The following is a 127,836-nucleotide window of genomic DNA, read 5'->3' as shown; positions in this document are numbered from 1 at the left end:
AGGGTCATGTGACTATTATGACTAATAAAATGTGAGCAAAAGTGACAAGTCACTTGTGGGCTAAGGCAGTGAAAAGTTGTTTGTGATCCTCAAATCTCTCTTCTGTTCTGCCATTGCAATTGTGGAAGGAGCTTTATGTTGAAATGGAAGAGCCAAAAGATTGAAGTAGTCTATGTCTCAGTCACCATATGGGAGGGCAAATGCCCTGGAGAACTACCCAGACACACAAGAAGTTTGTGTGAATAAGAAATAAAACTTTGTTGTATAAGCAATCATGATTTTTGGAGTTGCTTATTATCACAGCATAACCCAGCCTATCCTGGCAGACGTTGTTATGAAAATTGGGGCCTGCATATTTAAGAGAGCACAGATTGTATTTCTGGGGAATGGAAGGTTTTAAGTCAGGACTTTAAAAATTTTCTGTGTATATTAGTAGTGGCAATAAGGATATCCTATGTCCTTGTAAAATGAAAGTGGTAGCTGATAGTAGAGCCTCTGGGCATCTTTGAATTAAACTATTGGGCTTTTCATGTCAAAAAAAGCATATTGGTCTCTGATAAACTTATGTTGTTGAAACAGTATTTTGGAGAGTACTTAAGCTTGGGATAGGCAATAACCCATTTGTCTTTTCTTGGAGACCTAGAGTGTCTCTTTACACAGGTTTCTACTAACGCTCTCAAGATAAAGAACCTAATATAGAGAGATAAGGGAGTATGAATATTGATGTCAGTTGTACCTCTTGAATATTTTGTTGTTGTTGTTGTTATGGGTTTTAATGGTTAAAATATCTTTTCTCACAATGAGGAAGAAAATAGAGAAGACAAAACAATGTAGCAGCATTGACGGTAAGAGGCCAAGGATAACCACCAGAAAGAGAAAAGAGAGAAAGAGGAAGAGAGATGGAGAGACAAGCTGATGTTGAAATTAAACAAAATTCTGAAAGGGGCATTTTTTTAAAATGAGAGAGATGTGGGCTGAATGATAGAGAAGCCCATTCCTGCTGAGGGGCCGGAGCTAGGGGCTCCTGGGTGTAGTGTGGGGGTTCCAGGCCCTGACATGGCCACTGGATAGAGGACAGCACCTGAAATGGGGGCAGGCGGTGGGGCTGGGACCCTGGGCCATGGGCTGCATGCTCCAGAGCCCCAGGCTGCGGCTGACATCCTTTGAGTCTGGCACCAGGACCTAGTTGAGGGTCCCCGGCAGTTCTCAGAGCTACAGAGGCAGGGGATCTTGATATCTTCGATGGGGGAACTCGTAGTCACAGGTTATCTCCTCGCTGATGCTGATGTACTGCTTCAAGTAGATGACTATCTTCTTGAAGATAGAACCATTTAAGATGAACCATTCCAACTGTGTTCAAGTAACACTGGGCAGGTACTTGACCTCTGTAAACTCAGTTTTCTCCTCTACTAGAGATAAAGATGTCTATTTTGCAAGGCTGTTTTGAGGACAACAAAATATTGAATCAATAAAAACCTCTGACAGTGTCTGATACATTGTAGGCCATCAATAAAGGGTAACTATATAAGATCAATTCCTGTTTGTTGATGTTTAAAGAAATCAAATATCACAAAGGGGAAAAGTCACCATCCAAGATTTTAAAACATTCTCTCTATAGATTTAAATAAAATACAAGCTTTATATTTCAAAAATGAAAAAAAAATTCACTTATTTTGCAATTAACAAAGGACAGAGTGGCTTTGGGGGAATTTTGACTTGAAGATTTAGAAGTCCAGAATTTAGCCTTTACATCATTGAGCTAAATATGTTTACTTTTTACGGTTCTTAGTTTTGGGCATGTTAAATTACCATCCAAAGCAATTATCTGTTTAAAAGACAGTAAGACAGCCCTTCCTGTATTCCAAATTATCCCAATATGTGGATTGGGAAACAGTTTTCTACTGATATGAATCTATGAATATATCTCCTAATGTAGTTTCCCAGGAAAATGGCATTAGAAGGTATATCAGCAGTTTCTAGTAGTCCTTGTACCTACAGACTTCCTATTAAATTAATCAAGAATATCTGGGAAGGGGGAAGTTGAATATTCCTTCCCTCCCTCTCCAGGAAGCCTCAATAGTCACATACACACAGACACACACACATAGTGATCATAAAGCAAACAGACAAATTTTTAATTTTATTTCATTTTATTTGAGACAGAATCTTGCTCTGTCACTCAGGCTGGAGTGCAGTGGTGCAATCACAGCTCATTGCAGCCTCGACCTCCTGGGCTTAAGCAATCCTCCCACTTCAACCTCCCAAGTAGCTGGTACTACAGGTGCATTCCACCATGCCTGGCTAATTTTTATATTTTTTGTAGAGACAAGTATCTGCCATGCTGCCCAGGCTGGTCTGAAACTCCTGGGCTCAAGCAACCCACTTACCTTGGCCTCCCAGAGTGCTGGGACTATAGGTGTGAGAAACTGTGCCTGGCCCAGACTAATTTTTTTGAGACAGAGTCTTGCTCTGTTGCCCAGGCTGGAGTGCAGTGGTGCGATCTCGACTCACTGCAAGTTCCACCTCCCGGGTTCACACCATTCTCCCACCTCAGCCTCCCAAGTAGCTGGGGACTACAGGCACCCGCCACCATGCCCGGTAATTTTTGTTTTTGTATTTTTAGTAGAGACGGGGTTTCACCGTGTTACCCATGATGGTCTCGATTTCCTGACCTCGTGATCCGCCCGCCTTGGCCTCCCAAAGTGCTGGGATTACAGGCATGAGCCACCATGCCCAGCTAGCCAAGGCTAATTTTTAATAGCAAATATGTCAAACTAAAATATCCATGAGTATCATCACCTTCAAAGGAGTCACCTTGGGAAGGTATTTAACTGCTGAAGATTATCATGACTTCTCAGCACCTTTTTAGGACTTCTCTTTTATAATTAATTTTGGAAGCTGACACAGTTTTTTTCTGTATCACTTATCATAATAAATATGTCCTTTAAGAATAAATTGGATTTATTTTAAAGAGCCAAAAGTTATCTAAGACCAATTCTGATGAATTAAGTGATTAAGGTAGTAATATTCTTTAGTAAAAGGTGGAATATGGATATAAAATACTATGACTCATAGTCTGACTTGGAAGTAATGACACGGCTGTGGAATAAAGGTAATACTGATTCCAAAATTTAAAGGGCAAGACTCATTCGGGTACAGAAATATGTAAATGCACACAAACACTCACAAAGTAATGCAAAAGTCACTAACAATTTTTATTTCAGACTTTCTTGAGCAGCAGGAACAGTGTTGCCTCTCTGCTCCTGGCTGCCAAGTCACAGCATGCTGCAAGAACAAGTGCCTTTACCTCCCATAAGGGGAGACAGGGGTTGGCTGGAAAAGTATTCAAAGAAGTAATGGCTGGAAACTTCCCATATTTGGCAAAAATAATAAGCCTAGAGATTCAAGAAGTTAAGCAAATTCTAAACAGAATAAGCCCAATAAAATTTACAAGACATGTCATAATCAAACTTCTGAAAACTCAGACATGGAAAACTATCTTGAGGGCCGGGCACGGTGGCTCACGCCTGTAATCCCAACACTTTGGGAGGCCGAGGTGGGCGGATTGCCTGAGCCCAGGAGTTGTACCAGCCTTGGCAACATGGTGAAACCCTGTCTCTACTAAAATACAAAAAAAAAAAAAAAAAAAAAATTAGCCGGGCGGGGTGGCGTGTGCCTGTTGTCTCAGCTACTTGGGAGGCTGAGGCAGGAGAATTGTTTGAACCCGGGAGGTGGAGGTTGCAGTGAGCTGAGATCGCACCACTGCACTCCAGCCTGGGCAACAGAGCGAGACTCAGTCTCAAAACAAAACAAAACAAAACAATAACAACAAAAAGCTATCTTGAAAGTAGCCAAAGAGGAGTGCTACATTACCTTTACTGGGAAAACAATGTGATTGATAACAGATTTCTCACTGAAACCATGTAGGTCAGAGAGAAATGGCACAATATTTGTCAAGTACTGAAAGAAAATAACTGTTGGCCCAGAATTCTATATTCAATGAAAATATCTTTCAAGAATGAAGGGGAAAGGGCTTGCAGTTTTAAAATTTAGGACACTGTGATCGAAATCTGAGAGCTTCTCTTTGGAACGTCAAGGGCAAGCAGCAAGACCGGGAGATGTAGTTTGGGGGAGCAAGGAGGACATATAGGATTAGAGACTCTTCTTTGGAGTACTGATCTAAAGGTTTAGGAAGTACTTGGATAATAAGGAAATGTTGGAGTGTCCTGATGAGTTGGTTTGTGAACCCCAAGTATACAAAGACATTCTTATGAGGCAGAATGTCTCAAGGACTTAGAGGTTATCTCCCAGGAGCCAGTCAAGGGTCAATCTTTTCTTTTAAATATACAGAGTGTATACATCCCAAGCCTGCTCAGTTAACCCTGTATTGCACATACAGCAACCAAATGCAATGTGTGAACCTTGTCTGAATTTTGATTCAAACAAACCACTGTAAACATAACAAAACAAAACAAAATGACCTTTTCTTTTTTCATGTAACAGTTTATTAAGGTGTAATAGACATGTAACAAACACATTGCATATATTTAAATTGCACAGTTTGATAAGTTTTGATATATGCACAGACTTGTGAAATGATCACCACAATCAAAATAATGAATGTATACATACATCACTACCAAGAGTTTCTTCTTGTTCCTCTTTAATCCCTCCACCTGGCTCTTCTGTGTCCTCCCTATCCCCAGGCAACCACTTATCTTCTTTCTGTTACCAAATTTGTATTTTTCAGAATTTTATATAAATGGAATTATGTAGTATGTACTCTACATCTGGCTTCTTTCACTAAGCATAATTATTTTGAGTTAGTCTATGTTGTTGCTATATCTATAATGTATTTCTTTTTATTGCTGAATAGTATTTCATTGTACTGATATACCTCAATTTGTTTATACCTCAATATGTCCATCTTGTGTTGATGGGCATTTGGTTTGTTTCCAGTTTGGGATATTACAAATTAAGGTGCTATGAATATTTACATACAAGTCATTGTATGGACATACGCTTTTGTTTCTCTTGCGTAAATGCCTGGGATGGAATTGCTGTTTCATATAACAGGTATATGCTTAAGTTTTTAACTAAAATGGATGATAGGCCAAAAGGTAAAATCTAACACTATTTAGATGAAGACATAGAAGAAAACCTTTGTGGCCTTGGGATAGGTGAATATTTCTTAGATATGACTATAAAATATAATTCATATAAGAAAAATGACAAATTAAATGTTCTCTAAAGTAAGAAACATGCTCTTTGAAATACAGTTAAGAGAATGAAAAAGCAAGCCACAGACCGGATGAATATTTTTGCCTATCATATATCTGATAAAAGACATGTCCGGCCTGGTGCAGTGGCTCACACCTGTAATTCCAGCACTTTGGGAGGCCAAGGTGAGCGGATCATGAGTTCAGGAGTTCAAGACCAGCCTGGACAACATGGTGAAACCCCGTCTCTACTAAAAATACAAAAATTAGCAGGGTGTGGTGGCATGTGCCTGTAATCCCAGCTACTCAGGAAGCTGAGGCAGGAGAACTGCTTGAACCCGGGAGGCAGAGGTTGCAGTGAGCGCAATCGTGCCACTGCACTCCAGCCTGGATGACACAGCGAGATTCCATCTCAGAAAAAAAAAAAAAAAAAGACATGTCCAGAATATAAAAATATTTCTCAAAAGTTAGTAAGAAAACAAAAACAAAATTTTTAAATGCACCAAAGATGTGAACAAAAACAGAAGACAGAAGATATATGACTGGGAAATAATCATGTGAAAAGATGCCCAACATCATTAATCATTAGGAAAATGCAAGTTAAGACACACTGAGAAACTACTAAGCACCAATTACTATGTTTAAGATTAAAAACAATACAATACCAATTACTGGCAAAGAGGTGGAACAACTGAAACTCCCATAAACTGATGGGAATATAAAATGGTACAACCACTTTGGAAAACACTTTGATGATTTCTTTTCATTTTTGTTTTGAAGTTTGACTTTAAAATAATTTCCAACTTACATAAAAGTTTCAAGAGTCATTCGAAAAGCTCTCATATATCCTTCACCTAAATTCTCCAATGTTCAACATTCCATATTTGATTTAGCATCATCTCTCTTCTTTTTCCTGAATCATTTGGGAGCTAACTGCATATTTAATATATCACTGCCCCCTTAATGCTGCATTGGAAATTTCCTAAGAAGGAAGACACTATTCTACATGTCAACAGTACAACAAAGTTAGAAAATCAACAGTGGTATAATACTGCTATCTAATCCACAGACTCCTTTCAAATTTTGCTGTTTGTTTTAATTGTATCTTTTATAGGTCCAGCATCCAGTATAGATTCTAATTTTATACAATGGAAATATTTGAACATAGATTAGGTATTAAATGATATTAAGAAATTGTTAATTTTTTTTAAGAGATAACGTCTTACTCTGTTGCCGAGATTGGAGCGCAGTGGTGCAGTCATAGCTCACTGCAGCCTTGGACTCCTGGGCTCAAGCCATCCTCCCACACAGCCTCCTGTGTAACTGGGACTACATGTCACCTTGTCCAGCTAATTTTTTATTTTATTTTTTGTAGAGATGGGGCCTCACTATGTTGCCCAGGCTGGTCTCAAACTCCTGGCCTCAAGTGATCCTCCACCTTGTGCTGGGATTACAGGTGTGAGCCACTGTACCTGGCCAAATGGTTACATGTTTAGGGCATAAGGTTAGTAGTGTGTTATGTTGGTTCCTTTTCTAGTTAGAGATATATACTTAGGTATTTATTTTTTAAAATTATATGATTGAGATTTAAAAAACACTCCTGAGGGATGGAGAGAAGAGATGAAATAAGATTGACAAAATATCTATAGTTGTTGAAGCTGGATGATGAGTACAGAGGAGTTTACTTCTATGTATGTTTGACATTTTCATAAATATAGGTTTAAAAATTTAAAAAAAAGACTAATAGAGAAATGGAATAATTTTAAGGATTAGAGTGCAATGGCCATATTTGCAATTTAGAAACATTACTCTGACTGCAATAGGAAGAATAGCTTAATGTGGCACAAGAATGAAGACAGTGACTAATTAAGAGAGCTATTGAAGTAACCCAGGGAATTGGTGACAGTAGCCTGAACTAAGTTAGTGGCAATGGGTTAGAGTGTAGCGGATGGACAGAAGAAGTGGTGACTATTTGGATGTGAGTTGAGAGAAAGGGAATTCAGAATCCCACTCAGTTGGCTGGTGCCATTTGCCTAGTCAGAGATCACTGGAGAAGGAACGGGTCTCCAGCAGAGGGAAGATGATGATTTAAATTGGCCTTGGGTCAAGGTAGTGCAGTTATCTGGCCAGAACTGAGTGGATAAATGGCAGCAAGGTATTTAAACAATCATTATTTAGTGAACAGTGGAGGAGTAAGCAAGGTAGACAGAAGAAACATGTCACTTAAACCTAACTTGGGTTAGTACAATAGGATTATTCTAAATGGACATGCAGCATTAGTAAGTTACTGAAGATGAAATGCAATAACAATGTCTGGGTAGACAGGTTATTTTATAAACTTGAAAAACGACGACTCGAGGCAGGATATAACACAAAGACTCCCTAAATTCACATTGAGTGAACTGGGAAGGGAACATAATTCTCTTCATGGGAAGGTAGCTCACAAAGATGCCTGAGTGGAAAGACAGTTTTCAGTTAAATTTTCAAGGTGGTACTTGAAAATTCCCCAAAGCTGTGGAATGTAGGGACAGAGAACATACGTGGGAGTGTTGAATCTGTGGTTAAGAGAGTAAGTTTGGGGGTACTAAAGTGGAGGAAGGAGAGTGGGGGGGCGGTCACAATTTTTACTCCCAGTAGTCTTGTTCTGAGGAGGTTCAAGTTGAAACTAGAAGTGACTTCAGAACTCATCGACGTCTGCCCTTTAAGAGTTTCCTGGCCAGGCGCGGTGGCTCATGCCCGTAATCCCAGCACTTTGGGAGGCCAAGGAGAGCGGATCACAAGGTCAGGAGATCGAGAACATCTTGGCCAACATGGTGAAATACCGTCTCTACGAAAAATACAAAAATTAGCCGGGCGTGGTGGTGTGCGCCTGTAGTCTCAGCTACTCTGGAGGCTGAGGCGGGAGAATCGCCTGAACCCGGGAGGCGGAGGCTGCAGTGAGCCGAGATCGCACCACTGCACTCCCGCCTGGGGAACAAGAGCCGAAACTCCGCCAAAAAAAAATGCCAGGGTGGAGAAGTTCCAGCAAGCACTTCTGTTAAAGATACTTGTTTCGTGAAAACTATACAATGTGGCGTTTTCATTCCTATCTGTGTGATTCATTTCTTACTTTCGTGGAGTTCCTCTGCTCCCCTTCTCCCAGCAGGATGTGGGCAAAGCTGTCCTGCGGCCCTCTTCCTTCGCCTGGGCCTCTGGAGCCTCCAGAGCTGGCTCCCGACGCGCAGCTCCGCCCACGGCCCGTCCCCCTAGCCTGGCCCCGCCCGGCGGCGTCGAGCCCCGCCCACGAGTCCTTCTCCCGCGCGGAGTCTCGCCCACAGCCAGAGCCCGGCGCGGAACCCCGCCCACGAGCCCGTTTCCAGCGCGGAGCCCCGCCCACAGTCTGTCCCCAGCGCGGAGCCCCGCCCCGCAGGCTGCCGGGGGCCCACCGCCGCCCCGGCAAGGCCGCCCCGCCTTGGGCGCAGCGCTGCCATGGCTGGGGGCCGTGGGGCCCCCGGGCGCGGCCGGGACGAGCCTCCGGAGAGCTACCCGCAACGACAGGACCACGAACTACAGGCCCTGGAGGCCATCTATGGCGCGGACTTCCAAGACCTGCGGCCGGACGCTTGCGGACCGGTAGGAACGTGGCTTGTCAGGCCGGGGCTGGTATGCCCTGGCCTCCCCCGGCCCTGGGCCAAAGCCCAGACACTTCCAGATAGGGCCGCCGCTTTAAGATCGTGCAGTCTTTCATCCCTCAGGTTCCACCCGTGCTCACTTTTAGTTCTTGCACCTGCAGCTGGTCTCCAGAATCCCACCTAGGCCGAATTCTTCCACAGCCCTTTCCCCATGATTTCCCCAGAGGAATTCCCCGGGATTCCTCTCTCTTACCTGGCACTGCTTCTTATTCCTGTCTACATCCCGTAATGTATCTGCCTCCTTCCAACCTTGTCCTTTTTCCCCCCCGAAAGCCATCGCGGATGATACAACAGCACATTCATACGCACCCGTTGCTACTTTGTTCTGAGAACGCTTTTTGGGTGCTCGCACAGGCCTTAACGTCCTCAATCAGAATTCTCGTTTCATACATGCATTCAAATCTGCACGCCGCATAATTCCCGCTGTACTCCCCAGGTATCCTCACTGTGTTTTCCGATACGGGGGATCTTTGCATACGTCTGCACCTTCCTCTAAGACATTTAGCTCAGAATATAGCACACATTCATCTTAGCTGTAGTGGAGAGAGGGTTCTAGACTGAGTCTAGAGCAGGAGTGTCCAATCTTTTGGCTTCCCCGGGCCACAAAAAATACACTAACACTAACGATAGCTGATCATCTAAAAAAAAAAAAAATCGCAAAAAAAACCCTCAATGTTTTAAGAAAGTTGACGAATGTGTGTTGGGCCACATTCAACGCCATACAGGGCTGCATGCGGCCCATGGGCCTCGGGTTGAACCAGCTTGCTTTAGACTTTTTAAAATGGCATTTTGTTTAAAATATTATTTTGCCTTTAAAATATTATTTTGCCTTTTTGTCTGGAAATTAAGGCACATTATAAATTATTTATACTGACAGTTTTTTCCCCATCCTTGAAGAGTTGATCTACCAAACTGTTTCTGAATGTTATTATATTATCATTTAAAACATACTTCTAACTTCATCTGCTTTTTTTTTTTTTTTTTTTTTGAGACAGGGTCTTGCTCTGTCACCGAGGCGGGAGTGCAGGAGCATGATCACGGCTCACTGCAGCCTATTCTCAAGCAGTCCTTCTGCCTCAGCCTGTCAAGTAGCTGGGACTACAGGCACATGCCACTATACCTGGTTAATTTTTTAAATTTTTTATAGAGACAGAGTCTTGCTCTGTTGCCAGGGCTGGTATCAAGTTCCTGAGCTCATGCAGTCCTCTCACCTTGGCCTCTGAAAGTGCTGGGATTACAGGCGTGAGCCACCGCGCCTGGCCTCTTCATCTGCTTTTAACTCTGGCATTTCACAACATCTGCTTTATCTACACATCCAGGATTTCCTCAATAAATACCATCTGCTGGAGCTATCAGGGCAAAATATTCTCCCTCAAACTCAGGGTTCTTCTTCCTTCGTGAAATTTGTTTTAGGCGTTAGGAATACAGCTATGGGCAAAACAGACAAAAATCCTTGCCTTCAGGGAGCTTACTTTTCTAATGCTTAATATGAAGTTACTTGTAACCCGAAATAGTAAAAGTATAAATATTCCCCTTGACATGACAGAAGTTGGTGATTGGGCAACTTCGATGTTCCCAAACATTGAGAATCAGGAAGTAGGCCCAACAGGCAGCCAAAATAGGTGTCTCGAAGTGTACACCAGACTCAACACAAAGTCCCTAAGGCTTCGTTCTGAACCAGTTTGTTTACTTTGTACAAGCTTAGTTGTCTGCTCCTGGGGCTGCAGAAAAATGGAAGAAAAAAAGCAACTTCTTTTAGATCGTGATATTGGTAACCCCAAGAATTTATAGCTGGTGGCTTTCATAACAAGATGGAAGACTAGGCAAACCAAAGCAAAAACTATAGAAGGCAGGCAGAAGAATTTAAATAGCTGTCTGTGGCCTGTTGTACACAGGGCAAATGGCCTCAACACATTCATAGGCCCGGCAGGCAAGTAATTGATGGTCCCAAGGATGAATCAGAGTTTAGTCATTCAACAAGCACTTATTATCACCTGCTATTTGCCAGGGAAAAGTGATGCAGGTCCGAAATCCTTTATCCACAACTCTTTATTGAGAGGGAGTTTCTCTCTGTCACCCAGGCTGGAGTGCAGTGGTGCAATCTTAGCTCATTGCAACCTCCACCTCCCAGGTTCAAGCGATTCTTGTGCCTCAGCCTCCCGAGCAGCTGGGATTACAGGTGTCTGCCTCCACACGTGAGTAATTTTTGTATTTTTAGTAGAGACGGAGTTTCATTATGTTGGCCAGGCTGGTCTCGAACTCCTGACCTCAAGTGATCCTCCCGCCTCGCCTCCCAAAATGCTGGGATTACAGGTGTAAGCCACCATGCCCAGCCTTTTATCCAAAACTTGATGGGTTTCAGAACTCAGAAGTGCTTCTTTTCACGTTTATGTGTGCACATTACACACGTTACCTAATACCTTCCTCAGTGTCTGGGGCAGCATCGAAAATCAAACACAATGAAACACAGAAATACTCAAATTTCACACTGAACAGATAAACACTATTACTAACCTCATGTTAGTCCAGGCTAAATTTACTGCCAATAAATTCAGGTTAGATGTTTTTTTCCAACTTCTTTTAGTGGGGATGTGTTGTCATATAAATTTCAGTTTAGTAGTGTATGTATATCATTTATAAATAACATTTTGAGGTGCATGCTAAAACCTTTTGCGTTTGTAAAAAGTTTGGATACTGCCAGTTTAAAGTATCTATAATTTATAGATAGTTACAAATTGCTAACTTATTTTGGCTAGCTTTCCACAACAGCAAAAGGTCTGCTCATTTGTAATTGGATAGCTTTTGGAAACATCCCTCCAAAAAACTTAACTTCAATCCCTGGATCCACCAGTAGTGTATGGTGGTGTTTGTTTTCCTTTATCTTCAACAATACTATATGTGTTAGACTTTTTCATCTTTGCCAGATAAAGGAAACATATCTCATTTTCATTTTTATTTATTTATAAATTATCTAGAACACCTTTGTTTACAAACCGTTGATTTTTCTTTTCCTGTGAACTGCTCATGCTCTTTGGTCTACTTTTCCACCCTGTGGTCCATTTTCTTGTTTATTTGTAAGAGCTAAATATCTTAAGAAAATTAGCATTTTGGGTCATATAATGCATATATTTTCTCCTAATCATATGCATTTGTTTACATAATTTATGTGATTTTTAAAATGTGAATAGAGTCAAAATGACCTTTTTTTTGTGTTATGGTCCCTGTGGGGTTTTTTTCCCCCCCTGCTCCAATGTTACTAAAAACCAAATTCTTCAAAGTTTACTTTTAACTTGTTCATGACTTCATTTTTAAATTTTCATCAAATAAAGATATAAGTAGTTTTTTTTTTAAGTTCTTCGTTCCATCGAAGTATGGGCCTAGGCCACCTCCCCGTGTGCATCTCTCCTCCTCCAGCTAGGCAGCTAGACAAACATAGGCAATTGAATTTGTCATTGTCTTCCACTCATTTGAAATGCCATCCCTACAAACCCAGTGCCTGGTAAAACAAACAAAAAACTTTCAAAAATTGTTATTGAATGAAATAATTCTCAAATGTATTTTGAGTCTCTTTTTTTCCTTGTCTGGAATGCTTGGTCTCTGGCTTGTCTTAGCTTCAAGTGCTACATCCTGCTACATCCTCAGATAGTTCTTCTTTGATAACCACATTTAATTACATACCCTAACACCCCAAGTCATTCGCTAAGGAGAGCACCATGTCATGTCTTCAACAGCACTCTCTAAACTTGCACTTAACATGTTTATGATGTTTGTTTTCCCCCACCAGACTGAAGTTCCTTGAGAGCAGGAACCGTATCCGTGTTCTCACCTCTGTGGACTAAGCACAGTGCCTGACACAGAGTCAGTGCTTAACAAATGTGGGTGATGGATGTGTGATGGGTGAATGAGTGGATGAAAGGCCTGTGGACCAAAGAGTGCTTAACCCTCCTGGGACCACATTTGCAGAATTATGCTTTATGGAAGGACCCACACATTTGTCAAGGATTATTATAAAGCCGTATAAGAAGTGATCTTACAAATTTTGTACACATAGTAGAACAGTGTTTATTATATGGTACTCCTTGTAAGGTTCATGTTAATAAATTTCTGTTAGCATTTAGTGTTGCTAAGTACTTTGCTTCCCTGAAATAATTTTTAGGTTTTCTCTTTTCTGATGATACCACGTTTCTCTTTTTGCCCCGCCTGCCAGGACATTCGGAGAAAAAAATCAAGGCTCAATCCCAGCAACTTAGGATGGTATAATAAAAGAGTGGCTTATGGGAGGAGACAGGGTTTGGAGTCAAGGCTGGGTTTGAATCCCAGCTCTGTCCCTGTGTATCTGTGGGCAAGAATGTAAAACTCCCTGAACCTGAGCTTCTGTATCTGTAAAATGGAGATGGCACCTGCCTTGCAAAGTTGGTGAGGTGCCTGGGCCATGGGAGTGTTCAGCCATTATTTTTTCTCTCAAGACTCCTCTTTTTCATTATATACATAGAATATGAACTACTTCAAATGCACTTTGGAAAAAGGGTATATAACTTGAAGAACAAGGGTATTTGGTGATTTGATGAAAAGCAGTTGATTGAAAACATGCAGTTCTGTCCTTGTCAAGGGTTTTCATTTGTTAATATCTCAGTATTCAGATCTCAATTCAAATCTCCCCTGCTCACAGAGTCCTTCCCTAACCCCCCGTCTAGATATCTTCTCCTTGCCCGCCACTATGTCCCTCTACTCTGCTTTGTTTTATTTACAGCACTCATCACTATTTGAAATCACTTGTCTTCTAGTTTGTATCAGCTGGTTGGGACTGTGTCTGTCTCAATTTACCTCTGCACTCCCAGCCTCCCAGATAGCACCCAGACATAATAACTCAGTAACATCCGAATGAATGGAAGCTGAGTGGAACATTTTGGTTCGTTCCTTAGATGACTTAAAAAAGGAAAATGCATTTTCTCTGGCTCAGGTTTTGTTTTTAAATCATGCTTTTGGAAAGTATGCCAGATAATCTATGTAAAATATAATTGCAAATATTTTTAAAGTAGAACTTTTGATCTAAAATGATCATTATCTTAATCATTAATGATTGGCTCTACAGCTATGAAAAAAAGTTTTTGTTTTTCCTCTTTTAGGTCAAAGAGCCCCCTGAAATCAATTTAGTTTTGTACCCCCAAGGCCTAACTGGTGAAGAAGTATATGTAAAAGTGGATTTGAGGGTTAAATGCCCACCTACCTATCCAGATGTGTGAGTACATTTATAAATGACTTTGACATGGTTTCAGTTTTCTGTTTTGACAACATAGAAACAGATTGAAATTAGTAATATTTTCTCCTTCCTGCTCCCATTCCACATAAAATTTCATTTCCTATATTTCAACAAAACTACATCAGCAATAGATGTTTTCATGAAACCTGTCTCATTTTAAGCCTGTTTATAGCTATAAAATTGTCACTGTAGATACTAATATTTGCCCAGTGACTATTTTGCTTCATCTGATGTGTTAACTTTTGTTTATTTATTTCTTCATAAGTTAGGAAGAGGAAAAATTTGGAAGGAAACGATAGAGGCATGGTGACTATTGAAAGCACTTACATAGTTAGAGTATGGTTGGTATTAGAAACTCAGCAAGTCTGTGCCTGAGATGACCTTTTGCTGCCTAGAGTGAGGGAGAGTATTTGGAGCTGTCCTGCCTCTCAGTGGGGCACTGCTGGCAAGTGTCCATCGTGCAGGGCTGTGCCGTGCACTGCAGGATGCTTAGCATCCCTGGCCCCCACCTACCAATGCCACGGGTGTCCTCCAGACATTGAAACAACCAAATAGCCTACATATTTCCAAATTCCCCCTAAAGGCGATGTCACCTCTGGTTGAGAACTTTTAGTTAGAGATGGGATTTCACTGTGTTTGCCAGGATGGTCTTGATCTCCTGCCCTCGTGATCCACCCGCCTCGGCCTCCCAAAGTGCTGGGATTACAGGCGTGAGCCACTGCACCCAGCCAGCCATCAGCCCTTAAGTATGTATATTTGGTGTAATCTTTCCCCATACATCCCACATGCAAAGGCAGGTTGGCCTGGATGGCGTTAAGTAGTTTGAGTTTACTGGATGGGGAACCAGTGAAGGTTTCTGAGAAGGAAAGGGACAAATAAAAGGAAACTCTGCTTTACATAGTGCGTGGTAAATTTATGGAATTTATTATCCTAAGAAGTGATAGGGAGGATATGAAAAGACAGATAGGTCAAAATTGAGCTCCTTGAAGTCAGTAACCATTCTTAGCCCCCAAAACTACTGAGAGTATTATAGTAGGTATACTATACATACTATAAAAATATTAATGAAGCATTAATGAGAAAAGATAATTAAAAATTTATGAAAGGAAATTAAGACAGTGCCTCTCTAGGTTTTTTTTTTTTTTTCCTGACACCAAATACATTATGCCTTTTCTGGTACCATGTGGGTGTCCAATAGTTCACTTCAATTCTGACACTATCTGTAGTTAGCATAGACCCCACAGATTAAGGACTCAGTTCCACAAGATTGCCTCCATTTCTGATGCTAGTTGCAAGTCCCAATACTTCTGACCATTTATAGCCAGTATTTATAAATGGCTGTAAATTTGGGGGTTTCCACTGCCCCCTCCTAAGTTGCGATAATTGCTAGAATGTGTCACAGAACTCAGTTTCTGTGAGTTACATTTACCAGTTTGTCGTAAAGGATACGGCTGCGGAATAGCCACATGGAAGAATTATGAAGGGTAAGGTGTGTGGGAAGAGGCACAGAGCTTCCATACCCTCTCCAGGCATGGCACTCTCCCAGCACCTCCCTGTGTTCTTCAACCAAGAATCTCCCTGAACCCTGTCGTTTAGGGGTTTTTATGGAGGTTTCATTATATAGAGATGATTGATTAATTAAATCTTTGGCCACTGGTGATTAAACTTGATCTTCAGCCCTCTACTCCTCCCCAAAGATTTGGGATGGGATTGAAATTTCTCACCCTGTAATCAAGGCTTAGTTTTTCTGGTGACCAGTCCTAATCCTGAAGCTATCCAGGTACTGACCAGAGTTACCGCATGAGCACTAACTCCAGTATGGTTGGAAGGGATTTGTTATGAAAAACATAAGATGCTCCTCTCACCCCTGTTGCTCAGGAAATTCCAAGGGTAATAGGATCTCTGTGCCAGGAACAGGGATCAAAGACCGAATATATAATTTTTTATTATACCATAGCCTCAAGAATTCGAAGTGTTTATTCTTGAAAAATCAAAATAAAGAAAAAGGTATACGTGCTATAATGTTAAACATATATAAGTGCTAAAATATTAATTATAGCATTATTTGTGAAAGTAAAGCAATTGGAAGCAGTCTAAATGTCAAACACTAGAGCGAGGTTTCTTCACCTTGGCAATACTGACATGTAGGCAGTTGTTGTGGGGGCCGTCCTGGGCTTTGTGGGATATTTAGTAGCATCCCTGACCTCTGTCTGCTAGATGTTGGGAGTACGTTTCTCCTCAGGTTGTGACAACCAAAACAAGTCTCTAGATGTTGACAGATATCCCCTGGGGCCAAAATCACCCCTGGTTAAGAATCATGGCACTAGATAACTATTCAGGTAAATCTTAATGTGTCCACTTGATAAAAATGTTATGGGATGATTGTTTTTAACATTGAAATGCTGATAAAAAGTTAAAAAGCAAACATTATAATATCAGCTACATAAACTATGAATTATATTGCAAGGAAATAAAGAGAACATTAGAATTTTCTTTGAAGTTTAATTAGCATCATTGATGAATTTTTCACCATCGTGTTAACATTGCTATATAATGATTACTTATTTTTTAAATTATGACAAAAAGCTTAATTTGGGGTAATATTCTTATCCTTTTGAATATGATTCAGGAAAACATTGCTTTTCTGCAGAATAGTCCTTGATACCACTGTGAAAGGAGCTCCCGGGTTAGATTCTGGAATTCTGGAAATTTCAGCCCCATCCCATACCTTTGGGGAGGAATTCTGGAAATTCCAAATTCTGGAAATTTCAGCCCCATCCCAGTTCTTTGGGAGGGGAGGAATCTAACCCCGGATTCCATACATAGACTGAGGACTGTATGGTTGGTTTTTCTATTCTTTCCCTCATATAAACTACTTTCTGTCAGGTTTCTATCTATAGAAATAGATAATGATCATAGCACCCTGTCATACTGAAGCATTGAGAGAACGCATAGGTAAGTGCATACTCGAGACTTCACGGGGTGAAATGCCATGAATTACTCAAAAATACTTGGTAAAAAGTGATGGGTCATCATCCCTTCAGTTAAAATTAAATTACTCCTATTTAATCTCAGAGAGTTGTTATTGGATATTTATTGGTTGGGAATGAAATGAAATCCGAGGGCTGGTTGTGTAATTTCCTTGAGTTGAAAATGTTGACTTAGATGAGCTCTAGGCAGAGTTGCAGAGAGTGTGCATGACTAGATGTATTTATACACAGGAAGTGAGCATTTCCGCCTTGTTTCGATCAGAATGAGTGATTGGGATGCAGCAGTGTGTTGTGGGAATACTAGAGGGATCACCAGGGCTCCGTCTTACCTGGTTATTCTTGTTCTGCTTAACGCTAGAGCACACCCGAGTGCAGAGCACTTGGCCTTGCCAGTGAGCTGTCAGAGCTAGGTTAATTCACATCAGCTACAAGCTAGTGTAGAGAATTACCATACAGAGGAGCACATGGTTAAGTTACTAGGCTAGAGTCAGCCACAGAACTGGAATGATTTTTGTTTGTTTGTTTGTTTTTTAAGCGAAGAACTCAGAGTTAGGGATCCAGGGCAAATCATAGGAAATAAATAGTAATTGATGTTGGGAAATTTTAATCGGATTGTAAAGCTGAAATTAGATATAGGGGTCAAGTAAGTCTGACAGCTCAGACAGAAGGCTTTGGCCAGCCCATTTCTTCCCTGTAGGATGCAGGTGACTCCACTGTGTCAACTGGAGTTACAGGGATATGTTGAAGTCCCTTTGAGATTAAGGACCTCAGGCCCAGAGTGCTTTCAGTTTAGCAAATATTGATGCAAACAGGCTATACTTTCTGGAGTAACTCTTTTTTTTTTTTTTTTTTTTTTTTTTTTGCCTTTTCCAGAGTTCCTGAAATAGAGTTAAAAAATGCCAAAGGTCTATCAAATGAAAGTGTTAATTTGTTAAAATCTCGCCTAGAAGAACTGGCCAAGAAACACTGTGGGGAGGTAAGATTTGTTAAACTGGAATTAAAAGAAGACAGTAAACTTCCCCATTGCACCTCAGATCCAATTTTGAGTAGCATGTTTTGTGTTTTATTGGTTCTACAAAAGGGAACATTGTGATTTTTATTTATTTAATAGGCTTAATGAAATGTGTAGTTTATAGATGGTACTATTGATGCTGAAGAATGTTTCTGAAAACATTCAGAAACATGGGCCCCATCCCATGTCAGGGATGGTGGCTCACACTTGTAATTCCAGCGCTTTGGAAGGCTGAAGTGGGAGGATCACTTGAGCCCAGAAGTTTGAGGCCAACCTGAGCAAAATGACGAGCACTTGTCTCTAAAAAATTTACTGAGTGTGGTGGTGTATGCTGATAGTGCAAGCTACTCAGGAGGCTGAGGTGGGAGAATTGCGTGAGTCCAGGAGTTTGAGGTTACAGTGAGCTATGATCACACCCCTTCACTCCAGCCTGGGCCATAGAGCAAAGATCCTGTCTCTTAAAGATAAAAAAAGAAGAATTTTTCTGAAAACAGTTGATGTGAACCCAGCCATACTTTTTGTACACTTTGGATCTGGCATCATGACTTGATCTTGACTTGAACCTTTTTGTTGGAAAAATGTGGCAGACAAGCAATTTCTGACTGCCTCTCCCCTTTGCATATCAGAGGAATTTGTTGTTTTCTTTCTCAGTAATTAGCGACACACTCTACTCTTTCAATGTCTGTCATATACTTGAGCATTTACACTGAGTTAGTACTCATTCTTTTTTAATCTTCTGAACATTAGGATCTACATATGAGTTCTCTCTTGGGTGGCACAACTCTCTCTGGAAGGCAAGACTAAGTGTCTTCTGGAGGCAGAGTATGGCTGTGCTTTCCTTAGGCCAGACCAGTTCCCTCGAAGTATAACGCTTGTTTGCCTCACTTTTGTGTAAAATCACTCATTGTTTTTATCTGGCAGCTCATGCTTAACGATCCCTTTATGTGAAAGCTGAGAAGAGGTGCCCTTGGCTTCCATGTCTGTTTCAGACTTTTATTAGAGATAACCAAAGGTAACATTCACCTCACAGAAAGTAACTGGACAGATTTTTACTTGCTTTTCATAACACAATGAGTACAATCCATGGAATGCCTTTTAGCTGTAAAAATAGTGTCCATTGAAGTTGCTGCTTCCAAGAACTTCAGTGATTGATGAGATATAGAAAGTGAGTGTAGAACAGCCTGGATAAAAAACTAGGCCTTGGGAATGATTCCAAAGTTCTTTCTAGTATACGGGACTCCAGTGTCTAACTGAAAAATAATATGAGGTTATATGGAAAATTCAACTACAGAGAAACTTCTGGTTTCCTGGATTTTTTATTTGTGTTTAATTTTTTTTTTTTTTTTTTTTTTTTTTTTGAGAGACAAAGTCTCACCGTCTTGCCCAGGCTGGTCCCAAACTCCTGGCTCAAGCAATCCTCCTACTTCGGCCTCCCAAAGTGCTAGGATTACAGGCCCAAGCCACCACACCCAGCCTGATTTAAATTTTTATTTTGAGATAATTATATATTTATATATACCTCTTACCCAGTTTGCCCCAACAGTAACAGTGTGCTACACTGTAGTACAATGTCATAACCAGGATATTGACATTGATACAATCAAGATATAGAGTATTGTTCTCACCACAAGGATCTCTCATGTTGCCCTTCTGCAGCCACCCCCTAAACTCTACCCTCTCCGCATCTGCGTTGCTCCTTGGGTCCTAAGGCCCTAACCAGTTTTCCTTCTACTCTTTACCTTTCAGGGTCATCTTACCCTTGTTTTATTTGTAATGTCCGGGGTTTTTTAGTTGTATTTGGTAGAAGGAATAGGAAAAAGTAGGTATACTCCATCTTCCCAGAAGTGGAAGTCCTGATTTGTGATTTTTAATATTTACTATGTTCCCAGTAACTAGTAAGAGTCCCATGCCTTTCCTGTCTGTTCCACTACAGCTGCCTTTTGTGAAGGGAACATGTCCTGATTATTAAAAGAGGCAGAAACTGTTAAAGATGTAGTAGTTTTGTACACCGATGTTTATAGCAGCATTATTCACAAGAACGAAAAGGTGGAAACAACCTGGGTCCATTGACAGGGAAATGGATAAACAAAATGTGGTATGTACATATCAGGGAATATTATTCAACCTTAATAAGGAAGGAGGTTCTGACACATGCTACGAAATGAATGAACCTTGAGGACATTATGCTAAGTGAAAGAAGCTGGTAACAAAAAGGCAAGTACTATATGCTTCCACTTACATGAGGTACCTTGAGTGGTTGAGTTCACAGAGGCAGAAAGTAGAACAGTGGTTGCTAGGAGCTATGGGGAGGAGAGAATGGAAAGTTATTTAATGAGTACAGTTTGAGAAGAAGAAAAGGTTCTGGAAATGGATGATGGAGATGGTTGTACAACAATGTGAATGTACTTAATGCTACTGAACATATATTTAATGGTTAAAATAGTAAATATACTGTGTACATTTTGCCACAATTTAAAAAACACAGGCGTACCTCTAATTGTGCTTTACTTTATTACATTTCACAGATTATTGTGTTTTTTACAAATGGAAGATCTGTGGCAACCCTACATTGAGCAAGTCTATCAGTGTCATTTTTCCAAACAAATGTGCTCACTTCATGTCTCGGTGTCACATTTTGGTAGTTTTCACAATGTTTCAACTTTTTCATTATTATTATATTTGTTTCGATGATCTGTTATCCATGACCTCTGATGTTACTATTGTAATTGTTTTGGGGCACCATAGACTCTGCCCATGTAGACAGCAAAGTTATTTGATCAATGTTGTGTGTGTTCTAACTACTGACCAGCCGTTCCCCTCTCTCCCTCCCTCTCTTCTTGGGCCTCCCTATTCCCTGAGACACAGAAATATTGATATTAGCCCAATTAATAACCATACAATAGCCTTAAATGTTCAAATAAAAGGAAGAGTTGCATGTCTATCTTTAAATCAAAAGCTAGAAATGATGAGGTTTAGTGAGGAACGCTGTTGAAAACCAAGATAGGCCAAAAGGCCTCTTACACTAAACAGCCAAGTTGTGAATGCAAAGGAAAAGTTCTTGAAGGAGAATAAAATTGCTACTCAAGTGAACACATGAATGATAAGAAAGCAAAACAGCCTTATTGCTAATATGGAGAAAGTTTTAGTGGCCTGGAAAGAAGATCAAATTAGCCGCCACATTCCCTTATGCCAACACATAATCCGGATCAAGGCCCTAACTGTCTTCAATTCTGTGAATGCTGAGAAGAGATGAGGGAGCTGCAGAAGAAAAGTTAAAAGGTAGCAGAGCTTGGTTCCTGAGGTTTAAGGAAAGAAGCCATTTTCATAACATAAAAGTGCAAGGTGAAGCAGCATGTGGTCATGAAGAAGCTTCAGCAAGTTATCCAGAAGATCCAAGATAATTGATAAAGTTAGCTACAGATTTTCAGTGTAGATGAAACAGTCTTATATTGGAAGAAGATGCCATCTGGGATTTTCACAGCTAGAGAGAAGTCAATGTGTGGCTCCAAAGCCTTATTAAAGGACAGACTGACTTTCTTGTTAGGAGCTAATACAGCTGCTGACTTTTCAAAAGTTGAGGCCAGTGCTCACTTACCATTCCCAAAGTTCTAGGACCCTTAAGAATTTTGCTAAATCTCCTTTGTCTGTGCTCTATAAATGGAAAGGCAAAGCCTGTATGATGGCACATCTGTTAAAGCAGGGTTTACTGAGTATTTTAAGACCATTGTTGAGACCTACTGCTCATTGACAGTGCACCTAGTCACCCAAGAACTCTGATGGAGATGTACAAGGAGATTATTGTTGTTTTCATGCCTGCTAACACAACATCTATTCTGCAGTCTGTGGATGAAGGAGTCATTTTGACTTTCAAGTGTTATTATTTAAGAAATACATTTTACAGGCCGGGCGCGGTGGCTCAAACCTGTAATCCCAGCACTTTGGGAGGCCGAGATGGGCGGATCACGAGGTCAGGAGATCGAGACCATCCTGGCTAACACGGTGAAACCCGGTCTCTACTAAAAAAATACAAAAAACTAGCCGGGCGAAGTGGCGGGCGCCTGTAGTCCCAGCTACTCGGGAGGCTGAGGCAGGAGAATGGTGTAAACCCGGGAGGCGGAGCTTGCAGTGAGCTGAGATCCGGCCACTGCACTCCAGCCTGGGCGACAGAGCAAGACTCTGTCTCAAAAAAAAAAAAAAAAAAAAAGAAATACATTTTACAAACTTATAGCTGCCATAGATAGTGATTCCTTTGATCTGATGTATCTTAGCAAAGTAAATGGAAAAGCTTCTGGAAAGGATTCACCATTCCAGGTGCCATTAAATACATGATTTATGGAAAGGGGTCAAAATATCAACATGAACAGGAGTTTGGAATATGATTCTGACCCTCATGGATGACTTTGAGGGGTTCAGTCCTTCACTGGAAGAAGTAACTGTAGAAGTGGTGGAAATATCAAGAGGACTATTACTAGAATTAGAAGTGGAGCCTGAAGATGTGACTGATTTGTTGCAACCTCATGATAAAACTTTAACAGATGATTAGTTGCCTCTTATAGATGAGCAGAGAAAGTGGTTTCTTGAGCGGTTCCTGAAGATGCTGTGAACATTGTTGAAATGACAATCGAGCATTTAGAATATTTCATAAACTTAGTTTTGAAGCGGCAGCAAGGTTGGGGAGGATTGACCCCAACTTTGAAAGAAGTTCAACTGTGACTCAAAGGCTGTCAAACAGCATTGAATGCTACAGAGAAATCTTCCATGAAAGGAAGAGTCAATCGATGCAGCAATCTTCGTTGTTGTCTTCTTTTAAGAAATTGCCCCAACCACCCCAGCCTTCACCAGCCACCACCCTGATCAGTCAGCAGCCGTCATCAAGACAAAACCCTCTGTCTGCAAAAAGATTATAATGTCCTGAAGGTTCAGATGATCATTTGTATTTCTTAGCAATAAAGTATTTTAAAATTGAGGTATATACATTGATTTCTACAGACATAATGCTATTTCACACTTAATAGACTACCATATAGTGTAAACATAACTTTTTTTTTTTTTTTTGAGACGGAGTCTCACTCTGTCGCCCAGGCTGGAGTGCAGTGACTGGATCTCAGCTCACTGCAAACTCCGCCTCCCGGGTTTACGGCATTCTGCTGCCTCAGCCTCCCAAGTAGCAGGGACTGCAGGCGCCCGCCACCTTGCCTGGCTAGTGCAAGTAGAGACTTTTTTTAGTAGAGACGGGGTTTCACCATGTTAGCCAGGATGGTCTCGATCTCCTGACCTTGTGATCCGCCCGTCTCGTCCTCCCAAAGTGCTGGGATTACAGGCTTGAGCCACCGCGACCAGCCAACATAACTTTTATATGCACTGGGAAACCAAAAAATTTGTGTGACTTGCTTTATTGTGACATTTGCTTTATTGAAGTGGTCTGAGACTGAACCTGCAATGTCTCCGAGGGCCGCCTGTGCTAGCGTTCATCTGAGTCATCATCATATAATGAGATTTGAACGGACATTAAACATGGGAAGGCACCGCACAAATCACTCTTCTTGTTTATCTAAAATTCATTTCCATTAAGTCTGAAGTACTGGAAAGTCTAAAATAGACATAATTCTAAAGAAATTTTTTTTTATTTTCAAGTAAAATAGAGTATAATTAGGTACTAAAGCATGGCATAGGGATTCATTGCGGTATGGCATTCACTGAAACTTGCCTTTTAAAAGTAGGAGTCATTTAATTATTTGAATGGAAGTAAGTACTCAAAAACAGCTTGTTCTTAAGCACTTCCAGTTGCTTATAATTTTTAATCTATATACAGCTCTTTGTCCTGTAAAAGTAAACTTAAGTATACTCTATTTTTTCAAATTTTTAAAGCCAAGTTTATTTTTTTATTAATTTATTCAACAAATATTTATTGTTTGTGTACCATGTGTCAAGTGCTATTCCAGCACTGGGAAAACCACAGTGAGCAAACCGCCGTGGGCTGCAGTGGGAAGGGAACAGACAGAAGGCAGTCCAATAACTGCACAACCAACCAGGCAGTTATAAGTGCCATGAAGAAAATCAGGGTGAGGGGTCTAGAGAGTGTGACGGTGGAGTGGCTGTTCTTTACAAGGCGTTCAGGAGAGGCCTTCAAGACTTAAGCAGAGGTCTGAAGGAGGCCAGTGAGCCCTGTAGCACCAGGCAAGTAGGAGGCAAAAGCCAGTTTGGAAAGCAGTTCTTTTCATCCAGTCTTAGAAGGTTTATCAGATCGATTTGTACAAAAAACTCTAGTAAAGTAAATAGAACAGCAAAAGAAAAACCCTCCACAGCTTGGCTTCTGCCTCCTTTTTGGTTTAGAAGTGGTTTCTCTTTGACATGATAGAAATTGCCTACTTTCCCCAGCTTTCCTTAGAAGAGCTTTTCTTAGAATAATCTGCCTCTTAGACTGTAGACTAGTGTTTCTGACTCTAAAGTGAAATATATCCAGCAAATGCCACAGCTTCTGGTGTAAGAAAAAATGCATTAACATCACCCAACAAGAGCTGTGCTTTCTTTGTATTTGCTCCCCAAGAGAAAGGCAGGATACCAAATGAACTAACTTTATATTTTTGTGTACAATGACTTCTATTATTATTTACCACCCTGTTAAGTCCCTTTAGAAATGGCTTCAAGCATATAATGAATATAAGAATTTTTAAATTGCTTCATTGTAACTGAGAAAAGAAATAGCAATATTATGTTCCTCATCTGCAGAAGGATTGGCACTCTTTACCTCTTTGGGGTTGGGTAATCACTCAGGAAGGGTCTCAGAAACCTTTGTTCTATTGATTTATCAACCCAAGTATGACTTGCGTCTCCTGGGGGTAAGGGAAAGGGGCTTCCTATGTTCACATAAAGAATGTGTGAAAGGGAGACCATTTTCTTCCTCATTCTAGATGTGAATGCTTCTGTAAGTGGAAATAAAGTACTTTCTAAGTATTTATCAGCCTCTTATATAAAATGCTTTCTAAGTATTTATCAGCTTCTTATTGAAACATTACTAACAAGGAGATAATGAGGCCTTTAAATATTTGCCTCTGTACTCCCAACAGAATATTTTCAGTATGTTGCATAGACAAAGCTCTGATGTTAGCAATGAGTATTCTCTGCCCAACTCTCATTATGTAGACAGGTTTTCTAGTTGGGAAGACAGCTTTTACTTTCATGCAGTCTTAAATGTTTTATCAGATTTATTTCTAAAGAAAAATATTTTATTGGATTTATTATAGAGAAAATGCCAATAAGTTGAATAGGTCTACAAAAGAAAAGTGAAGCTTTTTATTTACCTAAGTAATGATCTGTCTTGATAATAACACAATGCAATGGGCCCCTTAAAAGCTTTTTCCTGCTGTGATTGTCTCATGTACCAAATTCAGAATATGTCATATCGAAATGAATAATGGCCTTCTAAATGGGCCTCTGACTGCCGATTTGCTTTCCTGTTCTGTAGCCTCTCCTGTTTGGGCCTTCCCATTATTTAATCATTTGTGGTTGATTTTTACGCGTTTAGGTGATGATCTTTGAACTGGCTTACCACGTGCAGTCATTTCTCAGTGAGCATAACAAGCCCCCTCCCAAGTCTTTTCACGAAGAAATGCTGGAAAGGCGGGCTCAGGAGGAGCAGCAGAGGCTGTTGGAGGCCAAACGGAAAGAAGAGCAGGAGGTGAGATGCCCTTGTCCATGTCTGTGTGCATGGCCAGCCTGGAGGATTGCAAACTACTGTAGGTTTCATCTGTCTCTGCCTACAAACTTATCTTTAAGTTTGGCCCAACCTTTGATTCAAGAAAGGTAGATACATGTGAGAGTATGAAAAACTGAGCCAGGCATGGTGGCTCACATCTGTAATCCCAGCACTTTGAGAGGCCAAGGCGGGCGGATCACGAGGTCAGGAGATCGAGACCATCTTGGCTAACATGGTGAAACCCTGTCTCCACTAAAAATACAAAAAAGATTAGCCAGGCGTGGTGATGGGTGCCTGTAGTCCCAGCTACTTGGGAGGCTGAGGCAGGAGAATGGTGTGAACCTGGGAAGTGGAGCTTGCAGTGAGCCAAGATCACGCCACTGCACTCCAGCCTGGGCCACAGAGCGAGACTCCATCGCAAAAAAAAAAATATGAGTGATTCCCTCCTGACACTTATCAATACTGCCCCTTAGAGCCCTCAGTCCAGGTCTTAAAGAAATAAAAGAGAAGAGAAAAGAAGCTGTTTAACCAAACCACCTGTAGTCTTTTGGAGCTTGTGAGGGTGTACAGGAATTCACTGTGTTTTAGAGGCTATGTTCTTCTTCCCTGTGCGAGACAAGTATCTCATGCCCAAATGAGTAGCAAAAGCCAGATAATAAATTTTTTATTCAAACATTTAGATATATGTATTTTCTTTGATTTAAAGGATTTTTAAAATAAGATAGTTTACATCCTTATGCAAATAGATTAAAGAAAAAATGCAAATGGTTACCATTTGTATTTAAATCAAAGATAATATATACATCTAAATGGTTACCATTTGTATTTTATAAACTCCTGTTTATATCCTATGCTGACAGTCTAAAGCTTTGTTTAAATACAGGTTTGTTTAAATACAAATAGTTACCATTTGTATTTAAATCAAAGATAATATATACATCAAATGGTTACCATTGGTATTTTTCTTTAATTTGTTTGCATAAGGATATAAACTCCTGTCTTACTTTTAAAATCTTTTAAATCAAAGATAATATATGCATCTAAATTTCCTTTTTGATTTTAATTTATTTTTCTAAATGTTTACATTTTTATTTGTTTTTTCTATTTAGCGCTTTAATCAACTTATCTAGAGCTTATTTTGATTCAGGTTATAAAAAAAGCCTAAGTATATTTTTCTTAGGCATTTTCCTAACACATTTATTAAGTAATAATTCTTTAAGTGATTCATAATACTTCCTTTATATGTTTAAAAATAGTTTAATGTATTTTAATATTAATAGCAAACTTGTAATAACTGCACAGAAGACACATAACATTAAAAACATGTACTTTCATGTAGGACAACTCAGTTAGAAAAGTATAGTAAGACCAGTTGTGGTGTCTCACGCCTGTAATCCCAGGACTTTGGGAGGCTGAGGCAGGCGAATCACTGGAGGCCAGGAGTTTGAGACCAGCGTGGCCAACGTGGCAAAACCCTATCTCTACTAAAAATAAAAAAATTAGCCGGGAGTGGTGGCTTACACCTGTAATCCCAGCTACTCAGGAGGCTGCGGCATGCGAATTGCTTGAACCCGGGAGGCGGAGGTTGCAGTGAGCCAAGATCATTCCATTGCACTCCAGCCTGGGCAATAGCTAGACTCTGTCTTCAAAAAAAAAAAAAGAAAGGAAAACATAGTGAATAGGTGTAATCTACTGTGTGATAACAATGCTACAAACCGTTTAGTTGCCGTCAATAAAAAATGTACTTGTTTTGATCCTTCTGTAGTTGATAAGCTTGATGATTGGGTGTTCACACACATGTGAGATATGCCACCCCGAACCTTGTTAGGACATCAGCACATTACCTATCTGACATGAAAGCAAAAGAAAGAAAGAAAAGAATTTACTTGTTTTTAAAAAAATCCAAATACTAGCGTTATCCAGAAATATGTAACAGGTTTATCTGTAATTATTATAAAGTTGCACCACCGAAACTTGTTCACTGAAACATTTTGATTTGCATTAATGCTTTACATCCTCCCATTTGTATTAAAAATTCACACATGAATGAAAATAGAAAAATGGCCAATACGTGATTTCTGTCCCCTCTTTCTCCACTCACAACCATTTATGTAGGTACCTTTTGACCCCATGGGAAAAAAAATATGTAACAACATTTAGAACTATCAGGAATAATAAGAGAGATATATATATATATATATAGTTTTTTTTTTTTTTTTTTTTTTGAGAATGAGATTTCCCATCATAGTGGATTCTTTTTTTTTTGAGACAGACTTTCACTCTTGTAGTCCCAGGCTGGAGTGCAGTGGTGTGACCTCAGCTCACTGCAACCTCCACCTCCTGGGTTCCATTGATTCTCCTGTCTCAGCCTCCCAAGTAACTGGGATTACAGGCTTGAGCCACCATGCCCGATCCATTTTGGATTCTTAACCTCGCCCTCCACATGTGTGTCATGCTAGCTGGATATCTTTCAGCACAATTGTTACGTGTTTGGCATGGATAGATAGCACACAGATTGGTGTTTTCAAAAAGGCCAACCAGATAGGCCTCACTTGCCTCCTGCAAAGCACCAATAGCTGCACTCGAAGCACAGATCTGTTTTAAAATCCCGAGCAATTTCTCTCACCAGATGCTGGAAGAGGAGTTTGTGAATCATTTCGGTGGACTTGTGGTAACGTCTAATTTCACGGAATGCCACAGTACCAGGCCTGAAACGACAGGTTTCTTCACTCCTCCAGTAGAAGATGCAGTCTTGCAAGCGGCTTTTTGTAGCCAGAGGCTTCAACCCGAGAGGCAGAGGTTACAATGAGCCAGGTGCTCTACCACCTGTGGATTTGTGAGCTGTCTCCTTTGTATTATACAAGCCATAGTATAGAGACCTCCTTACTTACCCACTTCTCCTTCTGCTGGAGCTATAGCTGGTGCAACGGCAGCTGCAAACACAATTCTCAAGTGCATCTGAACTGCTTACCTATACTAGGTTCTGTTTGTCAATGATCTGTTCAACTCATCTGTTTTTTCTTGATTCTCCACCACACTCTTTGAATTATTATATCTTTATAATGTTTTAATATCTGACAAGTCAAGCCTACCCCTCCCCATCCCTTCGTCTTCCATTGTTTTTGTTTCTCAACCATTCTCACCCATTTATTCTTACAGAAGATCTACAGAATTGCTTTCCCAGAGTCAAAACAAAACAAACCTCCTGGGATTTCTATTGAGTTTTTAAAAACTTACATATTTATTTAGGAAGAATTGGTATCTTCACAGTATTTAGACTTCCCATCCAGGATTGTTTCTTTTTCCAACCAGTACTATTTGTTTTTGTTTTCTGTTTTTTGGATTTTTTTTTTTTTCAGACAGTGTCTTGCTCTGTCGCCCAGGCTGAAGTGCAGTGGCGCGATCTTGGCTCACTGCAGCTCAAGGGATCCTCCCACCTAAGCCGCCTGCGTAGCTGGGACTGCAGGTGTACTCCGCTGCACCTACCTAATTTTAAAATTTTTTTGTAGAGACAAGATCTCCCTACGTTGCCAGGCTGGTCTTGAACTCCTGGTCTCAACCAATCCTCCGGCCTCGACCTCTCAAAGTGTTAGGATTACAGGCATGGGCCACCGTGCCCAGCACCATTTGTATATCTATTTTTATCTTTTGGTGAGGCGTTCTAATTTTCTAGATACTACTGTTTCTTAAAGTTACTTTTAGCAGTTTTGTTCTTAGGTTCTTATGCCTCTCTTTTCATTTTGTTTCTGCTTCATTTTGTTTATCCTGTGCTTACATTAACAGTGTCTTTTTTAGGTGCCATTGATTTTGTTACTTATTTTCTATTTAAGTGTGTAGCCTAGTTATTGTTGGGAGTTTGTAGTTTTTTTTATTATTTTTATTTTATTTTATTTTTATTTCTTGAGACAGAGTCTTGCTCTGTTGCCCAGACTGGAGTGCAGTGATATGATACTGGCTCACTACAACCTCCACCTCTCAGGTTCAAGTGATTCTCCTGTGTTAGCCTCCCGAGTAGCTGGGATTATAGGCACCCACCACCATGCCTGGCTAATTTTTGTACTTTTAGTAGAGATGGGGTTTTGCTATGTTGGCCAGGCTGGTCTCAAACTCCTGACCTTGTGATCCATCCACCTTGGCCTCCCAAAGTGATGGGATTACAGGTGTGAGCCACTGCGCCCTGCTGGGAGTTTGTAGTTTTTATTATTGTCCTTGTTGTTAGGAAGGCTAATTTTTATTAGAAGATAGTGATTATTTAGCTAACGATTTTGTTTTGACATACTGCTTATAGCTACCTATAAGTTTGAGGTATGTTTTTACATGTTGTATTATTGCTATTATGGTTTTTGGTGAATCTCTTAATAGTTTTGAGATTTATAATCTGGAATTTTAGAGGAATAATACAAAATAGAGATCAAAACACCACTTTTAACATTGAGAAAGCTGATTGGAAAATGCAGGTGATTAAAGAATGGCAGGTAGGGTGTTCGCAGCCGCCGCCGCGCCGCCGTCGCTCTCCAACGCCAGCGCCGCCTTTCTCTCGCCGAGCTCCAGCCGAAGGAGAAGGGGGGTAAGTGAGGAGGTCTCTGTACCATGGCTCGTACAAAGCAGACTGCCCGCAAATCGACCAGTGGTAAAGCACCCAGGAAGCAACTGGCTACAAAAGCCGCTCGCAAGAGTGCGCCCTCTACTGGAGGGGTGAAGAAACCTCATCGCTACAGGCCTGGTACTGTGGCGCTTCGTGAAATTAGACGTTATCAGAAGTCCACTGAACTTCTGATTCGCAAACTTCCCTTCCAGCGTCTGGTGCGAGAAATTGCTCAGGACTTTAAAACAGATCTGCGCTTCCAGAGCGCAGCTATCGGTGCTTTGCAGGAGGCAAGTGAGGCCTATCTGGTTGGCCTTTTTGAAGACACCAACCTGTGTGCTATCCATGCCAAACGTGTAACAATTATGCCAAAAGACATCCAGCTAGCACGCCGCATACGTGGAGAACGTGCTTAAGAATCCACTATGATGGGAAACATTTCATTCTCAAAAAAAAAAAAAAAAAAAAATTCTCTTCTTCCTGTTATTGGTAGTTCTGAACGTTAGATATTTTTTTTCCATGGGGTCAAAAGGTACCTAAGTATATGATTGCGAGTGGAAAAATAGGGGACAGAAATCAGGTATTGGCAGTTTTTCCATTTTCATTTGTGTGTGAATTTTTAATGTAAATGCAGAGGCGTAAAGCATTAATGCAAGTTAAAATGTTTCAGTGAACAAGTTTCAGCGGTTCAACTTTATAATAATTATAAATAAACCTGTTAAATTTTTCTGGACAATGCCAGCATTTGGATTTTTTTAAAACAAGTAAATTTCTTATTGACGGCAACTAAATGGTGTTTGTAGCATTTTTATCATACAGTAGATTCCATCCATTCACTATACTTTTCTAACTGAGTTGTCCTACATGCAAGTACATGTTTTTAATGTTGTCTGTCTTCTGTGCTGTTCCTGTAAGTTTGCTATTAAAATACATTAAACTAAAAAAAAAAAAAAAAAAAAAAAAGAAAGAATGGCAGGTAGGTGTGGTACTTGGGCCATGGCCACCCCAGGTCCAGGCATTGAGGCTTGCTCAGCCCACCTTCACCAAGCTGACCGGGATCCCCATGGCAGAGAGCAGGTACAAGTGCTTGTTCTCTGCAGATAGACAGATATCAAACAGGAGGGGCTAAGACAAATGTGAGAAGAAGTGAGAAGCCAACAGTGTTGCTGTAGTGGAAGTCTCCTGCACATGGAAACATGAAGAATGGGGAGTAAATGCCCCTCCCCACACATTCTCAAACCTGTTTAAATGGGAATGCCTATTGCGTAAGAACTCTGATAAAACTGATAGAACTGCAGTTTGTACTAAGATGCTGTATTTTCAGATCTCTTAGGAAAAGAGGGTTTGAATTATTGAAAGTTAAAAGATTTTTCTGTCATTCCATAATTTATATGTTGTATAGGTTTCAGAGATTGCCTTTTGATGATGGTTTGATTTATTTCAGCAACGTGAAATCCTACATGAGATTCAGAGAAGGAAAGAAGAGATAAAAGAAGAGAAAAAAAGGAAAGAAATGGCTAAGCAGGTACCCTATCAACTCCATCATAATAAAATAATTTACATTTTGCAAAACAAAGTGTTTTTATTTCCACTGATGACATCTGTGTTACTATCAGTAATACAAAATAAAATGAAGCACTAAAAATAAATAAATATTCACCGTGTATTTCAGACTCCCCAAATAGGTGGCAAAATTTAGAGTTTTATGTTGTCGGTAGATGATTTAGACTTACATAATTACTATAATTTATCAAATGAGGGAGGGAAAGAGATTGCGGCTTTAATAATTAACTTGGACTAAAATTGTTTCTTTCTGAGACAGAGTCTCGTTCTGTTACCCAGGCTGGAGTGCAATGGCATGATCTCAGCTCACTGTAACCTCCACCTCCCAGGTTCAAGCAATTCTTGTGCCTCAGCCTTCCAAGTATTTGGGGTTATAGGCGTGTACCACTATGCCTGGCAAATTTTTGTATTTTTTAGCAGAGATGGGGTTTCGTCATGTTGCCCAGGCTGGTCCTTAACTCCTGGCCTCAAGTGATCCACCCACCACCACGGCCTCCCAAAGTGTTGGGATTACAGGTGTGAGCCACCGCACCCGATCAAGAATTCTTAATACCTGGAAAATAAAATGATTTGTTGATACTGAAGAGGGCATAGAAACCATATGGAGCTGCCTGAAATTTCATTCAGTGATGAAAAAGAGTTATTCAACAGAGCAGATTTAAAAGACAGTGGTGAAAAAAGATAGAGTACTTTTTCCTTTATTTTTCCTGAGTCTAGCTCAAGCAAAAAACCAGTCAGACATGTTTGGAGAAATTCAGATAAAATTTTACTCATTCTCTTTTACATAATTATAGCATTAAACTTAAGGGACACAATGTGGTAGCAGGAAGAGGCACTGAAGCACAAGCAAGCTTCTCCTGGTTTAAAGCTTCAGCTTTTCTACTGCCTCGTTCTGTGACCTTGGCAAGGTGACATTCTCTGTGACTCACTTTACTTGTCCCTTAAAATAGGACTGATAATGCCTTTCTTTCTGTCTTGTATAATTACTTCCACAGACAAGTGTACTGCCCTATGTGAAACTAAACCTGCGTAGAAACGTAAGATGAGATCCCCGTTTCCACCAGTGCTCCTGTCTTACGCTTGACCTGCCTTCCTGTCAGCCACTCTCTCCCCTCTCTTTGATTCCCCCTTCTTCTGTTCATCTCCTGTTACTCTTCTCCCTAACTTTTTACACTGTTGCAAGATTCTAAGTATTTTCATTTATAAAATTTACATTTTCTTGAAACCATAACCTGGACTTCAGTTTTTGAGCCAGTACATTTTTAGGCATTAACGTTTTTTTAATTTTATTTTTTAATGACAAATAATAGTTGTATATATTCATGGGGTATATAGTGACGTTTTGATACATATAATGTATAGTGATCAGATCAGGGTAATTAACACATCCATCATTGCAAACATTTATCATTTCTTTGTGTTGGAAACATTCAATGTCCTCCTTCTAGCTATTTTAAACTATTAAAAGTTGAGTTCACTTTTATTTCACTTGTAAACATTCAGCTTAAAATTTGCATTCTATACTGAATTAATAATTATGTACCATGATTGTCTTCCATTTATGACTTACATCTAAAGTAGGTTTTACTTTTCTTGTTCTAGGAACGTTTGGAAATTGCTAGTTTGTCAAACCAAGATCATACCTCTAAGAAGGACCCAGGAGGACCCAGAACGGCTGCCATTCTACATGGAGGCTCTCCTGACTTTGTAGGAAATGGTAAACATCGGGCAAATTCCTCAGGAAGGTCTAGGTAAGTCCCTGGGATTTCTGATCTGGGAGAATGAAAGATGTAGAAGGATTTCACTACATTAAAGATGTAGTGAAATTTGATGGAAATTTAAGGCAATAGTCTTAATAACTTTTTTTAAACCTTATATATCTTAATATATTAGCAATCTATTGAGTATAGTTTTAGCAATATGAAACGAAATTGCATTTCACACTCTCCAAGCATCTACCATGAATCTAGTTTTGTTGCTCATTCCCTTTTTAGTTTTGAGACGGTGTCTCGCTCTGTCACCCGGGCTGGAGGGCAATGGCATGGTCTCAGCTCACCGCAACCTCTGCCTTCTGGGTTCAAGCGATTCTCCTGCCTCAGCCTCCCAGGTAGCTGGGACTACAGACACATGCCACCACATCCGGCTAATTTTTGTATTTTTAGTAGAGTCAGGGTTTCACTATGTTGGCCAGGCTGGTCTTGAACTCCTGACCTCGTGATCCACCTGCCTCGGCCTCCCAAAGTGCTGGGATTACAGGCATGAGCCACCGCACCCAGCCTCATTCCCCTTTATAACAGCCTATAACCATCACAAACTTGCCTTAGTACGATTTGATTTAACATTTAATAACTTAAATTCAGTAAGTGGTTTTAAAAATTTTCTTCCATTTGAATCATCATCATCCAGTGTTTCAGTCTACAACGCATTAGGTCCCACCACAGATGTAAGGAGTGCCTGAAAATGAGCACAGGTGGGACATCTGTTATGTGAGAGCAGCAACCCCAGTTGGCTACCAGGGGTCCCCTCCCTAGTACTGAGGTGGGCTCCTGGGCTGTTCCCTGTCACCACTGGTCACTTAAAAGATACTACTTGTTCTATATCTTTTTCACCGAAGAATTGTGACTTTGCTCTCTATTTGCTGTGGCCCCTGTAGACCAGAAAGGAATTTTAGTGCAGAAACCATTTATGAGTGGGGTGGGTTACTAAATAGTGTGGGGACTTCAGCCTTCATTGTATGTTTAAATTATCTCTTGTGAGACTCTGAGCAGAACTTAAAATCATCACTTTGCTTCTATGAAAAGAAACATTTTAGTCACCAAACAAGATTTATATAAACTTCTGTACGGTTTGTTTATTAGAAGGAACCATTTTAGTTCTTTCCCTAATTATCTACTATTAAAAAGTTCAGAAATCATTTTGACACTAATGTTTACCTACTATTAGGGTTAACTAAAGTTTTTAAAAATACTGTTTCTGGTAACCATTCCTTTTTAAGATTATAACTCCTTCCCAATTTAAATTATTTTTGAATCTGGGCATCCAATAAGCAACAGAGTTTGAGGTTGTCAGAGAATTTCACTAGGAAATATCTAACAAATGTTTATTGTATTAGAACCCTTGAATTAAATCAATGATATAAATAAGTCTTTTCAGATACATGGAAAACGATTGTTTTAAGTTTAAACATTTCTATTTTTGTGGCTAACTATAAACGGTGAATCCAAGGTTAGGCTTGTTTTTGAGATCAAAGATAGCCTGCTGGGCATGGTGGCTCATGTGTGTGATTCCAGCACTTTGGGAGGCCAGGGCTGGAGGATCACTTGAGCCCAGGAGTTCAAGACCAGCCTGGGCAACAAAGCTTCTTCCCATCTCAGAGCCTCTGCTGACCCCTCTGCCTGGGCTACTCTCCCTCTGGCATTTTGCTTGGTGAGCTCCTTCTCATTCAGTTCTCCCTCAAATGCGACCTTCTCAGGGATGCCTTCCTGAGCCCCCCTCTACCCTATTTCCCTGCTTTGTCCCTTACTCTCCAATTCTCTGTTTTATTTTTTACGTAACACTTAGCACTTGCTGAAATTGTTGTTCACTTGTTTGTTTTGGAATGTGAGGTCTGTGAGTGCAAAGCCCTTGTCTGTGTTTTCCTCAAAGCCTGAAACACTGCCTGGAAAACACGTGGTAGGTGCCTGGTAAACATCTGATGCAGGGAGGGAGTAAGGGAGGGAAGATGACACAGGGAAAGTGGGACACTGTGTTTCTGGTGTTTGTAGAGTCTGCAGCCTCTTTAACCAGGGCAATTTTGCTTCTCTTGGTCTGTGGGGTATGTGAAAAACCAGTGAGGTTTTATTTAACAAAAGATTTTCACTGGCCGGGCGCGGTGGCTCAAGCCTGTAATCCCAGCACTGTGGGAGGCCGAGACAGGCGGATCACAAGGTCAGGAGATCGAGACCATCCTGGCTAATAACGGTGAAACCCCGTCTCTACTAAAGAATACAAAAAAAAACTAGCCGGGCGACGAGGCGGGCGCCTGTAGTCCCAGCTACTTGGGAGGCGGAGGCAGGAGAATGGCGTGAACCCGGGAGGCGGAGCTTGCAGTGAGCTGAGATCTGGCCACTGCACTCCAGCCTGGGCGACAGAGCCCGACTCCGTCTCAAAAAAAAAAAAAAAAAAAAAGATTTTCACTGCTGAAAAGAAGAGAAAGAGAGAAAAGAAAACCACTCACTATTCTGATGGAAAGAACATAAAGGCCTGATACTCAAAGGCTTTTTCACTGATGAGTCTTTGCCTTTGTTGAAGAACTTTATTTTCTATCCTTCAAGCCTTCTTTTCCCACCTTGAAGGATTCACTTTTTCCAATATTAAGGTAAAAATCAAAAAACATAAAATTAGCCATTTCAACGTGTACAGTTCAGTGTGAGGCTATATTTGTGAAGTGCAAACATAGTCCCCCTATCCCCCTGCCTTGCTTCCAGGATGTTGCTCCTGATAAGTGGGCAATTTGAATTTTGTAGAAGAAGCAAAACTAAAAACAAAAAAACCTCTATAAAATAGCTCATGGTAGAAAATTACCTTCACATATTCAGACTTGCTGTCTTTACCAATTACTGTAGTGTAGCCCAGAATCTAGAATATATCACCTATTTATATCCACCATCAACAGGATTAGGTTATCTAGTTTGTTTTCCCTATTCTAAAGCCAGGTGTGGTAACTGCTGGCTCCTCATCCTTACAGAGAAGAGATCATTAAGGGTATAAGACATGGGATTGTCTCCGCTCTCCGCAAAAAAACTGGGGAACCATCGAAGTATAAAGATGTAGGGGAGAGGGGATCCTCGATATGTCTCTCCAGACATGGTCCTCTGTTGTTCAGTTTCTCTGGTTGGTTCCATGGAGGCATAGACTGGTTTACCTCAAATTAAACAATACCAGGAATTCTTACTAACGTTGTCTCTACAAAGTGGCTCTGAGTTTCAAATTAAGGGACCTAGAGCTAGCATTTTCTGTGGCATCTTGGTGAGTTAGGCAGAAAGGTGAGACTATCCCTGCCCCTGTGTCTCAGATGAGATCCTTTCTCCATCCTGCCCCTTCATCTACACATTGATCCTATTGGTAGAGCAATCTTTTGGATGGTAGCCCAATTCTCAAGTCCCCACTTGAAAAATTGCCATCTCTCTTCTTGCCACTTGGTTTTTAAAAAAAAAAAAAAAAAAAAAGATTACCCTTTTTTCTTTTTTCGGGTATCAAGTTCCTAGCTGCCTAATTTAGTCATCTAAAATTGTATTATGTTTAATTCTCTGTTCTTTTTAAAGACCTAGATTAATACTATTTGGTAATTTTATTTGAAGCACCTTCATCCATATAGGTTGGGAACTGCCACAGTTACTTGGCAAAACTGATAACCTGGGTAATATTTCTAATATTGTAGTAATATTGCAAACCTCTTGAACATCCATAGTCTGGAATAGATCGTTGATGATGAGACCAGAGTCATAACTTCTGAACACCATTTGTTTGCATCAGAATGGCTGTTTCTGCTGGAGTACAGAAGCTGTTTTACTTATGAATGGATTCAAATTCAAAAGGTTGTTCCAAACCCAGTTCTTGATGAGTCCCAAGTAGACAGTATAAGCATCCAATATATATGAATCTTTTTGGTGAAAACAATAGACATTGATGACATTGCATTTGTCTCTTTATTCCTTCTTTTCAAACTCTGTGATTTAGCTTTTTATCCTTCAGAATTGTTTCTGGTACAACCTGTGCCATGCAGCATGTACCACATTTGTCCTTTTCTTACTTTCACTTTTAAGATTATGTCTACTTTTCCTTCAATACTAATTATTCCTTCATCTTACAGCCGTCAACACTCATTGTGTTTGTGCTTATGCGTCATAATAGGGTGATTCACATTCTAAAACACCTTAAAACCAAGCATTTACACATTACACATTACACAAGCATAGACTAAAGAACAGAAAGATGGCCTAGACTAAAATGACCATTAGCACCATCTGCTGAGGAGGCCAGAGCTGATGCAGAGATGCTTCTGCATAATTTATGTTACTAAGTCTGGCATGTAATTTTGAACCTTTCCTTTTATCCTTTCCTTCATAAATCTCAGTGTGTTCCTAGTTGCACATGTAACTTTAGAAGTAGAAATTTGAACAGAACTGCATTATTTGTTATTTTCTGATGTTTAGAATATGCAGACATGGGTCAGGCACAGTGGCTCACACCTGTAATCCCAGCACTTTGGGAGGCTGAGGTGGGCAGATCACAAGGTCAGGAGATTGAGATCATCCTGGCTAACACGGTGAAACCCTGTCTCTAGTAAAAATACAAAAAAATTAGCCGGGCGTGGTGGCAGGCGCCTATAGTCCCAGCTACTCAGGAGGCTAAGGCAGAAGAATGGCGTGAACCCAGGAGGTAGAGCTTGCAGTGAGCCAAGATCACACCACTGCACTCCAGCCTGGGTGACAGAGTAAGACTCCATCTCAAAAAAAAAAAAAAAAAAAGAATATGTGGACATATGTGTGGTGTAAGATATCTGTATCATAATACATAATCTTGTCACCAGTGTGGGAGGGTTTTAAGGGAAGAGAGGATGTGTAGGATTGGAAGCAGAAAGACCAGATAATAACAGAGTATTGCATGTGTCCAGGAGAAAGTTGGAGATGAAAAAAATAGGGCAGGGGAAACAGAGAGGAGAGGGTTGTACTTGAAGACCAATTAGATGCAGATCTAGGAGCCCAAGGAGACTTACAGGTGACCTGTGAGACAGAATGGATGACTATGCCTCTAACCAAAATTAGAGAGCCAAGGGAAAAAGTCAGGTTTAGAGCGAGTGGAGGGAGGTGGCAGTTTTACTGACATTGCAATAGTGTGAAGGGTAAATAGTGCAGAAGTGGAAACAGCAAGTGCAGGAGTGTGACTATGAGGGGTGACAGAGTGGGTGGTGTAGGGTTGAGGGAGGGGAATGTGTGGATCAGAAAGATTTATAGGCTGGGGGGAGGGAGCCCAGAGAGAGGGGCTGATTGAACATACAGGAGAAAGGACTAACTAATAGACTAAGATTCCAGAGGAGACCTCTGTAGGGGATGGGACTGAGGACAGGAGTAGCCATCCTTCCTCAAAGTCACCCACAAAGAATGAATAGTGCCAATGCCAAGTAACTTTATAGGTGGAACAATAGAAATTGTGGACTGTATTCCTCATTGCATCATGTAATCAGTGAAAGTAAAAATCAAAATCATGCTGAGAATGAGAGGGTGATCTCTCTAGAGATCTGTCCATGCACTTCATCAAAGTGTTTCTGATAAGTGTTCAATCCTGACCATCGAGAGGTCTCTCCCGTACCTCTTCCCTGCACCCTCTCCCCTAATTTATTGTTTTTGCATTATGATCTAGTTTCTTAACTATTGCTCCCCACCAGAAAAAAAGTATAAAAAAAGAAAGAGAGGAGAGGTTGGGTTTTAAGTGTTTTGGAGAAGTCATGGTGGGGAATGATGGGAATATCTACCAAAGACAAGCAAGAGAAGGAATGTGCACTCAATGACTGGAGGCCCAGTTGGAAACCAGGAATTTGTGGCAGCTCCAACCCCCTCTGTTTTGCAGCTTTCTCCAGATGTGCATGTGCATGGGAATGAAGCAACGTGGGATACATGTGGAATTGATCTAAACCACTGCTGACCAGTAGAACTTTTTCTGATAATGGAAATGATCTGTATCTGTGCTGTCCACTATAGTAGCCACTAGCCATGTATGGCTATTGAGTACTTAAATGTGGCTACTGCACTTGAACTGAATTTTCAGTTTTATTTTAGTAGCCACAGCGTGGGGCAGCACAGACCTGGAGTTAAGGGTTTGTGGTTTTCATGTGGAGAAGATGACAATGGGAAGTGGGGAAACGAATGGCTTTCCCATTAGCACCTCCCACTCAATTCCCAGTAGAAACAGATGTTAGATTGTGGGTGGGCTAATAAACAGTAACAAACAGGAGAAAACGGAGGGACATTCTTGCCTATGTTAATCTATAACATTCCTATGTTAATCTTAAAGAAAAAAATGATTGTTCAAACGTATTGTTCAAATTTGTTTTTAAGGCGAGAACGACAGTATTCTGTATGTAATAGTGAAGATTCTCCTGGCTCTTGTGAAGTTCTGTATTTCAATATGGGGAGTCCTGATCAGCTCATGGTACACAAAGGGAAATGTATTGGTAAGTAAACTAACAAAATCTATTTATATTATTGTAATGGCAAAAGTTAATCACGAGGGAATGGGATAGATTAGACACTGTGGCATTCAGACCAGTGCAGTCCAAGGAAGACCATCAAGCTGGTAGTCATTCTGGCTCCCATCCTTAATGACTGGAATGAGAAGTCACTCAGGTTTCCCCTCATGTCAGATGGAAATAAAAACCTGTGTTTTTGGCTGGGTGCAGTGGCTCACGCCTATAATCCCAATACTTTGAGGGACTGAGGTGGGAGGATTGCTTGAGCCCAGGAGTTCAAAGCTGCAGTGAGCCGTGATCAAGCCACTGCACTCCAGTGTGAGTGACAGAATGAGACCCTGTCTCAATAAAATAAAATAAAATTTAAAAACCCGTGCTCTTGGAAATATTATTAACGTAAAGATAATTTTAAATCGGTCATTATAATTATCAAAGCTTATTGAAACAAAAACATAATTAAAATGTTAGTAAGAATTTTGCATCATATACATCTAATGCTGATAAAATATGTATAATGAAATGCATTCTAATGCCTATTACCTTTTTTGTTGTTGAGACAGACTTGCTCCATCACCTAGGCTGGAGTGGTACAGTGGCACAATCATACCTCACTGTAACCTCAAACTCCTAGGCTCACTCGATACTCCTGCCTCAGCCTCCTTAGTAGCTAGGACTACAGTAACACCTGTGGTCTTTATTGACCAGATCTCATTTTCTTAAGTGGATATCCATCCATTTGGCCGTTTCCTGCTTGGCATGTTATACCTGACCAGGAAGACTACCTTATTTTCTATATGCCTTATTTAGAAGTTTTGTCTACTCATGGCTATTTGGAATGAAGCTGGTTCAGCAAATCAGAATTTGAATTGCTCACACTAAAGTCAAGTTTTTGATATCTCTTCCTTTGCCCTAAATGTACGTCATCTTTAGCTAGCCTTACAGATAAAACCAGTAATTGGTATAGAAATCATTTGTACATAGTGAATTTGTCAGTTAACTTTAATTTTCAATCCCGTGAATATTTTTGCCAGAGGTAACAGGTAGCCAAATTATGTGAATTGAGTTTCTTTTGGCATCTTTTCCCCTTCCTCTTTAAGGAGATACAAATAAGCAAAAGAGTTGCCAGGGAGGAGGCAGCAGGTGGAGGGAGAAGAAACCAAACTTCTCAATAATCTATGAGCTGGATACTTAACCTTGGCAGACAAACAGCAGCCTGGATAGTAGAGGATCCTGCACATACACAGAGCGGCTGTATTTAGACAAAGGAATCATTGGGCGGGTTCGAGACATTGGTAGTGGTGGTTGGCTTTGGACCTGAGACTGTCCTTTACTCAGACATTTCAGATTCACGAAGTGACAACATAGAACTCACTACTTCCAATAACCTGGGGAAATCAAGAAGGCAAATTAATTCAATTCTTCTTACCTTAACTTGGTCTCTTATTCTCACTGGTACTCATTAGACAGATTCACCACAGTTAATACCCTTATTAGGAGGCACATTTTCAGTTGGAGAATTTTTAATAAAATCACCAAGTAAATTATTTATTTTGTTTTCTCACAGTGGGTCTGATTTTTTAAAATATGCCCTGTCTATGAAATGTTTTCATAAAAGATTACTAATTTTTTATTTTCAATGAAGTATTTTTATAAAAAACAATATTTGTTTTTCATTTTAAAGTTGTTAGAACTAGAGAGAAGAGAGCACTTACTTATAGATATGGCTACAGCACTATAGAGACTGTCTGCATAAACGATCATTGTGGGCATATCATAGAGTTTGAGTTAGAGTTCTTTTGATAATGTATTTCCCTTATCCTCATCACAGTATATTCTTTTGTCCCTTTTATAATCCCCATCATGAAAAACTGACAAGAAGAGGCTGGCAATACTAAAATTATAATTTTTTAAACCCCAGCAACTATGAAATGCCTGCCTCGTCCCAACTAGGGAAACAAATATTGCAAAACACTGTACTGCATAACACACAAATTTAATTAGGCTTTATGTAAATAACTTCATACTCCATCCCATAAACATTTAATGCCATGTGTTTCTAGTTGACTGCTTAGATCCCACATTTCTTAGGTTGCTTCCTTTGGTTGACAAATTTTTAAACAGCAGGATTCTTCCCCTTAGGCAAAGACTGTCAGGAGTTATTTATGACTAACATAATAGGTCATTTTAATTAAAATCTCCAAATTATCAGCATTCCCGTGAAATAAAAACTGCTTCTCAGGTAAAAAGTCAAAGTGAGCTAGTTCAGCCATATTTCTCCAAAGTATTTTTGCTGAGACATCTTTATCATATATACACAGGTTACTTCACTTTCAATTATTCAAATAGAAAAGATAATTATCAATGTCTTTTTAAAAATTTGTTTTCATTATGAAGATAGTATAGCATCATGGAAAACTACTACTTATATAAGGGAAAAAGGCAGAATATTATGTATCAGGGGTTATCAGCTGGGGACAGTTTTATAGCCTGGGGGACCTTTGGTGATGTCTGCACACGTTTTTGATGGCCAACATTGGGGCCGGGGTGCTATTGGCATCTAGTGGGTAGATACCAGGATTGCTGCTAAAATCCTACAGTGCACAAAAAGCTGCCTGCAACAAAGATTACCTGGTCCAAAATGTCATAGTGTCAAGGTGCTATATATATGCTATGATATGGTAAATTATGGGGTAAAGGAGAATAGAGGGAACTAAAAGAAAAATAAAACGGTGATTTTTTTTCTCCTTTTCTAATTTTTTAGGATTTTCTATTGTTTTAATGAAAATAGAGATTTTTATAAGAAAATTTTTGGTGTTACAGAATTTAGCTCTCCCTGTGTGAGAACCATATGACTATCACTAAATAAATGTGTCTCATTTTCTAGCTTCAAATCTAAACTGACATCTCTTGTTCTTTCCTTCCAAAGCATTGACCAATTTGTATTTACTGAGCATATTCAAACAAATTTTGCATTTAGAAAGTCATAGATGTATTCAGATTTTCTTTTTTTTTTTTGAGATGGAGTCTCGCTCTGTCGCCCAGGCTGGAGTACAGTGGCCGGATCTCAGCTCACTGCAAGGTCCGCCTCCTGGGTTTACGCCATTCTCCTGCCTCAGCCTCCTGAGTAGCTGGGACTATAGGCACCCGCCACCTCGCCCGGCTAGTTTTTTGTATTTTTTAGTAGAGACGGGGTTTCACCATGTTAGCCAGGATGGTCTCGATCTCCTGACCTCGTGATCCGCCCGTCTCGGCCTCCCAAAGTGCTGGGATTACAGGCTTGCGCCACCGCGCCCGGCCCAGATTTTCAAATTACTGTTTTACTGTGCACACTAATCTACATTGATCTTGATGGCTGGTTCTCTCTTTTCATATTCTTTCTGTCATTTTAGTTGGTATTTAGCTGTATGAAGGTACACCAGTAGACAGTCAGCAAAGGTAAACTCGTTACGAAAATAACATTGTGCATAATGGCTAGTAGTATAAAACACTGGTCTCTTTTGTTTTTGAGACAGAGTCTTGCTCTTGTCACCCAGGCTGGAATGCAATGGTGCAATCTAGGCTCACTGCAACCTCCACCTCCCAGGTTCAAGTGATTCTCCTGCTTCAGCCTCCCAAGTAGCTGAAACTCCAGGTGCCTGCCACCAAACCTGGCTAACTTTTTTGTATTTTTAGTAGCGATGGGGTTTCACCATGTTGTTCAGGCTGGTCTCGAACTCCTGACCTCAGGTGATCCATCTGCCTCAGCCTTCCAAAATGCTGGGATTACAGGTGTGAGCCACTGCGCCTGGCCAAACATTGGTTCTTTATTTGTCTGATACTAAGATCTCATTGTTGATTCTTGCCCCTTATAAAAAATTATTTTAGGACTCAGGGTATATCGCTAAATATCAAAAATTGTTTACAAAAGAACATTATTACATAAAGTCATATTTTCCATAGTTAGCACATGGTATCCATTGTTGAACTAAAGAATGTGTATTACCCCCTCCCTTCTTTCCCCCCACAGAAAACGTATCAGTGGGATTTAATTATACTTTCTGTTTAATGTGCAGGCAGTGATGAACAACTTGGGAAATTAGTCTACAATGCTTTGGAAACAGCCACTGGCGGCTTTGTCTTGTTGTATGAGTGGGTCCTTCAGTGGCAGAAAAAAATGGGTCCATTCCTTACCAGTCAAGAAAAAGAGAAGATTGATAAGTGCAAAAAGCAGGTAAGCATTCAAGGTGGCTGACTGAGCAAAAGGCCTATTCTCAGGCTTTAGGAGATGACAGAATAAAATAGCCCTGCGTTTGATTGTCCTGCAAAGATGATCCAGAGCAGTATGAGAACTGTTTGACCAGAGAACACCGTGAAGGACCAGTACCTCTTTGCCCCTTGCTTCTGGTTTCAGAACTTTCACAACATGGTCAAAGCACTTCTAGCTGCCTTCTTAACCTCCTTTCTCAGCCCTTAGTATGGCATTAACAGTCATCTTTCCAACTGGGACTAAATACTAGTTAAAAATTGGGTTTTTTGCAATTCTTCTTTTCCCTACTCTTGAAATACTGCTTCAGGGCTGGGTGTGGTGACTCATACCTGTAATCCCAGCACTTTGGGAGGCCGAGGTAGCGGACTACTTGAGCCCAGGAGTTTGAGACCAGCCTGGGCAACATGGTGAAACCCTGTCTCTACAAAAAATTTAAAAATTAGTGGGCATGGTGGCACATACTTGTGGTCCCAGCTACTTGGGAGGCTAAGGTGGGATAATTGCTTGAGCCCAGGAGGTTGATGCTGCAGTGAGCTATGTTCATGCTACTGCACCGCAACCTGGGTGACAGAGCAAGACCCTGTCTCCAAAAGAAAGAAAAATACTGCTTCAAAACTGAATTTTCGGGGACTGGAGGATTTTTCAGTTAATTTATAAATTATGATTTGTAACCAAGCATAAGGAGAACATTTACTATTGCATATTGCAGTGTTACATAATAACAAGGTTTACAAAAATCGTAGAGAAAGCATGGTGTTCAGAAATGTGTGTGTATTTAAGTATAGAAAGAAAACTGAAAGTAAATGTGCCAAAATCTTGAGTTATCTTTGGGTGGTGACCAGATAGATAACATGTGGGTATTTTCTATCAAACTAATTTTTTAAATGTTGACTGTGATCTTTATTAAATCAGAAAAGGTTATTTTTTTTTTCTATCTTCAACCTTAACTCCTCTTTGCCATGTGAGGTTCTGAGGATTAGGATGTGGACATCTTTGAGGAGCCATTATTCTGCTGCTCAAATCGTGTACTATATTTTTGAAAACCCAAACACAAAGCTAATCAGAAAAGGTCATTTTTAAATTAAAGTTTGTTTTTTTCTGGTGGCCATACCTCAAAAGAATTTTATTTTAAAAACTGTTCACTAGTTTTGTAGTATATGCATAGTAGGTTTTGAGATTAGAGAAGTTGAGAATTAACTAAATTTTTTCCATCTTTATGAACTATTAGGTTGACCATATGGTTTGGGGAGGATTCAGTTCCGGGCATATTTGTTCTCTTCTCATTTGAAAGTATATTTTCTATCAAATACTTCACTTTTGTTTGGGGGTTTTTTGTTGTTGTTGTTTTGCCTCCCTTGTGTGATCAAATACTTCACTTTTGAAATGAAACCCAAGTTAATGTTGATTTGCCCAATATTATTATTATTATTATTATTTTAACTTATCAGATTCAAGGAACAGAAACAGAATTCAACTCACTGGTGAAATTGAGCCATCCAAATGTAGTACGCTACCTTGCAATGAATCTCAAAGAGCAAGACGACTCCATTGTGGTGGACATTTTAGTGGAGCACATTAGTGGGGTCTCTCTTGCTGCACACCTGAGCCACGCAGGCCCCATCCCTGTGCATCAGCTTCGCAGGTACACAGCGCAGCTCCTGTCAGGCCTTGATTATCTGCACAGCAATTCTGTGGTGCATAAGGTCCTGAGTGCATCTAATGTCTTGGTGGATGCAGAAGGCACCGTCAAGATTACGGACTATAGCATTTCTAAGCGCCTCGCAGACATTTGCAAGGAGGATGTGTTTGAGCAAACCCGAGTTCGTTTTAGTGACAGTGCTCTGCCTTATAAAACGGGGAAGAAAGGAGATGTTTGGTGTCTTGGCCTCCTGCTGCTGTCCCTCAGCCAAGGACAGGAATGTGGAGACTACCCTGTGACCATCCCTAGTGACTTACCAGCTGACTTTCAAGATTTTCTAAAGAAGTGAGTATCACTGAGATTCCCTCTAATAGCACTTTACTCCTATACTTTTGATTGTGCTGGAGTGTGCCAGACATCTAAGTGATGTGGAAGCTGAAAAGTGAGGAACAGGACTTCATTCTTTGCTCTCCCAGTCCTGTCCTAGTCTTATATGTTCCGTTTTCTCACGTAGGTTTGTGATTCTCTTAACTACCACATTCTCTGAAATTCACTTGGAATTCACACTTGATTTTCAAACTCCTTTTGGGGGACTGCTGGTATACTCTTGGAAGTCAATAGAGATTGTTATGGTGAGAAATGCCCTAGGTATTCCAAATACTGACCTTTGCTCTGGTTCCTAAAGGGTCAAAGACGAGGCTTCTTACTTCATTAATAGCTTTGGGAGTGAGATTCTGCCCCTTGTGCTTCTTAACCATTCTTCATTGGCTGTCTCATTCATCTAAGTTGTAGAATGCAAATAAATTACTTACTCTAGCCAGAGAATTTTCAATACCTGTAAATCACAGGTGCATGTTTAATTACAAAGCCAAGTTTTATCCTGTTTGGGAGAACCCTTCCTGAGATGTTTCCTCAGGCCTAACATGTTTGTCCAGGTCCTTCACTTAAGTGTTTTCTAATTTAGTGCTCCCTCTGTTTTCAGTCCAAGCCACAGCCAAGTTCTCTCAGTTTCTGTTAATTGGGAGTAAGATCCCTTCAGTCTGGATTTTTCCAGATGCTCCTCTTGTCCAGCTGTCCTGCAGGAGTTGACCTGGGCTGGTTTCTTCCGTTTCTGATGCTCTTTGTTTTTTACTTTCTTTTTCCCAATCATTTGCTTTTATTCACTTCTTCCATTTGCAACATTTATTTTACCCTTCACATTTCTTTCCTATTCCGTCTATCCCAGTAGCCAGTTGGCCTGGGTTACACTGTTATGCCCTGTCACTGATGATCTTACCATTATAGATGTGAAAGTAGCTGCATTTGTGTTTGAATGAGATTGTTTTTGTGTAAAGTGAATATGAGATATATATATATATACACACACACATACACAGTTGTGGAAAGGGACCAACTTTGATTCTTTGTGTTGGTTTTGCTCCTTAAAGTATATGAAAATATTAAGATTTCTAAAGAAATCTTTTATGGTATCTTTTTAATGCAATGGGACTTTAAAAATATTTATTTAAATGCACCCTAACAATGAAGTTGGCTAAAATGACAAATATGATGATAGAATCACAGATGGAAAGTTTCATTTCCATCTTCAAAATGTCGCCTTTAGTGTTCTGCCTTCTTCATTGATGAAGAGTAATTTAGTCAAGGTTAGCAATAGCGTTATGTGTTGTTATAAACAGCACTGGGAGGTTTAAGTAGAAGTACCTTTCCTTTCCTGTTTAGTAGCAAAATAAATGGGCTCAGTAGCTAAAACTTTCCTAGTTCTCTTCTTAAATACCTCTACGCTCTGTCAGTTTCAAACTTGAGATCACACAATTTCTTATTCTTTTTTTTTTTTTTTTTTTTTGAGATGGAGTCTCGCTGTGTCACCCAGGCTAGAGTGCAGTGGTGCAATCTTAGCTCACTGCAAGCTCCGCCTCCCAGGTTCAGGCCATTCTCCTGTCTCAGCCTCCCAAGTAGCTGGGACTACAGGCGCCCGCCACCACACCTGGCTATTTTTTTGTATTTTTAGTAGAGACGGGGTTTCACCGTGTTAGCCAGGATGGTCTCCATCTCCTGACCTCATGATCCCCCCACCTCGGCCTTGCAAAGTGCTGGGATTACAGGCGTGAGCCACAGCTCATGGCCTTCTTATTCTTTTAACAAGATTTTTCTTTAGAATATTTTGTATACTCCTCTCCCTGGAGTGATTTGATAGACTGTGCTTGGTTAAGGAGCTGCCAAGAACTGTTTTAGGAACTTTGCTGTCCAGCCCTGGTTAACAAAAGAAAAACACCATTCACAAAGAATGAAAACAGCAACCTTCCATTTGTAGTTATATTTTTACATATTGTTGAACACCCTTTGGAGAAAGATTTTGTTTCAAATCAGCCTCTGTGTTGGGTAAGACTCTGGAGTCAAAACATCTGGGTTCAGGTCCCACCTCTATGCCCTACTGACTGAGTGACTTAACCCCCTGCCCTGCGTTTCCTCCTCTGTGAAACTGGGATAATAGCACTGCCTACCTCATGAGGTGGTTGTGAGGATTAAATTAGTTAACACCCATAAAGTTTCTGGCACTTGGCCCAGACTGAGTCAGTGCTGGTTTTCATCACCATCCTCAGTAGTGAGAACTATGAAGAAATGTGGATGCTGCCAGGCATTTTACCCCTTTTTGTTCAAAGCTGAACCTTTTCTATATACGGCTACCCTGTTGCCAAAATTACTGGTTCAGAGAAGTTCATTTTTACAGTGAGATCTTGGTGGCTATAAATCTCTTAAAAATACTGTGCATTCTAGGTAGGCTTTAACATTTTTCTGATCCAGATTTTCTTTCAAGTTAATAGCATTTATGTCACAGTTGAGTTACAGTTGATAATGCACTTCAGAAACCCAACAGGGCATATATAGGGATGCTTATTGAAGCATTTTGTGAAAATGTGAAAACTTGGAAATAATCTCAACAGTAGGAGAATGTGTAAATAAATTCTGGTAGGTCCACGCCTATACAGAAGTTTAAAAAAAATCTTTAAGTACTGGCTTAGAAAGAACTCCAAGACACATGGTGGAATGAAAAAAGCAAGTTGAAGAATAATACATACAAGATGATATTGCTTTAAAAAATCAAAAAACAATACTATTTTGTTTGGATCATTGTATGTTTATGTGTATAAATGCATAGAAAAATCTCTACAATGATACACAATAAATGGAAGAAAGAATTGGAAGGGGAGGCTGGTCAAAGGCTTTATCATTATCAGTAATGCTTTAATATTTGCAAGGAGAAGGTATTTATGTTTGAATGATATAATTAAAAATTATTTTTAAATTTAAAGGAAATACAGTATCATATACAAATGGTTTTATTAGAACTTTTTTGCCTGTTCAAGCTATGAAATTAGGAGTACCTTGCTTTTTACTGCTGCAACATAAAAAAAAGTTACCATTTATGATAGTTGCTGTCACCACTTTATATGTATAGATTTTTAAGTCCAGAACTCACAATGACAGTTGATTCTTTTAAGTATATTGTTTATAATTATAGGTCAAGTGCTACCAAGTCAAGTACTACTTGTGCCATTGTAGTGAAAGTAGCCTGGCATGGTGGTTCATACCTGTAATCCCAGCATTGCAGAAGGCCTAGGTGAGAGGATCTCTTGAGCCCAAGAGTTCAAGACCTGCCTGGGCAACATAGTAAGACCTCATCTCTACTAAAAATAAAAAAAAAATTTTAAGTATTCCAGCACAGCTGGGCGCGATACCTCACACCTGTAATTCCAGCATTTTGGGAGGCTGAGGCAGGCAGATCACTTGAGGTCAGGAGTTCAAGACCACCCTGGCCTGTAACATGGCAAAATCCTGTATCTACTAAAAATATAAAAATTAGCCAGGCATGGTGGCACTCACCTGTAGTCCCAGCTACTTGAGAGGCTGAGGCAGGAGAATCGCTTGAACCCGGGACGTGGAGGTTGCAGGTTGCAGTGAGCCAAGGTAGTGCCACTGCACTCCAGCCTGGGCAACACAGCAAGACTCCATCTCAAAAAAAAAAAAAAATAGATAAAATGAAAATAAATAAAGCATTCCAGCATGGTGGTACATGTCTGCTACTCAGGAGGCTGAGGCAAGAGGATCCTTTGAGCATGGGAGTTCGAGGCTTCCATGAGTGATGATCACAACACTGCTCTCCAGCCTGGGTGACAGAGCAAAACCTTACCTCAAAAAAAAAAAAAAATTTTTTTTTAAAAAGTCCAGCTTAAATCAGTTAGAATTTAACTACTTAGACTTTAACTTAGACTTTAGCTTGCACTGAAATCATTTGGAGCTCTTGTTAAAGCACAGATCACTGTCCAAACCCCCAGAGATGCTGATTTACTAGGTCAGGGGTGCAGTAGAATTTGTATTTCTAACATTTTTTAGGGGATACTGATGCTATTGGCCAGGGACCCCCACTTTCAGAAGCCCTGGGTTAAAGGTATGGCTTGTTTTTCTTCGTTAAAAAACAAAACAAGAATTGTCTTTTATACCATTAAACAGTAAGTTAATGGGTTCAAGGAATGAAGATTAAAAGAAAGTATATGAGGCCGGGCACGGTGGCTCACACCTATAATCCCAGCATTTTGGGGGGGCCGAGGCAGGCAGACTGCGTGAGCTCAGGAGTTGGAGACCAGCCTGGGTCAGCGTGGGGAAACCCCCTCTCTACAAAAAATATAAAAATTAGCCAGGCCTGGTGGTGCCTGCCTGTAGTCCCAGCTACTGAGATGGGAGGATTGCTTGAGCCCGGGAGGCAGAAGTTGGAGTGAGCTGAGATCACACCACTGTACTGCAGCCTGGGCGATACAGCAAGTCCCTGTTTCAAGAAAAAAAAAAAAAAAAGCATAAACCAATTTTTTTTAAAAGTATGTAATAGAATATGGGACTTTAAAAAAGCCTTCCCTAAATGTTTCCAACTTACTTCATCCTGTAATGAGCAGGCTTAATCTAAAGCTCGTCATACTGAGCTACTCTCCTGCACCAACTCTCTGATTTGCTTTGTCTTTAGAAGGCTTTATTTATAACCAGTTCCCGAAAGGCTTAGTTTGGCATGACAAGGCATTAAACTGTTAATCGAGGTGAAAATTTATAGCCTACTTGCACTACCTTAGACTTTTAAAAAATTGTTCCGTGAGGGTAAGTCTTCTGCATCTACAGACGCCTTTTTTTGATTCGCCTCTTGTACCTAGCCTGTTTCATAGCATGTAAATCCTTCAGGAATGTTTATTTAAATTCACCTGTGAGAGTATATTCTGGTCTATGAGTAACATGAATTCTCTAATGTGTATCTTAAAAAAAAAAAAAAAAACCATAGTTAATACCTTGGATTAACTAGTTTACACTGATTGTATGTGATGCTGAGATTCTTCCTTCCCTCTCATCGAGATGTGTGTGCTTGGATGACAAGGAAAGATGGAGTCCCCAGCAGTTGTTGAAACACAGCTTTATAAATCCTCAGCCAAAAATGCCTCTAGTGGAACAAAGTCCTGAAGGTGAGTCTATTACCATTCTTTATTTGATATCCTGTTTGACATTAAATTATTTTAAAAGTGTATATAAACCTAAAACTGGAAGGGGCTGCATGTATTATTTTATGTCTTTTATTCTGAACTACACATAAATCCATTAGTTTGATGTGTGCCATGTGCATGGGACTGTTTTACCACCCTGATTTTTCTAGTCTCTACTGATGGACTGTCCATTGCTATAGTCTCTTGTAGTGTTTAGTCACCCGTAGTGCCATGTAACTAGATTTTTCCTGCTGCACCTGAGATTAAGGAACCTCAGTAGAGATTGGGATGGATCATGAGACCTGGGTTTGGGTTCTAACTCTATAGTTAAGTCACTTACTCTGTATAATCTCCCACCCATAAACTTGGGCTAATTATATATTTCTGCCTACTTTAAGGAGGGCAAGGTGAGGAAAAGTTTTAAAAGGTGACTCAGGTTAAGATAATTTTTCAAACTACTGGTTGGGGCTCTTCTTCCAGGGCTTCCATCATTGTTGGCTGTGTAGCTCTTCCTAAATCTCCAGTGCCTCATGTGCCTCTTACTCTCTGTTTTATCTCAGATTCTGGAGGACAAGATTATGTTGAGACTGTTATTCCTAGCAACCAGCTACCCAGTGCTGCCTTCTTTAGTGAGACACAGAGACAGTTTTCCCGATACTTCATTGAGTTTGAAGAATTACAGCTTCTTGGTAAAGGAGCTTTCGGAGCTGTCATCAAGGTGTGGTACAGAGTCATCCCCCCCACCCCCTTCTCGGTTCCATTTCCACAAAGACTCATGAACTTGACTTCTATTTTGGGAGTGGGGAGGGAAGTGAATATGGATGTTCAATACTATGCTCATCCTCACCTTCCTGGAGTTAAAGGTTTTATTTAAGTTACGCTGGACACAGTTGAGAATATCCCACTCTTTCCTTGCTTCATGTGGAGCATTAACATGAAACACACATGATTATAACAGCACTTCAAGTGGAATCAAGACCTCCACAGAAGGAACATTTTTGTGTGCTTTGGTTCAGAAAGAAAATTGTTCTTTTTTTCTCCTGTTTGCTGTTAGAGTTGCTGTAGATAAAAAGGTTCTAAGGTTAAAAGAGAGATGGACTTCAAACTGGAAGATGGCCGCAGCAGGTCTCGGTGGCTTTTATTTTCCAGCTATTATTGGGACAGGAAAATAGTGATGTATTATTAAGGTGCACTGGTGTTAGGTCTTCCTTTCTTCTTTCCAGTCTATTTGGTTGACTTTTATTATTATCTGCCCCTTGTAGAAAGAGGTTTCAGCTGTTTTTATATAATTGAAGTATTTCTTTGTAAATTAGGAGACCCAGATTATTATATTAAGTCCATATACAGTATATGTCATCTTTCACATATGAGGGTAACCCACCATCAACGGAGTATCTTTTCTGTTTAGGATTCTAACAGTATCATTAGGAAGCATTACTGTTACTGTAGAAAAACTTTTACATTGAAAAAGGAATTAAATTGGTTTTCCTATGGTAAAAGAAAGACAAGCAAGACAGATGTCCTGATCAGAAAGACCATAATTATGTCTAAGAGGAGGGGATGATTGAAGCATATACTGTTTCTTTAACACAATATCATTTTGATCAAATCCTTTAACTTCATGGTATTTTAGATTCTTGAACTTAGAACAGTAACAAATTTCATCTCCTTACAAGTACTTAATAATGATAGATAAGCTCATATAACAAAAACATCTGAGTAACTTAAGCCCCCACCGTTTCCAGTAGTGTCTCCCTATGAGAATCCACAGCCCTTACCCTCCCATCTCTGTGCTTCTGGGTGAGAGTAGGACAGTCTGCCCAGCGATCTGGCATTCATTAGCAGTTAGACCCATTACTGTTTCTGCACCTTTTCACTTCAGTAAATGAATTCCTGGGGGTTTCCAGTATAGCAAGCTTTACCCCCAACCCAATTCGTATGTGATGTGTACTGAGACAGGAGATTGAAAGACAATGCCAAGGTCCCCACCTCCCGCCCCACACTGTCCTCTTCCCTGTTAATGTGGCAGTAAAAGAACACAGGGCTATCATTTTTTGGAGCACCTGCCATATTTCAGATTTTGTGCCCTGTGGTTTACAAACCCTGTCTTTAAATCTCAGGACATTCTTACGAGATAGGTATGATCCTCATTCTCTAGATGAGGGAACTGAAGCTCAGAGAAAGTTATGTCCTTTGCCTGAGATGACACACCTCTACTAAGAGATAAAACCAGCTTTCAGACCCACCTCTGTTGTACTACAAAGTGTGTGTTCTTGTCACTATTTCCATACAAAAAAGGATAATCTGAAACTCAATTTTGTAGTACTCCCTCCTTATTCCCAGGACTTCACTTAGACTTTCATTAGTTTAATTGAAACTTGTTAGCCAGGGCCGGGCGCGGTGGCTCAAGCCTGTAATCCCAGCACTTTGGGAGGCGGAGACGGGCGGATCACGAAGTCGGGAGATCAAGACCATCCTGGCTAACACGGTGAAACCCCGTCTCTACTAAAAAATACAAAAAGCTAGCCGGGCGAGGTGGCGGGCACCTGTAGTCCCAGCTACTCGAGAGGCTGAGGCAGGAGAATGGCGTAAACCCGGGAGGCAGAGCTCAGCTCACTGCACTCCAGCCCGGGCGACAGAGCGAGACTCTGCCTCAAAAAAAAAAAAAAAAAGAAACTTGTTAGCCAAACAAGAGAATGATATTCTGTTTTGTGTTTTGTAATGAACTAATTTCTCCTGCTACCCATGGCCACATGGCATTTGCTTTTCTAGAGTGTATCATCACCTCAGTTGACCTGCATGGATGGGACTACAATGTTCCAGTGAATAAGACTCTATAATAAAGTTGCTTCAGTCACCTCATTTACATAGTGAAACTGCCTGGCATGAGGATACCTCTATGTAGGATGGGGGGACTTGCCTTTGCAACGTTTTCTTGCTTTTTTACCATTTTACTGTGTTGTTGATCGTATTGTTCTGGTTTCAGTATGCATCATCTTAATTATAGAACAAAATCAGTGGACAGTCATTGTGTTCATAGCAATTGCTGTTACTTACTAAGCTAAGCACCTTTCTCTATAAGGCCTTGATACAGGTGCTTTACAGTCACCATTTGGGGTAGTGGAAATGGTATAAATGCCATTTTAAAGATAAGAAAATAGAGTATCAAGGAAATCAAGTCATTTTCCCAAGTTCACACGGCTTTAAAAATCAAGGAATTAACCTTTGTGTTCAGGTCTGTTAATATTTTTGGAGTTTAATTTGTTTTTAGTGACTTTAAGTGTAAAAAAAAATCAGAGAGAAACTAAAATCATCTGAAACCTTACACTGACTTTAGAAAATAATTTTTATCTTAAAATCAAGACAAATTTAGATAGCAGATACACTGGAAAAGCAGGGAAGTAACTGTCAGTAAAAGTAATTATTAAAATGGAGAGTATGTTTTCCCCAGGGTCTCCCAGCAAGCTAATTACATCTAGAGTTGAGTGGGCTATTTTCTGAATTTTGTAGCAGTCAAAGCTTTCTTCAGTTTAAGAATTTCAGGCGTGTGGTTCTTGACTGTAGCTGTAGGACTCATTTAGAACTTCACGCTTTCCTTGGGAGGGGATGAGGTGACGCGGTGCAAATGCCAGTTTGTGCAAGGCGCCTAGCGGCTGACCTTCCCCCGCTGACCGCAGGTGCAGAACAAGTTGGACGGCTGCTGCTACGCGGTGAAGCGCATCCCCATCAACCCGGCCAGCCGGCAATTCCGCAGGATCAAGGGCGAGGTGACACTGCTGTCACGGCTGCACCATGAGAATATTGTGCGCTACTACAACGCCTGGATCGAGCGGCACGAGCGGCCGGTGGGACCGGGGACGCCGCCCCCGGACTCCGGGCCTCTAGCCAAGGATGAGCGAGCTGCGCGCGGGCAGCTGGCGAGCGACACGGACGGCCCGGACAGCGTGGAGGCCGCCGCGCCGCCACCCATCCTCAGCAGCTCGGTGGAGTGGAGTACTTCGGGCGAGCGCTCGGCCAGTGCCCGCTTCCCCGCCACCGGCCCGGGCTCCAGCGACGACGAGGACGACGATGAGGACGAGCACGGTGGCGTCTTCTCCCAGTCCTTCCTGTAAGCGCACGAGTGGACCAGCTGCCTCTGACGCGCCTCCTAGTTTCCTTTCTTTATTTTTCCTTTCATTTTTCTCCCTTCCTTCTTTCCTTCTTTTCTTTCTTTCCTTTTTTGAGATAGGGCCTTGCTCTGTCACCTAAGCTGGACGTCAGTGGCGTGTCCATGTCCTTAGCTCATTGCAACCTCCGCCTCCCGGGCCAGCAAATGCCCCCCAACATCAATCCCCACCAAGTCCAAGCCAAGGAAAAGGAGATTCATTTAGAAATCCAGACGTGTTGACCATGTTTAAAAAAAAAAAATTAAACCCACTTTTAGAGAGTAATCAAATGCAATCTAAAGCGGCGGTCCCGAACCTGTTTAGGCACCAGGGACTGGTTTCATAGAAGACAGTTTTTCCACAGACAGGTGTTAGGGGAATAGTTTCGGGATGAAACTGTTCCACCTTACATCATCAGGCATTAGATTCTCATAATGCCTGATGAAAAAGTGCACAACCCGGATCCCTCGTGTGCACAGTTCACAATAGGGTTTGCGCTCCTATGAGACTCGAATGCCGCTGCTGATCTGACAGGAGGTGGAGCTTAGGCCTTAATTCAGTTCGCTCACCTCCTGCTTTGTGACCCTGACAGGCCGTGGACCTGTACCTGTCCATGGCCTGGGGGTTTGGGGTCCCTAATCTAAAGGATTTTTTTCCCGCTATTTTCAAAAGATCTCCAAAATCCCAGCCCTGGAAAAAGGAAAATCCAATACCTCATCTTATACATTTAATAGAATTTCTCATAGGACATTCCTTTGGATAAGGGCTTGCAGCCCTGTGAAACATTTAAGAACTAATTTGGAGTCTTGATACAGTGCCAACTGCAGCCCCCAAAAAAGTACCAAACCAATAATTATAATCCTAAAGTTTATGCTTTTCAGAATCCACCCTGGGTGTTTACTTTCATGATTTTGTTTTATTTTATCCAGGTGAATACAGTTCGTGATTACTCTTAGCTATTAAATTTTTTCAGGAAACTTAATCTGGCTCATTTTTATTAAATCAAGAGTTCTGTGTTTTGCATAATAGTACAAATGAGCACAGTGTAGAGTACACATTGATGCCTGTGGGCTCACGGTGTGATGTCTGTAGCCTCTTGTGCTTTCTAGTATTTAAAGGTGTCCATGTTTATAATTATAATAGCGATTTCTGTTCCTTTTGTATATCTCTGTTTTTCTTTTTCAGGCCTGCTTCAGATTCTGAAAGTGATATTATCTTTGACAACGAAGATGAGAACAGTAAAAGTCAGAATCAGGTATATATATGAATAGAAATTATACCATTTTATTCATTATATAATTGATGTCTGATGTCATAAACCTTAGGTAAATTATAAAGCTTTAATCTGATGTTCAAATACAGAAACCATCCATTTTGAAATATGATTATTCATTTAAAATATATTCTACCTGTGCTTATTTATAGACTTTTATTAATCCACATAGCAAAACATACCTCCTTTTAGAAGAGAGAATAATGTTATTGTCAATAATAATAGTAATAATTAAATTAATAATAATAATTTGTTAATAAAATAAATAATAAAACTTCAACCTTTTAGAAGTTCTTCAACCTTTTAGAAGTTGAGACACTGCATTTTTGTATGTGATGAAAACAGTTTTCTAAGGGTTTTGGAAACTTTCTATGGTTGGGGTTGAGAACTGAATGCAAATTGATGAACTAAACAGCCTCATCATGGAGTTAACTTTGGTCTGTCCCACATCAATTAATCCTGATTCCTTATTTTCATAGACCATCTCTGGAACAGTGATTTCACACTGTGTATCATGATCCTATAATGCAGGGGTGTCCAAGCTTTTGTCTTCCCTGGGCTACATTGGTAAAAGAAGAATTGTCTTGGGCCACACATAAAATACACTAATACTAATGATAGCTGATGAGCTAAACAAACAAGCAAAAAATCACAAAAATATCTCATAATTTTTTTTGAGATTGTGCTGTGTTTTTTTATTGTGTTTTCAATGGAGAAATACATCATCTGTTTGCAAAATAGCTCTTGAAAAATACAAAGAGTACAGATACTGTAAAACAAAGCAAACTCCAGTCATGAGACCCTACATACATCATGCGAAAGCAACAGTCTGATCTCCAGGTTATAAAAACTATAATTTAAAAAGTCACTACACAGAAAAGGTCCAAGTTTCCAGCTTGGCAAAACTTGGGTGCAGTTACATGAAATGTTTAATAAACTGGTTTGTTTTCCCCAATGTGTAAACAAAATGACAAGACTAAATCTGTGCCTGGTAATTTCAATCTAACTCTGAAGCTACACAAAACACACAGACACCTTGTACACTTCACCTGTTAGTATGACCATCTTTTTTCTTAGGTGCTGGGAGGAAGGGCAAGGTGACTGTGTAAAGCAAAGATGTGGGAAGTAGAAATATTGTTTACTAGACATTGTAAAGTCGTGGTGAAAAGAAAACTTCGATTAATGCATAGCCTAAGGGGGAAAAGACTACACTCCAACTACAGAAAATTAATTTAGAAGGATAGGGGAAGAGATTAAGTAGTTGCAGTTTAACATGAAAAATGCACATGTGATAGAATGGAGGATTCATAAAGCATGCTCATCAGAAAAATCTGTTAAGTTTACTTTGTCCAGATTAAGAAAGAGTAAGTTTATCAACATCTGGCATCCCTCATACTTTATAAAGATTGATCTTCTGCTGCTTAATTATAAGAAATTATTTTATTCAAAGAAAAGAACTCTTAATCTTTTGATAAAACAAAATAAAGAAGGAGTAGAGAGTTGACTAGATGTCAAGTGCTTGCTAGAAATGATTTTTGAAATGCTTCTACATGTAAAATGTACTGACAAATTTTGGTAAACCATTTAAAAATAAGAATTAGTTTTAAAATCTTGGAGAAAATGCCTTTTTGCCCACATTTAAAACTGAAAATCAATTTTACTGTAGATAGGAGTTCTGTGGAGTGTACAAAATTCCTCTTAGAGATCAAATGGCCATCACAGATAGATATCAAGTTTCACAGGCACTACTTTTAGTCACCCTCAAGTTTCAGCCATGGGACCACAATTTAGTGTTCTGTGCCATGGGGTCACAGGGTCATTGGTTTCACATCATGGCTTAAGAAAATACTAGCGTTTTGTTTCTTACGAAGTAAGTCCTACCTTGTACATACAAGCAAAAAGAAAAAGGAAGAAAAGAGGGGAGGGGAAGGTGCAAGAAGCTTTTTTGTTTGTTTGTTTTGAAGACAACAGATTGAAGGCAAAACAATACAGAGCTTTCATAAGCTCAAAGAAAAATATTTGTTGGCTGATCGCTGATCTGTATGCGCTATAAAACAATTCCATAAATAAAACCAATATATCATTTCTTAATCATGACCCCATCAAAACCAAGTTGTTTCCTAACTATTCTTTCAATGCCAAATGTACCCTAGAGTTGACATTTCATTTTTAAGGGTTACAGCTACCTCATAGGAACTGAACTACATGTACTCTTACTCTTTCTCTGAAGTATAACAGTATACCACTGCACAATGGTATCCAATTTGAAGACTAATGGTAAACAAAATTCTTCAGGAAAAACTGAAAATCCATCAAGCTGAAAATCTAAAATTAGTTCTACTTTCTAATAAAAAATACATGAAAGTTCACCATCAGAATAAGTAATTCGTATGCCAGTTTGTGTTGCAAATTTCCCAAACAATGCATCAAACATAAACCCAATCCAGATGTCAATTATGCATACAAATATAGCTTGAGGTTGTTTTTTCTAAAGGCAGTAATTTTTGAGATAGTTAATGCAACTGTTGTTAACACAATAATAATAGTACTCCTGGCTTCACATACTAACCTGGACTTCCAATCAAGTGCTGATTAGCCCAGTAAGGGAGGTCACCAGAAACTACCAGGGTTGTCAGTTGTGGCTGTGGGGAATTATTCTACTACTGGGGACTGAACACAACAACTTTATTACTATTACTAGTTTAAGAGGCAGGGTCTCCATCTATCTCCCAGGCTGGAGTGCAGTGGTGCAGTCCTAGCTCACTGCAGCCTAGAACTCCTGGGCTCAAATGACCCTCCTGCCTCAGCCTCCCAAAGTGCTACCATTGCAGGTGTGAGCCACCATGCCCAGCCTGCAATGACTTTATTACCAGGAATAAAAATATAATTACCAACAGTTATAAGGGTTCATTAATAGTAGATAAAGAAAATTTTAAGTGTAGACTCTTAGATAAGCAGTTCAATTGATTTGAAGGATATCTGAGTGTTAAGCCAGTGTGTTTTTTTATAAGTACTTTCCTTGTCAAACCACTAATAATAAAAATTTGTTAGTTATAAATTTAACCAGGAATAATAGCATAAATAAACTACATTGGCTGCGGTGGCTCACAACTGTAATCCCAGCACTTTGGGAGGCCAAGGCACGTGGATCACCTGAGGTCAGGAGTTTGAGACCAGCCTGTCCAACATGGTGAAACCCTGTCTCTACTAAAAATACAAAAATTAGCCAGGCATGATGGCAGGCGACTGTAATCCCAGCTACTCAGGAGGCTGAGGCAGGAGGATTGCTTGAACCCAGCAGGCAGAGGTTACGGTGAGCCCAGATCACGTCATTGTACTCCAGCCTGGGTGACAAGAGCAAAACTCTGTCTGAAAAAAAAAAAAGTCTGAACTACTGCTAAAGCCAAGTTAATGTTTGGTTTTAGCATTTACCATGCACATAATTATTACAGGGGCACCAAATCCTGGTTTTGCTCAGTTAAGGGCAGCATCCATGGGCATCCTAATTTGATGGGTAGAAGTCTCCAAGAGATTAACACTGTAATACAGGTAATCCCCAGCATCCATAAATGATTCAGGAGTAGAATCTGATTGTTACCAGAGTGGAACTTTTTTTTTTTCTTGGATAAAGGAAAAAGTTAGAAAAAATTCTTCCTCAGAAAAAAATTATAAATCAGAAATGGTCAAATACTAACTAATGCTTTTTCTGTACTTGGGGTTATAAGTATTCAAATACATCTATTGGGGAAAAAAGACTTTTTTAAAGAAAAGTATCATGTATGAGAAAGAAAATTAGCTGTTGGGGACAGAGTAATGGTATGGGAAGTGTTCCAGAGGGTCGTTCACTGCAAGCGGCAGCTGAAGGCATGTTCTTCAAGCAGGTACCTCTGAGGACAGTGTGCCCTTTGACAGTGTGGTCACTTTTAAATTGTTTTAGCTAAAGGTGGATTTCTAGACTTCTGTTTCTGAAATAAGCCTACCACCAAAAAGTACGGAATTCCAGTAAAACTGAACCCTTCAAATATTAGCTTGTATACATTCTGACCTTCTTAGCCGTAGATGGATATCAGTGGTAAGAAAGAATTGACTTGACAAGGAGTCTTTCTGCAGATTGCACATCCTTAATGTCTGCCTATTATCTGTTTACCCCATCATTGTTCTGCGTAACAACAGACCTGTAAACCACACGGAGGATTCTGGAAATAGCAAACTTGCAATGATGCTGTGAGCTTTTTTTTCCTTTTTTCTTTTTCTTTTCTTTCTTTCTTTTTTTTTTTTTTTTTAATTATACTTAAGTTCTGGGATACATGTGCAGAACGTGCAGGTTTGTTACATAGGTATACATGTGCCATGGTGGTTTGCTGCACCCATTAACTTGTCATCTACATTAGGTATTTCTCCTAATGCTATCCCTCCCCCAGCCCCCACCCCACAACAGGCCCCAGTGTGTGATGTTCCCCTCCCTGTACCCGTATGTTCTCATTGTTCAGCTCCCATTTATGAGTGAGAACATGCGGTGTTTGGTTTTCTGTTCCTGTGTTAGTGAGAATGATGGTTTCCACCTTCATCCATGTACCTGCAAAGGACATGAACTCATTCTCTTTTTGTGGCTGCATAGTATTCCATGGTGTATATGTGCCACATTTTCTTTACCCAGTCTATCATTGGTGGGCATTTGGGTTGATTCCAAGTCTTTGCTATTGTGAATAGTGCCACAATAAACATACGTGTGCATGTGTCTTTATAGTAGAATGATTTATAATCCTTTGGGTATATATCCAGTGATGGGATTGCTGGTTCAAGTGATATTTCTAGTTCTAGATCCTTGAGGAATCGCCACACTGTCTTCCACAATGGTTGAACTAATTTACATTCCCACCAGTAGTGTAAAGGCATTCCTATTTCTCCACATCCTCTCCAGCAACTGTTGTTTCCTGACTTTTTAATGATCACCATTCTAACTGGAGTGAGATGGTATCTCATTGTGGTTTTGATTTGCATTTCTCTAATGACCAGTGATGATGAGCTTTTTTCCATATGTTTCTTAGCCACATAAATGTCTTCTTTTGAAAAGTGTCTGTTCATATCCTTTGCCCACTTTTTGATGGGGTTATTTTTTCTTGTAAATTTATTTAGGTTCCTTGTAGATTCTGGATATTAGCTTTTTTTTTTTTTTGAGACGGAGTTTTGCTGTGGTTGCCCAGGGTGGAGCGCAATGGCACGATCTCGGCTCACCACAACCTCCGCCTCCTGGGTTCAAGTGATTCTCCTGCCTCAGCCTCCCAAGTAGCTGGGATTACAGGCATGCACCACCACACCCAGCTAATTTTGTATTTTTGTTAGAGACAGGGTTTCTCCATGTTGGTCAGGCTGGTCTCATACTCCCGACCTCAGGTGATCCGCATGCCTCGGCCTTCCAAAGTGCTGGAATTACAGGCATGAGCCACCGTGCCTGGCCTGGATATTAGCCCTTTGTCAGATGGATAGATTGCAAAAATTTTATCCTATTCTGTAGGTTGCCTGTTCACGCTAATGATAGTTTCTTTTGCTGTGCAGAAGATCTTTAGTTTAATTAGATCCCATTTGTCAATTTGGCTTTTGTTGCCATTGCTTTTGGTGTTTTAGTCATGAAGTCTTTGCCCATGCCTGTGTCCTGAATGGTATTGCCTAGGTTTTCTTCTAGGGTTTTAGGTCTTACATTTAAGTCTTTAATCCATCTTGTGTTAAGTTTTGTATAAGGTGTAAGGAAGGGATCCAGTTTCAGCTTTCTGCATATGGCTGGCCAGTTTTCCCAGCACCATTTATTAAATAGGGAATCCTTTCCCCATTGCTTGCTTTTGTCAGGTTTGTCAAAGATCAGATGGTTGTAGATGTGTGGTGTTATTTCTGAGGCTTCTGTTCTGTTCCGTTGGTCTATATATCTGTTTTGGTACCAGTACCAAGCTGTTTTGGTTACTGTAGCCTTGTAGTATAGTTTGAAGTCAGGTAGCGTGATGCCTCCAGCTTTATTCTTTTTGCTTAGGATTGTCTTGGCTATCTGGACTCTTTTTTGGTTCCATATGAGATTTAAAGTAGCTTTTTCTAATTCTGTGAAGAAAGTCAATGGTAGTTTGATGGGAGTAGCATTGAATCTGTAAATTACTTTGGGCCATATGGCCATTTTCACGATATTGATTCTTCATATCCATGAGCATGGAATGTTTTTCCATTTGTTTGTGTCCTCTTTTATTTCCTTGAGCAGTGGTTTGTAGTTCTTGAAGAGGTCCTTCACATCCCTCGTAAGTTGTATTCCTAGGTGTTTTATTCTCTTCATAGCAATTGTGAATGGGAGTTCACTCATGATTTGGCTCTCTGTTTGTCTATTCTTGGTGTATAGGAATGCTTGTGATTTTGCACATTGATTTTGTATCCTGAGACTTTGCTGAAGTTGCTTATCAGCTTAAGGAGATTTTGGGCTGAGACGATGGGGTTTTCTAAATATACAATTAAGTCATCTGCAAACAGAGATAATTTCACTTCCTCTTTTCCTAATTGAATGCCCTTTATTTTTTTCTCTTGCCTGATTGCCCTGGCCAGAACTTCCAACACTATGTTCAATAGGAGTGGGGAGAGAGTGCATCCCTGTCTTGTGCCAATTTTCAAAGGGAGTGCTTCCAACTTTTGCCCATTTGGTATGATACTGGCTGTGGGTTTGTCATAAATGGCTCCTATTATTTTGAGATACGTTCCATCAATACCTAGTTTATTGAGTGTTTTTAGCATGAAGGGGTGTTGAATTTTATCGAAGGCCTTTTCTGCGTCTATTGAGATAATCATGTGGTTTTTGTCTTTGGTTCTGTTTATATGCTGGATTACATTTATTGATTTGCTTATGTTGAACCAGCCTTGCATCCCGGGGATGAAGCCAACTTGATCATAGTGGATAAGCTTTTTGACGTGCTGCTTGATTCGGTTTGCCAGTATTTTATTGAGGATTTTTGCATCGATGTTCATCAGGGATATTGGCCTGCAATTTTCTTTTGTTGTTGTGTCTCTGACAGGTTTTGGTATTCAGACGATACTGGCCTCATAAAAAGAGTTAGGGAGGATTCCCTCTTTTTCTATTGCTTGGAATAGTTTTGGAAGGAATGGTACTGGCTTCTCTAACTACCATCAGAGAATACTATAAACACCTCTACACAAATAAACTAGAAAATCTAGAAGAAATGTATAAATTCCTGGATACGTACACCCTCCCAAGACTAAACCAGGAAGAAGTTGAATCCCTGAATAGGCCAATAACAAGTTCTGAAATTGAGGCAGTAATTAATAGCCTCCCAACCCAAAACACACCAGGATTCACAGCCAAATGCTTTGAGCTTCTAAGGACAGTGGTTATGTTCTGCTTACTGACTTCTCCTTAAGGCAACAGGGTGGCCCTGTGTTGGGGGTGGGCACAAATACTTGATGATGATGATGATGATTGTGCTTAATTTTGGCTTCCATTTTGAGTTATTGTGTGTTTCCTTTTGGGTTAGGATGAAGACTGCAGTGAAAAGAATGGCTGCCATGAAAGTGAGCCATCAGTGACGACCGAGGCTGTGCACTACCTCTACATCCAGGTGAGGTCGTGGTGTGTAGTTAGGTGATACAGCAACACCCAGTAGTGGCTGATGGGCCTGTTTCAGGGTATTGGAACAAGATAATGGGCAGAGGAGGGCTTACTGCCACTACCAAAGATTAATTGGCCGAGAGGATTACCATATGGAGGCCCTTTTCCCCAGCCTGGAATTCTTGCTTTCCTACAGCTTATCAGGAGGTGCCATAGCGTAGCTCTGGGCTCAGGCTGTGTAAGTTCACATCCTGGATCCACCCGTTAGGACTGCGTGAACTTGGGCAAGGTTCTTCAGCATCTTGTGCCTCAGTTTCCCCATCTATAAATTACATAATAGTAACTCTTATACACTAATAAAGAATAAATAACATGTGAAGTACTTAGAACCATATCTGAGTTCCATAAATGCTAGACTGCATGAGCACAGAAACTCCACTTTGCCTAACTAACTGAATCTGGACAAGTAAGATGTGATGCACACATGCCTGTACATGCAAAAGTAACACCAATGTGACTTTAGGCAAAGTGGCTTGTCCTGGAACCTCTGGAGACCAATGCACAGGCAAGCCAGTTCCAATGGGGCATGACTAAGAAGCCTGGGCTTTGGCCTGCCTACCTGCCAGAGCAGCAGTATCCTAAACAAGGATGGGCTCTGCTAGTAGAGGAGTGGCCATAAAACAAAGAAGTCTTTCCTCTGCCCCAAGCGAACAAGACTGTGGGTCACTGTTAGTATTTCAGTCATAACTGCCAGCAGGCAGATCTTTAAATGTGAGATACAGAACTGTGCGGAAAAAGGAACCCTCAGACAAGTTACAGCATTTCGAATGAGATGAGTTAGGTATTTGCTTTCCTGGAGTTGGAGCTGGTTTTAGGTATTCCATAACATAAATATCTTAGAGGTACCACTTACACAGATAATAAAGCATTGGTCCCCCAAACTGCTATTTATCCTCTATTATATTCCATTACCTTCTACACAATTAGAATGAAATAGAAGTACACGAAGGAGTTGCATCCGACATGCATCAGGATCACGGTGTGGGCATCAGAGGAGGCCTTGTGAGGCCTGGAGAGTGAGCCAGAGTTTACTGACAGTTATTCCGAAGATGATAGAACAAAAGCTAATCTCCCTCTTTTTAAAAACAATAAAACCTTTCTTCATGAGAAATCTCAACTCTGGCACTAGTTGAAGCATATAGGCTAGTTTCATAAATCAGATGGTACATGTCGATTGAAGATTTAAGTCATGTTGCGCCGTTTTCTGATATATGAATACACTCAAGAAGGGGTGAGACAGAGCCCCTGTCTTACTGTTCCAAGAAGACTTGAATGTTTTAATATTTACAATATTTTGCTCTGAACTTGAAGGTCATTTGTCTTTAATGTAAGAAAAGCTAATGACATCATTAGATTAACTAACTATCCTTGTAAATTTGGGTTTGGAAGCTATCTTGTAAAATTTTACTACATTCTCAGTTTTTTTATATTAATTGTGATAAATATTTTAAACAAGTCATATTTTTAAATAAGCAATAATATAAAAAATTAAAAATGATTATGTTGGAGTGCTAAGATTATGCATATTTACCCCCAAGGTATTTTTTTAATACTGTTGGTTTCTTTTTCAGTGTAAAAAACCAAGTCTTTCCCATAACTGTTTAAAACCCATGGTACGGGTTTTAAAATGGAGGATTATGTAAATTGAAGTTATACTCCTTAGCTTAAACCTGTTGTGTAATCAAATTCTCCTGATTTGTCCTTGTCTGTACATAGATGGAGTACTGTGAGAAGAGCACTTTACGAGACACCATTGACCAGGGACTGTATCAAGACACCGTCAGACTCTGGAGACTTTTTCGAGAGATTCTGGATGGATTAGCTTATATCCATGAGAAAGTAAACTTTACAACATTTCATATCTGAAGACTTATGTTTACAAAAATTTATGCATAAAAGTATCAAATGTAAGATTGGAGAAAAACTGAAATAGAGGGAAAGCTAATAGAACAAAGTGTCAAAGACAACAAAATATTACAAAATATCAGAGTATAACATTAAAAAATGTTAAGAAAACTTTAAAGGTTAGGACAGGGATCAGCAAACTGTGGCCCACAAGCCAAATCTAACCCACTGCCTGTTCTTGTATGGCCTGTGAGCTAATAATGGCTCCTACATTTTTAAATGGTTGTAAAAAATTAAAAGGATATTTCATGACACATAAAAATTACATGAAATTCAAATTCTAGTGCTCCCAAGGTTATTGGAACATAGCTATGCTCATTTGTTTACATATTGCCTATGGTGGTTTTTTTTCCATAACAGCAGATTTGAGTAGTTGCAACAGGGACTGTAAAGCCTAAAGTATTTACTCTCTGGCCCTTTACAGAAAAAATTTGTTAATCTCTGGGAGAGGAGAAAATATTTGAACATGTAGGGAATGTGAGGATTATTCCTTGAGTGCTTTAGAATTAGGGCCAGGTGTGGTGGCTCACACCTGTAATCCCAGCACTTTGGGAGGTCGAGGTGGGTGGATCACTTGAGGTCAGGAATTCAAGACCAGACTGGTCAACATGGTGAAACCCCATCTCTACTAAAATTACAAAAATTAGTTGAGTGTGGTGGTGCACACTTGTAATCCCAGCTGCTTGGGAGGCTGAGGCAGGAGAATCATTTGAACCTGGGAGGTGGAGGTTGCAGTGAGCTGAGATTGTACCACTGCACTCCAGCCTAGGTGGCAGTAAGACTTCATCTCAAAAAAGAGAAGAAAAGAATTAAGCAAGAATGTGATTAATATTTGCCAAGTTATTTGATTCTAACAGAATTAGTGCCGCCCTTGATAGGAACACGGAGAAACCAGAAAGTCATCTAGCAAGAAGAGAAATGAGACTTTCTGAGTAAAGTAGCTTGTCACATGTCTAAAAATGTCATTTTAAAGCTAGAAATTGCCATAATAATGTAAATGCTAATGGGCCTAGCTTCAGGATGAAACACTGCTTACATTTTAAAAATGGGATTGTCTAATGCATTAACCAATATAAATTCATTATTTTTTTCCTTTGCCTCAAATTTCTTTAACCTTAAAATGTTTATACCGTACCGTATTTATACTGAGAAGCAAGGGCTGTAATTTACACATGTGTAGTTTATAAATGATTTGGTAGAAGCAGAATTTGCAAGGTTAGAAATGAAAATGAGTTCTGATGAGGGCCGTTTAAGCTGTATTACTGTGATTTTATCCTGGGATGCTAGAACAGTGCACCCTGTGCTTGCTTCCACTCCATCCAGTTTGCTCAGTATTGGCTAACCATTTGCTGGCATCTAACACGGTGCCATACCTAGAAATACAGGGAGGCACAAGTGTGTGTCCCATGCTTGCGAGGGACTTCTTGCTTCTAGAGGGAGCCAGAATTTACCTTCATGTAATGGTAAAAGAGATCGTTATTTTCTATATTATAATGCATGAAACAATACACATTACAAGCCATTAGGAAAATGAGAAAGCAGTCTTATGTAAACAAGTAATTATTGCACACCTACTGTGTGTGCTGGGGATGCCAAGTTGGTACAGTGCAAATGCATGGAAAAAAGCAAGAGTATCCTATGAAGGGAAGATGATACAAAGAAAGGAATAGAAGAAGCAATAAAAATGGTGTGTCTCTGTGACCAGAGCAGAGGTTTTGTGACGTAGCAGGGGTAAAGGTAACTTAGTGAACCCAGTGGAAGGGGCCTTAGATGCCACAGGGAACTATTTAGAATTCATCTGGTCAGGATACCACCAGGTAGAACTAGGAGATGGTAAAGAGGTCATAGGACAGTCAGGAGACATTGCAGAGGCCAGACAGCCTGGACCAGGGCGGTCTGTGGGAGAACACCTCGTACGATTTTCATCACTAGGTTGGTCTTTTAAATTAGGAAGTAGGTATAACTTTATGCATGGGAAACCATTGTTTACTTCTTCACTGTCTTTCAACAGGGAATGATTCACCGGGATTTGAAGCCTGTCAACATTTTTTTGGATTCTGATGACCATGTGAAAATAGGTGATTTTGGTTTGGCGACAGACCATCTAGCCTTTTCTGTAAGTATTTTAAAATTTAGACTGTACCTAAAAACAGACTCAGATGCCTTGATAATCCTGAAAGTGTTAGCAGATAGAATAGTGCATTCAGAGAACTATGCTGTCTAATCCTCAGGAGATTACACAAACCTGAAGGGGCATGCTGCGAATGATCTTGTAGGCTTTGAAATTGTGAGTATATTTTTTTGAGTGTATTCCCCTTGAGGGACACAAAATTATTGGCTTGGGAACAATATTGTGGTCAAAGGCATACAGTACTTTATGAAATCATTTGATATTTTGCTCTACCATGCCTGGCCCTGGACTAGATGCTTTATACCTTAGAGGCTTTTGTTGGTTTGGGGAAATGAGGCTCAAAAACATAAAACACCAGGAGAGCATACGGTTGTGAGGATCAAGAAAGGCTGGATAACAACAGTAGCATTTCAGATGTCCTTAAATGGTGGGTGGGAGTCCAAAAGGTGGAGGTTGAGGGCAGGGCCTGGTGACACCAGGATGGGGATTCCAGAAAGAAAGCACAGCCTGAGCAGAGGCCCCAGGGTAAGCAGACTTGGCTGTCGGAAGACTAGCATACTGTCTGACTGGCCAAAACTGTGAGGTGCAGGGGAGAGTGAGAGGATGCAGGGCAGTTGAGGAGTCATTGGAAGGTTGGGCAGTCTTTTAGGTGGTAGGCCATGCCGGGGGAAGAATTTTACTTCACATTATAAACCCAACTTATTAGGCACCAAGATCTGTAGGAAATGCAGTTAATTCCAAGGGTGATCAGGAAAGGAAAGTAGGATTTGAGTTAATGGTCAGAACAACCATTGGGGCCAAGTTAGAAGGTGAGACTAGGAGTAGAAATGGAGGAGAGGGAAGGCGGACAGTAAGGACACGGTCCCAATCATGCTCCCCATGGAGCATATGGGAGAGTGCTGAGACCAAGGATGGGCCAGATGGTGGGAATCTTGATCCCCAAACTAAAGAATTTAACTTGATGCCTGGAAGGCTGTAGCATAGTGAGATAGGTAAGAGCTCAGGCTCTGGAGTCTCACCGACCTGGAATAGAATCCTATCTCTGCCACTGCTTTGTAGCATGATCTTGGACAACTAATTAACTTCTCAATACCTCATCTGTAAAGTGTGCCTAATACTAGTGCCTAGCTCAAAAAGTTATCAGCAAGATAAATAAGAATGCAGGTAAAGCACCTAGAACAGTGCCCAGCACTAAGAATGTTGAAGCTGGTGTTACTGATGGTGATGGCTTATAATGGGAAGCACCTATTACAAATGCAGACATAACAATAGTGACTTAGGGTATTGACAACACTGTGGCACATAGTGGAGCGAGGTGAGGCTACCTGGGAGGTGTTAGCCATGAGCAAGGGTGGAACACATTTGCTGAGCAGCCTCTAGGAAAGAAGAGTAAAAATTGATGCAGAGAAAGTAACAGCAGTGAGGAAATTGAAAGATGAACTTGTTTTTAATACATTCTTACTCTTCTTAGAAAATGCCAAAATGTTTTTGGCATTTGCAACATGAAAATAAATTGGTTTCTCTAAGTGTTTGCATATTTCTGTCCTAAAGAAAGAGTTGTATAGTGATTGCCCCCCTCCCTCTTGATTTCATTGGGTTTTCTGAGAGCCTTGCATTAGTGGGTTGAGTAAACTAGAAAAAAAATTAAAACTCAAAGCATTATTATATTATTTTGATTTTCATGTAATATTTCCTCAGTCTTCATTTAGAAACGGACAAGCCATTCTCATGGAATAATATCATGTTTTGATTGGATATTTGGCTTACTTATGTTTTTAGGCTGACAGCAAACAAGACGATCAGACAGGAGACTTGATTAAGTCAGACCCTTCAGGTAAACCCAGAAGACTGTATATTTCATCCATGTGTTAAAGACCCCAGAATTTCTTAACCTGAAACCGGCTTTTTACTTGTAAAGGTTTTATTGTACAGCAGATTTTAATTGTTCCTTAAGTTAACAAAATTATGGAAATGCTTTAATTTTTTTTTCCTTTTCAATTTATTAATTGTTCTTTGAACTTTAAGAAATTAGAGCTTCAGTGAGTAGAATAATTGGCTCCCAGGCGTAGACAGTTTTATTTTGTCTAACCTCCGCTGGTAATGTGAGGTTACCTCATAACCTAGTCCATCTGGAGTCTTCTTGCCTAGCACTGTCCCTCCTCTGCAATAGCAAAGACATCCTTGTGTAGAACAGAGTGTGTGGCCATATGTGACTTATGGTTATTCATTTGGTCCAATGCATGTTGCTGCTTCCTGTGAGTGGCGTAGACAGTTAACAGATCATGCCTCACTTTTAAGAAGCCTTTTTTGTTTGTTTGTTTTAGTTTGTGTCATCTGTAAGTCCTATTATTGGGAAGTTTTCCCTCTGTTTTCCTCCACACAGGTCACTTAACTGGGATGGTTGGCACTGCTCTCTATGTAAGCCCAGAGGTCCAAGGAAGCACCAAATCTGCATACAACCAGGTAAGGGGTTTTGTGGGGAAAAGGAACCTGAAAATTAAGGAAATAGGACATCTAGATCATGGCATTTGGGGATTAGTCCCAGCTAAAATAGTCAGGACATCCACTTGTTCACACTCTAGGAAGGACTCATGGTCCCAATAATAGTGGCTGAAACTGGCACTGCTGCTGCCGGGAGCTTACAGTCCATCCATCCATCCATCCATCCATCCATCCACTCACCATCCATCCATCCATCCATCCACCCATCCATCTACCCGTCCGTCCATCCATCCATCCATCCATCCATCCATCCATCCATCTACTCACCATCCATCCACCCATCCATCCACCCATCCATCTACCCGTCCGTCCATCCATCCATCCATCCATCCAAAGAATGTGAGAACTAACCCCTATCTTGGGCAAGGTGCCAGGAACAGATGTGGCTCCAGCCCTCAGGGAGCTTGTCCACTGGTGGATGAAGCAGACAGCAAATAAGTAAAAAATGAAAGATATAATCACAAATTGTGGTGAGGGCTAGGAAGAAAAGAAATGGAGCTGAGTGACAAAGAGAACAGATTGACCAAAGAAGATCTCTTGAGAGGATGGCATTTAGGATAAAGGATGAGAAAGGACAAGCCACACAGAGTTGGGGGCTGACACATGCCAGGGAGATGGTGAGAAGCAGAGGAAAGTGCACACATAAAGAGGAAGCCCTGGGTGAGAGAGAGCTTCGTACATTTAAGACAGTCAAAAGGAAGGCTAGTGTGGCCACAGTGTGGCGAGCAACAGGGGAGAGAGGCATGAAGTGAAGCTGGAAAAGAAGGCAGGGAAAGATCACACAGGGCCAGGTTGGCCTGGATAAGGAGTGTGCATTTAATTTGAAGTACACAGGGAGCCACTGAAGAATCTTGAGCAAGAGAGTTCACTCTGGCTGCTGCGAGGAGGCTCTGCAGGAGGTCCAGGGAGGGCGGTTGGCAGCTGGAACTGGACTCCTAGCAGTAGAAATGGAGAGAAGTGTGCTGATTTAGGAAGGGAATTGAGAGATTTCCCCAATGGAATGGATGTTGGGTGAGAATGAGGAAGGGAAAAAGTCCAGGGCTGAGGTTTCTTCCTGGAGCACCTGGGTGAAGAGTAGTTGACTGAAGTGAAGAAACCTAGGGAAAGACATAAGGGGAAGGAAGAGAAGATGACAGAAAAATTCAGTTTGAGGCATGTTAGTTTGAAATATCTGATGAGAAATCCAATTAGAGATGTTGAGTAGACTGTTAGAGACCCAACACTTGAGTTCAGAGGAATGGTGAGAATCAGAAGTATAAATTTGAAATCAGCACACAGATAGGATTTAAAGCTATGAGACTGGATGAGATCACTTAGGGCAAGAGTGTAAAGCTGAACTTTAAAAACACTTTAGGTGCCAGGCATGGTGGTTCATGCCTATAATCCCAGGACTTTGGGAGGCTAAGGCGGGAAGATTGCCTGAGCTCAGGAGTTCAAAACCAGCCTGGGTAATATAGCGAGACCTCATCTCTACTGAATATCAAAAAAATTAGCCTGGCCTGGTGGCACACATCTGTAGTCCCAGCTCCTCAGGAGGCTGAGGTGGGAGGACTGCTTGAGGCCAGGAGATTGAGGCTGCAGTGAGCTATGATCATGCCAGTGCACTCCAGCCTGGGCAGTGGAGCAAGACCCTTTCTGAATCAATTATATATGTATAAAAGAAAATACATTAGGAAAGCAATTTGCATCAAAGCAACTGCTCAGGCTTGCAATGGAGATTCAAGCCTGGGTTTTGGTTCTGACAGGGAGCATTGGACAACAACATAAAGTTGGAACAGACCTCTAAGTACCTGGTGAGGGTGAGGGTTAGAGTATCGGGAGATGGGTTGCACACACTGTGAGTGTGGGCAGACACCTTTAGTCTTTTTTTTCTTTTTTTTTTTTTTTTTGAGATGGAGTCTCGCTCTTTTCACCCAGGCTGAAGTGCAATGGTAGAATATCAGCTCACTGCAAACTCCGCCTCCCAGGTTCAAGCGATTCTCCTGCTTCAGCCTCCTGAGTAGCTGGGATTACAGACGCCCGTCACCACATCTGGCTAATTTTTGTATGTTTAGTAGAGACGGGGTTTCGCCATGTTGGCCAGGCTGGTCTCAAACTCCTGACCTCAGGTGATCCACCTGCCTCGGCCTCCCAAAGTCCTGGGATTACAGGCATGAGCCACCGCACCTGGCCATATATACATATTTTTTAAAAAACCGAAGCGGGTGCGTCTTAGACATGAGTAGTAAATATCCCTGAGTGGTGGGATCATGAGATTGCTGTTTTATTCTTGATGCTTTTGTTCTATGCTTTCTGTAGCCAACACGTATAGGAAATGCCATAGTGAATGTTTTTAAGACATCAGAGGTCAAGAGTATTTCTTGAAAATGGCTTCCATTGTCCTGAAAGCGGCTCTGCACCTCTGTGCCCTTGACCATGTACAGTCTTTTCCTCGGCAGCCGTGCCATGCTTGGCTTCCTCAGACACACTCCCTTCCCAACGCCATCTTCTCCTTCATGGCACGCTACTTAGATTTTCTCTGCACTGACTTGTCTTTATGCTTCTTTTTTCTTTTTATTATAGATACTTTTTTTGTTTTTGTCAATTATTTAATAGTTATCTTGATTATTTATATCCTTCTAGTTTTTTGACTTTACTGTTTTTTTCTCTAGCTTTTTGTTTTATTTTTACTTATTTGTTATTTTTTTCCTAGCTTATGGAGGTATGATTGACAAAACTTGTCTATATTTAGGGTGTACAATGTGATGTTTTGATGTATGTATACATTGTGAAATGATTACCACAACGAAGCTGACGAACATTCCCATCACCTCACCTGGTTTCCATTTTTTATGTGTGGTAAGAACACTTGAGAGCTACTTTCTTAGCAAACCTCAAGAATACAATGCATTATTATTCATTATAGTCACCATGCTGTGCTTTAGATCTCCAGAATGTATTCATTTTATAACTGAAAATGTGTGCCCTTTGACCAGCATCTCCCCTTGACCCCTAGTCCCCAGCCCCTGGTAGCCACCACTGTGTTCTCTATTACTGTGGGTTTGACTTTTATTTAGATTCCACATACCAGTGAGATCATACAGTATTTGCCTTTCTGTGTCTAGCTTATTTCACCTAATATAATGTCCTCCAGGTTCATCCATGTTGTCACAAATGGCAAGATTCTCTTCTTTTTGAAGGCCATATGACCTTGTAGTCAGGAACTGGCCTTTTCTATCAGCTGTGGATTTTGGTCTGTGTTTCACTTTAAAGATGATTAGCCAAGATGCGAAACAAAGCAAATTTTTTTCTTTCTTTCTGTCTTTTTTTTCTTTTTTTTTTTTTTTTTGAGACGGAGTCTCACTCTGTCACCCAGGCTGGAGTGCAGTAGCGCGATCTCAGCTCACTGCTAGCTCTGCCTCCCGGGTTCACGCCATTCTCCTGCCTCGGCCTCTCAAGTAGCTGAGACTACAGGCGCCCGCCACCACACCTGGCTAATTTTTTGTATTTTTTAGTAGAGACTGGGTTTCACCGTGTTAGTCAGGATGGTCTCAATCTCGTGATCTCATGACCCACCCACCTCAACCTCCTGAAGTGCTGCGATTACAGCCGTGAGCCACCACACCTGGCCTAAAACAAAGCAGATTCTTATGATCAATCTCAGTTGTCCTTGCTCTTCAGCCATTATTTCCAGTTTTCAATCAGTGGTTTTCTATTGTCTGTGGCTACAACTAAACCAATTACCATTAATTTTCTAGGAAGGCCAGGCGTGGTGGCTCATGCCTGTAATCCCAGCACTTTAGGAGGCCAACGTGGGTGAATCACTTGAGTCCAGGAGTTGGAGACCAGCCTGGGCAACAGTCTCTACAAAAAATACACACAAAAAAATTAGCTGGGCATGGTGGTGCACACCTGTAGTCCCAGCTACTTGGGAGGCTGAGGTGGAAGGATTGCTTGAGCCTAGGAGGCAGAGGTTGCAGTAAGCCAAGTTTGCACCACTGCACTTCAGCGTGGGTGACAGAGTGAGACCCTGCCTCAAAAAAGAAAAAAAATTTCTATGAAAATGTTTAAAGACATCATGCCAAATATTTTGTCATCATCTAAATACAAAATATATCATTTAGCCTTTATAACCATAATTTTTGAGAACAAATCTTCACATTTTTCCAGTGTGACCTGTTTTGTACTCATACAAACTTTATTTCAGCTAACAATGCTTATCCTATAATTCCCTGGTAAATTACGCTTTCGTATCAAGGCTCTCTAAATGCAATTATTTTTCCGTCTCAGAAAGTGGATCTCTTCAGCCTGGGAATTATCTTCTTTGAGATGTCCTATCACCCCATGGTCACGGCTTCGGAAAGGATCTTCGTTCTCAACCAACTCAGAGATGTATGTATCAGGTGTCTCAGTACCTACATTTCCAGTAACCCGAATCTTAGCACAGAGATCAGAATTCAAAGCAGGATATTTTTCTGGTATTTATAATATAGAAAAGGCTGTCCTACTATAATTTTAATGACTCATGTATTCAGATATGCGAGACTAACCAGTTTTCCCATTTTTAGTGAAACGTTTTTCTGAGCAAAGGAAGTCACCTCAGTTAAGTTCTTGAAATAGCAGTTTTGGGAGCCAAATATCATCAGCATGTAGGAGGGATCTTACTGGTCTCTCTACTACGTTTCTACAACGAGGCTAGTGGAACCCCACCTCTGATGATGAAAAACTTGCCCCAGTTTTGTTTGTTTTTGGAAATCTTACCTGGAGAAATTGCTAGGTTATAGTTGCTTTTTAAAAAATTATTCTGAGATTTACTCTTGATTTTAAAACAAAGGAAGAAGCCACAAAATTGGATTTGATATTAATATGGTTATAACAAGGGAGTAGATTGTAAAAATAATGGGTATTTAGTTCTAGAAGTGAAAGATGCCTGTTGAGTGGACCAGGTGTAGTAATGTCTAAAGAAAACTACCGAGACCAGAAGTTAAAATGAGTCTGAAAAAAATATCTGCCCCTTGAAATGTTTTTCCCAATGAAATTTCCATTTGTGTTCTTGGGATTAATCCTTGCCTCTTTTACTGCCTGAGCTAAAAAAGGACCCACGTTACACGTGCGAGATCAGAGGTGCCCATGAGCAAACGCATTAAGATGAAAGTGAGGAATGAGGTTTGGGTGAAGGTAATTTAAATTCACATATTTATGAGCAAGACTTCTGGAGAGCCGCCTTCTTTCTTACTGAGCAGAGTGAAGCAGGAATATCTATTAAGTTAATTCATAAACACAGTAACTAGAATGCAGTAAGAATACTCCTGTATTCCACTCAAAGAATACTTCTCTGGATAGTTTTGAAAACAATGAAATTATTTTACTGTCAGTACAACGTGGACAGCTGTGCTCGTAAAGTATAGGACTAAGTGAAGTGATTACTATTGCCTTGCCTTGATTGGAATACTTTTAGATGATTGTGTCCTTAATGAAGTGCCTTTCTTTAGTCTAAAATTCATGTTTATTTACCAGAAAGGTGAGAACTTTTGGGGAAGTAGAGATTTTTTTTCTCTTACTCTATCTGTGTTGGTAGATGGGTGTTTTTTTGTTTGTTTGTTTGTTTGCCTTTTTTCATCTACATGTTTAATAAAACTACTTTGTTGTTCTCCGAAGCCATTAGATTTTTACTTTGTACTCAGATGTGCTTTCTGCCCCTTGAAATTTTTTTCTCAATGAAATTTCCATTTATGATTTTTGGGTTAGTCCTTGCCTCTGTTATTGCCTGAACTAAAAGGGACCAGTGTTATAGTATGTGAGGTCAAAGGTGCGAACAGCATTAGGACAAAAGTGAAGAGTGAGGTTTGGGTGAGGATGTCATTTGCGTAAAGTTTATATTAAAATAATATATATGTAATTGGAAGAATAAGCGTCAGGTTTCAAGAAGGTATCACCTATCTTTCCTTGCTAGCAAATTTTTATTTCTGTATTTGATTTTCTTACTTATGGTGAATAAATGCTTTCACTGTGGCAGTCTGCCAAAACCTTGCTGATTTGAATATATTTTTTTAGCCCACTTCGCCTAAGTTTCCAGAAGACTTTGATGATGGAGAGCATGCAAAGCAGGTAATTTTCTGATGCATCAATTACAATGTCTTCCGTCTTGCATTTTAATTATTATTTTTCTCCTTTTTCAATTAGTAATCTTCTGCCACTCATTCTCTTGTGTCCTGGGAACAACGTGGGGAAAAAATAGCAAAAGATGAAGCACTTTTAGACTTGATCTACACCATAAAAATGCCAAGGGCTGGCACAGAAAATGAACAAACTGCAGGGTTCTTTGTGCAATTCATTGTGCTTTTGAAGTGCTATTTGGACCCTTGGCTTAGCTGTTGAGAAAAAAAAAAAGAATCCTTTTACAGCTTATTGTTTTTGATAAAGCTTGGGGCTTTAAGAAAAAAATGTAATTTAAAACTGTAATTTTGTTCTGTTTTGTAGTTGCAGTAGCTCAGATTATAGGGCAAGGGCTGCATTTGCTAGACAGTCTTTTGTTACAGTATTTTAAAGCAAAATAATTTCTCCTATATACCATAAATATCTGAGTGTATGTGTGTGTGACTCATGACATAGGCTAATACTAGCATCCAGCAAATATTTAAAAAAAAACTATTTTAGTGAATTTGTGTATTGGGCTTCTGGTACACCTTTCTTCTGAATGCCAGTTGTTTGTCTTGGTACAGTGGTTAATACTCTTGTCATACGGAAGTTTATTTCTTAAATTGACTTACTGACAGTTATAATCAAGGCAAATCCCTATTTAAATCATTAATGTTGAGTACAGAAGCATAGATAGAATATTGTATTAATCTGGTGCTTCTTGCTTGCTGGTTATGTATCTGAATGGACAAACCACTTTTCTAGACTTTAATTTCCCCCACCTATAAAATAAAAAGATGAAATACTCCTTATTTGTATTAGCACTAACTCTGTGTCATTTGGTAATGTTTAGCATGACGGTTATTTATGGCTGTAGGGACCCATTCTGCCTCATCTGTTTAGTTGGTGAAGGCCATTAGAAATACATTGAGTCATGTTTCTGCTTCTTTTGGTAGCTATTATTGTTTCTGGGTGTCATAAGTAAATGTTCATTTCATAGCCTTTTCTTATAACAAGGTCAGTCTTACTTAGTTGTTCCCCTTGTTGACAGCTATAATGGCCCAAGAACTATACAAACCATTTTTCACCATGAGGACTGCACTTCTACCATCAGATATATACTCCTACCGTTGAGCATTTGAGTCTGGGCTGTACAAATTGGCACCAAAACAAAAACAGCAAAACCACAACCACCTCCCATGTCATAGTTATTGCTTTTTAGATGAAAGGAGCAAATGTAGAAGATGCTTATAGAATGAGCATAACATAACTTTTTGCCATGCACATTTACCAGTACAGCAGGGTCTGTTATGCTCAGTAGGGTATTCTTGTTTTTGTCAGTTTAATATACCTTTCATAAAAGTTGTATCATGTCATTTTCTTTCTATATAATACTCCTATATCCCATACAAAGTAATTGCCTGTGTTTTTATTTTACCCTACGACTGGAAGGAGAGTGGGGAGGGGGGACATATTTTAAAGATTTATAATTAGAAAATGCTTAATAAAAGTCCATCTAATAATTGAGGTTTTCTTATCTCAAATATTTCTCTAACTCCTTATAAATCTTTATTATAAACAAGAGGATTAAGCATCATTAAGGAACCTCTCAAACGTTTAGATTGCCTTCATATGGTTCACTGCTTTAATGAGGTGGCTGTGGAGATATAACAAATGAGTAACATAAATCAAGAGAATTCAAGGGAATGGTATCAATACAAATAACATAAATGGAGAAGAAACCATTAAAATAAGATGTTTTACATTGCTTTTAGGATTCCAGCAGCTATTATGCATTACAATTTCTACCAAAATTAGGCATGTGAAGCTATTTATTTTATCTTTTTACACCTTTTTATATGATATTTTGTGTGTTTATAAGGCCTAATTTCTGCTTCTATGTAGTTGTCAAGTTGAGTTTTTTTTTGCTTGTGACAATAAAGTATAAAAAGAAGGGGCCTTCTTTTAAGAAATGTTCATACTACATTGTTGCACAACTTTGTCGTCATAATAAAGCAGAAAAAATAATGACCTATTCAGAAATTTCAGAATGCCAGTTAAGTGCAATAATAAAGAATAATGGCACCTTTTCTTTGACCTGAACTGACTACTGACTTGTCCAGAGCATAGCTGAGCATTATCCATTGCGTCCCATCAGCAGTGTGCCTGGGTTTTATTGTAGAAGTCCGTCATCTCCTGGCTGTTAAACCACGATCCAGCAAAACGGCCTACAGCCACAGAACTGCTCAAGAGTGAGCTGCTGCCCCCGCCCCAGATGGAGGAGTCAGAGCTGCATGAAGTGCTGCACCACACACTGACCAACGTGGATGGGAAGGCCTACCGCACCATGATGGCTCAGATCTTCTCCCAACGCATCTCCCCTGCCATCGATTACACCTATGACAGCGACATACTGAAGGTGGGCTTAAACCACGCTGCACAAAGGGAGCTTCACCTGGTCCACAAAAGGATCAAGCCAGTTTCTCACAGATTCTTTTAATGCCTCCAACAAAGTTCTTATGTGAGGTATTGGAAGCCCCTAAAAGTACATGCAAAATGTGCGTATATGCATTCAGAGAAGAGGATCCATACTTTCAATCACCTACTTGAAGGAGTCCTTGATTTTTCCTCCTCCCCACCCACTCAAGAGATTAAGAAGTAGTGCATACAAAAATTAGCCGGGCGTGGTGGCATGCACCTGTAATCCCAGCTACTCGGGAGGCTGAGGCAGGAGAATCGCTTGAACCCAGGAGGCAGGGAGGTTGCAGTGAGCCAAGATCACGCCACTGCACTCCAGCCTGGGAGACAGAGCAAGATCCCGTCACACACACAAAAAAAAAGACAAAGAAAAAGAAACAGTGCATTTAGAGACTGATCCCTAGCCAAAATGCCCAGAGCCAAAAGCATCAACCAGCTCATATCTAGATGAAATAGAAAGTAGTTCCCGGCCGGGCGCGGTGGCTCAAGCCTGTAATCCCAGCACTTTGGGAGGCCGAGATGGGCGGATCACAAGGTCAGGAGATCGAGACCATCCTGGCTAACACAGTGAAACCCCGTCTCTACTAAAAATACAAAAACTAGCCGGGCGAGGTGGCGGGCGCCTGTAGTCCCAGCTACTAGGGAGGCTGAGGCAGGAGAATGGCGTAAACCCAGGAGGCGGAGCTTGCAGTGAGCTGAGATCCGGCCACTGCACTCCAGTCCGGGCGACAGAGCGAGACTCCGCCCCAAAAACAAACAAAAAAAAACAAACAAACAAAAAAGAAAGTAGTTCCCAGTGCTGGTTGCACATCTACTTCACCTCAGAAACTCTGACAAGGCAGATGCCCAAGTCCCATAGCCCATCTAGTGGCTCAGAATCTCCAGGTGTGAGGCATTTCAGAATCTCGTTAAAAGCTTCCAAGCAGTTTCTGAAGTGTAGCTAGGTTGCCAGTTTGGGGAGACATTTAATTTCTTTTAAAAAGAAAAAAAATCTGAAGCATATTAGTGAAATGTTAAAATTTAATAAAGTTGGATGAGTAGCTAACAGGTGTTTGTTATATTCTCTATATGTTTCTGTATGCTTAAAATATGATATAATTTTAAAAGATAGAGTAGTGGAGGAAGTCATAGTAAAATTTATGGAAGATCAGTATAGATTTTAGAGATCAAACACAGTTTTTACTGGCTGGCAATATTATTATAGAAAGATATTTGCGGGATTATAGGTGACTTTTTTATAGATGTCTTTTTGCTTATCTGTTGTTTCTAAATTTTCTATAGTGAAATGGTACTACTTTTATAATATAAAAGCAAATGAAAAAGCTATTGGCAAAATATGTAAATGCCATGTAGCTTTCAAAAGGCCTGCCATGAATCACCTTGGTATGTGGGAGGGGCCTGATGCTGTCAGGTGGTCGTTGTGCCACAGTATTCCTGAGAGTCAGGGAGAATGTGTTTATTTGATTAGCTCTCTCTGAAAGGCAGTATCAATGTAACCAAGAATTTGGGCTTTGAACCCAGGCAACCTTCCCATTGCTTGAAAGGTTAGCTCGTGCTTTCCAAAGCAGGCCATGAAAGGTATGTGTCCTCTTCCCTGATGTGTTCAAAGAGGAAGGGACTTGTCGAGACTTCTTTTTTGAACCTGGAAATAAGCGATGTAGTGCCTACTGCAAGCCACAGGTTAATATCTTAAAGGATCCATTTGATAAGCCTTCAGTGATGATGTTTTAATCGGTCCTGTTTTAGGGCAACTTCTCAATCCATACAGCCAAGATGCAGCAGCATGTGTGTGAAACCATCATCCGCATCTTTAAAAGACACGGTATGTATGCCCTTTTAAAAAATGATATTTCTTCTCATAAGACTTTTTTCCTCATTAGAAAGTGCTGTTAGTGTTTGGGCATACCATATTTTACTTTCAAATTCAGTTATAAATAATTGACATCATATGGAATTTAAGCTTATTTTTGAAACTGATTTGAATGCTACAGCCTTGCTGTTAATACTAAAATGCGATTGGTTTGTGGAGTCAGAAATATGACCAAACTGTCAAACTTAACTCTAGGTGAGCTCTCTATTAATAAATGTAGAGAACTAAAGAAAAACTGATGGTCGGGCGCAGTGGCTGAAGCCTGTAATCCCAGCACTTTGGGAGGCCAAGACGGGCGGATCATGAGGTCAGGAGATCGAGACCATCCTGGCTAACATGGTGAAACCCCGTCTCTACTAAAAAATACAAAAAACTAGCCGGGCGAGGTGGCGGCGCCTGTAGTCCCAGCTACTCGGGAGGCTGAGGCAGGAGAATGGCGTAAACCCGGGAGGCAGAGCTTGCAGTGAGCTGAGATCCGGCCACTGCACTCCAGCCTGGGGGACAGAGCGAGACTCCCTCTCAAAAAAAAAAAAGAAAAACTGATATGATTTCAATGGTCCCAGTAGCGATTACTTAACTGTCAGGTTTGTGTTAATTTTAGGCTACCTCCTAAGAAGAATGTGAACTTGATGATGAGCTATTTTTTCTCATTTGGTGTAGGAGCTGTTCAGTTGTGTACCCCACTGCTGCTTCCCCGAAACAGACAAATATATGAGCACAACGAAGCTGCCCTATTTATGGACCACAGCGGGATGCTGGTGATGCTTCCTTTTGACCTGCGGGTGAGGCTGGGAACACACTGCTGACAATCAGGATGCTGTATCTAGTCACAGGGATGGCATCTCTGTTAAAGGATTTTTTCCCTAGGCTTATATTATAAATATCACCTTTAGGAAATGTATTCTTGAGGAAGTTGTCAGATTGAGAGCATTGTTGGAGTGGAGGAAATGTTTGGTCCTAAATGCCCCCACCTTCCTAATAGCACAGGTGTTTATGACTCTAGGAACTGGAGGAACCCTGCATTGCAGGTGCCACATGTGTACCTCAGTGTTGAGTGACCACAGCAGGTTAACCCCACCCACTCAGACAAATAAATGTAGTTTGTTTGTTTTTTTAAACCTCCTGGCTAGATCTTCAGTAAACATCCTAACATGTTAATGCCTAGAACAGTTAAATTATTCTAACAGCAAGTGTCTCTCCTAATTGGGTATGCTGAGTTTTGCCTGTCCTGCTTTCTTCTGACCCCCAGGGATCCCGACAACAGCAGCAGTCTTACTAGTCTTTCACTCACACAGTGTTGGCTGCTGACAAGCTGTCTGTGGTGCTATATGATAGAGCAAGGGAAACATGAAATGCGTGTGACAGACAAGGGCTTAATACCTCTCATGTGCAGAAAGCACTGACAAGGGGAGACATGAGCAAAGGATATAACCAGGCAGCTCTCAGAAGAGAAAATGTGCATGGTTGATAAACTTCTGAAAAGTTGTTCCACCTCACCAATAATAAAGAAGTGCAATGCTATCTCAACTTCACCCATCAGACAGGAAACATTTTTAAATTAATGTTATCCAGAGATGACAGGGGTGTAGGAAAATAGGTACTTCCATATGTTGCTGATGGGAATGTGGACTGCTAAACCTTTAGAAATGTAATCTAAAAGTTTATAATAAAAGTTGTAAAATTTTGATGCACATTCTGTATCCTTAGAACCAGCAATCCCACTTTGAGCAATTTATTCAAAGAAAGAAAAACACATTAGTGTATGAATGTTAAAAGGATGTTAATTGCCGTATTATTGAGGTAGCCAAAAACTGTCTGCCTGTTTATCTATAGGAAAATGGTTGAATAATTTGTCAACAATATTATGGAATATTAAGGAGCTATTGAAAAGAACATTGAACTAGGCACAGTGGCTCATGCCTATAATTCCAGAACTTTAGGAGGCCTAGGTAGGAGGAGTGCTTGAGCGCAGTAGTTCAAGACCAGCCCGGGTAACATAGGAAGACCCCATCTTTACAAAAAATCTAAAAATTAGCCCAGTGTGGTGGCTCGTGCCTGTGGTTTCAGCTACTTGGGAGGTTAAGGTGGGAGGATTGCTTGAGCCCAGGAGGTCAAGGCTGCAGTGAGCCATGATTGTGCCACTGCACTCCAGCCTGGGAAACAAGGCAAGACTCTGTCTCAAAAAGAAAATTTAAAACAAATTTTTTGTAGAAATGGGCTGTCACTATGTTGCCCAGGGTGGTCTCAAACTCCTGGACTCAAGCAGATCCTTCTGCCTCAGCCTCCCAAAATCCTGGAATTACAGGCGTGAGCCCCCATGCCCAGCCAATCTATATTTTTATATAGATCAAATATGTATTTTTATATATGTATAAGATGAAAATACAGTCAGCCCTTCATACATATCTTTGGATTCCACATCCACGTATCCAGCCAACTGTGGATGGAAAATATTCAGGAAAAAAAAAAAATTCCAACAAGCAAAACTTGAATTTACCATGTGGTAAACACTGCATTGAATCCACACAAAAGAAGGGATGTATAGGCATAGTAGTAGATATTATAAATAATCTAAAGATGATTTAAAGTATACAGGAGGATGTGCATAGGCTGTAGGCAAATGCTATGTCATTTTATATCAGGAACTTAACCATCCACTGATTTTGGTATCCTTGGGGAAGTCCTGGAACCAATTTCTGAGGGACAGATATACATATTTAGATATATCCGTATTTATACTTGATTTGTAGGAATGTGCATGGCATATTGTTAGCTTTTTTTTAAAAGTAAATTTCAAGAGAACTCTATTATCCCATTTTTATTATAGAGAAAGGAAAGTTTAAAAAAAAAAAAACTGTGTGTGTACAGGAGGCTGAGGCTGGAGGTTCACTTGAACCCAGGAGATGGAGATTGCAGTGAGCTGAGATTGCACCACTGCACTCCAGCCTGGACAACAGAGCAAGACCCTGTCTGAAAAACAACAACAAAATAAAAAATAGAAAACTGTGTATATAAGGTATACTGTGTGTGTTTGCATACACTTGATATATGTGTAGATACACACATATGGCCCTCTACATCCTTGGGTGGGTTCTGCGTCCATGGATCCAACCGAGGATGGAAGATACTCAGAAAAAAAAAAAAAAATTCACAAAGTTCCAAAAAGCAGAACTTGAACTTGTCACATTCACATGTGTGAATGACCATGCAAATCAGGTTGTTTGTGTCACCAAAGAGTAAAGTGTCAAAGAATACACTCATTTCGACCGTATTGTTTGGAGGGGGAGTGGAATCTTTTTTTTAAATCTGTGTCATATGGCTTATTGTGAAACAGGTTTTGTGTTTATAATCTAAGAAGAAATTCCTTCCACATTCCTTGCTTCTGTTTTTCTTTTATAGTGAGTAAAGTGACGTGGGATTATTCTGAGGTAGAGGTAAATAAACAGCAAATCAGATCAGACATTTGCGCTTTGTTAAAAAAAAAAAAGAATAGAAGTACAAATACTTACATAGCTATACTTAAAGCCAGCTTCTTATTCTCTAAATATTAGGAGACTATAGTGCAGATTTTTAAATAGCAGCTCCCATTCTATAAGCTGATATTCAAATGCAAAACATTAAAAAGTGAACGTATGTTGATAATTTGGCCCATCAGTATTAATGATACTATGTTGGATCTCTTGGCAATCTGACAATGGTTTTACTAGTTGTGGTTACTATTTGAAGGTGGTTGTTAAGAATTTATTCTAAGAGATTGATAGGAAAATCAGGAAATTCACCATAAGAGAGAATACTTCCATTTTGACTGCATTACTATAAAAGTGACATTTTTTAAAAATTCATAAATAAATAACTTGCACTAATTTTAATTGGACATAATAAAAACTCCACAGAGAATATTTAACTAAAAGTGAACTTTTTAAAAAAAAAACCTAAGAAATGCCACAGTGAATAAGGTTCATGGCATATCTAGCAGTAGAATCCATCACTGACCGAAACACTGAAGAACATTTCAGGGAGTGTGAGTGGTGAGCAGTGCATAACTTAGTGAATATACTAAAAGCCACTGAAGCACGTACTTTCAAAGGGGTGAACTTTATGGGACAGGAGTTATGTTTCAGTAAAGCCATTATTAACAAAAGGAGTGTGGTAGCTGGCACATTTTGACATTGACCTTTAATATTTTGTTTATTTTTCAGATCCCTTTTGCAAGATATGTGGCAAGAAATAATATATTGAATTTAAAACGGTAAGAAACAATAGGGGATTCCATTTGGTAGACATAGGAAAATCGTTGAATAATTTGTCAACCACGGAAGAATATTTTATTTCCTGTGATCCTTACACAGTTAAGAATTCTGGGTTCAGAATATTGAGCTTAGAATACGATCCAGAAGCCCAGCCACAGTACACCTTCCTGTAAGGCAACTAAGACTATTAGAAGGAATGTAGCAGGTAGGTACCGTCATGTTCCCACAGTCTATTCTAAATGTCCTTCTAAATGTCCCCAAGCAGCATAGCTAATTATTTCCACAAACAGTTGCTTGATAAAAACATCTGGCTGTTCATGATCACAGATGGCCCCTTTTAAAACTTCACTGGTGGGACAAGTGGCCAATGGTCTCTATGTGAAAACTGCCTACACAGGTAACCGAACAAAAGCTGCTTGTAGAGAAGTGGAGTAAACCCAGCAGGAACGCTGAGCACTGAGGACCTCCAGGCACTTAGCCCTGAAAAAAAGGCTTTCTGTACATTCAAATATCACAGGGGTCCAACAGTGAGATCTTCATAATTTGGAGCAGTATTGTTGTCAATGAGGCACCCTACTTTAAAGCTCCTTTCTTCAACTGAAAACAAAGCTCTTTACATGTTTTTATTCTAGCTACAAGTGAACGATTAATAATCAGTCCTATGGTGTTGGTATCCCTGTGTAGAAAGCAATCAGTAAGGTAAAATTTTTTGGTGTAATTTAATCTCTGTTTCAGACATTTAAAAAACCTTAAGCCCCATAGCTTAATAGTGGCAAAACTGGGAATTGGAACCTAGATCACAAGGCAAGGGTGTTCCAGGGCAAATCTGTCTTTCAGTCCTCTTGATCATACCACTGATTAATTTTTTTTCATATTTGTTTCTTATATCTTGTTCAACAATTTCTCCTACATATTTCTTTCTAGTAAGCAATGACCTTAGAAATTTGGATTTCTCTCTCCAGATACTGCATAGAACGTGTGTTCAGGCCGCGCAAGTTAGATCGATTTCATCCCAAAGAACTTCTGGAGTGTGCATTTGATATTGTCACTTCTACCACCAACAGCTTTCTGCCCACTGCTGAAATTATCTACACTATCTATGAAATCATCCAAGAGTTTCCAGCACTTCAGGTTCCTTTCCATATTTTAACATTCCAAGATTCCCCACTATCGTTCTTCACCAAGTGTGGTGAGGAAAACCACAGCTACAGACCTGCTTCTCAGTCTGTCCTGGAGAAGAATCACATCTTTACTAAAGTAACTGAGAAGACCTTGATGGTGTGGCTTTTGAGTTTCATCTCAGGCTCTTACCTTCACAGGAACTGGTTTTGTTTTGGGGGATGGGTGTTCTCTACCCATTTTTCCAAAATGCAGGTTATCAGACTAAGATTCCTAAGATGCTCTTAGCCTGTTCATACCCTGTTTGGAACCCTCAGTGGCTCCATCCTATACCCAATCTCTTCACTCCCCAACTTCCCTTTTCACCAAGTCTGCATGCTGCCTAGCCGGTGGGGCCTGCTGCCAGCCCTTCTCAGGCTTCCCTCCCCACCCCACACACACACCCTGTCATTCCTGCCACTGTCCGTCAAATGTTCCCTTGTCTAGAAAGTCTTTGCCCAGCCATGGTTTGGGCCCTTTCTCCCCAGGAAGCCTGACTGCACCCTCATTGATTAGTTGGACACCTTTTCTTCTCAACTCTCACAGGTCTTGATCTGAGACACCCATGTACTACCTGGAGTTATGTTCATTGTTTTCTCCAAGCAGAGCATGTGTTTTTAGGGCAGAGCCTATGAGTCCTCTTTGCCATATACCCCATTGCAGCCAGCTAGGCACATGGCTCACCACTCAGTAAATACTCATTAATCAATTTGCGTGGACAAAAGTTAATGATAACTATTCCACCAGCCTGTGCTTATGAGTCAATTACTATTGGATCAGATCCTTCTGTCTTTGAAATCAACTATCTCGGGCTTTTTAACATAGTTGAAGACCAGAGTTGTTTTTGTTTTGTTTTGTTTTGTTTTTGAGACAGTGTCTTCCAGGATGGTGTGCAGTGACATTATCACAGCTCACTGCAGCCCCTACCTTCCAGGCACAAGCAGTCCTCCTGCCTTGCCGGTTGAATAGCTGGATCTACAGGCATGTGCCACTGACCCCAGCTAATTTTTTTTTTTTTTATTTTTTTTATTTTTTTTTTTTTTTTTTTTGTAGAGATGGAGTTTCTCTATGTTCCCCAGGCTGGTCTTGAACTCTTGAGCCCAAGGGATCCTCCAACCTTGGTCTCCCAAAATGCTTGGATTACACAGGCATGAGCCACCACCCCAGCCAGTCTGAGTATTTTGGATGTATATAATATGGTATTAACTTAGAGTATACTTTGACTGTAACAGTGCAAAAAGGATGTATGTAAAAAGTAAACTAGGGCCAGGCGCGGTGGCTCACGCCTGTAATCCCAGCACTTTGGGAGGCCGAGGCAGGCAGATCATGAGGTCAGGAGATCGAGACCATCCTGACTAACATGGTGAAACCCCATCTCAACTAAAAATACAAAAAATTAGCCAGGCCTGGTGGCGGGCGCCTGTAGTCCCAGCTACTCGGGAGGCTGAGGCAGGAGAATGGTGTGAACCCAGGAGGCGGAGCTTGCAGTGAGCCAAGATCTCACCACTGCACTCCAGCCTGGGTGGCAGAGCGAGACTCCATTTCAAAAAAATAAATAAATAAACTAGGAAGCCATATGCTAAATTCAATCCTTCCATTGTATTAGGATGACAAATTGGTGGTAAGTTTCCAGATTTGGTCATGTACCAATAATTGCTTTTATAATGAAAATAGTAATTTTTCTCCATATCCCAGGAAAGAAATTACAGTATTTATTTGAACCATACCATGTTATTGAAAGCAATACTCTTACACTGTGGGATCCCAGAAGACAAACTCAGTCAAGTCTACATTATTCTGTATGATGCTGTGGTAAGCATTTAATTACTTATGATGTTGAAAGAGAATACCTTGATGTTGAAAGATAATGACAATAGTTCCTGATGATTTTCTTACCGATGCAGCCATGAAACTGAATTGGGAGTCTTATCTCCTTCCCTCATTGCTCTAAAGTGAAAGAACCAATTGGCTTTAATTGTATCAATAGTTAACAAGTATTGGCTGAGCTTTTTTTCCATCCTCAGCCCTGTGCTACTAATAACCGCTGGAATGTTTTTCAAAAGGCTAACTTCTGATTTTAAAAGATCAAATTATTTAATCTGTGAGATAGTAAAGTTCTTCACTAACCTACTTATTAAGGCAAGAAATCACTGAGTAATTGGTCCTGATACTTGCCAATAACAATTTCGAAGATAGTTAACTTTGACTGAGCCCCACTCTGTGAGCTAGGCATTGTTCTGAGTTCCTCTGATGGATGCACTCGCTTCACTCTCACACTAGTGCTGCTATTACCTTTCCTTTACAGCGACCAAGAAGAGTGACTGTTCGTGTTGAGATAAACAGTGCGCCTTGCTCTTGATTCTTCCAGTCTTCCTGTGCTTATCAGTAGAGTCATGTGTAGATTTGCATTGATTGAATTAGGGGAGAATGGCTTCGACCTCTGGTGGGGCCTCATTTACCACCTCCTCCCTGTGGGACTGAGGCTATGGTACCTCCAGTTACTCTTTCCTAATTTAGTCACATCATAGTATTCATTACTTTATAGTATATGTGCAGGTACAGAGCTTGGAGGGGGATGCATTGAAAAAATGAATTAGTGTTATATTACGATGCTAGGATGGAAGTGAATGCTTATGTTTTCTAATATCTTTTCATGTTAAGTTTTGTTTTCATATTGAATAAGAGGCATCCAGGAGATGTAAGAACTAACAGTGCCAGAAAGTCTATGGTTAAAACAGAGTAGTGGAAGTCCTTACATAATGGCTTGTTGCTTTTATACACCAAAAAGATTAACTAGCTTTTCTTTCATCTGGCAGGTACATATCAATGGCCCAGACTTTACTGCTTGTTTCTTAGTGGTTCTTTACTCCCCCTAAAGCTCTGCTGCTATTTGTCAGTGACAGATACAATATGATGTCAGTCAGACACTGGCAGAAACCCCAGGGATTGTGCGAGGGGCTTCAGCTCTTACTGATTCATGTCCCACGGCTATGGCACATCTGCCAGCATGGGATGAAATGCCCAGAGCCTGGCCTTTGTTAGGGGAGCCCAGAGCAAAAAGACTCCCTCCCTGCCCAAACAAATGCCCTCATTAAGCCTGTCCAGATCTGGGTCACCTCACCATTCAGCAAGTACAACTTTCTCCTTTTAATTCTTTTATGTCAGGATTTTTCAGATTTTACAATAAGTTAATTATGGTTTCATGTGAATTGGGGGGAAAACGTTTTCTAATCACAGAATTAAATCTATTCTGTACCATTAGGAGCAGTTTGTTCAAAATGAAGGCTATAATACTCAGAATTAGCCTGGAAATTGTGTCTTGTTCAGGGCCACATTTGGCGACTCTCATTGTTACCTTTTTCTTCCACATTAGACAGAGAAGCTGACGAGGAGAGAAGTGGAAGCTAAATTTTGTAATCTGTCTTTGTCTTCTAATAGTGTAAGTACCTTCTAATGGTATTATTACAGCTTTCTCTGTAATTTTGTGATACCAGAAAATGTCACCAAATTCTCGTTGCAGTAGGGTAGCAGTGCTTCCTACTGCCTTGCAGATGCAATCTTTCCCTTGAGTGTTAGGTACCATGGCAACCTCTGGGATTAGAAGGGAGAAACTAATGCTGTGATCAAAGAGGGTCTCTCCATGCTTCTTCTTGATATGTTGTAATCATCCTGCTCTTTCTTGATCAGCAGATACTTTTCTTTGACACCCCTTATAAAACTGTGCCTGGTAGAGCCTCCTGCTGAACAGACCTAATACCAGTTGTCCTCTTTTGAATTAGAGTATACGGGACTAGAAGGAGGCACAGAATTCTGCAAATTCATCTGGGAAGCTACCCTTCCCCTACCTCCATGTCTTCTAACTCCTCAGAGTTGAAATAAAGCTCTTGCTTTTCTGGTACGTCTCTTAATCTTAAAATCTTACATTTGATCCCATCATCAATAAGGGAGATCTTATGGAGTAAACAGTTTGGTCATATTCTCTCCATGGGCATCAGATTGATCCCAGATCTTTGGTACAGTAACCCACACTTAATTGAGTAGCTGAACAACAGAAGACAACAGCGATTTTGTACATTTTCCTGAATATTTAAATAAGAAAAGTTTTTTTTAATTTCCCAGAACCCTTCTAGCTTCTTGTCTGACACTCAATTGTATGATCTTGTGTTGATCAGCAAAATTCACATATGGGATAGATTAAAATATGATTGTACACAGGGCAGACAGAGTCGCTCAATCTTTCGGACACCTGCAGTGTGACAGGCACAGTGGCAGGGATATAAAGAGGAGTCCATAGACTGCATTCAGCTTCTTAGTTCATATTGGCCTTTAAAAAGCCACAAGGGGATATGCGCAGCACGTATCTGCCCTCAACTCTGTAAAACAACTTTCAAAGGGCACACGGAAACCACAGTTCAAAGAAATCACCCCTTTGCAGGTAGGGAAGCTAAACCAGATGCATAGCACTAGGAGTTCTGAAAATTGAGCCAGGTAATTTCTTAAATATTTAATATTGGGGGAGATAGTAATGATATGCAAAGTAACCCAACAGCTAAATATCCAAATATGAAGAACAGTGTACAGTATTTACATATAATCTGAACATGTACACAGCACGTACCTATGTGCAGAAATAGTCCCATGTGTAAATAGCACAGAGAATCTGTACAAGACTACTCAGTTCAATGATTCTGTACCCAAAGTTTCCAACCCGAAAGGGTAATTGAACTAAAGTCACATTTCAGAACATCTTTTTTTTTTTTTTAAGAAAGTCTTATAAATATACATTTGGACGTAATAACCACATTGGTTGTTCACATGTCAACTTTTCTTTCTGTTAAATCTCTAACCACTGGTTATTTGATGATGCTAAGCATTAATTAGACATGTGTTTGAATCATGTAAAAACAGAAAAATAGTGTCTAATAAAGGCATTTGGTACTTTGATTATTTTGAAATGTACTGTAAAGGTATTAGGAAGGGGAGTAGAAATATTGCCAAAGAATTTCACGTCTGACCCAGTCCTCTTATTTCACAAATGAGACACCTGAGGCCCAAAGAGATGTTGTGATTTGTCCTGAGTCACATGGAGCTAGTTGATGATAGGGTGAGGACCAAAATCTGGAGACACTGACTCCAGTGCTTCTGGTAGTTTATTATTAGGGTAATTTAATGTTCAAATTTATAGAGAAGAAATCATTTTTATTTTCTTAAAAATATTTTAAATACATGATTTTAAATTTAATTTAATTTTTTTTTTTGAGATAGGGTCTTGCACTGTCACGCAGGCTAAATTACAGTGGCACAATCATAGTTCACTGTAACCTCAAGCTCTTGGGCTCAAGAGATCTTTTTGCCTTAGCCTCCCAGTTAATTTTTTTTTTTCTTTTTTATAGAGGGATTGCAGGCGTGAGCCATTGCACCCAGCCAAAATTTTTATCTTTAATATAGTAAGCAGATTTGTATTAGTCTGTTCTCACACTGCTAATAAAGATATATCTGAGAGTGGGTAATTTATAAAGGGAAGAGGTTTGATGGACTCCCAGTTCCACATGGCTGGGGAGACCTCACAGTCATGGTGGAAGGCAAGGAGGAACAAGTCATGTCTTATATGAATAGCAGAAGGCAAAGAGAGAGAACTTGTGCAGGGGAACTCCTCTTTATAAAACCATCCGATCTCATGAGACTTATTCACTATCACAAGACCAGCATGGGAAAGACCCACCCCCATGATTCAATTACCTCCCACTGGGTCCCTCCCATGACACAAGGGAATTGTGGGAGCTACAATTCAAGATGAAATTTGGGTGGGGACGTAGCCAAACCATATCATTCTGCCCATGGCCCCTCCCAAATTTCATGTCCTCACATTTCAAAACCAATCATGCCTTCCTGACAGTCCCCAAAAGTCTTAACTCATTTCAGCATTAACTCAGAAGTCCACAGTCCAAAGTCTTATCCGAGACAAGGCAAGTCCCTTCCGCCTATAAGCCTGTAAACTCAAAAACAAGTTAGTTACTTCCTGAATACAATGAGGGTACAGGCATTGGATAAATACACCCATTCCAAATGGGAGAAATTGGCCAAAACAAAGGGACTAAAGGCCCCACGCAAGTCCAGAATCCAGTGGGATAGTCAAATCTTAGAGCTCCAAAATGGTCTCCTTTGACCCCATGTGTCACATCCAGGTGATGCTGATGCCAGGGGTAGGCTCCCATGGCTTTGGGCAGCTCCCCCTCTGTGGCTTTGCAGGGTACAACCTCCCTCCTGGATGCTTTCATGGGCTGGCATTTAGTAGGGACTCTGTATGGGGGCTGCAAACCCACATTTCCCTTCTGCACTGCCCTAGTAGAGGTTCTCCATAAGGGCCCCACCCCTGCAGCAAACTTCTGCCTGGGCATCCAAGCGTTTCCATACATCCTCTGAAATCTGGGTGGAGGTTCCAAACCTCAATTCTTGTTTTCTGTGCACCTGCAGGCTCAACACCACATGGAAGCTGCCAAGGCTTGGGGCTTGCACCCTCTGAAGCACCAGTCTGAGCTGTACCTTGGCCCCTTTTAGCCATGGGTGGAGCAGCTTAGATACAGGGCACCAAGTCCCTAAGCTACAGAGAGCAGGGGGCCCTGGGCCCAGCCCATGAAACCATTTTTTCCTCCTAGGCCTCCAGGCCTGTGATGGGAGGGCCTGCCATGAAGACCTCTGACATGCCCTGGAGACATTTTCCCCATTGTTTTGGTGATTAACATTTGGCTCCTTGTTACTTATGCAAATTTCTGCAGCTGGCTTGAATTTCTCCTCAGAAAATGGGGTTTTCTTTTCTATCTCATTGTCAGGCTGCAAATTTTTTGAACTTATATGGTCTGTTTTCCTTTTAAAATCGAATGCTCTTAACAGCACCCAAGTTACTTCTTGATGCTTTGTTGCTTAGAAATTTCTTCTGCCAGATACCCAAAATCATCTCCCTCAAGTTTAAAGTTCCACAAATCTCTAGGGCAGGGGCAAAATGCTGCCAGTCTCTTTGCTAAAACATAGCAAGAATCACCTTTACTTCAGTTCCCAACAAGTTCCTCGTCTCCATCTGAGACCACCTCAGCCTGGATTTCATTGACCATATCATTATCAGCATTTTGGTCGAAGTAATTCAACAAATCTCTAGGAAGTTCCAAACTTTCCCACATTTTCCTGTCTTCTTCTGAGCCCTCCAAACTGTTCCAACCTCTGCCTGTTAACCAGTTCTAAAGTCACTTCCATATTTTTGGGTATCTTTACAGCAGTGCCCCACTCTACCAGTACCAATTTACTGTATTAGTCTGCTCTTGTGCTGCTAATAAAGACATACACGAGACTGGGTAATGTATAAAGGAAAGAGGTTTAATGGACTCACAGTTCCATGTAGCTTAGGAGGGCTCACAATCATGGTGGAAAGCAAGGAGGAACAAGTCATGTCTTACATGGTTGGCAGCAGGCAAAGAGAGAGAACTTGTGCAGGGAAATTCCTCTTTATAAAGCCATCAGATCTTGTGAGACTTATTCACTATCATGAGACTATCATGGGAGGAACCCACCCACATGATTCAATTACCTCCCACTGGATCCCTCCCATGACACATGGGAATTGTGGGAGCTACAATCAAGATGAGATTTGAGTAGGGACACAGCAAAACCATATCAAGATTATAGGAGGCTTTAACATTTTTTGGATTTTTAAAAAATTTAAGTGATTTATGATTAAGATTAAGCTATGTCAAGCCGATCCTTCATTCAGCCCTTAGTTTTCATGTGCCAATTTATGGATGAACTAGGTTCTCCTTGCCTACAGTCTTAAAATGGCTATAATTTTGTTTCTTAATAATTTCTACTTTAGCTGCTGTGAGTTTTCTTTCTGGCTTCATGACTATGGTTGTTTCCTGTTACTCCTGCTGAGTACCAGGGACTGTGAGATCAATCATCTCTAGCCACTGCCCTCTTCTTGAGTAGTCAATGAGTACAGCTGGTGAGAGCCAGGATCTGGCATCCAAGTGGGAGGAGAAGGAAGGGAGGATCAGGAGGTTGCCCACAGGAGAAGACATCTCAAGGTTGCAAGTAGGAAGGATTCAAGCCAAGGAAGGGAATTTCTAGCTAATTCTGAATTAAAACAAGTCAGACTCTGCCTACTTGTCCACCCGTGTGTATGCCTGCAGTAACAGGAATTCATGAGAATGAGAAAGGTAAAGAGGAAAAATACTGGCCTGAAAATAGATAATGGAAGCTCTGCTAGTGCCAGGGTCTACTTTGCTGAGTCAGCATTAAGTGTGAGTAAATGTATCTGAATAAAAGTGAACCAGGAGTATGTGTCTAAAGCATTCCCGCAAGGTGCTTTCGAGTTGTTGGAAAAGGATAATCCTTAGTCAGGATTGTAGCAAAGGCTAAAATAATCTTTGACCACAAAGATAATCGTATGGTCCCATGTGCTCCCACTCCTGCGGGTGCACACAATTGGTGCAAAGGGAGTCTTCCCCTACCATGGATGGGCAGCTAACTGTGCCCCTTTGCTTTCCAGCTGTGTCGACTCTACAAGTTTATTGAACAGAAGGGAGATTTGCAAGATCTAATGCCAACAATCAATTCATTAATAAAACAGAAAACAGGTATTGCGCAGTTGGTGAAGTATGGCTTAAAAGACCTAGAGGAGGTTGTTGGACTATTGAAGAAACTCGGCATCAAGTTACAGGTTTGGCGACGGTTTGATACTGGCAGTACAAATGTGTAGCATTACTAATAGCACAGGGAGGAAATGTGTTTCATTTCACTAATGCTAGTTAGTGTTTTATTTTTCCAGAAAAACTGCTTTCTGTGTTTTGGAGCATTTGATATTTAGTAATCATTTTGGCTTAAATCAGGATTTCTTTGCAAGTGCCACTGTTCCTATCATGAAGCAGTTCTTACTGTGTTAGCCTCAGAGAGGTGGTTATTCTTAAAGAGAAGAGAATTTATTTTACATGTCAGGCTATTGTTAAACAGACTTTGTGCTAGATCTTACTAAATATTTTGTTTATGCTAAATAGATTGTTCTGATGCTATTGATGGGAAACACCGTTTTCAGCATTATATTCCACATTCTAACTTTCAAACCCTTGACACATTTGTATGGTGTCTCTCTTTATAGGTCTTGATTAATTTGGGCTTGGTTTACAAGGTGCAGCAGCACAATGGAATCATCTTCCAGTTTGTGGCATTCATCAAACGAAGGCAAAGGGCTATACCTGAAATCCTTGCAGCTGGAGGCAGATATGACCTGCTGGTGAGGACTTGCCCTTTATTTATTTGTTCTGACTTAATTTTATTTCTTCTCAACTTGTTATTTTGAAATTTTCAAACTAACACCAAAAATTTTATTATCATTAGATACTTCTATTAATATATCTTTCATCTAGGAATAGAAATATAATGTGAACCACATTTGTAGTTGTTTAAACTTAAAAAAATATATTATTTTGCAGGATAGTTGCAAAGATAGTGTAGAGAGGTCTCATGTACCATTTACTCTGTGTTTGTGTATATATATATATATATATATATATTTTTTTTTTTTTTTTTTTTTTTTTTTTTTTTGGAGACAGGGTCTTGCTCTGTCACCCTGGCTGGAGTGCAGTGGCATAATCTTGGCTCACTGCAGCCTCAACCTCCCTGGGCTCAAACGATTCTCTCACCTTAGCCTCCCAAGTAGCTGAGACTACAGGCATGCACCACCACACCCAGCTAATTTTTTGTATTTTCAGTAGAGACAGGGTTTTGTCGTGTTGCCCAGGCTGGTCTCAAACTCCTGAGCTCAAGCAATCCACCCGCCTAAGCCTCTCAGAGTGCTGGGATTACAGGCGTGAGCCACCGCACTAGCCCTTGCATAAGCATAGTAAAATATCAAAACCAGAAAATTGACATTTGTACAATGTATGTGCATCATTCTTTTCCATTTTGTCATGTGTACATTCCCATAACAACCACCATAATCAAGGTACAGAACTATTCCATCACCACAAAGATTTATGGGTATCAACATCTTATCAATTGAAATGAAATGTAGAAACTTTACCTCCCTGTATGTCTCTTTACCTCATGCCCCATTTATAATATAACTGTCTTAAATATTTCTTCTAATACATTGAGATCCACATCAAACAGTGTTAAATTTTTTACTTTACTGCTAAATATAATTAGAAAACTCAAGGAGAGAAGAAAGTCTATTGTATTTACCCCAAATTTCTGGTTTGTGATGAGAAATTTGCTGTTATTTGAATTACTTTTCCCCTATAGGAAAGGTATTTCTGACTTGATGCTTTAAAGATTCTTTTCTTTGTCTTTAGTTTCAAGTTAAATTATGATGTGTCTGGGCATGAGTTTCTTTGGATTTATCCTGTCAAGGGTTTGCTTAGCTTCTTAAATCTATAGGTATATGTCTTTTGTGAATTTGGGGGATTTCTTCAGGTGTTATTTCTTTGAATATTTTTTTCAGTCTCACCCTCTTTTTTCTCTCCTTCTATGACCCCAGTGACATGAATGTCCTTGAGGTTATGGAACATTTTTGTCCAGGCTGATCTCACACTCCTGGCTGCAAGCAATCCTCCTGTCTTGGCCTTTCAAAGCCCTGGGATTATGGGTGTGAGCCACCACACCTGACCTGTAATTTTAAATTATTTAGTAACAGTAAGTAAAAAGAGACAAGTGGTACCAATTTTATAATATATTTTATTTAACCTAGTATATCCAAAATATTATTTCAACATGTACTCAAACTTCTAAAAATTATTAACAAGGATTTTACATTTTTTTCAAAGTCTTTGCAGCCAGTATATGTTTTACATGTACAGCATGTGTCAATTTGGATTAGCCGTATTTCAAATGCTCAGTGGTCACTTGTGACTAGTGGCTGCCATATTGAACAGTTCAGAGTTAGATGTAACATTTGTTAATATTTTTCTAAATTTGCATGTGTGCTTGCTTCTCTCTTTTACTACACACATACATTTCTTTTTGTTGAACTCTTTGATGATGAGCTGCTGACAGAGCGCTCACTCTTTAGTCATTGTTTTCCCCATAATCACATTTTCTTTGCTATTTCATAACTGTAACTGTTTATGTCTCTCCACAGATTCCCCAGTTTAGAGGGCCACAAGCTCTGGGGCCAGTTCCCACTGCCATTGGGGTCAGCATAGCTATAGACAAGATATCTGCTGCTGTCCTCAACATGGAGGAACCTGTAAGTCTGGCTTGGCTTCCCAGCATACTTCGAGGTGTCTTTCATTTCTAAAAGTGTGATTTGGCTTTTGCAGTCATTTACATGGGGCTTCAGATGTGAAAGCTATAGACCCAGGGTTTTGAAACTTACCTTTAATATGGTAGACAAGCCTAAGACTTGATGTCAATCTTTGCATTTCAGTCCTTATCATCTGTTCTCTAGCTGGGTGACCTTAGACCAGGGGTCCCCAACCCCTGGGCGGCAGACCAGTACCCATCTGGGTTAGGAACCTGTTAGGAACTGGGCTGCACAGCAGGAGGTGAACAGCGGGCTAGTAAACATTATCACCTGAGCTCCACCTCCTGTCAGATCAGTGGTGGCATTAGATTCTATAGGAGCATGAACCTTGTTGTGAACTGTGCACGCAAGGGATCTAGACTGCACGCTCCTTATGAGAATCTAACTAATGCCTGATGATCCTAGGTGGAATAGTTTCATTCCAAAAGCATCTCCTTCCCACCCCCGCACCATCCATGGAAAAATTTTCTTCCATGAAACCAGTCCCTGGTGCCAAAAAGGTTGAAGACTTCTGCCTTAGACATTAATTCATCCTTCCCTAGCCTCACTTTCCTTATCTGTAATGTACCATATAAATGTGAGATATTATAGTTATTAACAGGCTCTTACCAAAATTTCTTATTCAGGCCAGGCATGGTGGCTCACGCCTATAATCCCAGCACTTTGGAAGGGCGACGCAGGCAGATCGCTTGAGCCCAGGAGTTCAAGACTAACCTGGGCAACATAGCGAAACCCCATCTCTACCAAAAAATACAAAAATTAGCCAGATGTGGTTAATTAGCTATGCACCTGCAGTTCCAGCTACTCAGGAGGCTGAGATGGGACAATCGCTTGAACCCAGGACGGGGAGGTTGTAGTGAGCTGAAATCATGCCACTTGCACTCCAGCTTTGGCAACAGAGCCAGACCCTGTCAAAAAAAAAAAAAAAATCCTGCTGTGGTCTGCAAAGCTAGAAATAGCTTTTTTTCCCCCTTATATTTCAGGCAAGATTAGTTTTCCCAGAGAAAAATAGTATTTTCCTAAATGGCTCAGGATAGTTGAAATAATTTCTGTCTTGAAAGACTAATGTAACTTTTTTTTTTTTACTATGGCTGAACATGGTAGCTCATGCCTGTAATCCCAGTTGTATCCCAATAAGGCCAAGGCAGGTGGATCACTTGAGGCCAGAAGTTTGAGACCAGCCTGGCCAACAAGGCGGAACATCATCCCTACTAAAAACATAAAAAAAAAAAAAATTTTAGCCAGGCGTGGTGGTGCACGTCTGTAATCCCAGCCACTCTGGAGGCTGAGGCAGGAGACTTGCTTAAACCCAGGAGGCAGAGGTTACAGTGAGCTGAGATCGTGCCACTGTATACCAGCCTGGGCGACAGAGTGAGACTCTGTCTCAGAAAAAAAAAGGAAAAGTTTTTTGACTGTGCCTTTTTTTTTTGTTTTTTTAACAATGTTGTTTTGAAGCCAGGCCTTCGGCACACTGCGTTTCTATATGGGATTTCAGGAATGCCCATCTTCCCAAGAATGCTGGCTCCTCTCCTGATGCTGGTTTCACTTCCATGCCTGCAGTCTTGCTCCTCTAACTGTAACCGTTGTTTCTGATCCAGGTTACAATAAGCTCTTGTGACCTCCTGGTTGTAAGTGTTGGCCAGATGTCTATGTCCAGGGCCATCAACCTAACCCAGAAGCTCTGGACAGCAGGCATCACAGCAGAAATCATGTACGACTGGTCACAGGTAATGGGACAAAAGGCACCTGTGAGTGAAGTGCAAATAGCTATGGCTCTCATGGCAAATATCCTCTGCACCTTTAGACTGTCAGACTCTGTTTATCTCTGTAATTCGAGTTGCCTCCTGTGTTAGTTTCTGATTGCTGCAGTAACCAATTACCACAAACTTACTGGCTTAAACACATATTTATTATCTTACATTTCTGGAAGTCAGAAATCCAAAAGCACTTTCACTGAGTTAAATACAACAGGGCTGGCTCCTCTGGAAGCTCTAGGGGAGAATCTGTGTCCTTGCCTTTTCCAGCTCCTGGAGGCCTCCTGCATTCCTTGGCTCATGGCTTCTTCCTCCATCATCACACTCAACAATGAAGCGCCTCCTTCCTCGCTGACCTGTGCTTCTGTTCTTACTGTCCAGCTCTCTCATACATGCACCCTGTGATTACACTGGGCCCACCCAGATAATCCTGGTTGATCACTAACAGGTTCTAGGAATGAGGATATGGACACCTTTGCAGGGCTGTACACCAGCCTACCACACTTGCAAAGGCACTCGGTGCTTAGTGTGTTTTGGGCTCTATATCCTGAGACCTCCCACAGCATGCAGGCCTGACACTTGCCATGGGTGTGGAGGTGTGGAAAGTGGCACCCAGGACACATACCTGCCCTTTGGAATGGGGGGTGTAAGGAGATCATAGAAGGGGTACACTCCCAGGAGATCACCCAGGTTGTACCCACATTCGCCCACACTGAAGGTGCCCCAGAGCATGGCGATGACCAGGGACACAGACCCACTACCCTCCCACCTGCTCTGTTTACATCACCTGCTGGGAGGCTTCTGAAGCTGCTGCTGTTTACTTGCCTGTGTGTGTGTGTGTGTGTGTGTGTGTGTGTGTTGTATCAAAATTCATATCAGAAGTGTACTGAGCAACAATTTTTTTTTTTTTTTTTATGAGACAGGAGTCTCGCTCTGTCACCCAGGCTGGAGTGCAGTGGCCGGATCTCAGCTCACTGCAAGCTCCGCCTCCCGGGTTCACGCCATTCTCCTGCCTCAGCCTCCCGAGTAGCTGGGACTACAGGCGCCCGCCACCTCGCCTGGCTAATTTTTTGTATTTTTAGTAGAGACGGGGTTTCACCATGTTAGCCAGGATGGTCTCGATCTCCTGACCTCGTGATCCGCCTGCCTCGGCCTCCCAAAGTGCTGGGATTACAGGCTTGAGCCACCACGCCCGGCTTTGAGCAACAATTTTTAATCATTTGACAGAACAGTATCCTCTTCCACTTGTTCACTTGTTTCATAAATCATTAGAGAAGTGTTCTATCCTGCAGTAAAATCCAAGCCTAGTGGTCAGTGACCTCAGTCCTATACAGTGGCGTCCCGCAGGCTTCTCTGCCCTGTCCTGGTTTGTTTTGTCAATTCTGCTTTTCACCTTCCCTTATTTCCTTTGTTTTTTTCATTTTCCTCAGAGGCTTTTTCAGTGTGTGTGTGTCTGTGTGTGTGTGTGTGTGTGTGTGTCTCTGTGTGTGTGTGTGTGTGTGTGTCTCTGTGTGTGTGTGTGTGTGTGTGTGTCTGTGTGTGTGTGTGTGTGTGTGTGTGTGTTGTGTTGTATAATTTGGGGCATCTTTTATTAAGTCTTGAAGCTTTTGCAAACCTCTTACTATTGATTGATTATTCATGGCCCCTTAGAACAATCATGAAGGTAAGGAAGGCAAGAGAGACCTTGTTCCTCCCTTGAATTGTGTATGCTTCTTCCTTAATATTTATATCCCCCTGAAGTTAGCACATTTAGTAATTCACATTAAGAATATAATTGGAAACAGTATTTTCATTCTCCTTAATTACTTAAAGGTGTTCCGGGTGCTCTGTGTTTATTTTCTACACTATGTTTGTTTGTTTCAGTCCCAAGAGGAATTACAAGAGTACTGCAGACATCATGAAATCACCTATGTGGCCCTTGTCTCGGATAAAGAAGGAAGCCATGTCAAGGTAAAGACGCCAGAGATTTTTTTTTTTTTTTAATACTTTAAGTTCTAGGGTACATGTGCACAACGTACAGGTTTGTTTTGTATGTATACATGTGCCATGTTGGTGTGCTGTACCCATTAACTCGTTGTTTGCATTAGGTATATCTCCTAATGCTATCCCTCCCCACTACCCCCACCCCACAATAGACCCTGGTATGTGATGTTCCCCTTCCTGTGTCCAAGTGATCTTGTTGTTCAGTTCCCACCTATGAGTGAGAACATGCAGTGTTTGGTTTTCTGTCCTTGTGATAGTTTGCTCAGAATGATGGTTTCCAGCTTCATCCATGTCCCTGCAAAGGACATGAACTCATCCTTTTTTATGGCTGCATAGTATTCCATGGTGTATATGTGCCACATTTTCTTAATCCAGTCTGTCACTGATGGACATTTGGGTTGATTCCAAGTCGTTGCTATTGTGAATAGTGCCACAATAAACAAACATGTGCATGTGTCTTTATAGCAGCATGATTTATAAACCTTTGGGTATATACCCAGTAATGGGATGGCTGGGTCAAATGGTATTTCTAGTTCTAGATCCTTGAGGAATCGCCACACTGTCTTCCACAATGGTTGAACTAGTTTACAGTCCCACCAACAGTGTAAAAGCGTTCCTATTTCTCCACATCCTCTCCAGTACCTGTTGTTTCCTGACTTTTTAACGATTGCCATTCTAACTGGTGTGAGATGGTATCTCGTAGTTTTGATTTGCATTTCTCTGATGGCGAGTGATGATGAGCATTTTTTCATGTGTGATCCCTTCCTTGCTCCTTATACAAAAATTAATTCAAGATGGATTAGAGACTTAAATGTTAGACCTAAAACCATAAAAACCCTAGAAGAAAACCTAGGCAATTCCATTCAGGACATAGCCATGGGAAGGACTTCATGTCTAAAACACCAAAAGCAATGGCAACAAAAGCCAAAATTGACAAATGGAGTCTAATTAAACTAAAGAGCTTCTGCACAGCAAAAGAAACTACCATCAGAGTGAACAGAATGGGAGAAAATTTTTGCAATCTACTCATCTAACAAAGGGCTAATATCCAGAACCTACAAAGAACTCAAACAAATTTAAAAGAAAAAAAAAACCCCATCAAAAAGTGGGCAAAGGATATGAACAGACACTTCTCAAAAGAAGACATTTATGCAGCCAACAAACACCAGAGATTTTTTACAATTCAATAGTCAGGTGTTACCTGTGGAACACCTGCCTTCACACTGAGGCCCTGGGCCGTGTAGGTGGCTGGAAATCCATTCCCTCTGCTCTCCCTTTCCATTGTTGGGTTTCTTACTGAAGAAAATGTGTATAAAATAAGAAAGAGAGTCCACCTTCATTAAAGCTTTGAAAAGCAAAACAAACAAAAAAACTGACAGTGGTTTTTTCCTACTTTTCTTCTCTTGTTCTCTTTTTCCATCTAAGAAAATAAGAATAAGTAAAGTTGATATCTGCTAATAGGCATATCCTCTCACTGCTTTGTAACCAGTTTTACTTTTCTGTACTCAACTAAAAGTGTTCATAAATATACCACCTCTTAACCTTTATTTCTAATTATTTTTAAAGGGAAAAAAAAACTTTCTTAAAAATATTTTTCTCTTCTAATGTTTTTGTTTGGTTTTGTTATCAGGGTAATGTTGGCCTGATAAAATGGGATGGAGAGTGTTCTCTCCTCTTCTGTTTTCTGTAAGATATTGTATACAATTGATATTAGAAGTCCGACCTCAAATATTTCTACATAGAGAGCTATTCTGGTCACCTCTTTCTTCTAGAGGCAGCTTTGGTAGTTTATATCTTTCCCAGAACTTTTCCATTTCATCTGAGTTTTCAAATATTTCCCTGTTATTGTTTCCCTGTCTCTAGGATCTGCAGTGTTGCTCTCTCCTTCAGACCTAATATGGGAAATTTGTGTCTTCCCTCTTTTTTGTCTAATCAGCCTGGCTAGAGATTGATCAATTTTGTCTTTCCAAGAACCAGCTTTTGGTGTCATTGGTTTTTCTCAGTTTTTATTTGCTCGTGTGTTTTCTCTTTTATTCATCCCCACTCTTACCCATTACTATTTTCTTCCTTTTGCTCATTTTGGATTTAGTTTATTCATTTTTTAGTTTTTTCAGGTAGAACTTTAGAGGAGGAATTGACAGACTACAACTTGGACCAAATTCAGCCTGTAGCCTACTTGTATATGTCTGTGAACTCGAAGTTTTTACATTCTTTGTTAAAAAGCAACAACAAACAAAGGAGAGTGTGTGACTCAAACTATGTATGGCCCACAAAGCTTAAAATATTTCCTATCTGGTCCTTTACAGAAAAAAAATTAAAAGCTTTGTTATTATACATATTTAGGATTTTATATCTTCTTGATGAATTATCTTCATCATTATAAAATATTCCTTATCCCTGCTAATATTTCTTGTTCTGAAATCTTTTGGTTAGTATTTATATCACTACCTTTCTCCATCCTTTTATTTTTAACCTGTCTTTTTTTTTTAAAGAGATGGGGTCTCATCATGTTGCCCAGGCTGGCCTTGAACTCCTGGGTTCAAGTGATCTTCTCACCTCAGCCTCCAGCTGGGATACAGGTGTGTGCCACTGCACCGGGCTAACTTAGCTATCTTTATATTTAAAGTGAGTTTCTTATACACAGTCACTAGGTTGAATTTTCTTCTTTTCTTTTTTTTTTTTTTTTTTGAGACGGAGTCTCGCTGTGTTGCCCAGGCTGGAGTGCAGTGGCGCAATCTCGGCTCACTGCAACCTCCACCTCCTGGGTTCAAGCGATTCTCCTACCTCAGCCTCCTGAGTAGCTGGGTATATAGGCACCCGCCACCACACCCGGCTAATTTTTGTATTTATAGTAGAAACAGGGTTTCACCATGTTGGTCAAGCTGGTCTCAAACTCCTGACCTCATGATCCACCCACCTCGGCCTCCCAAAGTGTTGGGATTACAGGCGTGAGCCACCGTGCCCAGCCTCCTCTTTTTTTTTGTTTTTTTGTTTTTTTTGTTTTTTTGTTTTTTTTAACTCAGAATCCTGGCTCTTTTTTTTTCTTTTTTTTTTTCTTTTTTTTTTTTTTTTTTTGAGACAAGGTCTCACTCTGTCACCCATGTTGTAGTGCAGTGGCATGATCTCGGCTCACTGCAACCTGTCTCCCAGGACCAAGTGATCCTCCCACCTCAGCCTCCTGAGTAGCTGGGACTACAGGCACACGCCACCATGACTAGCTAATTTTTGTATTTTTAGTAGAGACGAGGTCTTCCCATGTTGCCTAGGCTGGTCTTGAATTCCTGGCCTCAAGTGACCCGCCCACCTTGGCCTCCCAAAGTGCTGGGATTACAGGTGTGAGCCACTGCGCCCAGCCAGTAGCAACATTTTCATATTTCAAAAGCAAGACATCACTTCATTTATCCATTCAGCCAACACATTTTAAGCATTCACAATGTAGAAGGGATTGCACTTGGGGCCATTGAAGATATAGAAACATTTAAGCCATAGCTCCTGCTGTCAAGGATTCTGTAATCTGGTAAGGAACATGAGACATTTGTGCATGATTATGAGCTCAAAAATACTAAATGCCATGAGAGTCCTACAGATAAATTTCTCCAAAGGTCCCTCAGGCTAGGAGACTACATAAGAGGAAGCAGTGAAGTCTGTAGGAGGGTGCTGGGATTTATCCTACCCACAAGAATTCATAGGATATGGATAGGTCCCAGAAGGGCCTTTTAAGAAGAGGGAACTGCAAAGGTGATGGTAGTTCTTTCAGTAGTTGTCCCAAAGATAGAGGCAGGCCGGCAGAGAACCATTCTGGTGCAACCCTGAATAGTCTATTTTTGGTGAGACAGATGGATCCGAAGCAGAAAATGGTTATAGCTACATCATGGAGAGCCCAAATACCAACCAAAAAATCTGGTTTTTTATATTTAGCAGTTACTGGGGAGGCCCCGAATGTTTTGAACAGGAGACATCCAAGCTGTGTTTGAGAAAAATTAATCTGCAGGGATGAGTAGCATGGAATAGAGTGAGGGAGAGACTGAAGACAGTGGAAGGAGTATAAAGAATATCAAACTAGCCTAGGCCAAGGTTGGATGCTGGCCAGGGGAGTGAAGATGAAGGGATAGATGCATAAAAGTGGGATGACAGGACTTGGGTTTAGAAAGGAGAGGGAGGAGTGGTAGATAAAGCTGAGATCTGAGAAACCGTGGTGGCTAACCAGATTTAAAGGGGAAGATGTTAATGAATCACATGAAATGAGAGCCCATTCATCTTGGCCTTAAGAAAAAAAAAATTCTATCACCTGTGATAAACTAGTCCAGACCAGGGTTTCTCAACAGCAGCGCTGTTCACATTTTGGGCCAAATAATTCTCTGTTTTAGGGGGCTGTCCTGTGCGTTAGCAGCATCCCTGACCGCTGCCCACTACATGCCAGTTGCACTGTCCAAAAATGTCACCAGACATTGCTAAATGTCCCCTGGGGAGCAAAATTGACCCTGGTTAAGAACCACTGACCCAAACTGTTGATTTAGTAGTCTTACTGTGGTGCTCTGAGCTACTCTTCTGGGTTCAGAAACCTCCAAATGATAGATCTGTTTCATTCTTTTTAAGGTTAAGTCTTTCGAGAAGGAAAGGCAGACAGAGAAGCGTGTGCTGGAGACTGAACTTGTGGACTATGTACTGCAGAAACTGAGGACTAAAGTCAGTGATGAAAGGAATGGCAGGTAACTTAGGAAACAAAAGCCGAGAAAACTGACTTCAATTACCTATATGGAAACTACATAAATTTATTTTAAAAGTCAATTTGAGCCAGGTGCTGTGGCTCCTATCTGTAATCCAAGCACTTTGGGAGGCCAAGTTTGGGGAATCACTTGAGGCCAGGAATGCAAGACCAGCCTGAGCAATATACCAAGACCCCGTTTCTAAAAAAAAATGATTTTTTGCTTAGCTGGGCGTGGTGGTGCATGCCTGTAGTCCCAGCTACTCAGGAGATAGGTGGGAGGATTGCTTGAGCCCAGGAGGTCAAGGCTGCAGTGAGCCATGTTCATACCACTGTACTCCAGCCTGGGTGACAGAGAAAGACCCTGTCTCAAAAAAACAAAAAGAAAGAAATCAATTTGATCCTTTTGAGAAACAAAGATAGGTCAGGATTACTTTTAATGAACCATTCTGTTGTTTCTTAATAACTCAATAGCAGTTTAATTGTATGACCATCTTATTGTATGATAAGACTAATCATAGCTTACATTCAACATTTGTTCTTCATAACATTTCCAAGAATATCATTTTGAAAAGCCTCAGGAGCCAAAATCTATCTGTCATTATCTTATTCAGTCTGCTGATCAGTGAATTTCAGTAATATTTTGTCCATGTACTGTGAAAGGTATAATGTTCTGGGAAAAGATCTCACTTCCTCATGATGGGAGTATCAACCATCTGGGTAGGAATTTGGCAAAGTAAATTAAAAGCCTTAAAACTAAACATTTTTTAAAAATCGACCCAGCAATTCCACTTTCAGGAATTTATAGTAAAAATTATTTTAAAGATGTCTATCAAGGCTCATTTATAACAGCAGTTCTCCAACTTTTTGGTCTTAGAACCCCTTTACACCCTTAAAAATTATTTGAGGATCCCAAAGAACTTTTGATTATGTGAGTTATATCTATAAATATTAAAACATAAACATTTAAAAACTATTTATTCATTTAAAAATAACAATAACCCCATTACATGCTAACCTGTTTCTATTGAAAAACAACTGTGTTTTCCAAAACAAAATTAATTTAGTAAGGAAAATGGCATTGTTTAAAATATTTGCAAATCTTTTTAGTGCACTGTTTTACATTTTTGTAATCTATTTTAACGCTTTAGTAGAAAAAACAATTCTCATATCTCTTTATGTATTCAATCTGTTGTGATACCACAAATCATATAGTGTCTGGAAAACTCCATTGCACATTTGTGAGAGGATGAGAGTGAAAAGGCAATTAATATTTTAGGATTATTATGAAAACAGTTTTGACCTTGCAAGACCCCTTGAAAGGATATGAGGGACCTTCAAGAGTCTCTAGACCACACTTGGAGAACATAATTTCAAAATATCCATTGGTAGAAGATTGTTTGAATTATGATAATTTGGTGAAATATTGTGCAGTCTTTACGATGATTCTACCAAAGCTGAGTTCATTGACATGGAAGGATGCCACAAATAGGATGTATAATATAATGCCATTTTGTTTTAAACAAAATATACAACCTGTACATAAAAAAAGTCTAGAAGAATGTACCAAATTTTTAACTGCAGTTTTGGTTAGTGGGGTTACAAGGGATCTGAAATTACTTTGTTAAGCTTTTCTATATTTTGCAACTCTTTTTTTTCTTTTTTCTTTTTTCTTTTTTTTTTTTTTTTTTTTGAGACAGTCTCACTCTTGCCCAGGCTGAAGTGCAGTGGTGTGAACATGACTCACTATAGCCTCAACCTCCCAGGCTCAGGTGTTCCTCCCTTCTTGGCCTCCTGAGTAGCTGGGCCCATAGTCATGTGCCACCTTGCCCAGCTAATTTTTTTAAATTATTTGTAGAGACAGGATCTCCCTATGTCGCCCAGGCTGATCTCCAATTCCTGGGCTCAAGCAATTCTCCCACCTCAAGCAATTCTTGTATATATGCTCATTATCAGAAAATACAACACTGTAATTTTTTTGGCTTATATCAGCAATTCTCAACCAACAATGATTTTGCTTCCCAGGGGACATCTGGCAATATATGGAGACATTTTTGGTTGTCGTAACTGGGGAGTTCTACTGGTATCTAGGAAAGACCAGGGATACTGTGAAAACATCCTAAAGGATACAGGACTAACACCCCCAACAAAGAATTTTCTGGCCTACAATTTCAGTAGTACCAAGATTAAGAAATCCTGGCTTATAGAAAACAAACCTTGCTCTGTTCTTCTCATGCCCCCACCCCTTCTTATTTGCACCTAGCCTTAATAAATTCACCATTAGGTGTTTCTGAGGGAACATAATGTTCTTGAAATCACCAGTATTGGAATTATAGATCTAAATCAAAGACAGAGGTTTAGAAGACAAACCAAGAAATAGGCAAGTAGTGAGTATGGGGGAACATTACCAGGACATTTAAAAGGCTACATGGGATTTAGTTTTAGCAGGGAAAGGTTCAGAGTTTTTCCTCCACGCAAATGATTATTTCCCTGCTTTCCCAAGATAGATGCTGTTGTCTCTCTCAAAGGCTATAAATTAATTCACAGCATTTGAAAGAACATCCATTCACAGCTTTTTAAAGAATATCCTTATTTGCCAAATGTTCTCCTGTGGGTGGTTGCCAAGGCTGCTGCCATAATGAAGGTGGAGCTGCTGTTGCTCGTGTTTCCTTGTATTATGAGGGCAGCGGAAAGAACACCCATTATATTTCATTGAAATCAGCTTCTTGTGTGGATCCAGGATTTCAAGCCCAGCTGAATAAATCAGAATGTTTTCTTTAGGCATTTGTTAACTTAAAAAGACATCCTTTATAATTTTTTACTTGCTCTTGACCAAAGCATAACTAAATGCAAATGTTTTGTTTTTGTGTTTCCACCCACTGATAACCAAGAAGATGGCGTTTTTAGAGTTAATGGAAAAGTGGCTCACTATACATGTAGCTCACTGAAAGTTATGTGTTGCTTGGGCCTTATTGACTGTTCTTTGTTTTTGTTTGCTTGTTTTTAGAGAAGCTTCCGATAATCTTGCTGTGCAAAATCTGAAGGGGTCATTTTCTAATGCTTCAGGTATAATATACTATAATCTGAACATAATGATGCTAATATGTTTGCTCTAAGCACTTATTCCTGTGGCTGCTTGTGACATTGGAAATCTATTTATAAAATAACATATACACAATAAATTGTACCACGTGGGATTCAGCCCTATGCTTTGAAATCCACATCCTAGAAAATGATAGAACAACTGGGATTTAGCCGACTCTTCTACTCTTATTTTTACAAGTGATTTAATCTTCCTTCTACTCAATTTATTGTACAAGTGAAATGTGGATAATTTTCCTGGAGATTTTCCTCATACAGAGGATTGAAGGAAGTATTTTGAAATCCCTTGAAGAAAGACACTAGACACATTTTGTTTTCATGAAAGCCAAGAGGGCACAGTGGTGATAGTTATGCCTTTACTTTCATCACCTCTAGCAACCTTACTGAAAAAGAAGGGTTCCAGTTAAGGCCATGAGAAGACATATTTGGCTTTTAACAGAATTGAGTCTTTCCCATTCATTTCTGTTAGCACTAACTTTGTGTTGCCATCAGATTGTCAATTCTTGGAGGAATTTAAAGAAGTATTAGGGTTTGGCGATATTCAGCTTGATTTTCTTAGGCCCCTGAGGTTTTGATGACTCACGTTGCCTCCCTGCCCCTTCCACCACCCCTCAATCCCTGCCTGAGGAGAGATGCATCAAAACTGCTGGGTGTTGGGGTTCTGGGCTCCTCACCTATCTGGTGCAGATGGTTGCAGGGATAGAAAACACAGCCCAGCCATGATCTAGCCCTTAGAATCACGACAGGATGTCTACTAATAAACTCTGCCATCTCTCTGTAGTATGTTGTAGAAAATGGGACCAGATAAGGCCGTAAATTCTGAAACTCTCTGTCTCAGGTTTGTTTGAAATCCATGGAGCAACAGTGGTTCCCATTGTGAGTGTGCTAGCCCCAGAGAAGCTGTCAGCCAGCACTAGGAGGCGATATGAAACTCAGGTACACTGGGTCAGGGTGTCTTCGGCTTTCTAATATGAGTTACATAAGAGAAAAACAGTAACAACAGGAAAGGAAAATAAGAAACATGGAAAAAAAAAAGTTTTCTTCCAACTTCCCTAAGTGGGTGGCTTCTGAAAGCATTATCAATACAAAGCATCTCTCTGGCTCCAGAATTCCCATCTGTCCTCCAGAGAGGGGCCATTGTGCCCTGTGGGCACCTTGAAGCAGCTGTTGTCAGAGTTATTTCAGCTAAATGAAAACTATCTAATCTGGCTCTAAAGGTAATTGAGGTTTGTTTGTGCTCTAAACAGCAAAGTAGAAGAGGCCGATGACAAGACTTAAGGCAGGTTTCTCATTCCATACATGGTTTCGGCATTTGCTATATGCCTAATGGTGTGCTAAGAGCTATGTAAAATGTAGAAGACATTAACATGGCCCCAGTCCTCAAAAGAGTTTATAACTTAGAAGCATATGCATTATGTAGAGAATAATAAAAGAAAATAAACATAGGCCACGTGCGGTGGCTTATGCCTGTAATCCCAGCACTTTGGGAGCCTGAGGAGGGCGGATCACTTGAGGTCAGGAGTTCGAGACCAGCCTGGCCAACATGGTGAAACCCTCTCTACTAAAAATACAAAACTTAGCCGAGCGTGGTGGCAAATGCCTGTAATCCCAGCCACTCAGGAGGCTGAGGCAGGAGAATCGCTTGAACTGGGGAAGCAGAGATCGCAGTGAGCCGAGATCACGCCACTACACTCCAGCCTGGGCAACAGAGCTAGGCTTTGTCTCAAAATAAAATAAAATAACTATAGTAGAACACTTAGTTAAATTTATAGAATAAGAATGTTAGAGTATGCTGTGGACATATGTGAAAGAGTGAGTGTTAAAAGAGCGCAGTCAATTTTAGAAATGTAATCAGACTGAAATACAAAGATCAGGTACTTTTATTTTTGTAAGCTCTTCTAGCTGTTTCTCAGGATTTGGGTGGAAACCTATTTTTCCCATCTTCCTACTGCCTTCATCACCTACCAAGTTTCAGTTCTCATGCCATGTCCTCGTTGCTGCCACTTCTCCCTTTTTCCCAGTTTAGCTTCATACTATCATCTCTCTGTGTGCACTGTTTCACCGCACTGAGCCTTTACAAGGCATCATTTCAAAATTATGAAGAGATAATTGACAAGGATTATTAAACAAATGGTCAAGATAAGTTATAAAAACCTCATTTCCTCTGAGATCATATTGCCGGACACCCCTTTCTGAATGGATTAAGAGCAAATCTTTTCTTTTTTTGAGACAGTCTCACTCTATCACTCAGGCCAGAGTGCAGTAGCGCAGTATCAGCTCACCACAACCTTTGCCTCCCATGTTCAAGTGATTCTCCTGCCTCAGCCTCCTGAGTAGCTAGTATATTATAAGCGCCCGCCACCATGCCCAGCTAATTTTTGTATTTTCAGTAGAGACAGGGTTTCGCCAAGTTGGCCAGGCTGGTCTCTAACTCCTGACCTCAGGTGATCCCCCAGCCTTGGCCTCCCAAAGTGCTGGGATTACTGGCATTAGCCACCACACCCAGCCAAGGGCAAACCTTCAGACACCATTTGGAATCGTTTCTAGGCTTTGGTGTGTTACCCTGTGATTGTGTCCTGGGATAGGAAATAAGATGGCAAGAAAGATGGCTTGGTTTAACATGTTCTGAATTTCATTTTCTTATTATTAGGTACAAACTCGACTTCAGACCTCCCTTGCCAACTTACATCAGAAAAGCAGTGAAATTGAAATTCTGGCTGTAAGTGGCTTTCTTTCATATTTTGAAGGTGGCTTCTGTCCATACTGTCAAAGTAGTTGCCTCAGGGTTCAGAGCTTTTTTGCTCAGTGTCAGCAGAATTTGGGTGCAGGCCTTATTGTCACTGATGTGAACTACACGCAATTTAAAACTATTAAGAACTAGGGGGAGAATTTAAGGTTTTTTGTTTCTCCTCTTTGTTCCTCTGAAAGATAGAGGGAGGAAAATGAAAACAAAAATCATTTTCCTACATATTTCAGGCCTTTGCCTTACTAAGCTTACACTGAATACATGTAGCAGTGTCAAACCTTTTGGATGTGGTATAGAAGGAAAGGGAGTACAGTTGCCACTGCTTATTAATTCTCCAGTGCTAAGATCTTATCACTGCACAGTTCATTAAGCCCTTTTATAGCACAATAGCATCTCAGACTCTGCAAACCCTATTCATACTGCTGCATCCCACGTGATACTGTGGTCACAAAGCAGTATTGTGCTGCTGAGAGTTCCCTGAGAGATGATGTGTATTTCTGTGTATTCACAGGTGGATCTACCCAAAGAAACAATATTACAGTTTTTATCATTAGAGGTAAGCAATATGAACTCTTCTGCACTGTGGCCTTTAAGATCCCAAATCTTTGCTGTTAGTTTGCCAAAAGAATACTGAAGATGGCATTCATTCCTGATAGTATTTTTCTGGCAGTCCCAGGAATTTAGTAACATTTTTTCCTTTTATGTGACACATATGTTCCTAAATCCTATGTTGATGAACTTACACTTTTCTAGTGACTTTTTAATTTTTCAGAGATACTTATTTTATTAAACAAACAAAAAAAAAAACCACAGCCGGGCGCGGTGGCTCAAGCCTGTAATCCCAGCACTTTGGGAGGCCGAGACGGGCGGATCACGAGGTCAGGAGATCGAGACCATCCTGGCTAATACGGTGAAACCCCGTCTCTACTAAAAAATACAAAAAACTAGCCGGGCGACGAGGCGGGCGCCTGTAGTCCCAGCTACTCGGGAGGCTGAGACAGGAGAATGGCGTGAACCCGGGAGGCGGAGCTTGCAGTGAGCTGAGAGCTGGCCACTGCACTCCAGCCTGGGAGGCAGAGCAAGACTCCGTCTCAAAAAAAAAAAAAAAAAAAAAACCACATACTGCTTTTACTACGTGTCAGGGTCTGGCAGGCCTTGTTGTAAGCATTTTACAAGTAGTAACTCATTTAATCATAACCACCCCTAAATGTAGATACTGTTATTATCCCCACTTTAAGAGTATGGAAGTAGAGAGCTTAAATATATTACCCACGGTCACCCAGCTAGTAAGTAGTAGAACCAGGATTGGAACCTAAGCACACTAGCAGAATCTGTGTTCTTAACCACCATACTATATACTATCTCTCAAACAAACCTCCATTCCAGCTAGGGAAGCTCATTTGCAGATGAGTACTATACAAAAAAAAATCCTTTTGTAAAACTTAATTAGGCCCTTTATAAATATATATATTTACAGGTACATCCCTTTATCTTCAAATAGCCTAAATAAGAACTTTAAAAATTTGAGGCCGGGCGCGGTGGCTCAAGCCTGTAATCCCAGCACTTTGGGAGGCCGAGACGGGCGGATCACGAGGTCAGGAGATCGAGACCATCCTGGCTAACACGGTGAAACCCCGTCTCTGCTAAAAATACAAAAAACTAGCCGGGCGAGGTGGCGGGCGCCTGTAGTCTCAGCTACTCGGGAGGCTGAGGCAGGAGAATGGCGTAAACCCGGGAGGTGGAGCTTGCAGTGAGCTGAGATTCGGCCACTGCATTCCAGCCTGGGAGACAGAGCCAGACTCCGTCTCAAAAAAAAAAAAGAACTTTAAAAATTTGAATAGTTATCTTTGCTATTAAGAACACTTAACTATAGTCATAGCTATAGGTGACTTTTGTAACATGTCATATCAAAGAATACTTTTTTGTCTATCCAGAGTGTTTAGTCACAGATTAAACTACATTGATAGTGAACTTGGCCCTAGAACTAATATTTTATATTTCATTTGTTGTCCTTACAAATAAGCATATGCCACTATACTGGCAGTGTACTGATTTATGATCCAGTCAAATGGATATACTTCAGAGCTGCTATCACCACTGTACAAAAAGTAAATGGAGGCCAGGTGCAGTGGCTCAGGCCTATAATCCCAGCACTTTGGGAGGCCGAGGTGGGTGGATCACCCGAGGTCTGGAGTTCGAGACCAGCCTGGTCAACATGGTGAAACCCCGTCTCTACTAAAAATACAAAAAATTAGCTGGGCATAATGGCACGCGCCTGTAATCCCAGCTACTTGGGAGGCTGAGGCAGGAGAATCACTTGAACCCAGGAGGCAGAGGTTGTGATGAGCCGAGATCACGCCACTGCACTCCAGCCTGGGCAACAAGATCGAAACTCCATCTCAAAAAAAAAAAAAAAAAAAAGTAAGCGGTAGGCAGAAATAACTGGTCTACAGTCACATCAGCACACTAGGGCTGCAGCATTGTTAATCAGGCCCTAATTAGGGAGTCTTGTTTTAAGAAAAATTGGTGCTTCAAAGGAATCCCAGCAGTCTCCTAACCAGTTCTGCTATCTCCCTATTACTGATTCCCCTGGTATAAAGAGGGGAATGACACTGGAATTTCATTAGTGACCCAGAAAAAGCCAGCTAGTAAACCCTAGTGCCCTGCTGTTAAGTCTTATCTATTTTTTTCCTAGTGGGATGCTGACGAACAGGCATTTAACACAACTGTGAAGCAGCTGCTGTCACGCCTGCCAAAGCAAAGATACCTCAAATTAGTCTGTGATGAAATTTATAACATCAAAGTAGAAAAAAAGTAAGTTATCACTTGGATGGGCATAGCAGGTTTCACATGGTTACAATTCAGGGAGGGGTTTCAGAGTGACATGATTTCATTGTCTTGCTGAGGTTTGGCGCCTGGTAAGCTGTTGTTAGAACTGCAGCTGACAGCCACTAAATCTTGCTTGGACTGTGAATCACAGTCATGATCTCGTCAATAACAAAACACAGGGGTCCTAGGATTAGCTGTCCCAATTACAGTTTTGTTCACCCAGGTAATTCAGTTTCTAAGAAGTATGTTTAAATGAAAGAAAATAACCATGACTACTTTGCTGTATGTCCTTATGTCAAAATACCAATCAATCATTCACGTTATGACACACTTAAAAGGCAACAAGGAAGCCTATGAGGTGAATGGTTATCTCCTTATTAGGACCTTATACTACAGACCCCCATCAGTCACACCTTGTATAAAACCTATATAATTTTTTAGTGTTTTTCCTTAAATAAAGCTCCTACACGTTGTTATAAAAATTTATTAGCTCTGTTCTTCACTCACTAAACTGAGTCTGTCCTTATAACCTTTTCCTTTCTTTTACAGGGTGTCTGTGCTATTTCTATATAGCTATAGAGATGACTACTACAGAATCTTATTTTAACCCTAAAGAACTGTCATTAACCTCATTCAAACAGAGGCTTATACTGGAATAATGGAATGCTGTACATTCATCATAATTTAAAACTAAATTCTAAGAGGCTGGGTGCAGTGGCTCACACCTGTAATCCCAGCACTTTGGGAAGCCAAGGCAGGAAGACTGCTTGAAACCAGGAGTTTGAGACCAGCCTGAGCAACAAAGCAAGACCCCATCTCTACAAAAACTAAAAAAATCAGTTGGGCATGGTGGCACATGCCTGTAGTCCCAGCTACTCCAGAGGCTGAGATGGATCACCTGAGCCTTAAGAGGTTGAGGCTGCAGTGAGCTGTGATTACGCCACTGCACTCCAGCCTGGGACAACAGAGCAAGACCCTGCCTTTAAAAAAAAAAAAAAAATTTCTAAGAAGCTGTCCTACAAAGTTGAGCTTTGTGAGTTTTTCATGTGTAATATATTATAAATTTATCTTTTGGGATATAATAAATGCTTTCATATACCTGCTGCTTTTCAATTGTAAATCTATTAACACTAAAGGTTTTAGGGAGCTAGAACATAAGATACAGCCTTTTCTTCCCTTGGCTGTAATGACTAAGCACATGGAAATATCCAAACTAAAGGGCATAAAGAAACCAAAAATCATTATTACTTTGGAACCTTTATTCTTGATGACTTTGTCATATGTTTATCCTAAGGTGGTTAAACAAACTCTCATTTGACTATGAGAACTCATTGGAACTTGAGGAACCATGATGATAAAATTATACAGCCAGGTAGGAAGCAGCTCATGAGATAACATGACTTTTTATAAAACTGTCAGGTTTCAATTCTAATAACCTAGAAGATATTATAGAGCTAAAGCCTATTCATTAATCACATCATTCTAGAATTAGCAGTTATTGCCAGAACTGTTAAAATGGGATGGGAAAAGAATAAATAAAGAGACAGTGCTGATAAACAGACATGTTTAATGATAGCTTGCTCTTCACAGAGATGTCTACGGAGACTTTTAATCTATAATCCAGGAGAATATAACCATGCAACACAGACCAATTAGCCAAATGCAAAATAAACTAGATTCTTACAACTACCCTATAAACACTGCAACTGTTCTTTCCAAAAGGACCCTAATCTTATGTGAAAACACCTACTGTGGGGGAACCAGAAACCTAGCTATGTGGCCAAAAGGAAAAAATAGCAATTCAGTGGTTAATTGGTGAAAGCAGGAAATTTGTGCCCTTTACTGTGCTGCTGTTGCTGCTGTTGCTGCTGGTGTTGCTGTTGTTGCTGTTGTTGCTGCTGCGGCAGGTGCGGCTGCTGCTGATACTGCCGCTGCTGCTGCCGCTGCTGCTGCTTTGGTCTTCTTAGTTTTGTTCTTTTTGTCTCTCTTCTTCAGCCCATCCATGTTAGCTCTCAGTAGGTTTGAATAAGCCTGAAAGATACAACAGAGCATACCTGAGTGGGAAGATGTGCAAACTGGCAGAACAGCAGCCCTATTTGCATAATGGATTTAGGGTAGCCAAAAATCAGGAAGCCTACGTGATAAAGAATATAGCACCACTGGACACTTGTACCGGAAAATGGTATAAGCATAAAACTCTCTTTCACATTATAACAGCTTCTGCAACACCCACAGACAGATGCACACATTTTTTACGTTTTTTTCAAGGGAAAACTGCAGGCAACTTCTTGTTCAACTACACTATAGGTAGCATATATCTACAGCTTAAGACAAAATCTAACTAAAAAAAACTAGAAAGGAAGAGCGTATTAGCGTTGAAATTCACACACTAGCGGCTTTTACTTGAAAAATACCAGTAAAACTTATCTCAAGAGAGCAGTGAACCCAAGTATCAATCGTACCCAGTGTTCACTATCATGCTGACTCTTGCCCTGAGAAGGAAGACATAAGGAACACCCAAAACTCACCATCTGAAACTTATTCACTTCCTTGGAGCTCACCTGAAAAAGAAGGAAAAAAGAGGTCACACCTATTATCCATATAAGCATCCTCTTCTCCACCCCAGACAGTATCTCAAAAGCCTCTGGAAGACAACATCCTTATCTTTAAAATACTTCTTCCCAACTTCAGGGGTTCGTAATACATGAATGGTTACTTTTCTACTCTACTTTCCTCTGCCTAGAGAACAAGAAAAGGAGCTCTACATCTTTTTCCACATGAGAATTGCACCAAGAGGTGAAAGGCAGTAGGCTCCTTTAAAAAAAAAAAGCTTTGTTTCTCACCTCTTGAAATCTCTTAGAAAGGTGGCACTGAGTGTTCTCCCTGGGTTCTGAGAAAAGTCAGAAGACTTCTCAATATTAATTTTTTATACATTAATATAAGATATATTTAAACTACTCCCTCCCCATCTTATTTTTAAACCTGCCTTCCATTAATTCAAGCATATTTAAGCACAATGCAAGCTACCACAAAATATATTCTACCTCTGAAGAAGACTCCTTAGGTTTTCATTATTTCATGATATCTAACTTTATTTGTAAAAACCACATAAGCTTATTTTACTGTAAAAGTCCTCTCAAGATAACTTGTCACGGGAAACTTATCAACTAAGTATAGTCTACATTTTCATGCAGTCAGTAGCCTACACTAATGTGATCAGAGAGTAAGTCTGGTTCTGCCACAGCAGAATAAAGTAGTATTCACTCAACTCAAGAAGTCTCTTCCTTTGCATTATTCAACCTCCACTGAAAGGAAAGACTAGGGCTCTTGACTAAAATGCATATTCTCTCAAGTGTGAAACTTAACATTTAGCTGCACATTCGCCATGTGAACCACAAAGATAAGAAAACAATAGCATCACTTGGTACCAAGAAACTGCTTATTGAAGGCCCAGCACAGTAAGGGGCTAAGGAATCAAATATTTATGCCAACGGCTCCTTACAGTACTACGAATGAGGACGAATATGCTACTTTCATTCATTTCCGCAAAAATTTTAGCAGAACTAACGCCTGTTTGACCTCTACCTTCTTCATTTTATTCTTTTCTACTACTGAAGTATAGGAAGGTCCTAGTCTCAAAAACAGCCACACAGGGCAAAAGGGAAAAGTAAATAAAAGCCTGGTTCAGAAACGCCCCATCCTCTCTTCAGTTCGAGTCTCTACATTTCAAAAGACAGCCTTAGGAATTCAGCTCACCACAGTGCTGATCTTCTTTTTCCCATCGGTAGCTCTTAACAGACACTTGTTGTCTGCGGGCTCAAAGCCCTCCACAGTACCTTTCTTCGGAATGGGTTTGGTTCGGCCGTCATCTGAAGGAAAAATGCATCCTGGTGAACACGGCCGCATACGTGGCTGAGCGGCAGACAAACAGTTAAAACAGAGGAGGGGGTAAGTGATGACCTAATCCAGCCCCGCTGCTCTAGTTCTCTTAAACACCTCATCTGCTATCACCGTCTGGCGAAACCCTGGAGAAACTATTATTTCCACGACGGAAACACGTAATATCGAAGCACGTTAAATCCCACTCAAAGTGGCGGCGTTTGGGATCCCTGACAAAGAGCCCTGGGCTGCTTGGGGCCCATTGTTACCAGAAGCAACCTAGGCGGCTCAGTGCTGGGGACTGCGCCAGCTACAATCCCCATGATTTTCCAGGCCCGAAGCCCCGAATGTGCCCAGTACAGAGTGACGGAAAGTAGAGGAAGCGGCGGTCCGCGGCAGACAGACTGCGGTGGCTCCCAGACACCGGGCACCCGGGGAGCATCGCCCGGCTCCCCTCCCGCTGCTTACACTTCTTCAAGGTGATATAGACGCTGCCCGACGTCCGGCACTTCTGGAAAAGTCTGGTCAGCTCCGTCAGGAACTGGAAAACAACAGGCCCGGCCCCGTTAGCCAGCCCCAAATCCTCGCCCCGCCGCGTCAAGGCCCTGGTCCTCCCGCAGAAGGAGGCAGAGGTCTCGATCAAAGCCTGAGCCGCCCCCGTCTCTCTGCCGGCCAAGCCTAGCCATACCTGCTCGCTCTCCAACAACACCATCGCGGCGACGCTGGCTCGACTCCCTCCGCTTAAGCCCCTAGTAGTGAGAGCCGGAAGCTCGGCCTAGGCTGGGCGGGACTTCCGCTACTACGCTTCCATTGTCTTCCACCAATCTCTTCTCTTCCACCAATCCCGGCCTGCGCCCTCCCCCCGCCCCGCCCGCCTTGCGCCGGCGCCCTGGGACGTCCGGGGGCCAGTGACCTGGAGGCGTTGGGGCTGCTCTGGGCCGTTGCTTGAGAGAGATCGTCTCACCCCAGCCAGAGTGAGGGAGTGAGAGCAAAAGAAAGTTTTGATAGCAGCGTATAGTTTATGTTCAGCTGTATGCTGGGCAGGTTACCTAACAATTCAGTGACTCAGTTTCCTTATCCATAAAGTGAGGGTAATGATAGTATCTACTTCGCAGTGTGGTCGTGAAGCGTAAATGAAACTCAGATTAAATACGTAGAACAGTGCCTGGCACATGCAGCGTGTTCCGTAGGTATCAGCTATTTTTCTTTTAATTATTGTCATCATTATAAGTTCCTGTAGATCCTTTAAATTCTCCCTAAACGCTGACCTACAACTCCAGCCAAAGGGGCTGGGCCGGGAGCAGTGGCTCACGCCTGTAATCCCAGCACTTTGGGAGGCCGAAGCGTGTGGATCACGAGGTCAGGATATTGAGACCATCCTGGCTAACACGGTGAAACCCCGTCTCTACTAAAAATACAAAAGAGCCGGGCGTGGTGGCGGGCGCCTATAATCCCAGCTACTCCGGAGGCTGAATGGTGTGAACCCGGGAGGCGGAGCTTGCAGTCAGCAGAGATCGCGCCGCTGCACTCCAGCCTGGGCGACAGAGCGAGACTCCGTCTCAAAAAAAAAAAAAAAAAAAAAAAAAAAAAAAAAAAAAAAAAAAAAAAAAAAAAAAAAGAGGGGCTGGAGCCCAGTCTTTAGTTCTACCTCTGATTAGTCAGGAGAACTGGGTTGTAAGCCCTCTCTGCCAGTAGCCAACTTGAACCCTGGGCCCTCTATAAAGTCAAGCATTCCACCACACAAGAGGTTTTTGCTGAGTGCCTCTCAGTCTGTGCCAGGCACTGTTGTAGAGGTTGGGGATGCGGCAGGATAAGACAAGCTAAGTTCCTGGTTTCCTGGAACTTGGGTTAAAAGGGGCAGGGAGGAAATAAACAATGAAGCAAACAAGTAGTACAGCTTCAGATAATGAGCTCTGTGAAGACAGCTAAGCAGGGCTGTATAGTGAGAGTGGGAAAGCGACTGCTTTGGGCTGGGGTCAGGGAAGTTCTCGTCGAAGAGGAGAACTTTGAATTGAAAGCTGAAAGGACCAGCCATCCAAAGATCTAGGGACACAGTGTTTCAGACACAGAGAATGGCTAGAGCAAAACCCCCAAAGGGGAAACAAGTTGCCCTGTGTCTAAGACTGGCAGGTGCGGGTGGGGGTGAGGAGGGCTTGTGGAGCAAGGACTGAAGGAGTATGGAGAGGTAGCTGGGAACCAGATTATGTAGGGCCTGTGACCATGGTAAATTTGGATTTTGTTCTAGATACAAAGAGAGGACTCTTGTTAAGGAAGTTTTCAACAGAACACTGAAAATCGGATTTACCTTTTTTTTTTTTTTTTTTTTTTTGAGACGGAGTCTTGCTCTGCCACCCAGGCTGGAGTGCAGTGGCCGGATCTCAGCTCACTGCAAGCTCCGCCTCCCGGGTTCACGCCATTCTCCTGCCTCAGCCTCCCGAGGAGCTGGGACTACAGGCGCCCGCCTCGTCGCCCGGCTAGTTTTTTTTGTATTTTTAAGTAGAGACGGGGTTTCACCGTGTTAGCCAGGATGGTCTCAAACTCCTGACCTCGTGATCCACACGCCTCGGCCTCCCAAAGTGCTGGGATTACAGGCTTGAGCCACCGCGCCCGGCCGGATTTACCATTTTTTAAAGATGCCCCTGTCTGGGTTGTGAAGACACTGTAGAGAGACAAGGCAGGAAATGGGGAGCCCAGTTAGGAGATTCGCAAACTTAATGACTTAAATATGTTCACTCTCTGATTTCACATTTTCTTCCAAATGGCCAGCGCCCTTTGCCCACTTCCTGCCCTAGGCTGATGACCTTGTATAGCCAACCTGTATTGGCTTTTGGTTCTCCAGGATTTGAACCTGTTTGCAATCCCCTGTTGTGTGGGTTTTGGTGAGATTGGTTTTATTATAATTAAATAAAAGGGTCAGAGAGTCACTCACCTGCCCTCAGCACCGGGGCTCAAGCATATGACCTACCGTGGGTCAGGCTGGTGCTCTCAACCAGGACTTCAGCTTCTGAGCTAGTAATGCCAAGGCCCGGGGCCCTTGCATGGGTGTCCAGCCATTTGAATGTGAGGACTTTTTGGCTCATCTGTATTGGCAGGTATCACCAAAAGTATGCATGGCCCCTTTTTTAAAATTTTTTTTATCTCATAGCTATCATTTGTGTTAGCGTATTTTACATATGGCCCAGGACAATTCTTCTTTCAGTGTGGCCCAGGGAAGCCAAATGGTTGGACACGCATGCTAGAGGTTATTCATACGGCGCCATCACAGAGTGGTCTTGTGTTGGTGGCCCTACAGGAGGGGTTTTCACCAGACTGTTCTAATCTTTGCTAGTCCTGAGGTGTACGAAGATGACTCCCCAATTTTTAATTATAGCTTTTACCTCTGTATTGAGCTCCAAACTTGCATATTCAGCTGTCCACTTGGTAGTTCCACTTGGATGTATAACGAGCATCTCGGATATTACATGACCAAATCAAAACTTTTTACTTCCCACGTCTTTTCTGTTTATTAAATGGCACCACCATCTGACTAGTTACTCAAATAAAAACACCCATGAATCATCCCAGATTCCTTTTTCTTCTTGAGGCAGGGTCTCACTCTGTCACCCAGGCTAGAGGGCAGTGGTACAATTTCGGCTCACTGCAGTCTCCACCTCTCAGGCTCAAGCTATCCTCCAGCCTCAGCCTCCTAAGTAGTTGGGACTACAGACATGAGCCACTGCCCCCAGCTGTTCTTTTTCTTTTTAATTTTCACATCTACACCTGCATGAGTCCTGTTGGCGATCTTCAAAGTTTAATGTGATTGCAATCACACTAGCCTCTGGACTTTTGCAAAAATCTCGGTGGCTGGCTGGATGATCCCCCAGAGATGTCTATGTCCTAGTACATGGAATGTGTGCATAGCACTGGAGCCAGTACAATTCAACTACTGACAGAATATTCTTTGGGCTTTGTTTTTCTGCGGGAAATGACCAAGAGCACCTATTCAGAAGTCAAAGTGATCGGGGTTCAGATCCTACCTCTGCTACTTACTAATTATGTGGCCTCAGGCATCCTCTCAAGGCCTAAGTCTTTTCACTAGCAAAATAACAATAATAATGCTTACTTCATTGATGTTATGAAGATTTTATAAAATACTATATGTAAGACCTTTAGGCTTGCTCTAATATGGTAAATATAGATGTTTAAATTAATTTTAAAATTTTAATTCCTCAGTCACCCTAGCCACATTTCAGGGATTCAGTAGCAACATGTGGCTTGGATAGTGCAGATGTAGAGCATTTCCCTCATCACTAATTCTATTGAACAGCGCTATCATTGATAACATTGGGCCTAGCACATAGTAAATGCCCAATAAACAGTACAGTATCAAATAGTGTTATTATTTACAGGCCACACACTTTCCATCATTTCAACATCATCATCCTGATTTCTGCCATTATCTTAATACCACTTATACTGTTAGTTAATATTTTTCTTTAAATTGACTCATTTTATACTTAAGTGTATTTAATATCATGATCATAAGTGGAAAACCAGTATCATTTGCCATAAATAAAAGGGATCATAAAAGGAAGTATGATGAAGTAAAATAATGTTGCTAAATTTAAATTTTTGAGATTAAAAGAATTAAAACAATGAGTAAAAGCAATGATAAAGTTCATTGATTTATAAGACTGTATCTGAAAATAAATTTCTCAGTGAGAAAAATGGTGTTGTATGTGATCAATCAGGAATAAAGGTAGCTCAGGATACAATGAAATTGAGAGTTTATGTCAATATAACATGGTTAAATTTTAATGTTTTCCAGCACCTCAAATCCTAACTTGCAATTATGTGTGATTAGGGTAACATATCATTAATCAAATTGTAATCTAAGTGCATAATAGAGGTTAATGGCTTTTGGCCTTGGAGCAGAGCAGTGTGTATGTGAGGCATAGAGCTGGGTCACTGTCTCTAAGTCATGCAGGCCACACACCTTCCTGCTCCCTCTCCCTCAGTTTTTCCTCTTCCTTTCACAGTTCTAGGAGAACCATGACATGAAAATGGTTCCCAAATCCCTTCCCATATCATGGGGGCTTCATCAAAGGCCCAGGCAGCACCAAGAGCAAAATGAAGGCCCTGGGCACAAAACACTGTACCAGCTTTGGCCACTTCTCCATGGGCGGGGATACTACAGGAAGATGGGCGCTGAAAAACACCTCCTGCTCCTCAGGGCCGAGCCCAGCGAAGGGACCTGAGTAAGTATGCTTGTTTGTACAGCCTGAGACTGTCTCTCCCAAAATGCAGGGGTAATGTGTTTTTTCCTCAGACAGAGCACACTTTAATGTATTAGGTTTATAATTAGCGTTGGTTTTGAATTAGGGTCAGGAATTCAGTTAGGGTTTGAATTAGGGTCAAGGATCTTGTTCAGGTTAAGGCTGATTAATTTACAGCTGCAGTTACTCTAATGCAATTACACTTTGCAGTGCTTGGAAAGTATAATGGTTAAAAACACAGTCGCTAGTTCCTGGATGGGGTTCCTAGCTGGGGTAGTCAAGGCTGCAATAAGCCATGATTGTGCCACTGCACTCCAGCCAGGGAAACAGCGAGATGCTGTCTCAAAAAAACTTTTATTGTATTTAACCTATTAATAAGGAAACGAGATGTATGTTACAATCCATTCAAAGGAGAATCCAGAAGGCATCAGGAATTCTGGAATGAGTTTGTTAAGCAAAATTGGATTTTGGAATTTCAGGAATTCTGGAATGAATTTGTTAAGCAAAATTGGATTTTGCTCAACAAATCCAGGGTTGTCCCTTCACTGAACAGAAGCATTTGTATGTCCATAGACAAAAATCCTCTGCATTGCCATTGAGTCTCTACAACCTACAGAGTTGTAAAATAGTGCGAAGGAAATGAAAGGCTAGAAATCAGCTAATCCAGAAGGCTGTGTTCTAACCAGTGTATAATTTTTCATTGGAAACATCCACTATTTTTTGTTTCGTTTTGTTTTTTGTTATTGTTGTTTTAGAGTTTATCTTTTTCTTTAATGTATTTGTTTCCAGTAATCTTTTTTGCATATTCCAAAATTGCTTAAGTCTCTCTGTGCCTCAGTGTCCTCATCTATAAAATGGGAAAGTCATAAAAGTGTCTACCTCGGCCGGGCACGGTGGCTCAAGCCTGTAATCCCAGCACTTTGGGAGGCCGAGACGGGCGGATCACGAGGTCAGGAGTTTGAGACCATCCTGGCTAACACGGTGAAACCCCGTCTCTACTGAAAAATACAAAAAGCTAGCCGGGCGAGGTGGCTGGCGCCTGTAGTCCCAGCTACTGGTGAGGCTGAGGCAGGAGAATGGCGTAAACCCGGGAGGCGGAGCTTGCAGTGAGCTGAGATCTGGCCACTGCACTCCAGCCCGGGCGACAGAGCAAGACTCCGTCTCAAAAAAAAAAAAAAAGTGTCTACCTCATGTCAAAGGAAGGAGTAAATGAGCTAAGGTATGCATTTTTACACCGCAGTCCCTTGGATGGGAGTGGGCTATTCCCATGTCCTCCTTGTCAAGGTGGATTCACTCTACAGCAGATTGCAACAAGACACTGTGCACCTTACGGAGGATTGGCCTCTGAGCTGGTTTAACTTTTCAGTTTCAGTCTGAGGGGAACTACACCTTGGGCTCTGAGCTGCCTCACCGTAGCTCCAGCGTGCTGATTTAAGGGTCAGTTCTGGATGAAGGAAGGAGGGTGTCATCTAAACACATCGAGGAATGGTACTGGGCAGGTCTGGCTTCGGGATGACAAGTTTTAGAACCTAAGGCTGGGAGACCTCCTACGCCAGCTGGAGGTGGTTAGCTCTGGTGGAGCCATCCTAGAGAAGGCCAGAGGGGTGGCCAGAGGGAGATGAGAGTGTGTCCTGGAAGCCTGGATGCCCAGAGAGAGTAACCACCCTGAAGCCACGTCGACACACTCACTGGACTGAATCCACTCCAACACTGGCAGTTACCAATTCCTTTATTCTTTTCTGCAGTTGGTCAACAAGTGTTCATTGTATCTGCTCAGCTAACTCAGGGCCCCAGGAACTCTCTCCATCCCCACCCCAGGATGAAGTCCTGGATTGAAATCGCAAGCCCCAGTGCCCTAGAGAGAGAGCACAGGTGTCCTGGACTGTGAGTCAGACGCCCCAGGCTCACCCTGCTCCCCCACTTGCTGTGAGGCCTTGCACGAGGCCCTTGCCTGTGCCTTATCCTCCACAGGGAACCTGCCTCAGAGGGTTGTTGTCGGCTTTCAAGGACATAATCCAAGTAAAGGGCTCCTAGTAAACACCCAGTTGATGTATTTTTTTTTTTTTTTTTTTTTTTTTTTTTTTTTTTTGAGACGGAGTCTCACTCTGTTGCCCAGGCTGGAGTGCAGTGGCCAGATCTCAGCTCACTGCAAGCTCTGCCTCCCGGGTTCACGCCATTCTCCTGCCTCAGCCTCCCGAGTAGCTGGGACTACAGGCGCCCGCCACCTCGCCCGGCTAGTTTTTTGTATTTTTTAGTAGAGACGGGGTTTCACAGTGTTAGCCAGGATGGTCTCGATCTCCTGACCTCGTGATCCGCCCGTCTCGGCCTCCCAAAGTGCTGGGATTACAGGCTTGAGCCACCGCGCCCGGCCCAGTTGATGTATTTTTTAAAGTTTTTTCACTGTTATGTTCAGGACTCAGGCTAGATTGCTAATGTCACTTCTACTTCCAAAATTCTGAGAACTGCTGCTTTTCTCCCCCAGCCCCTTCTGGGGGCCCTAGGGAAGTTTCCAGAGCCCACAAGTGTCTGTGATTAGCACTGGCCTTCCCCTCGCTCACGGCAAGGAAGTAGGCAATGCCACCACGCCCTCCCTCCAGGCGCCATCGCAGAGGTAAGGAGTGGCCTCGACCTGCCTGCGGCTCGCCTCGGGCCAGCAGGGGACGCCCTGACCTCACCAGACAAGCGTAGCCCTGGGCGCAGCCTCAGACGCTCCCGGATCTTGCCCTATCCTTTACCTTAGATCAACCCTAAGAATATCCAAGATTGTGGTCGTTATTTTTCAAAATTACTTCTGTGGAGACTAGAACTTTCCATGTTACAGAAAGATTATCATTCATCCATTCACTGAACAAGGCTAAACAAGCAGTGGTAGACACTGTTCTAGATGCAAGAAGCTGACTGAATTCTCCGCTAGAAAAGAGACTTTTTTTTCTCATACAATAGCTTGCTTTATTTCTCGAGAAGTGACTAAGTGCCAGGTTCATTTCTAGGTGCTTACATATATCCTCTTTTGAGCCCCCAACAGTCCTGTGAGGTGAGCACTGTTTTACGCTGACGAGCCAGCCACCTCTGTGCAGAGAAGAACTTGCAGATGAGTGTAGCCTGCGGGCAGCTCAGGAGTGCTGAGCTTTCAGCTGTCTCTCAGCTGTCCAAAGAGGTGACAAGAAGGGAGGGAAGGCAGAAAGAGGCCAG

General features: G+C 40.9%; 3 protein-coding genes and 1 non-coding gene across 6 annotated transcripts; 3 read left to right on the top strand and 1 right to left on the bottom strand.

Annotated features, from left to right (window-relative positions):
• Nucleotides 1-8,612: 8,612 nt before the first annotated feature.
• On the top strand, nt 8,613-116,613 carry EIF2AK4 (eukaryotic translation initiation factor 2 alpha kinase 4). Of its 3 annotated transcripts, XM_030930184.1 has the most exons (39): nt 8,613-8,831; nt 14,017-14,129; nt 18,014-18,116; nt 25,678-25,830; nt 31,878-31,958; nt 33,599-33,747; nt 40,093-40,208; nt 44,276-44,433; nt 45,918-46,453; nt 51,500-51,606; nt 52,185-52,342; nt 55,302-55,732; nt 56,955-57,024; nt 64,560-64,643; nt 66,410-66,532; nt 68,610-68,714; nt 70,509-70,563; nt 71,113-71,192; nt 75,501-75,602; nt 77,265-77,318; nt 79,531-79,767; nt 81,573-81,648; nt 82,357-82,478; nt 85,896-85,945; nt 86,909-87,077; nt 88,800-88,916; nt 90,478-90,543; nt 95,641-95,811; nt 96,247-96,381; nt 98,227-98,334; nt 99,990-100,118; nt 102,009-102,095; nt 106,725-106,837; nt 109,841-109,899; nt 110,774-110,871; nt 112,586-112,654; nt 113,193-113,237; nt 115,377-115,495; nt 116,060-116,613. In XM_030930184.1, exons 1-39 carry the CDS (start codon nt 8,688-8,690, stop codon nt 116,115-116,117), a joined length of 4,950 nt encoding a protein of 1,649 aa, XP_030786044.1. In that variant the 5' UTR covers nt 8,613-8,687; the 3' UTR covers nt 116,118-116,613. The 3 variants fall into 3 exon arrangements, 2 of the variants coding, with proteins under 2 accessions (XP_030786044.1, XP_030786045.1); XR_004057248.1 differs by lacking the exons at nt 109,841-109,899; nt 110,774-110,871 and having other exon boundaries at nt 8,622-8,831; XM_030930185.1 differs by lacking the exons at nt 98,227-98,334; nt 99,990-100,118; nt 102,009-102,095; ... (5 more) ...; nt 115,377-115,495; nt 116,060-116,613 and adding an exon at nt 97,627-97,746 and having other exon boundaries at nt 8,622-8,831.
• On the top strand, nt 27,602-27,702 carry LOC115898058. The gene has a single exon (XR_004057815.1). It is a non-coding gene; the product is annotated as a small nucleolar RNA U13 (small nucleolar RNA).
• On the top strand, nt 30,332-31,219 carry LOC104659675 (histone H3.3-like). Its single transcript, XM_010359784.2, has one exon. The coding sequence runs from the start codon at nt 30,439-30,441 to the stop codon at nt 30,847-30,849; it is 411 nt and encodes a 136-aa protein (XP_010358086.1). The 5' UTR covers nt 30,332-30,438; the 3' UTR covers nt 30,850-31,219.
• A 444-nt stretch (nt 116,614-117,057) lies between the features above and the next one.
• On the bottom strand, nt 117,058-120,198 carry SRP14 (signal recognition particle 14). The gene is made up of 5 exons (XM_010359783.2): nt 120,078-120,198; nt 119,858-119,930; nt 119,267-119,379; nt 118,039-118,071; nt 117,058-117,541 (listed from the first exon to the last, which is right to left on the bottom strand). The coding sequence occupies exons 1-5, from the start codon at nt 120,099-120,101 to the stop codon at nt 117,350-117,352; spliced, it is 435 nt and encodes a 144-aa protein (XP_010358085.1). The 5' UTR covers nt 120,102-120,198; the 3' UTR covers nt 117,058-117,349.
• Nucleotides 120,199-127,836: the final 7,638 nt, after the last annotated feature.

The sequence above is a fragment of the Rhinopithecus roxellana genome, chromosome 5 (genome assembly GCF_007565055.1).
Source record: "Rhinopithecus roxellana isolate Shanxi Qingling chromosome 5, ASM756505v1, whole genome shotgun sequence".
Lineage (NCBI taxonomy): Eukaryota > Metazoa > Chordata > Mammalia > Primates > Cercopithecidae > Rhinopithecus > Rhinopithecus roxellana.
The sequence above is the reverse complement of the archived record's forward strand: the minus strand, read 5'-3'. Positions and strand labels throughout refer to the sequence as shown.

What these genes read in the sequence shown, in the direction of transcription:
- EIF2AK4 (XM_030930184.1), top strand. Translation starts at nt 8,688, where the DNA reads ATGGCTGGGGGCCGTGGGGCCCCCGGGCGCGGCCGGGACGAGCCTCCG. An exon ending in ACAGTAAAAGTCAGAATCAG is followed by an intron (nt 57,025 to 64,559) that starts GTATATATATGA and finishes CTTTTGGGTTAG; the next exon opens with GATGAAGACTGCAGTGAAAA. An exon ending in TACAGTTTTTATCATTAGAG is followed by an intron (nt 113,238 to 115,376) that starts GTAAGCAATATG and finishes TTTTTTTCCTAG; the next exon opens with TGGGATGCTGACGAACAGGC.
- LOC104659675 (XM_010359784.2), top strand. Translation starts at nt 30,439, where the DNA reads ATGGCTCGTACAAAGCAGACTGCCCGCAAATCGACCAGTGGTAAAGCA.
- SRP14 (XM_010359783.2), bottom strand. Translation starts at nt 120,101, where the DNA reads ATGGTGTTGTTGGAGAGCGAGCAG. An exon ending in CTATATCACCTTGAAGAAGT is followed by an intron (nt 119,380 to 119,857) that starts GTAAGCAGCGGG and finishes TTTTTCCTTCAG; the next exon opens with ATGACGGCCGAACCAAACCC. An exon ending in AAAAGAAGATCAGCACTGTG is followed by an intron (nt 118,072 to 119,266) that starts GTGAGCTGAATT and finishes CTTCTTTTTCAG; the next exon opens with GTGAGCTCCAAGGAAGTGAA.